Below are 127,890 nucleotides of genomic sequence, written 5' to 3'. Positions count from 1 at the left end.
ATTGAACGTTTGCGCAAACGGGCTCTCCGCCTCCGAGGAGGAAAAGAGCCCCGATTAGCAATTACAGGGATCTTTTAAAAGGCAAAAGGAAAGAAACTTCCTAAAGACAAAAGAACCGCGGGAGTCGCATGGCCTCCAGGTTGATTTCGGGGAGGGTCAACATGAACCTATTCAGGGACATTCCAATCAGGGTGTGGGGGGGGGGAAACGGTTTTCTTATTGTAAACAGAATGCTTTTAGTTGCTAAAATTTCAGGAAGAAGACTGGATGGGCTGCCTCTGGGTTAGGGCTGGCCCTACTTACAAGGGGGGAGGTTTCTTCAAAATAAACCTTACAGAAGTAAAAAAGGATTATAAGGGAATACTATAAACAACAGTGGGACAACAGTAAGATAAATCAGGTGAAATAGATGAATACATAGAAATATTGAATAATTACTAAAAAAAATTACTGAAAATTGACTCAAGAAGAAATAAACAATCTAAATGGAGCTCTAATAAGTGAAAAGATTGAATTGGTAATTAGGAAAAATATATATATATATATGTCCACAAATAAAAACCCAGACACAGAGGATTTCACTATTAAATTCTGCCAAATATATAAAAAAGAATTATTACAAATTTTTCACAAACTTTTCAAAAAATAGAATGGGGGAGCATTTCCCAACTCATCTTATGGGGCCAGTATTATTCTGATACCAAAAAACTTACAAAATGGTCACAAAAAAGGGAAAACTATAGATTAATATCTCTGATGAATATGAATGCAGAAATTCTCAATGAAATACTAGCAAACTGAATCCAGCAACATATAAAAAAAGAATAATACACCATAGACAAGTGCGACTATCCCAGAAATACAAGGCTGGTTTAATATAAAAAATCAATTAATGCAATAAGGCATATTAATAGAACAAAAAGCAAAAGTCACTCAATTCTCTCAATAGATGTAATAAAAGCATTTAACAAAATCCAACACCCTTTGTGATTTAAACAACAACAACAACACTCAAAGAATTAGGAATAGAAGGTATCTTCCTGAACTTGATGAAGAGTATGGATGAAAGACCCATTCTATTACACTCAAAGGTGAAACTTAAAAAAAAAAAAAACTGGACAGAAGTTATTCAGTTTGGTAAGCAATTTGAAGAGTGTCAGTTTGATATTTTTTTCCAGTGTAATGTACTTTTATTTCATAAAGTTTCTCAATGCAAATTTTGTATCAAAGGCAAAGTCAAAACTCCAGCTTTTGATTAGAATGTACATGGTAATATTTCTTTTCCATCCTTTTACTTTTAGTCTGTCTATATCATTACATTGAATGATTTCTGGGGTGCCTGGGTGGCTCAGTCGGTTAAGTGCCCCACTCTTGATTTTGGTTCAGGTCATGATTTCATGGTCATAAGACTGAGCCCTGTGCCAGGCTTCACACTCAGTGCCAGATTGGCTTGTCCTTCTCTCTCCTCCTGCTTGTGCTTTCTCTCTCAAATAAAAAAAAAAGAAAATAGATTTCTTTTAGGGAGCATAGTTAGGTCTTTTTTTTAAAAAAACCTAATCTGTTGATTTCACATTTTAATTAGAGCATTTAGAACATTTATATTTAATGTAAATTACCAGTATGGTTGGGTTTAAAGTTGCCATAATACTACCTGTTTTTCTCTCTATCCTATCTATTCATTTTCTTTTTTTCCTGCCTTGTGATTGAGTTGAATGTTTTAAAGATACTAGTTTATCGCCTCCATTGGTTTACCAGCTATGCTTCTTTACTTATTTAGGGGATGCTCCATTGTTTAGAATATATATCTCTAACTTGTCACAGTCAAATTTTATTATACCACTTCACACATAATGTAAGAACCTTACAATACTATACTTTCTGCCATTTCCTGTTTCCCGGTTTTGTGCTGTTATTGTTTTACATTTTTCTTCCCAACTATTCTGATTCACAATACTATCTTTGACTTTTACTAAAAAAATTATCTTTTAAAGATATTAAGGAGAAAAAAATATTTTTTACCTGCATATTTACCATTTTCTATTCTCCTCCTTTCTTTGCATCGATTCAAATTTCAATTTGAAACGTCTTTCCTGCTTTGAGAACTTCTTTTAGCATTTGCTGGGGTTAGGTCTATTGCAGTGGGTTATCTTGGATTTTGTTGCTGGTAGGAATATACACTGGTGCAGCCACTGTGGAAAACAGCACAGAGATCTCCCAAAAAATAAAAGTAGAACTGCCATATGACCCAGTATTTACACCACTGGGTATGTACCCCAAAAATACAGAAACACTCATTCAAAAGGATATGTACACTCCTATGGTTATTGCAGCATTATTTACAATAACCAAATTGTGAAATCAGATCAAATGTCCATTTATAGATGAATGGATAAAGAAGAGGTGGTACACCACACACACACACACACACACACACACACACACACACACACGAGTATTATTCAGCATCAAAAAGAATGAAATCTTGCCATTTGCAACAATATGGTTGTATCTAGATATAATGCTAAGTGAAATAAGCCAGAGAAAGACAGATACCATATGATTTGATTCATATATAGAATTTAAGAAACAGAACAAGGGTTAAAAAAGAGACCAAAAAACAGACTCTTAACTGGAGATCAAATGGATGGTTACCAGAGGGGAGGTTGGGGGGTGAAGCAAAATAGCTAAAAGGGATTAAGAGTACACTTTATGGGCACTGAATAATATATGGAATTGTTGAATCACTATTTTGTACACCTGAAACTAATTTTCAGTCTTTTTGATCTCTGTGCTTCATCTTGAATAGTTTATCTTATTATGTCATCAAGTTTACTAATCTTTTTTGCTGTGGTATCTGATCCATTAATCTATGGAGTGTATTTTTCATTGCTAGTTATAGAAGTGCTTTTGACTTTTGTATATTGATCTCATATCCTGTAATCTTGCTGAACACTTTTTAGGTTTTTAAAGTGAATTCCACAGAATTTTCTATATACTAGATCATGCCATCTGCAAACAAAGTTTTACTTCTTTCCTAATCTGGATGCTTTTTATTTTTTCTTGTCACCTTGCCCTCACTAGAACCTCCTGTATGATGTTGAGGAGAATTGGTGAGAGCCAACATCTATTGTGTTCATGATCTTAGGGGAAAGCTTTCAGTCTTTCACCAAAAGTAGAATGTTAGACTTTTCATAAATATTCTTTATTAAGTTGAGAAAATGCCCTTGTATCCTAATTGTTGATTGCTTTTTGTTTTATTATTTTTTAAAGATCTATTTAGGGATCCCTGGGTGGTGCAGCGGTTTGGTGCCTGCCCTTGGCCCAGGGCGCAATCCTGGAGACGCGGGATCGAATCCCACATCGGGCTTCCAGTGCATGGAGCCTGCTTCTCCCTCTGCCTGTGTCTCTGCCTCTCTCTCTCTGTGACTATCATAAATAAATTAAAAAAAATAAATAAAATAAATAAAAATATTTATTTGTTTGAGAGAGAGCTAGCATGAGCAGGGGGAGAGGCAGAGAGAAATAATCTCAAGCAGACTCCCTGCTGAGCATGAAGCCTGATGTGGAGCTTGATATTATGACCTTGAGATCATGACCTGAGCCAAAATCAAGAGTGGGATGCTTAACCAACTGAGCTACCCAGGCATCCCTAATTTTTTTTTTATCAGGAAAGAATATTGTATTTTATCATTTACTTTTTCTGCATCTATTAAGATGATTTTCTATTATTCTATTAGTATAGTACATTAGGTCAATTGATTTTTGGATTCCATTATAATCACACTTGGTCATGGAACATAATCTCTTTTTAACTGTTGCTGGATTTGGTTTGCTATTATTTTGTCATATCTATATTCATAAGGGATATTGGTTTGCAGTTTACTGGTGATGTCCTCTTCTGGTATTGTTTTTTTTTTAATTTTTTTAAATTTTTTTTAATTTTTTTTTTATTTTTTATGAGAGTCACAGAGAGAGAGAGAGGGGCAGAGACACAGGCAGAGGGAGAAGCAGGCTCCATGCACCGGGAGCCCGACGTGGGATTCGATCCCGAGTGTCCAGGATCATGCCCTGGGCCAAAGGCAGGCGCCAAACCGCTGCGCCACCCAGGGATCCCTCTCTTCTGGTATTGTTAATGGACTAGATGTTGTGTCTCAGAAAACAAAAATGACAACCATAAGTAATTTGATGGTAGAAGAGTAAAGAATTCTCTTTGTTCTCTCTGATCCTTCAGCTAGAAAGGTGTTATCCCTAGAATTTGTCTTCATTTTATTTGTGGTGGTATCTGGACTTTCAGATGACAAGAGATGTGCTTGGTTTATATCCTCTGTGGTGTCTAAGGGATCAAAGGCACTCAGTAGATTACAACTTGAGCAATGTCATGAAAGAAAGCCAAAGTGTGTCCAAGGAGTTTTTGGTCATACAAATTGAAATTCAAAAACTTCCCAGACTCACACAGTATTGCAGCTCAAGAAACGTTAAGTGACAAAAACATGGCAGAACAAGTATAGCTCAAGAAGGAAAGGAGAGTGGTTAGTTCTTTAAGCATTAATAGAGCTCTGGTTGTTGCTGTTGTTGTTGTTGTTTTTCCATTAAATGCCTTGATTTTTACTACCTCCTTATCTACTATCCCCTAAAGCAACATTTCTCTTCTCTCTCTCCCTCTCCCCCTCTTTGATTCTGGTAGAGTGGGGAAACTCGCTGCAGAAAAGGATGGTAATACTTTGGAAAAGAAAACAGGATAAAAAAAAAAAAGAAAAGAAAACAGGATAAAATAAATGACAGCATACAAAAAGTAAAAAGAAACAAGGTAGAGGGGATCCCTGGGTGGCTCAGCGGTTTATCGCCTGCCTATGGCCCAGGGCGGATCCTGGAGTCCTGGGATCGAGTCCCATGTCAGGCTCCCGGCATGGAGCATGCTTCTCCCTCCTCCTGTGTCTCTGCCTCTCATCTCTCTCTGTCTAAAATAAATAAATAAATAAAAATAAGTAAATAAATAAATAAATCTTTTTAAAAAGAGAAACAAGGTAGAAATGGAAGGAAGTGGGAAGAGCAGGAATGTCTTGACAAGTGATATTTCTGTACATTTTTAATAGAATCACAGCAACAGACTAAAGTATAAAAGACCTTCAGAATCATGGAAGCTAGATTGTTTTAAAGATGGTATCTCCTTTAAAAAGCAAATCTGTGGGATCCCTGGGTGGCGCAGCGGTTTAGCGCCTGCCTTTGGCCCAGGGCGCGATCCTGGCGACCCGGGATCGAATCCCACGTCGGGCTCCCGGTGCATGGAGCCTGCTTCTCCCTCTGCCTCTCTCTCCCTCTCTCTCTCATTCTATGTGACTATCATAAAAAAAAAAAAAAGATTAAAAAAAAAAGCAAATCTGTAATAATGCTTTTATTTTTTTTTATTTTTTAAAGGTTTTATATATTTATTCATGAGAGACACAGAGAGAGAATGAAGGCAGAGACATAGGCAGAGGGAGAAGCAGGATCCCTGCAGGGAGTCCCAATTTAGCACTCAATCCCGGAACCCCAGATTCATGTCCTAAGCCAAAGGCAGACGCTCAACTGCTGAGCCACACAGGCATTCCTAAATAATGCTTTTAAATGCCATGAAAAACATAGGTTTTTATAAACAGAAAAAGAGTTAAATTTGTAAAAAAAAAAAAAAAGGAATTTGTTGAAAGATAAAATAGTTTATACAAGGTGAATACAAAATATTTGATATGTATTAAAATAGCATTTTATCAAATATGTTCTTTTATTTTTTTAATTTTAAAAAAGGTTTTATTTGTCAGAGAGAGAGAGAGAGAGAGATAGCACAAGCAGAGGGAGCAACAGGCAGAAGGAGAAGCAGGCTCCTGTTGAGCAAGGAGCCTCATGTGGGACTCAATCCCAGGATCCTGGGATCATGACCTGAGCCAAAGGCAGATGCTTAACCAACTGAGCTACCCAGACATCCCTAAATATGTTCTTTTAAAAAGCATCTGGTATATTTTAATTTTACTCAATTTTAACATAGATCTACGTGCATACATAATGTTCAAACAATGTGTTGTTGGCTCAGTGATACAAAGTGGAATAAGACCCTAATGTTAAAGTCTTTATATTTGAAGATTAAGGTATTTGAGGAATGAACAGATGTGGCTAGAAAATATAGGTGTCATAAAAGAGGAACAGATACAATGTTATGGGAGGTCAGAGGAAAAAGTGATATGGCTAGGGAATTTTGGAGAAGGTTTTCTTGAGTGGGTGGTGTTTAAGCCAGGCCTGAATGATAGCTGGGATCTAGGTAAACAGAGATAAGCACAGAACATTATTTCAGAAAGCCTACCAAGGAAGGGAAAACTCTGCAGTTGGCCTAACGATATACATAGAGATCAATAGTGGAGAATAAATTCATAGATTGGGATTTGACCTAGGAAGGCCTTGAAAACCACTGAAATGGGGATCCCTGGGTGGCGCAGTGGTTTGGCGCCTGCCTTTGGCCCAGGGCGTGATCCTGGGGACCTGGGATCGAATCCCATGTCGGGCTCCCAGTGCATGGAGCCTGCTTTTCCCTCTGCCTATGTCTCTGCCTCTCTCTCTCACTGTATGCCTATCATAAATAAAAATAAAAAATAAAAAAAATAAAAAAAAAAAAAAAAGAAAACCACTGAAATGATTAGTTTATTTGATAGGCAATGGGAGATTAACAAGATCTGTGTTAGGTAAGTAACCATAAACATTAAATCTTTACTAAGGAAAAATAGGAACATTTAACACTAATCACAGGTTTCCTTTGAATAGCTAGTATGATCAGACTGAGTGAGTCAGGGACTCACTGTTTCCTATGTATAAATGCCTACTGATTTGATTGCTAGATATGTAAGAGGAAAAGAAGGAGGAAGGGAGGGAGGGAGGGAGGGAGGAAGGAAGGAAGGAAGGAAGGAAGGAAGGAAGGAAGGAAGGAAGGAAGGAAGGAAGAGAAAGATTATTTTGTGGATTACATTATGTCATTAATCAACCTATACAATCCTGCAAAAAAATGTAAAAAGGGAATTGACTTAAAAATATGTATCAAGGGACACCTGGTTGGCTCAGTCAGTTAAGCACCTGCCTTCAGCTCAGATCATGATCTCAGGGCCCTGGGATTGGGTCCCACATTGGGCTCCTTGCTCATGGAGGAGTCTGTTTCTCCTCCCTCTACCTGTCCCTCCACTGTGCTTTCCCTTTTTTTCTCACTCACTGTCTCTATCAAATAAATAAAAGTCTTTAAAAAAAAGAGAGAGAGGGGATCCCTGGGTGGCGCAGCGGTTTGGCGCCTGCCTTTGGCCCAGGGCGCGATCCTGGAGACCCGGGATCGAATCCCACGTCGGGCTCCTGGTGCATGGAGCCTGCTTCTCCCTCTGCCTGTGTCTCTGCCTCTCTCTCTCTCTCTCTGTGACTATCATAAATAAATAAAAATTAAAAAAAAATTTTAAAAATAAAAAAAAAGAGAGAGAGAGATGCACATAATCCATTTGGCAACAGTTTCATTATGAAACTACTGAACTTTCATCCTAAGAAATTAAAAACAACTTATTAAGTATGCTTGCATTCCTTTTTGTGCTAAGAATGATTTTCTTCCTCATAACTATAGAAACTTAAAGAAAAAATATTCTTTTTCCTGCCCCCACCATTTTTATAAAGTTGGATATAGAGGAGATCAATTTTCAAATTGTTTACAAGGATGAAATTTTTGTTCTTGAGCTCTCATTTTCTATAATACCTGTGGTGAAATGCATCCTCTAATTGGATATGACTTTACATTAGATAAGTGATGATGTAACCAGATTTTTCCATTTCCTTTTGATAGTCTGGGACTTGAGAGCAGTGTAAAAAAAAGTTATATATACACACAAATATATATAAATATAAATATATACATAATATATGATATGCATGTTATCAAATATAGTTATGTATAAATGTATATATGTGTGTGTAAACTGACACTTATATTATCAGAGCTCTTATATATCAGAGCTCAAAACCATTAAGAACAGTAGCGCTAAAACAATCATAAGTGAAAATTAGCATTTATTTGCAGAAAGAATATTACTTTTTTTTTTAGATCTGTTTTAGAGAGAGAAAGTATGCACAAATAGGGGAAGGGCAGAAAGAGAGGGAGAAAGAGAATCTCAAGCGGACTCCCCACTGAGCATAGAGTCCGCCCTGAGGCTTGATCTCATGACCTGAGCTGAAATCAAGAGTCAGATGCCTGACTGACTGAACCACCCAGGTGCCCCTAGATATTCTTTATTTGATTACTTTCATTTGGAAATGACTTTGAAAGAAGTTGCTTAATATTACATATGACTGTTTTCCTAAAAGAATCAAAATTATTTTGTGTGCTTTATTTTTTAAAAGATTTTATTTATTTGAGAGAGAGACAGAGTGTGTGCATGTGTGAGCAGGGGGAAGGGCAGAGGGAGAAGCAGCTTCCTTGCTGAACAGGGAGCCCAATGCATCCTAGAACCCTGGGATCATGACCTGAGCTGAAGGCAGACATTTTACATGCTTTAGAAGGTTTTTTGAGAGCTGACTCTGCTTACCTTTCCATACTCACAATCATACATACTTATATCTGTTTTACTTAGATGTCTGGCCATGGCCATATTTTGTTTTTTCATCTGGGATAAATTCCGCTATCTTCTCATTTTGTCTGTTGTTGCCTTCTTCTCTGTGTTAGAAAAGCCATTTATGTCTCCTGCTCCTAAAAGTAATGATATTATGGAGAAGACATCATGTAGTGCCCAGTGTCTGGTGCTTCAGTGAATGGAGACATTCAGGGAATGTACACGCCAGTGTGTGTATTGCGTGCACTCTGCTATTGTATTCCGGCTGCTGTAACCTTCAGGCCAGTCATCTGCAGAGGTGCTCCTTGCCTACTGTGGGCAGTGTTTTGGTCCCTGGCCTGAATGTGGTGAGTTTTAACTAGGCATGCTTTGGCCTGCCTGTGAAATGAGAAATGTCACTACCTCCACCAGAACCGAGGGCCTACAAAAATCTCTGGTCAGGACCAGTGGTGTGGGCAGGGGTTTGTCCTGGTCTTCTAGGAGAGAGGCCTGCTGTGCTGGTACTGAGGCAAGCTTGACTGGGAGGGAGGGTCCCACCAGAGCACCAGAGATTGGGATATGGCGTAAGCCAGTAGGGTAGGCAGTGTCAGTGCTGTGCTGCTTCCCTCCCATCAGATGGCTCTGTATTTATGTTGAGGGGGCGGGGGAGGGAAATGGTGCCATCCAGCATATTTGTTCCCAGAGGGGTCTCTCTGTGAGTGCTGCTTCTCAGGTACGTGCTCAAAGAAGAAGAAATACTGTCCCCACTGTGTGCCCTGGGCGCTCTTCAGATCACTGTTTCCGCACTGCCCCTGGGTTGTTTGCCTCCCTTCTCTCTAGGAGCATCACAGAACCCTCTGGGATTGATCTCAGCCAAGCCTTCTGACATTTATAACTCCAGGCTTTAAGCCCCACTGGTTGTAAGAACTCACAAAATTTGGCCTCTCTCATTTTCCAAGCCAATGGCTATGGGGAAATGTTCTCCTTGTGCATTCCCGTGTGTTCCTCCCCACCCCCTTCTCTGCAATCATGGCTCCCTCCCCTTTGCAGCAGCCAGGATCCGTTTCTTTCCCAAGCCTCATTTCCACACTTCCTACCTTCTTTGATGTGGCCTCTTCTCTCTTTTTAGTTGTGGGGCTTGTTCTGCCAGTCTTCGTGTTGATTTCTGGAGTATTTGGGATTATTTGATAGTTATCTAGTTGTATTCATCAGATGAGGTGGGCCTAGGGTCTTCCTACTTCACCATCTTCCTGTCTCTCCCTAAAGAGGCACATTCTCATTAGGAGATTCAACATGTGCCCTTCATACTGCAGCTAAAGCTGGACATTTTAGCTTTTTAGAACCAGACATCAGGGGGTAGCCCCAGTGGCGCAGCGGTTTAGCACTGCCTGCAGCCCAGGGTGTGATCCTGGAGACCCTGGATCGAGTCCCACATCAGGCTCTCTGCATGGAGCCTGCTTCTCCCTCTGCCTGTGTCTCTGCCTCTCTCTCTGTGTCTCTATGAGTAAATAAATAAAATTAAAAAAAAAAAGAACCAGACATCAGTGAGAAGAAGTCACTATCTTGACAGTGGCAATTGACAGTAATCAGTAGGAGAAAGTAGGGCTGTTATTACACACAGGAACACTTTGTACCCAGAGAAGCCACTAGGGTGTGTTTTGATCCTCCCATGCCCCATTATAACTGTGAATGAACAAACACAGCAATTCCAATGTATGAATGTGTGAAATGATTACTATGGGTGCAGAGCACTCAAGAATCAAGGTTTGAGTCACATCACCAACTGAGCCATGAAGACCTCTTGAGATGATAGTGGACAGAGAGGGGAATTTAAAATGGATAGTGGAGAAGGAAAAAGATGGGTACCAATTGAGCCCAGAGACTAACTGCACAAGCAGGCTCTAATGTATCCTATAAATTTTCTTTTTTCTTTTTTCTTTTTTTTTTTTTTTTGGTATCCTATAAATTTTCTAAGTTCCCCTTGAGAGGCCCCTGGTCACAATGGAGGAACTGCTCCCAAAATATGTGTTGATAATGGATCTGTGTGGTACAAGGGTTAGACTGTGGTAGCAATAGAAGTGATCTTCTTCAGGAGAACCTGCTGTGGAAGCATAGTCTACTCATGGACTCCAACTGCCAACCCATTGGACCCCATCATGGTGTTCAAGCTTCTTCCAGGATGCTCCCAGACATCAGTGTCACTAGTGCTGTCTCATTCCTACCTGACTCCTACCTTGCATAACTTTTGCTCAGGCACTCTCCATCAGCCTGGCCAAGAGTTTTTTAGGGCTGAGCTGCCACCTGAGATTCCTTACATTCAAATCTCACTTATTTTTTTTCATAGTTGTTAGACTTATAGATCCATCTGTAGGTTATCTCTGCCTATCCCTGTGCTATCCCCACTTATCCTTTGTGGAAGTTTCCCTAATAAATCATTGGAACATCTAGCCCCTCTTGGTAACCGCTTCATAAAGGACCCAAACCAGAACACTCTTCAATAAACATTTAGATTTCTAAGTCTAACTAATTTTAGCATCTGCTTCCCAGAGAACCCAAACAGCACACTTGTGGAGCTTATTAGAAATGATATGCTGGACCCCAACTCTAGGTACTTATTTTTAACTAGGTAAGAGTCAGGGCTCAGGAACTGGTCTTTCTTACTGGCATTTCAAGTGCTTCCTAGACCAACTGATTAAATTAATAATCCTACAAAGAGTAAAATGCAGACATCACAAACCTCCTGATTTAATGCAATAGGAATTCTTACCAAAAGACCTGAATTTAATGAAACATCTGAACTGCCTTGTTGAACACCAGGAGCATCTAGTAGAAAATTATAAAAGCCATGCTTTAGTAGGGATACACCAGCCCTAAAGGAAACATACAAACATGCCCTAACTAATTTAATAGAAGACTTGAACAAATCAAACTGATCTTAAAGTAAACTAACTGCAGGCTTGAACAAAATTCAATATTCTTTGAAGACAACACAATCCAAGCATGGAGTGATGTAAAGTTCACGATATTCTGCCTTCAATAACCACTGGACATAGAACAGAGTAGAGAAAATGTGTCCTATAATAAGGAGAAAGGAATCAGTCAATAGAAACACATCAGAAACGACAGTGACATTGGCCTTGGTAGATAAGCATTTTTAAGTTGCTGCTATACATATGTTCAAAAATATAAAGAAGCCACCTGGGACTACAATTCGGCTGAAGGCCACTCCAGACATTAAAAAGAAATTGCAAAGAGTAGAGAGACAGGGAGAGAAGAGCTTGCAGGACTTCGTGATAGTGGCAGAATGAGTCTATAATAATAGAGAAAGTCCGGAAGAACAACAAACCAAACTAAGTGACCGGCAGACCCGAAACCTGGACAAGATCCTGCTGGCCACAACCATGGACGACCCACGGGAAAAATGGAGGCACCTCAAGAAGCTGGCTTCATGGACAGGTAAAGAGGATGGCCCTGGTCCCCCTCGGGAGCACCCTAAGCTGAACAAAAACCAATGTGCTTATTGCAAAGAAGAGGGTCACTAGGTAAATAGCTGCCCTAACCAAAGATCTAAGGCCCCTGCCAAGATCTTGGAGATGGAGGACCTGGGCGATTAGGGGAGTCAGGGTTCGGCACCCCTCCCCGAGCCCAGGGTAACTCTTAAAGTGGAGGGGCAACCTGTTGAATTCCTAGTGGACACTGGGGCACAACATTCGGTTTTATTACAACCCCAAGGGAAATTGGCAAACAAGACTTCATGGGTGCAAGGGGCACCAAACAATACTCCTGGACTACCCGAAGAACTGTGGATCTCGGCATGGGCCGGGTATCCCACTCATTCATGGTCATCCCTGAGTGTCCCTACCCGTTGTTAGGTCGGGATTTGCTCACCAAGATGGGGGCACAAATTTGCTTCCACCCCGAAGGGGCAAAAGTCCTAAACAAGGAGGGGCACCCGATTCAGGTGCTTGTCCTGAGTTTAGAAGACAAATATCATCTCCACCAAACGTCCTCAGCCCCGATGACTGACATTGACCGTTGGCTGCAGGAATTTCCCCAAGCGTGGGCAGAACCTGGGGGAATTGGGCTGGTCCGGCACCGACCGACCATAACTAAAGCCAGGGGACAACGGTGTCAGGGTCCACCAATATCCCATTCCTCTCATCTCCCTAACCCAGACTGGGACCCCCCTCTGCATGACTGTCAAGAAATTTTGACACAGATGCATGGAATCAGAGCTGATCTCCAGGACCAGCCACTGCCGAACGCTGACGCCACCTGGTACTCGGATGGCAGCAGTTTTGTCTGAGTAGGAATCGATATGTGGGGGCAGCTGTAACCATGGAAATGGAGACCCGATCTGGGGGCACCGACCCTGCCCAACACCCCCAACTATACTGGTGCTGATATACACGGGATCAAATGCTTGCCCATGACCCAGTGTTTGCATGGCTGGTGGAGGGCCGCAGACTCCAGCATCATCTTACCACAGGAACTAGGACAGCGAGGCCTATCCAGAATGCATTGGAGTACTCATATGGGGACAAGGAAGATGGAAGACCTCACACGACATGCAAAGATCACTATTAAAGACTCTCGAGCAAAGATGGAGCAGATTGTGGCAAGCTGCCACGCATGCCAGTTAACTAATGCCACCACCCATGGATCTAACCCGGGCACCCAGCTCCGGGGGGGGACTGCCCAGGAGCCTACTGGGAAGTGGACTTTACTGAGGTAAAACCTGGAAAATACAGATACAGGTATTTACTAGTGTCTGTAGATACTTTTTCAGGATGGACAGAGGCATTTCCCACCAAACATGAAAACTGCACAGACCGTGACCAAAAAACTGCTGGAAGACATCTTACCGAGGTATGGTTTTCCTGTTAAGATTGGGTCAGACAATGGCCCAGGATTTGTCTCTAAGGTGTGGCCTAAACTGAGGGCCCTCTATGAGACTGGGCCACCCCGGGATCAACATCGATATCGGCCAGGTGACTGGAAGTACGTGCGGAGATACCAACACCAGACACTTCAGCCTTGCTGGAAGGGACTTACATCGTGATCCTGACCACTCCCACTGCTCTCAAGGTCGATGGGATTACTCCCTGGATCCACTACACCCACATCCGGCCAGCTGACCCACACGCCGTCCTCAAGGACTTTGTTCCAGAATGGAAAAGCCAACCGGACAAGGACAATCCCCTAAAGCTAAGACTGCTCCGTTCTCACTTATTTCCCACCTCCAGGACTCCCTAGTCTGAGATTGTCTTTCAAAATAAAAGGGGATTAGACTTAATCTTCTTACAACAAAGGGGGGGGTCATGTGCTGCCTTAACGTAGGATGTTGCTTCTTCGCTGGAATGTAAATGGGAGCAAGAACAGCAACAAGGTTGGTTCGAATCCTGGTTTAATCATTCCCCGTGGCTCACTCTGAGAGCAACCTGGACCCATAATTGGGTCCTTCCTTAGGTTCCTTTGAGAGGGGGAAATGTGGAGGCCAAGAAAATTAAGGCCATTCCACTTTAAGTTCAGCGTTAGCACAAGTACAGCCATCCCAGGCCCCTGTGAGTAAGAGCTGAAGTTTACCTTACTTCAGTAACAGGAAGAAAACAGCTTACAGCTTGACATCCTAGAAAGCCCCATATTAGAATGAAAACAGAGCCCAAGCCAAGGGCAGGAAGCCCCTATTAGAATAAGAACAGAGCTCAAAGCCCTTGAAAGCCCCATATCAGAATGTAAACAGAACCTGAGAAATTCCTCCACCCCTTCTGGAGGTCCCCTAGACCAGCCCTTAAAACTAAGCTGGAACCCAACTCGGGGTCCAAGTCCCTGCTCAGCTGTGTTGGGTACGCTTGGACCCAAGCTCGAGCTTGTAAATAAACCCTCGTGTGTTTGCATCAGGAAAAATAAAAAATAAAAATAAAAAAATATATATTTATAAAGAAAACATGAAATAATGAGAGAAATGGGCACTATATCAGAAACCAAATGGAACTTCTAGAACTGTGAAAACATTAATATCTAAAATGAAAAATTCACTAAATGGACTTAACCAATTAAACATTACAAAAAAGGATCAGTGAACATGAAAGACATGGTAATGGAAATTACATTTAAGTACAGAGAGTGTTGGACCCTGGCTCACGGGTGCCAACGTGTCCCGGTGGACGCCCCAGAGACTCAGACCCCAGACAGGCAGATGCAATTAGCAAGAGGGTTTATTGAACGTTTGCACAAACAGGCTCTCCGCCTCCGAGGAGGAAAAGAGCCCCGATTAGCAATTACTGGTATCTTTTAAAGGCAAAAGGAAAGAAACCCCCTAAAGACAAAAGAACCGCGGGAGTCGCATAGCATCCAGGTTGATTTCACACAGGGTCAACAAGAACCTATTCAGGGACATTCCAATCAGGGTGTGGGGGGAATGGTTTTCTTATTTTTTCTTTAATTTTTATTTATTTATGATAGTCACAGAGAGAGAGAGAGAGGCAGAGACACAGGCAGAGGGAGAAGCAGGCTCCATACACTTGAAGCCCAACGTGGGATTCGATCCCGGGTCTCCAGGATCGCGCCCTGGGCCAAAGGCAGGCGCCAAGCCGCTGCGCCACCCAGGGATCCCTGGTTTTCTTATTGTAAACAGAATGCTTTTAGTTGCTAAAATTTCAGGAAGGCGCCTGAATGGGCTGCCTCTGGATTAGGGCTGGCCCTACTTACAAGGGGGGAGGTTTCTTCATTCCCTCCTCTTGTTTGGGCTGATTTTAACCTTAAAATCTTAGGGAACATTTATTTCTTCAGTTTGGAGGGCCCGACATTGCTGAGTTAATACCAGAGCTTGGGTAATAGACAATCTTTCTCGGATGAACTGGAGCAGCCGGTAGAGGACGCAGGGCCGAAAGTTAGCAGCAGGAGCAGGATAACTAGAGGGCCCAGAATGGTAGAGATTAGGGTGGTCAACCAGGGACACTGATTTCAAACCAGCTTTCAAACCAGCCCTGCTGGGCCTCCCGGTCCCTTTGTCTTTTATTTAACCTTTCCCTGAGTTTGGCCATGGAGTCTCTGATGACTCCAGAATGGTCTGCATAGAAACAGCATTCCTCTCCCAGGGCCGCACACAGTCCTCCCTCTTTCAGGAATAGTCAATCCAAGCCTCTCCTGTTGTGAAGTGCTACTTCTGAGAGTGAGGGGAGGGACTGTTCTAGCTTAGAAACGGACTGCGCTAGTGTCCGTAGATCCTCATCTACAGCTGTTTGGAGTTCTATATAACGTCGTGAGCCCTGGATCAGAGCAGCTGCGCCAGGACCCACCCCAGCAGCGACCCCTAGTCCCAACATAACGGCTAAGGTTAGGGAGACAGGTTCGCGCCGAAAACGGGTGGGATGTTTATCATACTGATTTTCTAGAGTTTCAGCAGGGTGATAGAACACCCTGGGTATGATCTGCACCATGACACAGAAGTCGTTTGAGCTATTTAGAACCTTAGCCGACACACGGGGGGGAGGCCTTTGTTGCATGCCCACCAAGTTCCCGGCTGGGGCTCCAGGTAAGAATCAGTCCCCAAAATCGGGGTGGTAGTGTTGCAGAGTCTCTGGTAGCCCCGGGGGGGTGTTCCTATGCAGGTTCCCTGTCCTGAAACTTCTGTAAGGGTGAATTGTGGTTGGGAGTCGGGTGTGCATCCCTGAGTGCTAGTGATGTTATTATAGGTCCCTGAAGTAGCAATTCCCTCATAATAAGGGGGGGGGGGAAGCAAGGCAGAGCCAGCAGGATTTAGTTACATCGGGGCTGGTTCGATTAAGGGCCAGGAATGCCCCTATGATAAGATTAAACAGTCGTTGTCCCGTCTCGGGTTACGACCGAGGGGTTGGAGTGACCGCAAAGTTAGTGGGTGTGGCACTCCCTGCGGCTAGGGCGGGGGCTGTTAGTTTAGCAGGAGCCCTTTGTTCCCCGAGGACCGAGTTAGGCCCGATCGCCACGGGGTCTGGGGATTCTATTTTTAGTTTAATTCTGAATATAAAACCATCATCTGTTCTTTCTTTGTTTAACCTGAGTCCCCACATATATCCATTGGCCCAGTAAGTAGCCCTTTTTCCGGGCTCCGTGAAGGATATCCGTAGGGGATGACACCACCCTTGGCAGGGCCCATAATTAAGGGTTTTCCATTTGCTAAATGTCGGGTGAGTATAGTTAGCCTTGACAGTGATATAATCCCAGGAGGAGGAGGGCCTCCATTCTGTATCCCCCGTAGTTTCGCACCCCCAATTTTTACAATAGAAGTATTCCCCTCCTCCACAGGTGGGATTTAGCCTGCGATCTCTGTGGTGCCCGGGACAGACATAAAAGGGAAGAGTGCTTAGCATGGCCCTTCTTTCAGGCGTGCCACATCCTCCCCATGGGTCTAATCCCAGTCGCCCTGGAGGGCTTTCTTGGTTAGGGGCTCTAGAGGTGTCGAAGTATCCCTCTAGGTCCCATGGGCTAGGGGCCCCTATGGTTAGCTTGCATAGGTCAGGATATAGGTTAGGCCACCAGGTTCCCACAGGGGCGGTCTTAGTTATAGACCAGACCTCGTCACCCCCAGACGTTAGTACCTGCCAGGTTAACCTTTTGAGGGCATGAGGGTCACCTTTGGCGGAGGTGAAGAGCGCTAGGAGAGGTAGGAATATAACAACTGTCATTGAACAATTTTTGGAAGTCTTATCTTGAGCGGGTTTTGGGTGCGGTGGAGCTTCCATTGGAGTGGCTCGTCCGGTCCGTCCTGGCTGGCGTCAGCGGTGCTCGTTGATGGGGCGCGCTGGACGTGTGAGGCGTGGACCCAAGCAGCAATGCCGTCTACCTTTAAGGCGGTTGGGGTGGTCAGTAGTACAGTATATGGGCCCTTCCAGCGGGGCTCAAGCGTCCTGGACTGATGTCTCCTGACGTAGACGGAGTCCCCGATCTGGAACGGGTGTGGGCCGGTTGTGTCTCCGGGGCGGTAGACAGCCGCAAGGGGTTTCCAGATCTGGTGCTGGATAATCTGGAGCGCCTTTAGCCTGTCCTGTAAACCGGGAGTGTTAGCAAGAGGGTCAAGAGCAGAATCTAGTAAGTCCGTTACTGGTGGGGGACCTCCATAGAGAATCTCGTAAGGAGTTAGCCCATGGCGCGCGGGAGTGTTCCGGACTCGGAACAGAACCATAGGGAGGAGTTGGACCCAGTCTCTAGTGCCAGTCTCCAATGTCAATTTAGTTAGGGTCTCTTTAATTGTTCTATTCATTCTTTCTACCTGACCTGAGCTCTGGGGTCTGTATGCACAATGTAATTTCCAATTTATCCCCAGTAATCTGGCCACCAACTGACTTACCTGGGAGACGAAGGCGGGGCCGTTGTCCGACCCTATTACCTTGGGCAGTCCAAACCGGGGGAAAATTTCTTCCAGGATTTTCTTGACAACCACCTGGGCGGTTTCTCGCTTGGTGGGGAAAGCTTCTGTCCAGCCTGAAAAGGTATCTATAAACACTAGGAGGTACTTGTTACCATATTTACCTGGCTTGATTTCGGTGAAGTCTACTTCCCAATTAGTTCCGGGTCTTTCTCCCCTCATCCTGGTTCCCTCAGGCATCTTGAGGTGTTTGGTATTTACCTTAGCACAAGGTACACAAGCGTCGGTTACCTGTTGGATCAGGGAGGGGAGTTTGGGAATGTAATAGGTCTGACCTTCTCTCCGGAGGAGTGCTTTTAATTTTTTTTGTGTCCGAGGTGAGTCCATCGGTGGAGGTGAGTCACCAGTTCTTTGGCCCTTTTCTGGGGCAGGACCGTCTTCCCTTGGTGTTTCCAGACCTTCATTTGCTCGTCATATTTTGCCCCTATTTGCTGGACGATATCTAGGTCGCTGTCTGAGTACTCGAGAGAGAGTTGCCCCGGTGTCCGGACAGCCTCTGGTACTTGTAGGGAGAGGGCCTGTGGGCCTAGTGCAGCGGCCCGTGCTGTTTCATCGGCCATCCTGTTCCCCTCTGCTACTGGGTCATTGCCTCGCTGATGCCCAGGACAGTGAATTATACTCAGTTTTCTCGGCAGAAAGTGGGAATGGAGAAGATCTTGTATTTCTTCTCTGTTTTTGATGTTTTTACCTGCTGAGGTTAGGAGACCCCTTCTACGGTATATTTCTCCATGAACATGGGCAGTTGCAAAAGCATATCTGCTGTCAGTATAAATGTTGACCTTTTTGTCCTTAGCCTTTCTTAGGGCCTGAGTTAGGGCTATAAGCTCTGCCCTTTGAGCTGAAGTCCCAGGCTCTAAGGCACTGGCCCAAATGACAGCTTTCCCATCTACCACGGCTGCCCCGGCTTTACGCTCACCATTTCGTAGAAAGCTACTCCCATCGGTGTACCAGGTTGCTTCAGCATCTGGCAAAGGCTGGTCCGTCAAGTCCCCTCTGGTGCCATGGACTTCAGCTAGGATCTGGTGGCAATCATGCATTACTAGGGAGGGGGACTCGGTTTCTGGAAGCAAGGTGGCCGGGTTTAGAGATGTAGCCGTTCCAAACCGTATCCGCTCAGAATTCAGTAACATGGCCTGATAATGGGTGACCCGGGCGTTTGAGAGCCATCGATCAGGGGGCTGGCGGATGACTGTCTCTACGGCGTGGGGGGCCACCACAGTGAGGGGTTGGCCGAAAGTCAACTTGTCTGAGTCTTTTACCAGGACTGCCACAGCCGCTATTATTCGGAGACATGGGGGCCATCCTGCAGCCACGCTGTCTAATTTTTTTGAAAAGTATGCCACGGGCCTTTTCCAGGGTCCCAGTTTTTGAGTTAGGACCCCTTTGGCTATTCCATTATGTTCATCAACATATAGCGTAAAAGGCTTGGTTACATCTGGGAGGCTCAGGGCAGGGGCGGTCAATAAGGCCCTTTTTATTTTGTCAAAAGCCAATTGCTGCTCCTTTCCCCAGTGGTAGGGGGTGTTGGATTTCGTGAGAGGATATAGGGGAGCCGCCATCTCCGCAAACCCGGGTATCCAGAGGCGGCAGAACCCAGCACTGCCGAGGAACTCTCGTAGTCCTTTGGCATTAGTGGGTGCTGGGATCAGGGCTACAGCCTTTTTGCGGCTCTCCGTCAGCCACCTCTGGCCTCCTTCCAGGAGATATCCCAGATAGGTCACTTGTCTCTGGCCTATTTGGGCCTTTTTGGCGGAGGCCCTATACCCCAGTTCTCCCAGTCTCTCAAGCAGGGCCCCCGTACCTTTTACACAATCCTGTTCTGTCCTAGCCACCAGGAGCAAATCATCCACGTACTGCAGGAGGACGAGGTCCGGATGGCCAACTCGGAAATCTGCCAAATCCCGATGCAAGGCTTCATCGAACAAAGTGGGGGAGTTTTTGAATCCCTGTGGCAGCCTTGTCCAAGTGAGTTGTTCTGAGAATCCCGTCTCAGGATCTTTCCATTCAAAGGCAAAAATAGGCTGGCTTTGAGAGCTTAACCTTAGGCAAAAGAATGCATCTTTTAGATCTAACACCGTATACCAGACATGGCTTGGGGGTAAGGTGCTGAGCAAGTTGTAGGGATTTGGCACCGTGGGATGTATGTCCTCTGTCCTCCAGTTAACCTCTCGTAAATCTTGTACCGGCCAGTAATCTCCTGTGCCGGGTTTTTTTACGGGTAATAGAGGAGTATTCCAGGGCGACTGGCAAGGTATTAAAATGCCCAATTGTAATAGTCTCTGTATATGTGGCCGAATGCCTTCTTTGGCCTCTTTGCTCATTGAATGTTGCCGGATCGATATGGGGGTGGCCGAGGGTTTTAAGTTTATAATTATGGGTGGCTGGTTTACAGCTAGTCCCATTCCGGCCGTTTCCACCCAGGCCTGAGGGTAGTTAGTGAGCCATTCAGAATCTAGGGGCTGCACGGACGGTGGAGAGTCCTCGTGCAGCCGGTGTGGTGTTCATCCTCTAGGCGCAAGGTCAGTACCTGGAGGGGCTGCCCTCCCGCGCCAGTAATAGTGGCCCCTTTTTGCTGAAAATGTATCTGGGCCCCTACTTTTGAAAGAAGGTCTCTGCCTAGGAGAGGGTAAGGGCAGTCTGGGACCAGTAAGAAGGAATGCGTTACTTGCCCAGTGCTCAGGTGGACCTTCCGTTCGGTTGTCCATCGATATAACTTGCCTCCAGTTGCCCCCTGAACCCAAGACGTTTTAGAGCTCAAGGGTCCTTTTGCCTCAGTTAAAACTGAATGTTGAGCCCCCGTATCGACCAGGAAGGTCACCGGCTGTCCCCCCACTTTAAGGGTTATCCGAGGCTCGGGGGGGGGGGTTCTTGGCCCTGACACCCCTAATCTTCATCTTCTAGGGACAAAACAGGAATGGGCTTCTTTTTAGGTCCCTGCGTTTGGCCCTTCCTTTGGCAATCTTTAACCCAATGTCCTTTTTCCTTGCAGTAGGCACACTGGTCTCGTTCAACCCGTGGTTCTCTTTTGTCTTCCAGGTCCCTACTCTGTCCTGACTTACTCTGCCCTGAGCCCTGTACTATGGTGGCCAGTATAGCCTTCTATTAACCTCTCCAGAAAACCTGCCGGCGTCTCATCCTTTCCCTGCACTATAGCACGTACCTTTGCCAAATTGGTGGGGCGACGCCCTGCCCCTTTGAGACCCGCTCGGAGTACCTGGCGATAGAGACGGAGCCGCTCCCTACCAGCAACAGTGTCGTAGTCCCAGGTCGGGCGAACCAAGGGGAAAACATCCTCAATCTCATTAGGCAGCTGGGTCGGCCTCCCATCCGCCCCCGGGCGTTTTTCTGAGCTTCGAGGTAGACGCGCTGTCTCTCCTCCGTGGTGAGGAGAGTCTGCAGGAGCTGTTGGCGGTCATCCCAGGTCGGCTGGTCGAGGTGTCCATTGGGTCCTGGCTGCAAGACCAGGGCCTTCACCTGCAAGATAATGTCAATATTAAAAGTTCCGTTCCTGGGCCACCCGACGTTGAAAGCCGGCCACTCTGAGGAGCAGAAGGTGACCCATCTTCGTCTTGTGACTTCGACCGAAAGATTGTGTGCCCGGCCGGCGACTTCTTTCCAGTGATCTAGAGTGAGGCTTAAAGGGGTGGTTACAGTCTGCCCCGGGGGTGTAGAGAAGAGGTGAGCGGTGAGGAGGAGGACAGGAAAGGAAGAAAAACACGGAACGAACAGACGCACACGAACGACAGGACTGGCGCGGCAGATTCAGATGGGAGCGGTCGCGAACCACGACCCTCCCCGAAGAGGAGGGAGTGCCGGGGCTCCGTTCCTCTTCCAGACCACTCCGGAGTCCGACTCCGGAGGGGGACCAGGGGTCTCGGGCACGTCTGCCTCCCCCGCTGGTCCAAATACAGAATACAGAGTACAGCGTCCTGCAAGCACAATACAGACCCGGCACAAAACAGACCCGGCCAGTCAGACAAACGGACGAGACAGATATGACATTTAGCGAGCTCGGTCTTACCTCCTACCGGTCTTAGGATTGAGTCTGGGGCGTCTCAGATCCCGGACGAGCCCCCAAATGTTGGACCCTGGCTCACGGGTGCCAACGTGTCCCGGTGGACGCCCCAGAGACTCAGACCCCAGACAGGCAGATGCAATTAGCAAGAGGGTTTATTGAATGTTTGCAGCAAACGGGCTCTCCGCCTCCGAGGAGGAAAAGAGCCCCGATTAGCAATTACTGGGATCTTTAAAGGCAAAAGGAAAGAAACCGCCTAAAGACAAAAGAACCGCGGGAGTCGCATAGCATCCAGGTTGATTTCACAGAGGGTCAACATGAACCTATTCAGGGACATTCCAATCAGGGTGTGGGGGGGAATGGTTTTCATATAAACAGAATGGTTTTCTTATAAACAAAATGGTTTCTTGTAAACAGAATGCTTTTAGTTGCTAAAATTTCAGGAAGGCGCCTGGATGGGCTGCCTCCGGATTAGGGCTGGCCCTACTTACAAGCGTGGGAGGTTTCTTCAAGAGAAGGGCAGCCCGGGTGGCTCAGCAGTTTAGCACCACCTTCGGCCCAGGGTGTGATCCTGGAGACCCGGGATCAAGTCCCATGTCGGGCTCCCTGCATGGCGCTTGCTTCTCCCTCTGCCTGTGTCTCTGCCTCTCTCTCTCTCTCATGTGTGCCTATCATAAATAAATAAAAAACAAAAGATTTTGTTTATTTAATTATTCATGAGAGACACACAGGAGACAGTAGAGAGGCAGAGACACAGGCAGAGGGAGAAGCAGGCTCCATGCACCGGGAGCCCGACGTGGGATTCGATCCCGGGTCTCCAGGATCGCGCCCTGGGCCAAAGGCAGGCGCTAAACCGCTGCGCCACCCAGGGATCCCTAAACAAAATCTTTAAAAAACTAAGTACAGAGAGAAAAATTCTAAAAAAAAGTAAAACTCCAATGACTTGTAAAATTTAATCAGTCTAAAATATGTATATTCAGAATTATAGAAAAAAAGAGAGAATAGAACATATTTAAGGAAACAATGATTAAAACATTTCCAAATTTATTGAAAAATAGAAGTCCTTAGCCCCACAAAGTTTGAAAAAAAACCTTAAGAAGGATAATTACAAAAAAAGCAAATCTAGGCACATCAATGAAATTGTTAGAAACCAATGATAAAGAGTAAATCTTAAAAACAAAGAAAAAAAAAGAAAAATTTAATACATAGGAAAAACAATAATAATAGCAAATGACATTTCATCACAAATAACTCAAGCCATAAAACAATGGAAGCATATACTTAAAGTATTAAAATTAAAAACTGTCAACATAAGATGCTATATGAAGAAGATGGCAGAGTAGGAGTATCCTAAGCTCACCTGCTACCATTGATGCACATAGATAACACCCATATCAGTGTAAATAACTCAGAAAATGACCCTAACACTGGAAGAACAGACCCTTTACAGGTAAATGCAGAGAAGAGGCTACATAATAGAGAGTAGGAATGGTGGAGATGCAATTGGGCGCCAAACTGACCCACTTGGCTATCTGCAGGAGGGAGAGACACCACCGGCACAGAGAGGAGAGAGGAGCAGACCCTACCCCATGCACCCCAAGAATGGGGGACCTGCACAAGAAAGGTGAATTCCCCTAACATTTGGCTTTGAAAACCAAAAGAACCTAACTTCATGAGGTCTTACAATCAGTGGGGCTTAACACCTGGGATTAAAAAAATCAGCAGGCACAACTCTGGGAGAGTCAGAGAGTGATAGAAAACTAAGTCCCTATCCTTAAAGAGACAGCACAACAAACAGCCCAGCTGAGATACAACATAGAAAAAGCAGTTTTAAAACCCCTAATGTAGGGATCCCTGGGTGGCGCAGCGGTTTGGCGCCTGCCTTTGGCCCAGGGCGCGATCCTGGAGACCCGGGATCGAATCCCACGTCGGGCTCCCGGTGCATGGAGCCTGCTTCTCCCTCTGCTCCCTCTGCTTCTCCTCTGCTTCTCCTCTGCTTCTCCTCTGCCGTGCTCTGCTCTCTCTCTCTCTCTCTCTCACTGTGTGCCTATCATAAATAAATAAAATTAAAAAAAAAAGAATATAATGCTAAGTGAATTGTCTGAGAAAGTCAAATACCATATGATTTCATTCATATGTGGAAATAAAGAAACAAAACAAATGAGCAAATGGGAAAAAGAGAGACAAATCAAGAAACAGACTCTTAACTATAGAGAACAAAATGATGGTCCCCAGAGGGGAGGTAGGGCAGGGATGGGGGAAATAGCTGATGGGGATGAAGGAGACCACCTGTCACGATGAGCTGGAGGTGATGTATGGAAGTACTGAATCACTATATTGTATACTTGAAACTAATGTAATACTGCATGTTAACTGGAATTAAAATAAAAACTCAAAACATAATTCCAAGTGAAAGATGCCAGTTACAGAAGGCCACATATACAATTCCACCACTTATGTGTAGTTTCGAGAATAGGCAAATCTCTATTTCTATAGAAAGTACATTAGTAGATTTTCAGGGCTGGGTCAAGGTGGGTATGGGGAATGACTGCTAATGGGTAACAAGTTTTTTCTTGAGGTGATGACAATGTTCTTAGAGGATGGTAACGGTTTCACAAATCTGCATATGCTAAGAAAAGTGTATACTTGAGACACGTGGGTGGCTCAGCAATTGAGCATCTGCCTTTGACTCAGGGCTGTTCCCGGGATCCTGGGATCGAGTCCTACATCAGGCTCTCTGCAGAGAGCCTGCTTCTCCCTCTGCCTATGTCTCTGCCTCTCTCTCTATGCTCTCATGAATAAATAAATACAATCTTTTTTAAAAAGCATTTAAGGGATCCCTGGGTGGCGCAGCGGTTTGGCGCCTGCCTTTGGCCCAGGGCGCGATCCTGGAGACCCGGGATCGAATCCCACGTCGGGCTCCCGGTGCATGGAGCCTGCTTCTCCCTCTGCCTGTGTCTCTGCCTCTCCCTCTCTCTCTGTGACTATCATAAATAAATAAGTAAATTAAAAAAAAATAAAAATAAAAAGCATTTAAGAAAAAATAATGTAAAAAAAGAAAAAATAAGGTATTATGGTTTAAAGCACATGTAGAAGGAAAATATTTGAATGTGGTACAAAGGCATGGAGAAAATGTGGCATATTACTGTGGGTTTCTTAAAATACATACGAAGTGCTATATTTTTCAAGGAGACTGTTTTAAGTTTAATGTATATTATGTAAACCCTAGAACAACTTCCAAAAAATAAAACAAGGAGGGATGGAAAATAAGTCAACAAGGAAGACAAAATGGAATTTTTTTTTTTTTTAAAGGCCTTGCTCCAGGAGAAGGCAGGGAAAGAGGAAAAAGGAGCTAGTGGGGAAAATAGAAAATAAATAGCAAACCCAACCCTATCATGAATTACAATGATTATAAATGTAATAACACATTAATTAAAGGATAGAGATAATAAAACCCAAGTGAATGTTAAATATAAGGGACATACTTTAAATATGGACAGATAAGTCAAGAGTAAGAGGACAGAAAAATATAAGCTTGTAAATCCTAATCATAAGAAAGCTATAATTTCTAATTACAACAGTAGCTATATTTATATCACATGACATAGACTGTCTAGAAAAAAAAAAAACCCAGACATAGAGGAACATCCAAAATGTACAAAGGGTTAAATTCATTACGAAGATTCATCCTGGGTGCCTGGGTGGCAGAGTCAGTGAAGTCTCTGCCTTGGGCTCAGGTCATGAACTCAGGGTCCTGGGATGGAGCCCCACATTGGACTCCATGCTCAGGGTGGCGCCTGCTTCTCCCCTGTCCCTGCCCCTGCTCATGCTCTCTCTCTCTCTAATAAATAACAAAAATATTTTAAAAAATACATCGTCACTGAGTATGCCTCTCATGAGAGCATCTGTAAACATAAGACAAAGTTGGACAGAATTGAAAAAAAAATTCTCCCAAGCGCTTACAAGCAACCACTCATTCCATTTTAAGCTTTATTTTTACTCATGTGTTTTGTGGCTGCAACTATATGGTCACCCAAAGCCCCCACCTTCTTTCAGGTAGCTACTGGTGGTAGGTTTAGCAACTGGTTTGCCCCTGCATGCGATAGTGTTCCCATTACTGCCAGCAACAGCATCATCCATGCCTTAAATCTCAACAGAGCAGGACTTCCCATGCCAGCCAGTGCAGCCAGCCCATTATAGTCTGTCTCCCACTGGTTACAACTAATGACTTGACAGGTACCAAAAGCAAAATTATCTCTGAAAAGTTAACAGCCACGGAAGATTGGATTGGAAGGGGAGGAACAGACACTTGGAGAAGCCTTGTGCACACCTTTGGGCGCTCTTTAATACCCAAAGAGTCAGGAAAATCGTCTCTTCATATGTATCTTTTGCTGAGCGTGCTTCCTCACACCCTTTGGAGGACAGAGTGCACCAATGTTTGCCAAGGTTGTCTATGGAAAGAAGCTCCCTTAGCAATAATTAAAAGTTACCGAGCAGCCTCCCAGGTCTCTTTCTTGCAGTCCAGAATCTCCAGGAGGGACTTGAGAATATAAATATTTAACAAAGATTTCAGATTATTCTCTTGATTAAGCAAGTTTAGAAAAAATGGCTTAACCAAACAAATAGCATTGGACTCCCTGTAAGTTCAGTCCTCATCCAAGCTGTCCCTGTTCTGGAGGTAAAAGGAGAATATGTAAGGACCTAGAAAACTCTGAAAAATGTGGTATGAAGGCCATCCTATATTATAAAAGTGGGGGGTACTCTTGTAATTGTTTGCTTTAGGAGGTGGGACCTAGGAGTCTGCATCTTTCCACTACCAACACAGAAAAAATTAAACCTGACTGACAGGTGGGAGAGAAAGATGACGATAGATGTGATTCCCCACTAGTCCAAAAAGAGGTTTTGGGTTAAAAAAACTTCTCAGAGCCTTGGTTTCTTTGTCTATAAAAAGGAGACACTGGTCTAAGTGGAGCAATTTTGAACATTTTCCAGATTGCAAAGACTATACAGTCTTGCATTTGATGCCTGTGTGGCAGATACGTTGTATTTCCATTTACAGAGGAAAAAATACGATAAAAATACTCCTTGGTCTTTAAAAGACTCTTTTGCTCACTACCCTCCAGTGCCTTCCTATTGCACTTAGAATGAAATCTGCCCTTTTGTCCTGTTTCTTGCCCCTTGCTTCTGAGAGAAGTTCCTGTGTTTTGAACACTGGAGACTTGTCTGTTTTGTACTTTAGCCTTGAGACTAGCATCTGGCTCTGAGCAGACTCTCAGAAGGAATTTGTTGAGTCAATGAATAATTAGAGGCTGTCTTTCATAAGCATGTTCTCCCTTTTTGATGGTAGAGAGTTATCAGACGTTTATTTGCCACCCCACAAAAGATGAAATAAGGCTTCAAGCTAAGGTGAGGAACAGCCTGTCAAAAGGAACTGGTTTCTGGAAATTCTCCTGGAGCAGAGCCGCTTGTCAGCCAACCTGTGAACCTTCCTCTGACTGCCAGGGGAACCATAAATAAACTGTCTTATTTGGGCCATCATGTTTTGGGGCTCTAAACATGGCCTTTGCACCCTAAAATATTTGCTTATTATCTTCCCAGCCCAGAATGCCAGTGTTGGGCTACTCTGCATTTCTATGTTAATGACTCCAAGAACAGGGACCAGGATAGAATAGGGGCTCATAAAGTATTTGTTAAATAGAGGGGTCATAAGAAAATATAAATCTGTTCTTAGGAATTTAACTATGATTCAGAGGAAATTTATTCAAATGAAACAAGACTACTCTACCCGGAGAAAAAAAGACTGAAAAAAAAAAAAAAAAGAAAGAAAGAAAAGATAACCAGATTTCTGAGTATCAAGTTGAATTTAGAAGGATGAAGAGTGCCTGGGTGCCTCAGTTGGTTAAGCATCTGCCTTTGGCTCAGGTCATGATCTCAGGGTCAAAAGATTGAGCCTCTCATCAGGCTCCACGTTTAGCAGGGAGTCTGCTTGTTCCCCTCCCTCAGACCCCCTCCCACCCGCTCATGTGTGCTCATGAGCTCTCTCAAATAAATAAATAAAATATTTTTTAAAATAAATAAAATCTTAAAAAAAAATCCAGAAGGATGAAGTCATTCCCATACTTGGCATCCTAAAGCAAGAGTCTTTTAAAGCATTATGTGACTGCCATGTTGACACCCATTTTATTCTGCTTTTGTTGCTATTGCTTATGCAGAAAGGGAGGCAAAATCACTCCCTCAATCTTTGTCAGGGGCTCTCTGATGCCTCAAGCTAACATGGTGTAAACTTTGTTCATATGGGTGCTCCTTTTTCTAGGTGGCACCATAATTTTAATATTTACCCTAAACCCCTTACTCTTTTTTTTCCTTTTTTAAAATTTATTTTTATTTTATTATTATTTTTAATAAATTAATTTTTATTGGTGTTCAATTTACCAACATACAGAATAACACCCAGTGCTCATCCCGTCAAGTGTCCCCCTCAGTGCCCGTCACCCACTCACCCCCACCCCCCGCCCTCCTCCCCTTCCACCACCCCTAGTTCATTTCCCAGAGTTAGGAGTCTTTATGTTCTGTCTCCCTTTCTGATATTTCCCACACATTTCTTCTCCCTTCCCTTATATTCCCTTTCACTATTATTCATATTCCCCAAATGAATGAGAACATACACTGTTTGTCTTTCTCCGATTGACTTACTTCACTCAGCATAATACCCTCCAGTTCCATCCACATTGAAGCAAATGGTGGGTATTTGTCATTTTTAATGGCTGAGTAATATTCCATTGTATACATAGACCACATCTTCTTTATCCATTCATCTTTCGATGGACACCGAGGCTCCTTCCACAGTTTGGCTACTGTGGACATTGCTGCTAGAAACATCGGGGTGCAGGTGTCCTGGCGTTTCATGGCATCAGAATCTTTGTAAACCCCTTACTCTTATTTGGAAGAATAAATGAACAGAAGAACTAACATCTTTTTTTTTTTTTTATGATAGTCACACAGAGAGAGAGAGAGAGAAGCAGAGACACAGGCAGAGGGAGAAGCAGGCTCCATGCACCGGGAGCCCGACGTGGGATTCGATCCCGGGTCTCCAGGATCGCGCCCTGGGACAAAGGCAGGCGCCAAACCGCTGTGCCACCCAGGGATCCCCAAGAACTAACATCTTAAAAAGAAAATGGTTGATTTACTCTACCACAGATAGAACTTAAAATCTGTGGTATGGTTTAAAAAATCATGAAGATAGCATGTTTTATAGTTAACATGAAAAGCAGAGACAAGGGGATCCCTGGGTGGCGCAGCGGTTTAGCGCCTGCCTTTGGCCCAGGGCGCGATCCTGGAGACCCGGGATCGAATCCCATGTCGGGCTCCCGGTGCATGGAGCCTGCTTCTCCCTCTGCCTGTGTCTCTGCCTCTCTCTCTCTCTGTGACTATCATAAATAAATTAAAAAAAAAAAAGAAAAAAAAAAGCAGAGACAAGTAAAAAGAACACTTAACAATTCCTCAAAAAACTTATCACACCCCTTACCGTTAGTAGGCTGATTTATTTACTTTTGAGATTCCCCCCCCTCTTTAATCTGGTGCTATTCCAAAATATGGATGTAATCATATTATCTTCATATTTAAAAAAATATTTTATTTATTTATTCATCAGAGACACAGGCAGAGGGAGCCTGATGCGGGCTGGACCCCAGGACCCCAGAATCATGACCTGAACTGTAGCAGATGCTCAACCACTGAGCCACCCAAGTGCCCCCATCTTCATATTTTTAGTTTTAATTTTTGATTTAACCTTATAGTTTTTCAAGTTATTTTATATTGGCTCCAAACATTTTTAAAGACCCCTTAGTGTCCTTATGGGTCTATAATTCCCTTAGCCATTTAACCATCACTTTATGTCTGTCTACATGTTACAACTTCTCACTATTATTAATAATCCTATAGGGAAGAGCTTCTTTTATTTATTCTATATTTGCTATTTTTTAATAGATTCCCAGACATATATCAGACAATGGGTGTGAGGTTTCTAAAGACTGTCTTGATAATAATGCCAAGTTGATTTTTAAAAGTTTCCTAATTTATGGCATCTGGCTGACTCAGTTGGTGGAGCATGCAACTCTTGATCTCTGGGTCGTGAGTCCAGCCCCACACTGGGCATGGAGCCTACTTAAAAAAAAAAAAAGTTTCCCAATTTACACATTTGCTCCCAGAACTGTAAAGAGATGGCTTCATAATAGATTTTCCTGGCTTTTTATTTAATACTAAATATTCTCACTTAATATTTAAAAAAACTAATTGGGATTAAATTATCCCCCATTGGGATAAAAAAATATGTTCATTCTTGTTTTATTTTGCATGTCTGTGATTCTAAGGTGGGAAAAGTCTGGTGTACATTATGGTTGACTAATTTTGTTACCTCTTCAGTGAAGCTTCATAGGAAAAACCCCAGCAAGGGCTTTGGACCCAGACCAACCATGGCTATAATCACAGCTCTGACACCTACTCTGTGTGACCTTGGGAAAGTCAACCTCAAGAATCCTGACATGTAGGGTTTTATGAGCATTAACAGCAGCTTGTGTAAAGCATCTAGCACATAGTAAATATTCAATCCATGTTTGATCCAGTAACAAACACAACACCAGTCTGTTTTGGCTTTACCGTTTGTGAGGGGTTGTTTATTCATTTGTGTTGTTTAAAATTATTTGTTTCCTACAGCTAATAAGGCATGAAAACAATTAATCATTTATTTAGTATATGTTCTAGAATTATTCTCTCAGGTTTTTTCTTTTACTTTTTATTTTGTTTTGGAATCTGGGCAATTTAGCCTGTAACTATTAATAGGACAGATATGTTTGGCCTGGACTTATGTCAATACTTTATTTTATATTTTCTATTTTTATAGCATTTAAAAACATTTCATTCAGTGTTCTTTGCATGGTTCTTCTGAGAATTGGGGAACAAGGATATTTATTTTTAATTGTGAAGTATTTTAAACATACAAAAATACAAATATATAATAGATATTTATGAAAATTAAACAAATGTGAATATTTTGTTATATTTGTTTAAATTACCCCTTTCTTAGAATTAAATTTTACAAAGTACTCTGTACTCCCCTCCCTGTGAAAACATCATCTTGATTGGAATAGAGGGGTTATCATTCCTCTGCATATTCTTGTTCTTTTGGGGCATACATGAAAGTATGGTTTTATACAATGACATCATATTACAAATATTCTCTTGCCTCTTCTTTTCTTACTCAAAATTTAAAAACAGCTTTGGGGTGTGTAGCTGGCTCAGTCAGTAGAGCCCACAACTCTTGCTCTCAGGCAAGAGGTTGGGAGGTTGAGCCCCATGTTTGGTGTAGAGATTAAAAATAAAATCTTAAAAAAATTAAAAACATTTTTTATATACATTCAGGTTGATATGGTAAATGTAGTTTGCTTCACTAATAAAATAACATGATTGGGAGAGTGTCTGGGTGGCTCAGTTGGTTAAGCATCTGCCTTCTGCTCAGGTCATGGTCTGGGGGTCCTGGGATGGAGCTCCACAACAGGCTCCCTGCTCAGTAGGGAGTCTGCTTCTCCCTCTCCTTCTGCTGCTTCCTTTGAGGTTTCCCCTTCTTGTGCTCTTTCAGTCTTGCTCTCTCTCAAATAAATAAATAAATAAATAAATAAATAAATAAGTAAGTAAGTAAGTAAGTAAAATCTTAAAAACACAACATGATTGATTCATTCCCGATTCATTCCCTTACAATCAGATGCCTTCTGTATTTTCTATTGAAAACTGTACATGTGAAGATTTCTGCACATCTCTTAAACATGCTTGGGAAAGAAGCAGAAGTACATAATCATGGGGTATATACAGAATGACCATATAATTTATCTGTGACCCAAAACACTTGGGAGATGAAAGAAGTGTTACTAATAATTATTCTGGGACAAGTGGCTGAAACCAGGAGTTTCCCAATAAGCCCTAGGTATGTGCATCTTCAAATTTACAAAGCTTGTTTAAAGTGATGCAATCATTTTGCCCTTCTACTAATTATGTGTAAGAGGTTGCATTTCCTTACGCCATCACCAACCCTTCTTATTGTCAGACTTTAAACTTTTTGCCAATCTAATGGGTATAAAATGACATCTCACTGGCATATCAAAAGTTTTATTTTCTTTCCTGTGAATTGCCTATCCATATACTGTGCTTACTATTTTTTCTATTGGTTTATAATTTTCTCACATAGTTGTAGAACTTCATCATATTATTAATCTTTTGTTGACTCCATGGATTGCAACTGTCTTCTTTCTATCTGTGGTTTATCTTCTCAGTTTGTTTATGGGGTCTTCTGTCCTACAAAAGCTTTTTATTTTAGTGTAAATTGACCAATATTTTACTTTACGTTTGTCCTTTTTATGTCTTAAGAAATTCTTTCTTACCCTGGTGTTATGACAGTTTTCTTCTATGTTATAGTCACATTTTTTTTTTTACACTTGGACCTTTAATCCACCTGGAATTAATTTTTGTGTGTGATGTGAGGTAGGAAGCAAATTTTATCTTTCTTCACAAAGACATTTGACTCAATACAATTTATTAAATGAGTTCCTCTTTCCCATGGATACTTCTATTGAACGTTAGATTCCCTCATGTAAGTGAATCTGTTTCTGGAGAGTTCTCTTACATTCCATATTATCATGTTGTTTTATTTAGTGATTTATTTGTGCATTCATACAAAGTTATCTAGCAGGCAATCTAGCTCCTTAAGACCTCTCAATTCATGATGTTTGGGAGTCCCTAATACACTGTTTTCCAAATAGCTATCTTATCAGACTTTTTTTAAAGTTATGATCTTATAAAATGACATTTATTTAAAAACTGTAATGGTTGGGAACCCTGGGTGGCGCAGCGGTTTAACGCCTGCCTTTGGCCCAGGGTGCGATCCTGGAGACCCGGGATCAAATCCCGCGTCGGGCTCCCAGTGTATGGAGCCTGCTTCTCCCTCTGCCTGTGTCTCTCCCTCTCCCTCTCTCTCTTTCTCTCTCTCTCTCTCTCTGTGTGACTATCATAAATAAATAAAAATTAAAAAAATGTGATGGTTAGTTAAAAAATTGCCAACCTTAAATTAGGTGATCTGTAAGTACTTGCTAAATGGAATTTTTAATTAATATCAGATATTTTTACAATAGATTTGAAAGATAATTGTAAACTCATAATTAAGTGAGTATAGAGGGAACATACTTCAACATAGTGAAGGCCATAAGTGACAAGCCCACAGCTAATGTCATACTCAACAGTGAGAAGCTGAAAGCTTTTTCCCTAAGATCAGAAACAAGGATGACCACTCTTGCCACTTTTATTCAACATAGTATTGAAAGTTCTAGCCAGAACAATCAGACAAGAAAAATAAAAGTCACCCAAATTGGAAATAAAGAAAGAAAACTGTCACTATTTGCAGATGACATATTATATCCTAAAGATTCCACCCCCAAAAATACCTATTAGAATTCAGTAGAGTTACAAGATACAAAATCAATATACAAAGATCTATTGCATTTCTATATACTAATAAGAAACTATCAGAAAAAGAACTTAAGAAAACAATCTCATTTACAATTCCATCAAAAACAATACAATACCAAGGCATAAATTGAACTAAGGAGGTGAAAAACCTGTACACTGAAAATTAGGACATTTATAAGATAAACGGAGGACACAAATAAATGGAAAGACATTTCATACTCAGGGATTGAAGAATTAATATTATTAAAATGTCCATACTACCCAAAACAAAATATAGGTTCAATGAAATTCCTGTCAAAATTCCAATGGCATTGTTTCACAGAAATAGAGCAAGTTTAAAATTTGTATGAAACCAAAGAAGTGGGGTGGCTTAGTGGTTGAGCATCTGCCTTTGGCTCATGTTGTGATCCCGGGGTCCTGGGATTGAGTCCTGCATCAGCCTCTGCCTATGTCTCGGCCTTTCTCTCTGTGTTTCTCATAAATAAATAAATAAAATCTTAAAAAAGAAAAGAAACCAAGGAAGATCCTGACTAGCCAAAGCAATCTCCAGAAACAACAACAAACTTGGAGATTGATGGTTTCAAACCACATTACAAAGCCATAATTGTTTTTTTTTTTCAAAGCCATAATTGTTAAAACACTATGGCATTAGCATGAAAACAGACACGTTGAAGGAAAATGGCAGAGTGGGAAGACTCTAAGTTCATGTTGTTGCAGGATGCAACTAGATAACACTCACATTAGTGCTTATAACCCAGAAAATGACCTGAAGACTAGCAAAACAAACTCTACCACTAAATGTAGAGAAGAGGCCACATCAAAGAGGGTAGGAAGGGCAGAGATGTGATGGGGAGCTAAACGGATGGAGAGGGGAGAGAAATACACTCTCACACCTGAGAGAGCACAGGGGATGAATCCCCCGTAACATTTGGCTTTGGAGACGCCAGGGTGGCTCAGTGGTTGAGCGCCTCCTTTCAGCCCAGGGTGTGATGCTGGAGTCCCAGGATCCAGCCCCACATCAGGCTCCTTGTAAGGAGCCTGCTTCTCCCCTCTGCCTGTGTCTCTGCCTCTCTCTGTGTGTCTCTAATGAATGAATAAATAAAAATCTTAAAAACATTTTTTTTTTGCTTTGAAAAACAAAGAGGCTCTATTAAAACCAGCAAGACTTAAAACCTGGAATTTTAAGAATAAGCAGGCTCAACCATGGAGAGCCCTAAGGACAAGAGGCTACTGAGTCCCTGCCCTTAAAGAGACAGCACAACAAACACCTATAGAGATACAACCTGCAAGCACCAATTTGAAAAATGCCTGGGGCATTCAGGAGAGAGTTACTAACCTCAGAGCAAATCCCAGAGATGCACAGATCCTTGGAGGCTTCTTCAGGAACAAAGGAGCTGTCGGGAACAATTTCCCTCCCCCACCTCTCACCATAAATACACAGCCACCCGTGGGAACCAGTGCCACCTGATGCTCACCACCTCACTTGTTCACATAGTCCCCAATGCATGCTTTGGCAGATCCAATCTTCCCTCCCCCCACAACCAGGTCTGCCTCAGTCAGGTGCTGCAGGGCCCCGCCCACAGAGGACCAGCAGCACACAAAACACCACACAGTTGCCCTGCCAGCCTGTGCATGTTGATGACCTGCCCCTCCAAAACACTTTTGGCTGGAGCCCATCGAGGGCAGTGCCACAGGCCAGGCAGTGTGCAAGCAGCCCCAACAAGGGCCAACGCCACTACACAATGATTCCTGCCCCAGGGAGAGGGAAAGATCACCAAACATATTGATAACCCAGTCAGACTGGGCCACAGCAGTGGGCTAATGGTAGGGAACTAGTCTGACTGCAGGCTGTGCACAACAGAAGCCTCTCAGGGGAAAGCACCCTGCAGTTCAATGCCACTGCATCTTTTACAAATGCTTGGTCTGACTCAACTCAAGCCCAAGGCAGCCCCAGACTGTCTCACTACCACCACAAGGACCTAACACTGCTTATGACAGGCAAAGAGAGCCACTGCAGATAACGGGGCTGAAGGCAAATGCGGCTCAACCATGACATCAGGGTGGACACAGCACACATTTTAAGGGGAGTACCCTTGAAGCTCCAGGTTCTGGTGATCAGGGGACACTGCACTGCAAGGCACTATAGGACCTTTCTTTCATAAGGCCATTACTTTAAAAAATAGGGAGATGTAACTGAATTTTCTAATACACAGACACAGACAGAGAGATAGAGGAGACACAGGAATATGTCCCAAACAAATTAAGAAGACAAAAATCACAGCAAGAGACCTAAGTGAAATGGAGACAAGTAATACACCTGATAGAGATTTTGAAGTAATCATCATAAAGGTACTCAGTGGACTTGAGAAAAGAGTGGAGGACATCAATAAGACCTTTGACAAAGAGATTAAAAAAAATTGGAGGGACACCTGGGTGGTTCAGTAGTTGAGCATCTGCCTTTGGCTCAGGTTGTAATCCCAGGGTCCTGGGATTGAGTCCTTTCTGCATTAGGCTCCCTGCAAGGAGCTTCTCCCTCTGCCTCTGGCTCTCTCTCTCTCTGTGTTTCTCATGAATAAATAAATAAAATCTTAAAAAAAAAACAATTGGAGATTAATTCAATAAGTGAAATTAAAATGCACTAGAAGGAATAAATAGTAGCCAGCCTAGAGCAAGCATAAGAATGAATCAGTGACCTGGTGTACAGAGTAATGGAAAGTAATCAAGCTGAACAGGTAAGAGAAAAAAATATGCAAAATGACAACAGACTTAGGGAACTCAGTGACATCATCAAACATAATAATTCACATTATAGGCAGCCAGAAAGAGAAGAGAGGGAAAAGGGAACAGAAAATTTATTTGAAGAAATAATAGCTTAAAAATTCCATAATCTAGGGAGGGAATCAGAAATCCAGATCTAGGACACTCAGGGAGCCCCACCGCCAATCAATCATAAAAGCAGCAAGAGAAAAGATGACAGTTACACACAAGGGAAAGCCCATAAGGATCTCAGCAGATTTTTTTCAGCAGAAACTTTACAGATAAGGAGAGAATGGCATGATACATTCAAAGTGCTGAAAGGGGAAAATCTGCAGCCAAGAATACTGTATCCAAACTTTATCATTCAGAATAGAAGAAGCAATAAAGATTTTCCCAAACAGGGCACCTGGGTGGCTCAGTGGTTGAGGGTCTGCCTTTGGCTCAGGTCATGATCCTAGGGTCCTGGAATTGAGTCCTGCATCGGGCTCCCCACAGGGAGCTTGCTTTTTCCTCTGCCTATGTCTCTGCCTCTCTCTGTGTCTCTCATGAAATTTTTTTTAAAAATATTTCATTTATTTATTCATGAGAGACAAGAGAGGGAGAGAGGGAGAGAGAGACAGAGACAGAGACACAGGCAGAGGAGAAGCAGGCTCCATGCAGAGAGCCTGATGTGGGACACAATCCTGGATCTCCAGGATCATGCCCTGGGCTGGAGGCAGCACTAAACCTCTGAGCCACCTGGGCTGCCCTAAATAAATAAAATCTTAAAATTTTTTTTTTCTGCAAAGTTAAAGGAATTGATCACCACTAACCAGCTCTACAAGAAATGTTAAAGGGTACTCTGAGTGGAAAGGAAGGATCATAAAGAGGAATAAGAAAAGTAGGAAAGGTAAAGACAGTAAAAATAAGTTTATCTATAAAAGTCAGTCAAGAGAGTTACAAAATAAAAGGTTGTAAAGTTTGACACTATATACCTAAAATATGGTGGGGGAGCAGGGAAGGGTAGGAAGAGGAGTAAAGAATGGATTCTCTTTTTTATAAGTTGTACCAAAACATCTACTTAACTTGCTTCATTTGTACAATTCCTTGAAATAAAGTAATTTGGTTCCCCTCCTCAACAAACAATGGGTTCAAACTTAAGTGACTATCAACTTAATATAGACTGCTATGCAGAAGATGTTATATACATACCTAAGGGTATTCACAAATCAAAAACCAGAAATAAATATGTAAGAAATAAAAAGAAAGGAATCTATTGATATCACTAAAGAAAGACAATCTATCATGAGAGAAGAGAGCAAGGGAAGAAAGGACCAGAGAACTACAGAAACAACCATAAAACAAATAACAAACATACCCATCAGTATTTACTCTGACTGTAAATGGACAAAATGCTCCAATCAACAGACACAGGGTGATGAAATAGATAAAAAAGCAAGACCCATCTGTGTGCTGCCTACAATAGACTCATTTCAGACCTAAAGACACACACAGATCAAAAGGGAAGGGATGGAGGAATGTTTATCATGAAAATGGATGTGAAAAGAAATATGGGGTAGCACTACTTATATCAGACAAAATAGACTTTAAAACAAATATTTTAACAAAGAGGGACACTATATAATCATAAAGGGAACAATTTAACAAGAAGATAGAACAGTTGTAAATATTTATGCACCCAACATGAGAGCACCCAAATACATAAAGCAGCTAATTACAATCATAAAGGAACTAATCTAGTAATACAATAATAGTAGGAGAGTGTTAACACCCCCTTTCGTCAATGGACAGATCCCTCAAATAGAAAATCAACAAGGAAACAGTGGCTTTGGATGACACATTGCATCAGATGGATTTAGCAGATATGTTCAGAACATGCCATCCTAAAACAGCAGAATACACATTCTTTTCAAGTGCACATAAATAGTCTCCAGAATAGGTCACATATCAGGCTACAAAACAAGTCTCAACAAATTCAAAAAGACCAAAGTCATACCATGCATCTTTTCAGACCACAAGGCTATGAAACTAGAAAACAAGCCCAAGAAAAAAACCTGGAAAGAGCACAAAGACATGGAGATTAAACACCATGCTACTAAACAACAAAGGAGTCAACCAAGAATCAAAGAGGGAATAAAAAAATACATGAAAAAAATGAAAATGAAAACACAAAAGTCCAAAACCTTTAGGATTCAGCAAAAGTGTTTCTAAGAGGGAAGTTTATAGCAAAAGAAGCCTATCTCAAGAAAAATCTCAAACAACTCAACCTTACACCTAAAGGAGTTAGAAAAGCAACAAAATGCAAAACTAGCAGGATGAATGAAATAATAAGGATTAGAGCAGAAATAAATGAAATGGAAACTAAAAAGACAATAGAACAGATTAATGAAACCATGAGCTGGTTCTTTGAAAAGATCAACAAGGGGATCCCTGGGTGGCACAGCGGTTTGGCGCCTGCCTTTGGCCCAGGGCACGATCCTGGAGACCCGGGATCGAATCCCACGTCGGGCTCCCGGTGCACGGAGCCTGCTTCTCCCTCTGCCTGTGTCTCTGCCTCCCTCTCTCTCTGTGTGTGACTATCATAAATAAAAAATAAATTAAAAAAAAAGAAAAGATCAACAAAATTGATCAAACTTTCACTAGACTCATTAAAAAAAATGAGAGAAGGAGGGGAGAGAGAGAGAGAAAGAAAAACAAATTATTTGTTTGTATAGAACCACAAAAGACCCAGAATAGCCAAAACAATTTTGAAAAAGAAAAACAAAGGTGGAGGTATCACAATTCCAGATTTCAAGACATACTACAAAGCTTTAATAATCAAAACAGTACGGGACTGGCACAAAAATAGACACACAGATCAATGGAATAGAATAGGAAACCCAGAAATGAGGTAAGAATATGCAATGGAAAAAATACAGTCTTTTCAACAAATGGTACTGGGAAAACTGGACAGCTACACGCAGAAGAATGAATCTGGACCACTTTCTTTTTTTCTTTTTTTTTTTTTTTATAAATTAATTTTTATTGGTGTTCAATTTACCAACATACAGAATAACACCCAGTGCTCATCCCGTCAAGTGTCCCCCTCCGTGCCCGTCACCCATTCACCCCCACCCCCCGCCCTCCTCCCCTTCCACCACCCCTAGTTCATTTCCCAGAGTTAGAAGTCTTTATGTTCTGTGTCTGGACCACTTTCTTAACAGCATGCACAAAAATAAACTCAAAGTGGATTAAGAACCTATATGTGAGACATAAAACCATAAAAATCCTAGAAGAACACACAGGCAGTAATTTCTCTGACATCGGCTGTACCATTTTTCTAGATATGTCTCCTATGGCAAGGGAAACAAAAGCAAAAAAAAAAAAATTGGGACTACATCAAATTACACCAAATAAAAAGCATCTGCATAGGGAGCTCCCTAGGAAGGTGGTAGAGTAGGAGTTCCCTAGCTCATCTCGTCCCATGCACACAACTAGATAACACTCACATCAACTTGAATAACATAGAAAGGATCCAAAGACTGGCAGAATGAACTCCACACCCAAAGGTAGAGAAGAGGCCACATGGAAGAAGGTAGGAAATATGGGGAAGGATTTAGGACCTAAAGGAGCTGTGGCTGTCTGCATATGGGAGGGAGTAGGGAGAGTGGTGAAGGGCAAGAAACAGATGATCCTACCAGGGACCCTGAACAGGGAAGACAAACTCCTATAACATTTGGCTTTGAAAACAAGAGGGGCCAAGTTTCATGAGTTCTTACAACCAACAGGACTTAAAGCCTAGAATTCTTAAAATCAGTGTTCTCAGCTCTGGGAGAGCTCCGAGGGTGTTAGGAAGCATAGTCCTCACCTTAAGAGAGGGGCAGGACAAGCAGCCTGAACAGATAGAGTACAGCACTAGAAGTTGGAAAAATGCCAGGGGCAGATGAGAGAGAGTGATTTATTCATCACAGAGGGGTCCCAGAGTGATAGGGATCTCAGAAAGACCTCTCCATAAAGAAAGGAGCTGTCAGGTGCCATTTCCCTTCCCTGCCCCCTAGCATAAACACAAGGCCACCTGTGGGAACTAGTGGAAGCCCACACTTGCTTGCATGATGCTTTCCCCCACTTTGGTGGATCCACCCTTTCCAGTCACATATGCCTCAGTTCCAGCACTGTGGGCCCCTCCCCCAGAAGATTAAAGCAAACCTCACCAGCACTGTGTCTCCCCCCTAGCACTTTTTGCAGGCTCTCACAGAAAGATGCTTCAGAAGCCTCAAGCACATCTTGTTAAAAGTGAGGGATCCACCCACATGCCCTTTGCAGATCTGCTTAGGCTGGCTGGTATAGCAGCTGTGGCTTCAGGTCTCAATTAGCAAGCAGATCAGATCCTACCTTGCCAAAACACCCCACATTCCCCAGGGACCAAACACTGCCCACAATAGGCAGAGAGGGTCACTTCAGACAACTGAATTGAGAAGAGGCAAGAACACAACAGGGCACATATAGGAGTCACTCCATGAAGTGCCAGGTCCTGGGGAACAGGGGACACAGCACTGCAGAGCATTTCAGGACCTCTTCTTCATAAGGGCACTACCTTCAAGAGCAGGAGACATACTGACTTTCCTAACAGAAAGAGACACAAAGAGTTAGACAAAATGAGACAGAAAAATGTATCCCAAACCACAGCAAGAAACCTAAGTGAAATGACCATAAGATAGCTGATAGAGAATTTAAAATGATGATCATAAGGACTTGAGTAAAGAGTGGAGGACATCAATGAGACCCTAAATAAAGAGATAAAAAAGAACCAGAGATGAAGACCTCAATAAATGAAATTAAATATATACTTGATGGAATAAGTAGCGGGCTAGATAAAACAGAAGAATGAATTAATGACTTAGAAGGCTGAGTAATAGAAAGTAACCAAGCTGAATAAATGAAAGGGAAAAATTATGGAAATTGAGAATAGTCTTAGGGAACTCAGTGACTCCATCAAAAGTATAATAACATTTGTGTTATAGGATCCCAGAAGAGAGAGAAAAAAGGGGGCAGAAAGTTTATTTGAAGAAATAATAGCTGAAAACTTCTCTAATCTGGGGAAAGGAACTGAAATCTAGATCTAGGAGGCAGAGATGCCCCGACCCCCACCACTGCCATCAACCAAGGAGGTCCACACCAGGACACATAGTAATTAAAATGGCAAAGAGTAGTTATAAAGAAAAAAAATAATCTTAAAAGCTGCAAGCGAGAGAAGATGACAGTTACATACAAGGGAAACAACAAAGGCTATGAGTGGATTTTTCAGCAGAAACTTTGCAGGCCTGAAGGGTGGCATGCTATACTCAAAGTACTGAATGAGAAAAACCTGCAGCCAAGAATACTCTACCCATCAAAGCTACCATTCAGAATAGAAGGAAATATTTTTTTTTCAGACAAACAAAAATTAAAGGAGTTGATGACCACTAAACCAGCCCTCCAAGAAATACCAAAGGGGACTCTGGGTAGAAAGGAAAGACCATAAATGAGAGTATGAAAAATAAGTGTATCTGTAAAAATCAGTGAAAGGATTAACAAAATAAAAAGATGCAAAAATATGACACCATACATCTAAAACATAGGGGAGGGGGAGAGGAGAAAAGAATGGGTTCAAACTTAAGTGATCATCAATGTAATGTAGACTGGTATACAGAGAATATGTTACACAAACCTAATGGTAACTACAAATAAAACACCAGTAATATATAAGAATAAAAAGAATTCAAGTATATCATTAAAAAAAAAAAAAACCTCAACAAACCATGAAAGACAGTAAGAGAAGGATCAGAGAAAAGCTATAGAAATGACCACAAAACAGGTAACAAAATAGCAATTAGTATGTACCTATCAATAATTACTTTGAATGTAAATGAACTAAATGCTCCAAAAGAGGAAAGGAAAAAAAAAAAGGAAAACAACAACAACAACAACAAAAAACAACCAAGATCCAGGGTGCCTGCACACAGTTGAGTGTCTGACTCTTGGTTTCAACTCAGGTTGTAATCTTGGGGTTGTGGGGCCAAGCCTTTATTGGGCTCTGCACTCAGTGCAGAGTCTGCTGGAAATTGTCTCTCTCTCCCTCTCCCTCTGCTCCTTCCCTGCTCATGTATGCTATCTCTCTCTCTCTTCACAATAAATAAATAAAATCTTAAAAAAAACCCTAAAAACCCCACAAGATCCATTTATATGCTGCCTATAAGAGACTCATTTCAGACCTAAACACGACTGTAGATTGAAAGTGAGGGGATGGGGAAGTATTTATCATGCAAATGGGTGTCAAAAGAAAGCCAAAATAGCCACACTTATATTGGACAAACTAGACTTTAAAACAAAGACTGTGGGCAGCCTGGGTGGCTCAGTGGTTTGGCGCCTGCCTTTGACCCAGGACATGATCCTGGAGACCTGGGATCGAGTCCCACATCGGGCTCCCTGCATGGAGCCTGCTTCTCCCTATGCCTGTGTCTCTGCCTCTCTCTCTCTCTCTGTGTGTCTCATGAATGAATAAATAAAAATCGTTTTTTTGTATTTGTTTTTTGTTTGTTTGTTTTTAACATATTGAGATCAGGCCCACTATCTTTTTATAAATTTATTTTTTATTGGTGTTCAATTTGCCAACATATAGAATAACACCCAGTGCTCATCCCATCAAGTGCCCACCTCAGTGCTCATGAATAAATAAAAATCTTATAAAAAAAAACAAAGACTGCAATGAGAGACAAAAAAGGACACTATGTAATAACAAAGGGGACAATCCAACAAGAAAATATAACAATTATAAATATTTATGCACCCAACACAACAGCACTCAAATACATAAAAACAGTTCATAAGAAACATAAAGGAACTAATTGGTAGTAATATATTAATAGTAGGGGGCTTTAACACCCTTTTTACATCAATGTACAGATCATTCAAACAGAAAGTCAACAGGGATTGAATGACACATTGCACCAGATGGATTTAACAGATATATTCAGAACATTTCACTCTAAAACAGAATATATTCAAGTGCACATAAAACATTCCTTAGAATAGAACACATATTAGGCCACAAGTCTTCACCAAATAAAAAAGATTGAGTCATACCATGCATCTTTTCTGACCATAATGCTATAAAACTAGAAATTAACCACAAGAAAAAAATTGGAAAGACCACAAATACACGGAGGTTAAGCAACATGCTATTAAATAATGAATGGGTCAACCAAAAAATCAAAGAATACAATTAAATCACAAAAACAATTAAAATGAAAACACAGTGATCCAAAATCTTTGGGATGAAGCACAAGTCTTTCTAAGAGGAAAGTTTATATTGCTACAGGCCTCCCTCAAGAAGCAAGAAAAATCTCAAACAACCTAACCCTATACCTAAAGGAGCTAGAAAAAGAATAACAAAACCCAAAATCAGCAGAAGGAAGAAAATATTAAAGATTATCACAGAAATAAATGAAATAGAAACTAAAAAATTAACAGATCAATGAAACCAGGAGCTGATTCTTCACAAAAAAAAAAAAAAAATCAACAAGATTGATAAACCTATAGCAAGATTCATGAAGAAAAAAAAGGGGGCTCAAATAAACAAACTCACAAATGAGAGACAAATGAGAGAGTGGAAGTAACAAGCAATCCTGCAGAATTACAAAGAATTATAAGAGAATATTATGAAAAATTATATGCCAACAAATTGTACAACCTAGAAGAAATCGATAAATCCCTAGAAACATATATCCCACAAAAACTGAAACAGGGGGATCCCTGGGTGGCGCAGTGGCTTGGCGCCTGCCTTTGGCCCAGGGCGCGATCCTGGAGACCCGGGATCGAATCCCACGTCGGGCCCAGGGCACAATCCTGGAGACCCGGGATCGAATCCCACGTTGGGCTCCCGGTGCATGGAGCCTGCTTCTCCCTCTGCCTGTGTCTCTGCCTCTCTCTCTCTCTCTCTCTCTCTCTCTCTCTGTGTGTGACTATCATAAATAAATAAAGAAAAAAAAAGTCTTTAAAAAAAAAACTGAAACAGGAAAAAATAGAAAATTGGAACAGACTAACTACTAGCAAGGAAATTGAATTAGTAATTTAAAAAACTCCCAACAATTTCCAGAAACTGATGGCTTTACGGGTGAATTCTACAAGGATGCCCCCCTCTTGACACTTATTTACCATAGTACTGGAAGTCCTAGCCATGGCAATTAGACAAGAAAAATGAATAAAAGGCATCCAAAATGATACAGAAAGAGGAAAATTTGCACTATTTGCAGAGAGAAAACCTGAAAGACTCCACCAAAAAAATTACTAGAATTATCAGAACTAATAGATGAATTCAGTAAAGTCTTAGGAGACAAAAATCAATGTACAGAAATCTGTTGCATTTCTGTATACTAAATAATGAAGCTACAGAAAGAAAAATTAAGAAAATGATCCATTTACAGTTGCATCAAAAATAATAAAACATCCAGAAATAAACTTAACCAATGAGGTGAAAGATCTACAAAAATTGATGAGATGAAAACTACAAAAATTGATGAAGATGGCACAAAGAAATGGAATGACATTCAGTGCTCATGAATTGGACAAACAATATTTTAGCAAACATTGTCAATATGTCCCTACTACTCAAAGCAATCTATAGATTTAATGCAATCCCTTCAGTAAAATAGCAGCATTTTTCACAGAACTAGAACAAACAATCCTAAAATTTGTATGGAGCCAAAGAAGACCCTGAATAGCCAAAGTAATCCTGAAAAAGAAAAAGCAAAGCTGGGTGTATCACAATTCCAGACTTCAAGTTCAATTACAAAGCTATAGTAAAAATAGATACATAGATCAGAACAGAACAGAAAACCCAGAGATAAACCCACACCTATATGATCAATTAATCTTTGACAAAGCAGAAAAGAATATGCAATGGGCTGGGATAACTGGTCAACTACATACAGAAGGATGAATCTGGACCATTTTCTTACACCACACACTAAAACAAATTCAAAATGGATGAAAGACCTAAATGTGAGACTTGAAACCATAAAAATCCTAGAAGAAAACAGAGGCAGTCATTTCTCTGACATCAGCCATAGCAGCATCTTTCTAGATATGTCTTCTGAGGCAAGGGAAATAAAAGAAAAAATAAACTATTGGGACTATATGAAAACAGAAAGCTTCTGTACAGCCAAGGAAACAATAAAACTAAAAGGCAACCTATGGAATGGGAGAAGATATTTGCAAATGACATATCTGATAAAGAGTTAGTACCCCAAATCTATAAAGAACCAATACAGCAAAAAGCCCAGAAAACAATTACAAGATGGGCAGAAGACATGAACATACATTTTTCCAAAGAAGACATACAGATGGCCAACAGGTACATGGAAAGATGCTCAACATCACTCATCATTGGGGAAATGCAAAAAGCCACAATGAGACAGCACCTCATACCTGTCAGAATGGCTGAAAGAAAAAATACAAAACACAAAAAGTGTTGGTGAGGATGTGGAGGAAGGGGAACCCTCACGCACCATTGGCAGGAATGCAAGCTGGAACAGCCACTGTGAAAGACAGTATGGAGGGAGATTCCTCCGAAAGTTAAAAACAGAGCTAACCTACAGTCCAGCAATCACACTACTGGGTATTTACCCAGAAAATACAAACACAGTAATTCAAAGGGATACATGCACCCTGTGTTTATTGCAGCATTATTTACAATAGCCAAGTTATGGAAGCAGCCCAAGTGTCCATAGATAGGTGAATTGATAAAGATGTGGTATATATATGTATATCATACAATGGAATATTATTCAGCCATAAAATGAATGAAATCATGCCATTTGCAACAACACGGATGGAACTAGATAGTATAATGGTAAGTGAAATAAGCCAGAGAAAGGCAAATATATTATTTCACTCATGTGGTATTTAAGAAACAAATGAACACAGGAAAAAAACAAAAAAACAAGACAAATCAAGAAACAGGATTTGTCTTAACTATAGAGAGCAGATGGTTACCTGAGAGGAGGTGGGTGGGGGAATGGGGGAAATAAGTAAAGGGGATTAAGGATACACCTATCTTGATGAGCGCTGAGTAATATGTAGAACTGCTGAATCCCTATGTTCTATACCTGAAACTAGTATACACTGTGTGTCAACTATACTGGAGTTGAATAAAAAGCACACCCAAACCAGATGAATAAACCGATGGAACAAAATAGCATTCCCAGAAATAAGCCCGTGCATGTACAATCAATTAATTTACTACAAATGAGCCAGGAATATACCATGGGGAATGAACAGTCTCTCCAACAAATGGTGCTGGGGAAACTGGACCACTCTTATAAAATACACAAAAATCAACTCATAAGTGGATTAAAGACTTGAACATAAGACCTGAAGCCATAAAATTGCAAGAAGAAAACGAAGACAGTAAGTTCCTTGGGCAGGGGAGGAGGGGATGTGTTGACACCAAAAGCGAAAGTAACAAAAGCAAAAATAAACAATTGGAACTACTCCAAAATAAAAAGCTTCTGCACAGCAAAAGAAACAGTCAGCCAAGTAAAAAGGCAACGTATTGGATGGAAGAAAAATATCTGCAAATCATAGATCTGACAAGGAGTTAATATCCAAAATGCATAAAGAGCTCCTATAATTCAATTGCAAACAAACAAGCTGATTAAAAACTGGGCAGAGGATCTGAATAGTCCTTTTTCCAGTGACGACATACAGGTACATGAAAAGGTTCTTGACGTCATTAGCCATCAGGGAAACGCAAATCAAAACCCCTATGAGATACCACTTTAAGCCTGTTAAAATAAGTGTTATTAAAGACAAGAAATCACAAGCATTGGTGTACATGTGGAGAAAGGGAACCCTGTGCGCTGTTGGATCAGCCACTCTGGAAAACAGTACGGAGGTTCCTCAAAACATAAAAGATAGAACTGCCGTATGATCCAGCCATTCCATTTCTGGGCATTTATACAAAGGACGTGAAAACCCTAACTCATGATGGGGCATTTTCTTCCAATATAAGGCAGTTCCATCTACATGGGTAACCTGGGCTAGCACTTGCTAATCAGCACTTGCCGCTTCACCTGGCACACCTACATTTGGGACGTGGGTTCTTTCCTGAAACCGCATTCAACCAACCTCTGCTGGGTTTTCTTCGGCAGCGTCCTCACGTCCAGCCTTCGTGGAGTTGAAGAGTTCAGGCCTTGCTCTGGATGAGGCTTTGGCTTATGGGAATGTTGTGGCTGGTTTGCTTTTCCATCTAGACCTCTGCAAGCTTATTATCAACAATAAAGGCTGTTTGTTTTCTTATGGTGTGTTTGCTGGAGTAGCACTTTCAGTTTCCTTCAAGAACTTTTCCTCTGCATTCACAACTTGGCTAGTTGTTTTGTACAAGAGGCCTAGGTGTTTTGGTTTTTTAAAATTCATTTTATTTGAGAGAGCTTGAGCACAAGTGGGGGTGTGTGTGCAGAGGGAGAGACAGACTTCCTGCTGAGCTGGGAGCCCCACAGAGGGCTGGACCCCAGGACCCTGAGATCATGGCCTGAGCTGAAAGCAGACACTAAACCTACTCAGCCACCCGGGCACCCCTAGCTTTTGATTTAAAGTAAGATGTGGGGGACTCTTCCTTTCATTTGTACACAGAGAGGCCATTATAGGGTTATTGATTGGCCTGATTTCAATATTATTGTATCTCAGGGAATAGAGAGGCCTGAGGAGAGGGAGAGTGAAGGACACACACATTTATCAAGTAAGTTTGAGGTCTTAGGTGGCTGTGGTTTATGGCGCACCCAAACAATTAGAACGGTAACATCAAAGATTATTGATCACAGGTCACACCATTACTAACACTGGAAAGATGTGAAATGCTGCAAAAATTACCAGGGAGGACGCCAAGACACAAAGTGAGCAAATGCTGTTGGAAAAATGGCACCGATAGGCTTGATTAAGGCACAAATCTTCAATTTGTTAAGAAAAAAAAATCTGCAAAGTGCAATAAAGTGAAATGCAATAAAAGAGAATAACGCAGAAACATTTTTACTATTTAGACATTTTCAGAACTTAATTGCAACTTGGTGGAAAATTAACTTAGATCCTATAGATTACAAGTTCCAGACTTAAAGTCTCAACAGAACAGAACAAAAAAAAGAGTATGTTCTGGCTTTTGGTGGAGAAATACATCCTGACTATCTGAGAGTGAGGAAACACTCTCGGAGCATGTATTTCTGAATATATAAGAACTTAAAACTCTTCCGAATATTGAGATCAAACAACAGAATGGAGAAAACTTTACCAAATAAGCTAATTAGGAAATATCTGCTCTCTCATGTTTGAGAAATACACACGTCTATATATAGACATAAATACATTTATAAATATATGTGGTTTATAAAAATATAGGGTGTATACAAACGTACATTCTATACTAAGATCTAGATGAAACTTTGTCAAGGAAGAAAAATCAAAGAAAATACGAAGGTAGGACACCAGCATTGTCATAGGAAAAAATAACACCCCACAGCAACCAGATTTTTAAAATGTACATTTAATACAGAATGCAAGAAACTTGCAAGAAAAATGCAAGAGCCTCATTTTGGTCAACAAGTGGCAATGAGGGTGCGAAAACCACACTGCTAAGCGGCTTGAAGTGTCATTTCAGGCCTGGGGATGGGACTCCCCAGGCACTTTGGTCACAGGGAGTTCAAACTCCCGCTGGATGCAGCGCCCGCGATCTAGACCGGAGGAAAAGATCCGAGTCCTCCAGGGGAGGGAGGTCAATCCTTCTGCGCCCTACTGGTCCTCAGGTATTTCCACCCTAGGTAAATCCCGCTGATGCCCCTTAGGGCAGCGCAAACTAACTTCTCGGTGGAGTCTCCGGGTCAGGGCGGCCCGAGAAACCCGGTGACCAGGCCACCAGCAACATCGACAGACTTCAGCCTTCCAAGCCGGGCGACCGGCTTTTCAAGAGCAAAACAGGCTACGCCTCACTTACTCGGTGGCTCCCCCCCGGCCCCCCCGGACTTAATCGGAAGGCGGTGCTTCAGTCCCGGGGCTGGCCTCGGTGGGAGGGACCCCGGGGAAGGGGGCGGGGAGCTCGAGCGCCACGGGACCCCGCCTGGCCGGGCACCGCGCCCAGCAGCTCGGCGGCGACCCCCCGACCCGCGGCCCGGCCCGGCCCGGAGCTGCAGCGGGACCCCGCCTGGCCGTGCACAGCGCTGAGCAGCTCGGCGGCGACTCCACCCCCCCCCACCCCGGCCCGGCGCTGCAGCGGGACCCCCCGCCTGGCCGTGCACCGCGCCGGCGCCCTCCCGCCCCCACCCTCCAGCCCGCAGCGCCCCGCGGGGTCCGGAGCTCCAACGTGGCTCGCGGTGCGCACGGCTCCGGGCCCCGGCGCCGCGGAACTACGACTCCCGGGTGCCCTCGGGCGTCCGCCCCGCCCCCCGCCCCCCGCCCGCGGAGCCCCGCCCAGGTCGCGGGCGCCCGAGTCTCGGGGTGTGCGGGCGCGCGGCAGCAGCGGGAGGGCGGCATGGAGCCCCGCGCGGCGGACGGCTGCTTCCTGGGCGACGTGGGTAGGTGCGGGCGCGGGGGCCGCGGGGGCCGCGGGGGCCGCGCTGCCCCGAGGCGGGCAGGTGCGTCTGAGGACACACGCGCGGCCGCGAGGACGCGCTGCCCCAGGGCGCGGGCGGGGGCGTCGGGGCGGGCGGAGGTCGGGGACCGGCCGGGTGCCCGCGAGCATCTCGGGCGCGCTCTGCGTCGGGCTCCCAGTCCCCGGCCGGCGCGTTGCAGGGCTGGTCGCGGTCGTGGCGCGCCAGGCGCGGGACATCCCAGCCGCAGACGCACCTGCGCACCAAGCACCTTGGGGAGGGCCGGGCAGGTCGCGGCCAGGCTCAGCGCCCAGAGGCGCTCGGAGAGGGAGCCGCAACGTCTTCCAGCGGCCTGCGGGGTCGGGGCGCACCGTCACTAGCATCCTACAGGTACACCCGGCCAGCATAGAAGGCGTGCGCTCCGGGAGGAGGGGGTGCCCTTGTGACAGGTCACCCTGTGTGTTTAAGGAAAGAAAAAAAAAAGGCCATCTAGGTTCTTCCCTGCATCTTGCTTCTAATATTCTGGCTACGGAAGAATAAAATAAATTCGAGGGCAAAGGGACATTCTCTGGGGGAAGCAAACATCCCTGCCCATGAACTAATACTACAGACGACACGTGCCCAGAACGCACTTTGAAAACCTGGAAGAAAAAAAAAAATCTAAAGTACTTTTACACTGGTTAAAAACAGCGGTGCCAATAACGATGAGGAGTCTTAGGAGTACGTTTGGTCTGAGAGGGATTACTGTCTTAGCAAGGCAGGTATTTGAGTTGATCTTGCAAAACAGCCACCGTCAACAAGATCAAAGGCATTGAATAAGTGTCTGGTGTTAGCTGGCCTTCCACCCTGGGCACGCACAAGACTTTGACCTCAGCGCGATCTGCGTTTGGTTCAGTTAAATAAGTGATGAACAGCTAACCAGGGTGGCCTAGGCACAGTTTCCTTATTTTTGTTCACGCACAATGCTTAATAACACAGCATTTACTTCTGAGCGTTTTTGTTTTCTCCTGGTTTAAGGAATCTTGAAGAGAAAAGCACGCTCCACCAATGGATTTACAGCTTCTGAGGCTCGTGGATGTTTTTGACGCTCATTCTTTTATTTCCTCTAAAAAAATATGCCCCGATGCTTTCCTTTTCAACACTAATGAACCCGCTGAACGTATTGAACCTGGAAGCCTGCTATCCCAGCAGAAGCAGAGGCCCACTGTAGGAACTGGTAACCCATTTTAACATTCAGATCTGAAAGTCTAGATGCATGGTATATTTCAAAGCATTAGATTTTGCATTTTTTTTAAATAGAACACCTCACAGAGGTAAAGAGTATGCTTATTAAGGCCATATTGTAAGGCTCTGCAGACAATTTAGGGCAAGTCACCTCCTAAGTGAATCCAGAATTCGTAACTCAGCAAACGTAATACAGGTTGTAGCGGACCCAAGGTAAGTGCCCATTTGCACAGTTGAAAACGTGATCCCACGTTCAGGATCTGTACCCAAGAGTTGTACCCGAGCGTCTAGCAGAAGACGACAAAGAGTACCTTGAGGACTTGGGTGCTCTAAGCCAGGTGAGCCAGTTTTCTTCAGTCATCCTTGGCCAGGAACTCCAAACACAGCTCACTACTGTCTGGGGTATTCAGAGGGTGAGATGGAAAGAGAAAGGAGAGTGTTTCTGGGACCACCGTAAGAGCCTGGAGCTGCTAGGTTATATGCCAGCAGTAGCCGCGAGCCCTGGGGCAGCTATGGACAGTCCTTATCATTGAGTTCATGCAACTAGAAAGAAGCAAGGCTGAGGTTTAAACCCAGGTGAATTTTTTTCTGGGTGGCTTGTTTGACGCTAAAAGGTTCACGCCCTTCCCATAAAGTACATTAATCTCTAATCAGTTTGTAAGGTTGAGTGTTTTCTCTGAGCAGTTAAGTCTCAAGAGTGGGCTTAAAATATTCAGTAAACTGTGTTGGAAACATACGTGTGCTCACCTAGGCTTTGTTGTTCACTTATGAACACAGGAAGAGTAGATTTAGCATAATTCCTAAGGGCCTTAGGATTTTTGAAATGTTCAGTGACCATTGGCTTCAACTTAAAGTTTCCAGCTTCATTAACTGCTCACAAGAGAGCCTGTCTGTCCCCTGAAGCCAGGCTTTGACTTCTCTCTAGCTGTGAAAGTCCTAGATGGCATCTTCTTCCCATAGAAGGCTGTTTCATCCGCACTGATAATGTTTGGTGTAGCCACCATTAATTTTCTTAGTTAGATCTTCTGGACCGCCTGCTGCTTCCCCTTGCACCTTTGTTTTAGAGGCAGCTTAAACCTCACAATCCAACCTCTGCTGGCTTCCAGTTTTTCTTCTACAGCTTCCTCACCTTTCATGGAAGGGAAGAGAGTTAGGGCCTCACCCTAGATTGGGCTTTGGCTTAAGGCAGTGTTGTGGCTGGTTTGATCTCTCCAGACCACCTAAACTTTCTCCGGATCAGCAGTAAGGCTGTTTCATCTTATCATTCATGTGTTCACTGGAGTAACACTTTTAATTTCCTTCAGGAACTTTCTTTGCATTCACAACTTGGCTGCTTGGTGCAAGAGGCCTAGCTTTCGGATGGTGTTAGCTTTCCACATGCCTTCCTTTCCGAGCTTAATCATTTCTAGTTGTTTTTTTTTTTTTTTTTTTTTTAAAGATTTTAGAGTGAATCTGTGTGAGTGGAGGCGGCTGCAGGGGGGGGGGGCGGAAGGGTAGGTGAGAAGGAGACAGAATCTCAAGCAGACTTGGTGCTGAGCAGGGAGCCCACAGTGGGGCTGATCTCACAACTCTGAGGTTGTGACCTTCGCTGGTATCAAGAGTCGGATGCTGAACTGAGCCACCCAGGCACCCTCATTTCTAGTTTTTTTTTTTTTTTTTTGTATTTTTTTTTATTGGAGTTCGATTTGCCAACATATAGTGTAACACCCAGTGCTCATCCCGTCAGGTGCCCCCCTCAATGCCCGTCACCCAGTTACCCCGACCCCTCGCCCACCTCCCCTTCCACTGCCCCTTGTTCATTTCCCAGAGTTTCATTTCTAGCTTTTGATTTGAAGTGAGAGATGGGCGGGGACTCTTCCTTTCGCTTGAACACATAGAGGCCATTGTGGGGCTATCAACTGGTCTTAATTTCAATGTTGTGGGGTTAGGGAATGGGGAGGCCCGATGAGAGGGAGGCTGGGTAACAGCGGGTTGCTGAAATCAGAACACACATTTGCCGATTCAGTTCACTATCTTATGTGGGTGTAGTTTGTGGCACCTGCAGACGGAGACCATCTGAGGTGATTGATCGATCACTGGAACAGATGTAGTAGTTGGGAATATTGCAAGAATTACCAAAGCATGACAGACACAAAGTGAAGCAAACACCGTTGGAAAAATTGCAACACAGGATTGCCACAGGCCTTCAACTTGTAAAAAAAAAAAAAAAAAAAAAAAACAAAAGAACCAAAAAAAGCAAAAACAAAAAAACAAATTATCTGCAAAGTGTAAGACATCGAAGCCTCCCTGGCCTTCCTGAGCTGCCTCTCTCTTTTTGCTCCAAGATTCAGGGCCTCACACCCTGTTTTCCTCTTTGTAGGGTTGCAACCCTTCACACTACCCCATTGGGTTTTCCTTCTTTCGGACCAACTTTATATTGATGGCTCTTATATTTTGTGAGAATTGAATCTTCCTGAGTTTCAGCTTTCCTTTTGCCTCTACCCCTCCCTCCCACCCCACACATGATCAGGTCCCTGTTTACTAAGAGCCACCATTTGGCGAGCACTTTGTGCCAGGCCTCACACTAAGTGCTTTTGCTTACTTTAGCTCACTTTATAGTTTATTCAGTGGTGGATTATGAAAATTATCAACAGCCCGATTTGTAGGTGAAGAAACACTCGGAGGGGGGATGGGGGCGGCAAAGTCCTGCAGAAGCTGATGAGTGGCCAAGTTTCAGATGCAGCAGCAGAGCTCTCAGCCCTGTACTTTCCTGCCCCATGGTGGAGGCGCTGGGCCAGCTTCGTAGACGGCCATCAGCACGTAAATGAGGAAGTTCTCCCTCTGCGGAGGAGAGCAAGTCACCCCAGTTGGGGTCTGTAGGAGTGCTCCGGCAAGATTTGTGGATGGATGGTGGATAGGTGGTTTTCTAGGGAAATGTAATAAGATGTGTAATGTGATAAAAGGCAAGTGCTATTATGAAGAGGAATGGGATCTTGCCTTTGAAGTAGGGGGTGTGATAATAAGGGTGGGTCAGTATTAACCCAGCATTGCCATTTAGGATTTTTTTTTTTTTTTAAGCCTAGTGCCTGGAAGATGCCACTGTATCTTAGGTAGTGGACACTGAGAAAACATAGCTATAGTGTGTGCATTCAGGTAGGTCGCGGTCTCGGGCTAGTTTGTGTGCTTTTGTCTGCATTTGACCCAGACAAGAACCCTCCTCACATAGGGGGCCCAACCGGAAGCTGGGCACCAGGCCCCACGTGACCTTGGGCTCACTATGTTCAAGGCTTTGGTGCTCAGCCCCGCCGTTCTTGTAGGCTCCAAGCTCAGGCAGGTGGCTGGAGGGCTAAGCACTTCTGTGATCATGTCTAGGCAGTATCCAGGCAAAGCAGGGAGATGGTCTTCTCCTGGAAGTCCTTGGGACAGAGGGGAATTTTGAAGCTGTGAAACCACTCACACGCTCTCCTACCTTTCTTGGGAACTACAGTTGGGTCAGGTGTCCTGACAGGAGTGAGGATTACTGTGATTAACTTAGATCACTCCTCTGGGCGTGGAACAGATGCTTCTGGGAACCAACCTATGTGGCCATTAGTCTGTTTTCCAGTGTGGCAGGTAGCAAACAGGTGGTGACCACGGTCTGGTGGGAACACGCAGGCGGGCGGGTGGGCCATGGGAGCACAGACAAGATGCTGACCCAGGTAGGGGCGGAGGTGGGGCAAGTGCTCCTGGAGAGAGCCATCTTTGGATTGCAATGTGGAAAGATACAACTAGAATTTATGTAGGGTGAGTGAGGAGAGGTAGGAATGGGGTGAGGAGTTTGAGGGGGAGAGGGGGCTTTATTCACAGGAAGAAGTACTGTCTCGGCCAGTGGCTCTCCAAGTGTGGTCCCCAGACCATCAGCATCACATGGGAACCTATTAGGGATTCACATTCTCAGGACCAAGACCTGTTGACTCTGGATGCTGGGGTGGGGCTCAGCCTGTTCTCAGGCCCTCCCCCGGCTGTTGCTGCCCCCATGTGAGTGCCACTGGTTAAAGGTATGGGGAGGCCAGAGCGCCACCTTTTATGTACCTCGTTTCTAGAGCTGAAGAGTGATGGGAAAGGGTGAGCCAGTGTGTAAGAGAGAATTTTACTCCCTATTGGGATCAAAGTAGTGCCTTTACTAATCACAGATTTGTTGAATGGGTCCTTTGAGGTTGACTGCAAAAAGTTATAGTCAATTTGAGATGAAAAGAAAGCCATTTACCAAACTCATGAGAGCTCTAAGTACTAAGAGAAAATATATAGCTGTAAATGTCCATATGAAGAAATAGCTCAAATGAACATCCTTCTTTCTTCAGATACCGCAAAAAAGAAAACTAAAGCCAGAGAAAGCAGAAGGGAAGAAATAATAAATATTAGACAGGAAATCCATGAAATAGAGAATAGAAAAACATAGGAAAAAAAAAATCAACAAAACCAAAAGTTGGTTCTTTGGAAAGATCAACAAAATTGACAAACCTTTAGGCTAAACTAATCAAGGAAGAAGATGCAAATTATGAAAAATCAAGAATGAAAGAGGGTCGTGACTCCGGTCCTTATAGAAAGGAGGACCACAAAGGGACGCTTTGAACAGTGGGGTCTCAGCCTGCCAGGGCTGCCGTGACAAGACGGCACACACTGGGCGGCCTGTACCACGCACACTAGCTTTCTCACAGCTCTGGAGGCTGGAAAAGTCCAAGATCAGGGGGTCAGCAGGGTTGCTTTCTCCTGAGGCTTCTCCTCCCCTTAGCTTACAGATGGCCACCTTCTCACTGTGACCTCACGTGGGCTTGCCTCTGGTCATACACACTCCAGGTGTGTGTCCTGATCTTTTAAAGATTTTACTTATTTGAGAGAGTGCACGTGCACACACGAGTGGGGTGAGGTGCAGAGGGAGCAGACTCCCTGCTGAGCAGGGAGCCTGACATGGGACTCGATTCCAGGTCCCTGAGATCATGACCTGAGCCCTAAGCAGACGCTTCACCCACTGAGCCACCCAGGCACCCCTGTGTTTTAATCTCTTATAAAGACCCCAGTTAAAAAAAAAAAAAGACCCCAGTTAGATGGGATTAGAGCCTACACCAATGGCCTTACCTAAATTACTTATGAAGAGGCATAGTCCCCAAATACAGCCACATTCTGAGGTACTAGAGTTAGGGCTTCTGTTATGAGTTTTGGGGGCACAGCTCAGTCCATAATAAGTTTTAGGCCAATGGATTAGATGATGTACATAAAGTGAACAAATTCCTATATACATACAAACCACCAGTTGACTCAAAAAATAGGAACTCTGAGTAGACCTATAACAAAGAGATGGAAGAATTAGTAATTAAAGTGTATAGCAGCAAAGGGAAGCCCAGACCCAGAGGTCTTCACAGGTGAATTTGAGCCAACATTTAAAGATCAGATATCTGGGCATCTGGGCGGCCCAGTGGTTGAGCATCTGCCTTTGGCTCAGGGCCTGATCCCAGGGTCCTGGGATCGAGTTCTGCATCGGGCTCCCCGCAGGGAGCCTGCTGCTCCCTCTGCCCATGTCTCTCCCTTTCTGTGTCTCTCAGGAATAAATAAAAATAAATAAAATCCTTAAAAAAAATAAAGATTCGATACCAATTCTTTGTAAACTCTTCTAAAGATTAAAAGAGAATAATTTCCCAGCTCCTTCTAGGAAGCAGGTAGTACCTTGATGTTAAAACCAGACAAAAACATGAAGCATAAGACAAATAACTTAGGAATATATACACAAAAGTCCTCAAAACACTAGCAAACTAAACATACCATGACCAAGAGGGTTTATCCTGGAAATGCATGGTTGGTTTAACACCTGGAAGTCTGTTAACGTAATATATTTCCACAGAATTAAGGAAAGCTGGCACGATCATTGCAATGGACACAGAAGTGTCTAACAAAAACCCAGCACCACCTTGTGATTTTAAAAACCTCAGCTAGAAAGGGAGGTGAGCTCCCCCTCCCCCCCACCCCGACAAAGGCCACCTGTGGGAGACTCACAGCTGGAAGCATCGCTGAGGTTATGGTAGCCGAAACCGAGAGCCAGACCCCCAGCCAACCGAGCCCCCAGGCTCCCATCACCCCGGGGTTTTGAGGAGTGTCTGGACCAGCTCCGGGAGCATACGTGGTGCCCCAGGCTTCAGAAAGGGTCCCCGGAAACCTATGACGTTCCCTTGGCCCGGAGGGCAGCAGCGTGGCCCCAGCACCGGGTCTGCCTTCTTTTCCAGGTTTCTGGGTGGAGCGCACCCCGGTGCACGAGGCCGCCCAGCGCGGCGAGGCCCTGCAGCTGCAGCGGCTGATCGAGAGCGGCGCCTGTGTCAACCAGGTCACCGTGGACTCCATCACGCCCCTGCACGCAGCCAGTCTGCAGGGCCAGGCGCAGTGTGTGCAGCTGCTGCTGGCTGCCGGGGCCCAGGTGGGTGCCATCTCAGGGTCCCCTGCACAGCGAGGACCAGCGTGGTCAAGGCTTGGCTCCTGGGGGGCACTGGTGGCAGTTCTGGGGAGGGAGGAAGGGAGGGGCCGAGGGGGTGCTGTGCGCATCGGGCAGGCCGTGGGGGGCACTGCTTGCATCCAGCAGCTAAGCAGGATGCTGGGAAACCAGCGCTCAGCCACGGAGGGTGGGGGTGGTCACACAGAGCACAAGACTCTGGTGCCTTTTCCCTGGTGTAAGTGTGCCTGCCAGGGTGGACGTGGGGGCCCCCAGTGGTTCTGGCCGTGGGGAGCTGGCCTGACACCCGCAGCCCGAGGGCTCAGCTGGAACCAGTGTCCACCCGGCGCTGTACTGTCCACACTGCGCCACCTACCCTCCAAAGGCTTGCCCGGGACAGTGGCCTCGAGGAGCTGGAACACGCTTTCCTGCAGTCTGGGTGTATCTGGGGGCCGGGGCAGGTGGCAAGAGTGAAGCCGAGTTGACCCCGTCCCAGAGAAGAGCCCCGACCAGCACCCCTCCCGCAGCTGGCGGGCTAGCGGGCACTCCCAGCCCTGGCCCGGTACCCACTCTCAAACTGGTGCTTCTAAGAAGGGCCTTTGCAAAGATGAATGTGGATCGGGGGAGAAAGCGCGTGGCGTGGGCTCCCCCTCCGTCCTGACGCTCGTTCCTTCCTCCCCACCAGGTGGACGCCCGCAACATCGACGGCAGCACGCCCCTGTGCGATGCCTGCGCCTCCGGCAGCATCGAATGCGTGAAGCTGTTGCTCTCCTACGGGGCCAAGGTCAACCCACCCCTGTACACGGCATCCCCGCTGCACGAGGCCTGCATGAACGGTGAGTCCGTGCAAGCAGTGTAGGTGGGAAGCCATGGGCCGGCTAAGGAGCGCTCCCCGTCTGCTTCTGGCTCTTGCTCACCCGCTGTGGGGTCCTCAGCTTTTCCTTCTGAAGATGCTTTTCACCCAGGAGTAGGGGGCCATGGTTTCTAGGATAGGATTCTGTTTCTCAGCTGCGTCCTCCAGAGCTCTCAGATACTAAGTCCCTCTACCCTGCCGCGGTTCCCTCAGCCTTCACGGTCTTGTGCCTGTAGGCCCTGTTCTAGTTGGGAGAGGGGACCCAACATGTGCCCGAGGACAGGTGCTCTCAGGAGGAAGGGCTCGTCCAGGAGGCTTGGAATAGGTGGGATTTCAACTGCCCCACAAGAATGGGTAGTTTCAGATGGCGGGAGGGTAAGAGGAAGGTCCTGCACGCAGAGAAAGTGACCTGTCCAGGCTCGCTGGACCAGGAGTTCCCAGTGGAGGGGCAGCAGGTAAGGCCGCAAATTTAGGGCAAGACCGGCAGGTGGGAAATCTTTGAATGAGGGACTAAGGAGCTTGGATTCTACTCCTTAGAGCAAAGGTTGCAAGCTTGTGGTATTTTGATTGGCAGGCACTGTGCTGGTCCTGGTTGTGGGGCTGTGGGTGCATATGCTCTTCCATGGCTCCCCTCAGGGCCTCTGCTCTCTGCTGCCTCCCACCCCGCTTCCCAGGGAGGTCATCTTCTGTTACCCGGATCTAGTGCAGAGACCACGCCGCCTCCATCCAGGTCAAATGCACATCGTACGATTCCAAGGATGCTTTATGAAATCCAGGACCCTATGTGTGATGGTGTGGCTGATCCACACTCCTCAGAGTCCTTGGGTGGGTGATCCCCATGGCCTGAGGGTGGAGGCCACGGTCTTTGGGATGGCACGTAAGGGGCAGTGACCTGGGCCTTGCTCCGGGGAACTCTCCTCGCCCTCTCCCACCCCTGGCCCCACACAGACCCGCCTCCAGTCCCACCTGTAGCTGCTCAGTGCTTCTGCCCTTTCTCACCTGCGTCTCTGCATCAGTTCTTCTCTGCCTGAAATCCCACCTGTGCAGATGGAGGACTAGGATCGGAGTGATCTGCTGAGATGTTACACGCTCCACCCTGCTATATACAGTCCTCTGGTGCTCTTTGGGCTGCCAAGTGTCTGGAATTTCCTCTGGTCATTAATTTGTCCTTTCTTGTGGAGGGCAGTAGGGACACCTTTGGAAATGTATGTCCTGCTCTTAGGCAAATAGCCGCGAGGGTGGAGGGGTGGGGCGAGGGGAGAGCTTTACTTGTATCTGCTTAATTGCCTTAAGCTCAAAATAACCCTTAAGCTAAAGTGGCCTATTTGGGGGGTGGCATAGTCTGCTCCTCTTGGATAGAGGGGTGCAAGGGGTGGGGTATGATGTGGAGAGGGGCTGGGGCCATTGCAGTGATGCTAAGTGGGATGGATTCGTTTAGAAAGCTTTGGGCAAAGGATGGGCAGGATTCAGCATGAAGGAGAGGAGAGCACGGGGCCAAAACAGACTCAGGAGTGATGCCACCAATGGAGACGGGTTTGCTAGGAACAGGTGTCCCCGGGGAGGGGAAGGAGGACCATGGTCGAGACATCCCCAAGGGCACGGCCTGCGGAGGGCTGTAGGCAGGGGTGGATTTTAGGGCTAGAGGTGGAAGCTTGGCAGCTCCCAACGACGAAGCATGATTAAGTGAGGAGGGAGGATGCAGCCCGGGACAGAACGAAGCTCCACTCAAACCGAGTTCAAGATGCCGGGGACAAGGGCAGGGGTCTAGGATAAGCTTAGGGAAGTTCATCCAGGAGCCTTGGACTCGGGCTGCCAGCAGCCTTACAAGATCCCCTCCAGGCTTGGCGTTCCTGACACAGCTTAGGAGACAGCCCCGAGCGGGAGCACCTTCCTTCCTGCCCCAGAGCCGGAGCAGCAGGGAGCAGAGTCCGGCTCTTAGAGGTGGTGTCCCCAAACCTTTATGGTGTCCGCCAAGAGGGGTGGCTGTGCCACTCCCCGCCCCCCGCCTCCAGGCAGGCTTGAACCCTGCAGGCTCAGAAGCGACAACCTTCTCTGGCTCCCTAGGGCCACATGGGATCGTCAACCGCCTTTAGTTGGGACGCAGCTCCGGCTCCCCTTGCTCCCCTTGGGCCTGGGGCTTACCTGTTCAGCTGCCACTCCTCTCAGGTCTTGTTCAGATGCACGTGTTCATTCATGGTTCCCATCCTATTCCGCTTGTTTTAAGGAAGTTCTGAATGTGTGAGGCTTCTGATTGACGTTGGGGCCAACCTGGAAGCGCATGACTGCCACTTTGGGACCCCTCTTCATGTCGCCTGTGCCCGGGAGCACCTGGACTGCGTCAAAGTGCTGCTGAATGCAGGTGCGTTGGCGTTTACTGCTGTGCTGCTCAGGGCAGGTGCATCGTGTTTATACCCGTGCTGCCGAGCGCAGGCGTGTTGCGTTTATGCCCGTGCTGTTCAGGGCAGGTGTATTTATACCCGCTCTCCTCAATGCAGGTGTGTCCTGTTTCTACCTGCGCTTCTCAGTGCAGGTATATTGGTGTTCCTACCTGCCTGGCTCAATACAGGTGTTTTGTTTACCTGCACTGTGTGCTGGCCATGAGCTGGGCGGTGGAATTGGACAGACCAGGTTCGAAGCTGGCTCTCCTACCTGCCAGCTGAGACCTCGGGCCTCCTTTCTGTATCTACAAAAGTGGGGAAAATAAATCCTGTTTTGCAGGGTTGTTGGATTCGTGATCACATTTTCGCAGGACCTGATGCTCAGTGAACACTAATCATTATTTTCAGTGGCCACGAGGACCATGCACAGCACCTGCATAATTTCATTGGCATCCGAATCAGGAAGAGGTGGGGGTCCTTGGGAAAGGAGCCAGCAGCATTTGGAATCCAGGTGCTTGTCAGGTGTTCTGAAAAGGCTCAGGATTGGGAGGGTCCTAAGGCAGAAAACAAAACAAAACATAAAAGCAAAATAAAAAACAACCCAGTCCAGTGCAGGTTGGCTTCAGGACCTGTCTACCATGGAAGTTTTAAAATGGAGCCAAAGTGGGTGTTGGCAAGGAGCTTTCAACCCAATGTAAATATTTTGTTGGAAAATCTTAGCTCAGCCGTTCTGGGTGCAGCTCAGGATAAAAAACAAAACTGGCCGGGAATAGAAGGATGACGAGCTCGCTCCCGACCACGCTCGTTTGAGCGTCAGTTATGTGTACTCTTCTATTCGGAAGCCTCGTTCGCTTTCATGAGCCACTTTGATGTCTTTTCTGTGAAAGAGATTCCTTTTGTGTCTGGTTAGTCACTGGGGTAGTTTTATTTTGGGCACAGTGATAAAACGTCTAGATGAGGAGCCATCGAAGGCCTTCCAGCCGGTCAGCGTTCCTGTCAGCCGGGGGTTATCTAGCTGCCTGACTGCTGAGCTTCTGAAATGGCAGTTTTCCAGCCACCAACTGTCCCCACAGTGCTGCTGTCCATGTGCTCCAACACCTCGTGCCCTTTTTTTTTTTTAGTTCTCTGGTTGAAGCTGTTAGGGGAAAGGACCGAATCAGGGGCTTGCTTGAACCCCAACATCCTTTCTGCATCGATTAGGACTTTGTCGCACCCCACTGCAGGGCCGAGGGGACTTCTTGGTTCGGTGACTGGAAGGATTGGAAGGAGGCAGGTGTCAGGGTCCGTTTGCCCTGAGGGTTCAAGAGCATCATCAAGCCATCACTGTCCCTGGAGTTTGCAGGTCTGGTGTCTACAGCGCTCGCTTGATCCTATGCCTGGTGCCCCAAACCTGCTTCAAGTGGCTGCATCAGGGTGGGACTCACATCCAAACTCTTCTTTCCGAGGTTTTGGGTGTCTTCTCCGAAGAGGGGGAAACCGCTTGTCCAGCTGTGTCCAGTACACTGAAGGGCCCCAGACTGGGTCCTGGGGTCAAACCTAATCCAGTCCCTTTGTCCAGGCTCGGCCACATCCGATTGGCTAGGTCCAGTTACTTGAACCAATTACTGGGGAGTTGGTGGGGGGCAGGGATTGTCCAACCAGGGCCCCTTCCCTGGGGCTGGAGGCCAAGCCACCCCTTCCCCTCAGCCCTTCCCCATTGCCCCCTCCCCCATTGCAAGCTCTGGGCTCAGGGGGGCAGGCTGGTCAGAGTGTGGGGGCCTTTCATACATCTGGGGGCTAGGACGAGGGATGACTCGAGTCCCCAGGGGAGGGCCCCTGCCCCTCTCTGCCCCCTGGTGACCCCACCACCAGGCCTCGGACAGCGCCTCCTTCCTAGATGACAGGGACTCTTGTCAAAGGAAACGTCTTGCACATACTGAAGAATAGAGAGGAGGGCAGTGCCTGGGCTCAATGTGTGATTCTTCAGAGCTGGGGGTGCGCCGCAGACCCTGTGGGAAACCCGGGGAGCCCTGGAAAGCAGCCCCCCCAGCATGGGCCCAGCTGGTGGCACCCCTGGTGGGCTTGGGGCGCCCCAGGCCCCGTGGGGGGCGGGGGAGGGACTGGAGCAGGAAAGGTGGGGGGCAATCCCCCGAGGTCAGTGACTGTAGCAGCCGGAGGGTGTGCAGTGCTGACTCTCAGCCTGGGTTCCCCAGGTGGTGGGGATGGGGTGGGAGGATAGTGCAGTGAGTGGGGAGGGGATGGGGGTAGGGTGGGGTCTGGCAAGGAGGCGGTGGGGGGCAGAGTGTGGGCAGGGGGTCCTGCAGTCGAGCAGGAGGGCAGGGTTTGGGCAGTGGGGGGAGGAGTGGAGGGGTCTTCCCACCGGGTGGCCCTTGTCGGCACATGTGTAAGGCTTTACTCTGCGTCCACTTGGATCCTGTGATGCTTTGAAATCTGACTTTGACCCGTTTTTCTCTGAAGCATGAGGTTGAGAATTTTTAATGCCCAGATGCCTTCCTTCAGTCGTTTTGCTTGCTTTGTCTCTCCCCGTCCCCCGCCCTGCTCTCTTCACTCCCCCTCCCTCCCCTCCCCTCCCTCTCTCCTTCCCCCTCCCTCTCTCATCCCTCTTTCTGCGCCCCTGCCCCAGGTCAAGGCACATTATCATCCTCAGCCCCCACGTTCTTCCCACTTCCTCTGTCCCCGTCCCCCCCCCAGCTCCCTGTTTTATTTATTTATTTTTAAAGATTTTATTTATCTATTCATTCATGAGAGACACACGGAGAGAGGCAGAGACCCAGGCAGAGGGAGAAGCAGGCTCCCTGCAGGTAGCCCCACGTAGGACTTGATCCCAGGACCCCAGGGTCGTGCCCTGGGCTGAAGGCAGACGCTCAACCGCCCAGGTGTCCCCCCCAGCTCCCTGTTTTGTTTTTTTTTTAAATAAATTAATTTTTATTGGTGTTCAATTTACCAACATACAGAATAACACCCAGTGCTCATCCCGTCAAGTGCCCCCTCAGTGCCCGTCACCCATTCACCCCCACCCCCCGCCCTCCTCCCCCTCCACCACCCCTAGTTCGTTTCCCAGGGTTAGGAGTCTTTATGTTCTGTCTCCCTTTCTGATATTTCCCACACATTTCTTCTCCCTTCCCTTATATTCCCTTTCACTATTCATATTCCCCAAATGAATGAGAACATACACTGTTTGTCCTTCTCCGATTGACTTACTTCACTCAGCATTATACCCTCCAGTTCCATCCACGTTGAAACAAATGGTGGGTATTCGTCATTTCTGATGGCTGAGTAATATTCCATTGTATACATAGACCACATCTTCTTTATCCATTCATCTTTCGATGGGCACCGAGGCTCCTTCCACAGTTTGGCTATTGTGGACATTGCTGCTAGAAACATCGGGGTGCAGGTGTCCCGGCGTTTCATTGCATCTGAATCTTTGGGGTAAATCCCTAACAGTGCAATTGCTGGGTCGTAGGGCAGGTCTATTTTTAACTCTTTGAGGAACCTCCACACAGTTTTCCAGAGTGGCTGCACCAGTTCACATTCCCACCGACAGTGCAGGAGGGTTCCCCTTTCTCCGCATCCTCTCCAACATTTGTGGTTTCCTGCCTTGTTAATTTTCCCCATTCTCACTGGTGTGAGGTGGTATCTCATTGTGGTTTTGATTTGTATTTCCCTGATGGCAAGTGATGCAGCCAGCTCCCTGTTTTAATGTGCACGTGTGCCCTTCATCTGTCTGCGTTTTCTAAGATTCACCTGCCAGGTCAGGACCTGTACTTTTAATTGACAGCCACGGTGTCCCGTAACAGACTTTGCCCTGGTTGCTGGTTTTCCGCCCTGCCCTGTATTTTCAGGTCCCCCCATGTACCCCTGTACCCCGTGTACTCAGGTCTGTGGCTCCCCCAGCTGCAGAGCTGCTAGGGCCCCTCCTGGTCTCCGTCTGGGTCACACCCAGTTCAGAGGAGCCAAGAGCATGTTTGGTACCCTGGGATGCCCCCTCCTGGGAAGAGTCACCTGCCTGTGTCCCCAGAAGCCCTGTGAAGGGGGTGGAAGGGAGGTGTGAGCCTGAGAGCTGTTCCTACCCAGAGGTTTCCCCTTGAGGTGCCCGCTTCTCTCTTGCTAAATAGAGGCAGTCTCTTTCCTTCCCACTTGGCAAGATTATTGCCACAATTAATGACCTTCGAGACCGCGACCTGCACCTTAGATTCTGTGCACGTTACGGTTTATTTCTCATCACCAGTGTGTGTCTAGCATTCACCCTCCCCTTCGTTCTATGACTGCGATGATAAGATTCTTGATTCATCGGGGCCGCTATGGGAAGAGCACCCCTGATGTGCTGGGGCCCTTAGATGGGGGAGGTCTTTTCTTTATTGCCTCTTAGTATTATTTTTGCAACGCACATCTGCTAAATTAAATACTTAGGTAATGGAGCCTTCTTCCTGAGGGATTTTTTTCCCCTGACCTGACTTGTGAGTTTTGGCTGCGGGCAATGGAGAGAACTTTCCTGCGCTTGTGTTACCTTGTTGGGGTGCTTGCTGTGTTCTTAGGATCGAACAGTGACCCCCGTTATGGACACAGTTTTTTATGTTCTACTAGGGGATTGAAGCTATTTTAGGTCAGGGGCGCCTGGGGAGCTCCATGGGTTAAGCATCTGACTTTGGCTCAGATCATGCCCTGGGGTCCTGGGCTCAGCAGGCAGCCTGCTTGTCCCTCTCCCCCATCTTGGCTTTTGCTCTCTCTCAAATAAATCTTTTTTTTTTTTTTTTTAAACTATTTTGAGGCACCTGGGTGGGTTAGTGGTTAAGCATCTTCCTTCAGCTCAGGGCATGATCCTGGTGACCCGGGATCGAGTCCCACATCGGGCTCCCTACCCGGAGCCTGCTTCTCCCTCTGCCTGTGTCTTTGCTTCTCTCTCTTCTGTGTCTCTCATGAATAAATAAATAAAATCTTAAAAAATTTTTTTTAAAAAATTAAAAAAATATTTTAAGTCAGAAAGCAGAATTTCCAAATATTTTTGAGCACTGGGGCAGGAAATCTAATAGCCTTACACCCCTTATTTCCTCTAAACTTATCATTACGTGGAGATATGTTGGTAATCTGAATTCTTTTAAATCAGATTTTTAACCCCACTTTGCTGATATTTTAGGACTGTGATTTGAATCTACTTGGAGGGAAATAACTTCATTAATGCTAGACTATTTGCTTGGCTTCTTTAAAAACCTTGTCCCCTATCCCCTTTCTCTTATAACCTCCTTATCCATTAGGAGCAGACTTCAAAGAAGTTGATATTTTCTTTAAAAAAAAAAAAATCCTGAGGGTCCAGGAGATCCAATTGCATAGAATTGGTGATGGCCATGAAGGACGTTTTATACAAATCCTATTTTTATCAAAATCTTAATTTTTTCATGCATCTTAAAATACCGTAATTAAATACTACTTTTTTGCCTCTTTCTGACTGTCTGCTGTTATCCTGAAAACAGGTAGATAGCAGAGCTGAATTCACAAGTAAGACACCTCATCTCTTACCTAAACTGTGGATCTCCTACATATATATGTGTGTATATATATATATGAACACAGGCAACATTCCCCAAATATATAAAAAATAAATAAATAAAAGAAATAAATAAAATCATATATATATATGAATTTTTATTTATTTATTCATGAGAGACATAGGCAGAAGCAGGCTCCCTGCAGGGAGCCCGATGCAGGACTCGATCCCAGGACCCCAAGATCACAACCTGAGCCGAAGGCAGATGCTCAATAACTGAGGCACTGAGATACCCAAGAATATTTATATTTAAGGGCCACCCATTCATACCTGCAGCCCCTGCCCCGTGCCCATCGTGAGCACGTGTGCAGGAACAGGCAGGAGAGCTTTTGTAGCTGAGCCTGAGTTTCCGGAGCCTCAGGACCCATGGGAACACACTGTGTCAGGTCTTGGAACTGCCTCTTAACTCCCAGGGAAGTTTTTGGTTTTATCTTTCTCTTTTTTGGTTTTATTTTTCTCCTTTTTGGTTCTGTTTCCAGTTATATCACTTTCCTATAGCTATTTGTCTTTAGCTCTCTTGCCATAAGAAAAATGAGTGATTACTGCTTTGGGATCTTGAAAAAGATTTCGAAAAGGCTGTAGCAGTAACAGGACCTGCCCTGACTTTCTTTCCTGGATGGAGGATTGCTCTCATAAACTGTGCTCAACGGGAACATACCAGCCGATGCTTCTGGCAGCTGCAGGTCCTCTCCTTGGTGATACTTCTTCCCCATTCTGGACTCGCAGGGGCCAATGTGAACGCGGCGAAGCTTCATGAGACCGCCCTGCACCACGCAGCCAAGGTGAAGAACGTTGACCTCATTGAGATGCTCGTTGAGTTCGGAGGCAACATCTACGCGCGGGACAACCGGGGGAAGAAGCCATCCGACTACACCTGGAGCAGCAGCGCGCCTGCCAAGTGCCTAGAGTTCTATGAAAGTGAGGTCGCACTCTCCTTGTTGCTTGAATGTTGTTGGTGTGTTCAGAATGGCACGAGAGCTTGCAAGAAGCTCCGCTCCGACAGTCTGACCAATGACTCAAGGATCTCGAGTTCCCCTGAGCAACCCTGCCCCTTCAGGAGACAGGGGGCCAATGGTCTAGCTGAGGATGAGACTTCCTTGGGGACAAATTTTTAAATGAGTTTGCAAAGCCTTACAACCACAAGAGGCTTTCAGGTGCCTCTCGGTTGAAGGAAAAAAACCCGATTTATTCAAATTTTTGCCTGCCCTACCCAACCAAAATCCATATGACCTTAGAGGCAGATGCCATCTGTACCTGTCACACGTTTCCTGGCAGATATTTCTTTTCCTGCATCCCAAATAATTTGGGGTATGAAGTACCACAGGAAAATGAATGTCTCCAGGATTTCTTTGTTTTTTTTTTCCCCCCTCAAAGGTTTTTGTATTTCATAAATCTTCATAAGTTGAGAATGCTGGGTTTGGTATATTTTGGTAAATTTATATTTTTATCAGGTAGGTATTTGTATCATACATGGGTTTTTAAAGAATCAAGTCATTGTAAAAGGCAGCCTCTGCTCCTGAGCTCAGCTGCCAGGGGTCCCCAGGGACCTCCCGTCATTGGCTGTGGTTTGCTCGCCCTCCCGAGCCATAGCTGCAGGCTTCATCGTTAGTCCTGAGGTCCTGAGCCTGGGCACTACGAGGTGCACCTGTGAGCTGCGTGCTGCTGTTCTGTGGTGTCAGTCCCCCCACCCGGGTCGCCTTGTGCCATGTGGTATGCGGTGGTGAGAGCAGGGCCTGTGGCCTGGAACCACGGGAGCTGCCGCTGGCACCTGCCCTCCACTAACCCTCGCCCTGTCCCCCATGTGTCTGGAGGTTTGAGAAACGAACGTGCTAGCCGTAGATTAATCCCTTGCTGACAAATCTGTGCACGAAGTTATGATATTATGGAAAAGGAAAAAAAAAAACAACAACCCTTCTCCAAGTCCCACAGAATGAGATCCCAGTGGTCACCACCCAAATTCCATTTCCTGATCTTCCTTACCCGGGCCCTGGCCGTCCTGCCTGGTAGCCTTCCAGAGGGGGCCTGCAGGCCACTGCCATTTCCAGGGAAAGGGAAGCGATTCTAGTTCCACCTGGGTGTTTATTAAGTCGAAGGATGTTATGCTACTTCCTTAAGCTGACCACGTGTGATTCCTGTTCTCTTTTTCCAGAAACACCTCTGAGCCTGTCGCAGCTCTGCAGGGTGAGCTTGAGGAAAGCCACTGGCGTCAGAGGACTGGAGAAAATCAGCAAGTTGAACATCCCTCCCCGGCTCATCGATTACCTTTCCTATAACTGAGCTGCAGGCCCCAGGTGGAGGTGGAGGGGCAGGTGCAGGGGGGACACCGTGCTGCCGGCCTCCCTGTACCCAGCAGCCAGCCCAGGTTCAGCCGCTGCAGCTGCCCGACGGCTAGAGATAGAACGACGTTCCCTGAGTCCCCGTCGGCTGTCCTGTCTTGTCTTCTCTGCAGACTCCTGGAGAATATTCCTGAGGCTTCGGGGAGGCCCAGCCTCAGCATCTGCGGGGCCGTGGCCCTGTGCTGGCTCTCCTGGAACTTCACTCCTGTGTCCTCCTGTCACTGACCTGCTTCACAGGGACTCTCGGGAAGGAATCCTCTGGGAGCACAGGGGAAGGCCAGGTGGGGCTGGGGGGTCCAGGACCCTGCTGCCTGGGAGGTCGGGGCACCTGGCACCGTCGCCGAGTCCATCAGCACTACGGTGGCTCGGGTGTCCGAAGGGACCTCCTGTGCTGCAGAGGTGGGCTCCTGACCATGTGGCCTGGGACAGCTGCTTTGGGAACATCCGGCTACTTGGATGCTGCTTTTCTGGAGCTGTGGTTGGCCCATTCCAAGTCCCACCTGTGCCCATCACTCAGGGGGCTTTGCACAGGTCTGAGTTGGGGGAGGCTGAGGCTACTTGTTCCCCACACTAGCACAGTGTTTTTTAGGAGCTTTTCAGGCCTCTGCTCTTAAAAAGTACGTAGGGGACACGCTCTTTTAGAGCAAACATAGGCTGTAGCACGTAGGTTTTGTTAACGAGTCTGTCAAACAGGTAATGTGAAAGTGTGTCCTCCTGGATGCCGGTGGTGGTTGTTTCCAACGTGAAGGACCATCAGGATGCTCTGTAGGGACGATTGCTCACCTGTTTCTGCAGTTACCAAACAGATTCTCTTACCCTAAATTTTGCTCACTCCTCGAAGCTCTGCAACTGGTAGAAGAGGTTGCCAGTGCCCGGTATTAACCACCACCGACACGTGCGTTTTGCGAATACGTTCGGAGCATCTGTTACGTTTTAGGAGTTGTCTGAGTGCTCTGAGCCGCTTAGGAACGAGACTCTTTGCCCAAGGAAGGGGAAGAAGCCGTTTAACAGCCCTTTCCTGTAGTAGTAGAAACAACTAATCCTCACTCTCGGCCACGAGCATGTGCAGCAGTTCATCCAGGTTGCATTTGTGTTAGCCTCTGTATCCTAACTTAAAAACACAAACAGGAACCAGGCGGTTAAAACTAGAGGACTTTGGCATAGTTGGTTCAGGCCTGTTTGGCTTCCGAGGAAACGGGGAAGGCAGCGCCCGTGCCCGACGCTGGCAAACGTCCCCAGGTGCCCCCAGGGGAGCGTGCAGAGTAGAATGAGCCTGGATTGGGGAAGCCAACGGTGCTGTACATCGGGGGGTGTCGCAGTTACTTGGTGGGGCCCCAGATCCAGGGAGAGTTCCACAGTGGCCGCCGCCACGGGCGTTTTCTGTCTCAGAAATGACATTGATGCCTTCGGCACGGTGGTGTCTGGCTGGGCGCTGGGAATGGGTCACTCCCATCCAGGACCAGCTGAGACCCGAGTTCGGGGTAAATGGGTGTTTTTGCCGTGTACTGACAGTAACGGCGACAACAAAATCCCTGGGCTCCGTCCATCCATGGTTTTTTTTTTTTTTTTTTTTTGGTCCATCCATGTTTGTAACAGAAACTGGCCCCGAGCCGTGAAGCTGCTGACGCTTCCTCCCATGGAGCACTGAGTGCAGAGTCCCACGCTCACGGCTCGATGAAACTTGTCCGGTAGAGCCCGTCCTCAGGCTCTGCACAAGGCCCTTCTGTTGGGAGCAGATACACTGATCATTGTGTGTGGGGGGGCGGGGGGCGCTCTCATCGTCAAGGGATGGAGCCCGGCCCATGTCCCAGAGTCCCATCTCCCCACCTCTCTGTCCCCTCCTGACGTTGCTGCTGCCCTCGTGGACAGAGCTACTGCCCGAGGGACCAGATGTCCAATACTTCGGGGCCTCCCTTGGCTTTCCTCCCCGCAGCCTTACTGCGATCTACTCTGAGTCTGAGTCGACCAGAGACAAATTTGCTCCTCTGAGCTCGGATCTTCCCAGCCACCGGGGAGGGACGCAAGGTCAGACTTGGATCATGGACGTCCTTAAAAGGACGTTGATGGTCAACTCCCGAATCTTACCAATGAGAACAGGAGGCCCCGATAGCCTGTGTTTTGGGGAGGCTGAAGTTGGGTGATTAAAACATGCCTTGAAAAGTATAAAGTGCTCCCCAGACGTAAAAGTTACGTGGATATGTGTGTGTTGTGGGTTTGTGGATGTCTGCCGACTTTAGAGCTGTGTAAATGACTTCTGACTTTGGGACAGTTCCACTTATCTCAGGAATCACAGGTGGGACTACCTCTCAGTTGATGTGTTAGAACTCACCCGGTAGGGCCGCCTAGGGGGGCTCAGCGGTTGAGCGTCTCCCTTCCGTTCAGGGCGTGACCGCGGGGTCCTGGGATTGAGTCCTGCATCGGGCTCCCTGGGGGAGCCCACTTCTCCCTCTGCCTGTGTCTCTGCTTCTCTGTGCATCATTCATGCATAAATAATATCTTTAAAAAATAAGTAAATAAAGAGGAAGAGATCCGTGTAGCTGTTAATAAAGTGGATTCTGTTTAAGAACGCCTTTCAGCCTCCCGTCGGCTCTGAGGTCCTGTTCTGGTTATGAGACCTTGTATTGTGCAAGAGGACCCGATGCTTCCCCCCCCCATCCTCATTTTTCCCTCAAGGAAAGAGGCCACAGCTACTTTCTTAGGTAAACTAGATTCTGAAAGTCCTGAGTGTGCTGGGTGGCCTCTGCGACCTGCCTGGCTCTTGTCCGAAGGGCAGCGTTGGGTAAAACCCCCTCCACCGGGTAGCCTTGCCTGTTCTGGGATGGCTCACTCCCTAGGTAATTGTGAACCTTCTAGATGCCGCTCTGGGCAGAGCTCCCAGCCTCAAATCCTACCCTTGGGAGAGATGGGAGCCTGAGGAACTGGTTTAGGAAGACCCATCATCGGGCTCCGGGCTGCTGCCTCCCCCCACAACAGGTCAGACGGGGAGGCACAGGGAAGAAGGGGTCTCCTAGCACCCTCCCTCTGCTGCCCTTCTCTAGGTTCCCTGCCCCCCCCCCCCAATGTCAGGGAAGGAAGTGGAGTCTCCTACTTCCCTCTCTCCCTTACTGATGTGTGCACGCCCAGAAGTGCCGCCCGTGTGACCCATCCGTATTGTTGGATGAGTCTGCACAAAGCTTTCAAGTTGTTTGGGACGAAACGAATGCCTTTGCATGTCCATTCCCTCCTCGGGGTTGCTCCGCTTGAACCCGGGCATGCTTCCTTTCCGGGGGGGGGGGGCAACTGCCCACCACCCTGACTTCTTAGCAGTTGAGTTCCTTTGTTCAAGAAAACGAGCGTGCAACTGGCTCTGCACACAGAGCTCGGCCGCTTGCTCATGTTGTGAGCGGCTGTGCTACGGACGTCAGGAGGGATCACAGCGGTGCGAGCAGGCTGGCTGCTTTCCCGCCCCCCGGGCAGCTCTAGCATGTGCTGTTCTCTCCGTCATGGCCTGGAAAATACTTCCAGACCCTGGAGTCTTTGCTTTTTGTCTTCTCCCACTGTTGGTACCACATGGCATTGACAGCTGAGCCCCACTTCGCTGGCGTGAACACCTTGTGATCCCTGGAGATCTGAATGAAAATGTGTCTCAAGTTGGTCCAATCTAAACAAGGTGCCTCCTAAAAGCCCTGATGTCTCAAAACCATAAGTAAAGAGAAGACTCAACGATAAGTCTCCCGCCCCCCTCTGCACACACTTAACTTCTTTATGTCACTTTTTCCATTCCAGCAGCTGGCCTCCAGGTGTGTGCTTGTTTGGGCAGCGGACCTCAGAGCAGAGAGGTTGCGGCTGAACTCCGAGCCGGGGGTGCAGTGAGCTCGCTCTCTGCCTTCTGCGTGATCGGTAAAGAAAACTCGCTTCTTGTGTTAATCCAAATCCTGACACACGCTCCGCTGTGTTAGAGACAGTGCTAGACGGGATAAGAGGCAGGAACATCCACTCAAGCCTGGGTCCACTTTCCCCATCCATCCCTGCAGCGTGCCCACCCACCCACCAGCCCACCCTCCCTCTATCCATCCATCCAGGACTCCTTCCCTCTCTCCATCCCTCCCTCTCTACTTCCCTCCATGCATCTATCCCTCCTCTCTACCTGCCTACCCATCCATCCAGCCATCCCTCCCTCCATCCATGCATCCATCCATCCCTCCCTCTCCGTTCCCCCCCTTCCTACTTCCCTCCATGCATCCATCCCCCCTCCTTCTTTACAACCACCCATCTACCCAGCTAACCAGCCATCCCTTCTTCCACCCATACCTTCACCCTTTTTTCCTTTCTTTTTGTTTATTAATTTAATTTAATTTTTAAAAAGATTTTATTTATTCATGAGAAACATACACACACACACACGCAGAGAGAGAGAGAGAGAGAGAGAGAGAGAGAGGGAGGTAGAGACACAGGCAGAAGGAGAAGCAGGCTCCATGCAGGGAGCCTGATGTGGGACTCGATCCAGGGTCTCCAGGATCACGCCCTGGGCCAAAGGCAGGTGCTCAACCGCTGAGCTACCCAGCCGTCCCTGTTTATTAATTTTAAAACAGTTATTCTATTTGAAGTTCTCTGCTGGTCACTAAGGATTAAACAAAGGTCCTTGAAGACCAACCTTGGCCCTGAAGGATTTCAAAGACCATTTCTCAGGGGCAGACACAAGACCAGGTGCTGTGCCTAGAAATGTAGTGGTTAGGGCGTGTGCCCCAAACAGGACAGAAGAGCTAACTGCTCTTGGCAGAGGGGAGAAGAGAGATGCCCCGGACTCAGTTCTCAGGTCTTGGGTTAATAAATGCAATTGCATTCATTTTTATATTCCTGGTGCTGTGTAGTTTACAAAGCTTTATCTTTTTAAGATTTTATTTATTGATTAGAGAGAGAGAGAAAAAATGGGCAGGGGAGCAGAGGGAGAGGGAGAAGCAGGCCTCCCTTTAAGCAGGGAGCCCAATGTGTCGCTCAATCCCAGGACCCTGCGATCATGACCTGAGCTGAAGGCAGATGCTTAACTGAACCACCCAGACACTCCTACAAAGCTTTATAAAATGTTCATAATTGGCAGTATTTTTCTGGAGTGAGAGATTCATTTGTGTTGTGCCTTTTCTCCCAAGCACAGAAACCAGAGAATGAAGATCAATCCTGTGGAATTTTACATGAGTAGAGAGTTTACTATTATCCCTTCTTGTGTTTATGGTTTCCAAGACCTGGCGAGACTTTTCTAGAAGGCCAGACCGGGCATGCAAGGGAGCCTGTGGGAATCTACACCTTGCAGAACACGTTATGGGTCTTTTGAAAAAATAATAAACTGAGGCATAAAAGAGAAATCCATCGCAAGCTACTTTAAAAGTGTTTCTTTTGGGGTGGGGGTCAGAGGGGTCCCTTGCTTCTTTATTTTTTTTTTAAAGATTTTATTTATTCACGAGAGACAGAGAGAGAGAGGCAAAGACACAGGCAGAGGGAGAAGCAGGCTCCATGCAGGGAGCCCGATGTGGGACTCCATCCTGGGTCTGCAGGGATCAGGCCCTGGACTGAAGGTGGCGCTAAACCGCTGAGCCACCCGGGCTGCCTGGTCCCTTGCTTCTTTAAAAAAAAGTGTAAAATTACATTCGAGGAACATAGCAAATATATGCTTTAGTCCCGTGTAGGAGACAACTGGAAATAGAAGGGTAGTGACAGGAGAGCGAAGGGGTGAGGCCCAGTGGAAGGCGAGGGAAGGGAGAGGGCCGGCGAGCAGCTGGCGGGGACACTGGGCACGCTGGTCGGGATCGCCAAGTTAGTCAGCTGCCCTGGTGGGTCATCTGCGGGGAGGCATCCGGAGCTCTCTAGGGATGGGGCTTTCCACTCAGAACAGGCTGACGGTCGGTGCAGCTGTGGAGGAAGATGGCAGTGGTCAGAGCCATGCCACCTGTCCGGCTGCCATCAAACCCCAGTCCCCACATCTGTCTCTTCCCACTCAGCTCTTTCACCAACTAGCAGATCTGGGAGCTGCGGAGGGTCAGACCATGCCCACGGAGAACTCCATATGGCCCTACAGCAGGCAGCATAGTGGCGAAGACTCAATAAAGCCAAACGTCATCTCTGATAACAAGGAAACCGTGACCCAAGACGGGGGCCTTTGGTTCTTTTTATTTATTTATTTATTTTATTTATTCATAAGAGACACAGAGAGGCAGAGACCCAGGTAGAGGGAGAAGCAGGCTCCCTGTGGGGAGCCCGATGTGGGATTCGATCCCAGGACCCCGGGATCATGCCCTGAGCCGAAGGCAGATGCTCAACCGCTGAGCCACCGAGGTGTCCCTGGTTCTTATTTTGAGCACATTTATTCAGAAACAAATAGTACAGGTTCCTAGGTCAGCAGCCTACAACCATGTATTCCTTCTCATTCTAGAAACATTTCCTTGATCTCCTTGATTGCGTATGATGGTCAGGACATTCTGCAGGGCTCTGTCCAGGTCATGGAATAAAACCCAGAGTAAGGCAGCCAGCTGACTGCAAACACAGGGCTCTGCTCGGGGCTGCAAGAATACTCGGGGACGAGTGGCCATGTCCCGCTCAGAAGTACAACGGAGTCCAAAGGGTGGATGGTCAAGAAACAGGACTGCGTCTACTCAAGGCTAAACAACAAAATATGATTTCCAAGCTAGGCTGCTGATCTCTACCGAATGCGAGACTAAGCAGGAAGAGGCAGAGGAAGTGAGAGGAAGGCACCCTGGGGACTTGGAAGGGTTTTAGAAGTTTGTAACCTGGGGCGGTTTTCCTTCTCCCCATCCTAGGTGCGCCTCTGGAGCTACTGTGCATCACCAGCAAGGCCAGTTTGAGCTGACAATCGGGGAGAGAAAGAGAGATTTTTAAAAGTTTCTAGAGCTATTGGGCAAAAGTCAGATGAGAAGCAACAGGATGTTGGAAATCTGGCCCAGCACAGCTGAGTTACCATCACAGTAAGGTTCAGGGGGCAGGGGCACCCGGGGGCTCAGCGGTGGAACACCTGCCTTCAGCCCAGGCCGTGACCCTGGGGTCCTGGGATCGAGTCCTGCATCGGTCCCCCTGCAGGGAGCCTGCTTCTCCCTCTGCCTGGGTCTCTGCTTCTCTCTCTGTCTCTCATGAATAAATAAACAAAATCTTTAAAAGAGAGAGAGAGAGAGGAGGGAGGGACCAGGTGAGGAGGACACAGCGTCTGCCCACAGGAACAGAGCTCTTACCTCGAGCCCAGGCCCTCGGACTTTCAGCTTCCGGAGCCATATGGTGAGACCCCGGGGTGCATGCTGCATGTGTTGCAGACGCCCCCGTCTGCGGTCTCCTATCAGAGCCACCCGAGCTGAGACGCTGCCCTGCAGCAGGTGGTTCTGGAAGTTGCTGATTCCTGCTGGATATCTGTGGCTCTGGGCCTCGAATGTGCATCTCGCTGTAATGGGCACCCCCTCCCCCGCAGACACCCCGGTTAACATGGGAGGGGACTGCTGGACTGGAAGGTGCATCTCGCTGTAACGGCACCCCCCCCACACACACAGACACCCCAGTTAACATGGTGGGGACTCCTGGACTGGAAGGTGCATCTCGCTATAATGCCCCCCCACCCACTGCAGACCCTGTGCCCCTCTCTGCGCCCCTCTTGGAATTTCCTGATGAGCTTGTGACGCCTCCCAAGCCCGAGGACGGCCCCACCCTCCCTCCTGTCGTCCTGCACCTGGCCGGGCTCAGGGAGCCAGCTGTGCCGTCGGGGCTGTGTGTCCCCGCCAGGGCGCCAGGGTGCTGGGAGCGAGGCGGTCCAGCTGTGATCCTGGCCCCGAGTGAGGAGCCTGGGCGTCTGGGCTGCTCCCTGCTCTCCTGTGCAGGCGGCCCCAATACGGCGGTTCTGGAGGCCCCGCTAGGGCAACACAGGGGGCTGCCTCACAGCAGCGCTGGGAATCTGGGGTATGGATTTTAGTTGCAAGCCTGGGGGGGACAGCTGGAGGAGTCCCCGCCCTGGGCTTGTCCACTGGACAGGGAGTAGGCCGTCCATGAAGATCTCCGGAACCTGCTGGACGTAAATAGCCTTCCGGCCCACAGGTTGGTCAACACCAGCTTGGCTGCCACAGGTACCTTTGGCTTTCTGACCTTCGAGCCGTTAGTGTCCAGGATGTCCTGGCCTATGACCCGCCTGCAGAGCCTTGTCCATGAGCCACAGTCAGCAGAAACCAGAGACAGGGCAGGGTGGCTTGGGCAGCAGGGACCAGTCCCGCCACGCTGGGTGGCCAGCGATGGGTCACCCCCAGAGGACCACAGAGTAGGCCATCTCGTGATTTTTCTGGAACCTTTAACCTCTTAGAAATTATTTATTCTCAAAATTCCAGTATAGTGAACGGGCAGTGCTGTATTAGTTCCAGGTGTATAATACACTGAGTCAACAATCCTGCATGTAACTCAGTGCTCTTCACAATCCGTGTATTGGTACTGCCCTTGGCCTATTTGCCCCGTCCCCTGACCCGCCTCCCCTCTGGTGACCAGCAGTGAGTTTTCTGTAGTTAAGAGTCTGATTTTTTTTATCTTTTTTCTTTGTTTTCTTTCCTAAATTCCATATCGGAGTAAAATCATACAGTTTTTGTCTTTGACTGGCTTATTTCACTTAGCGTAATACCCCCTAGATCCATCCATGTTGCTGCTAATGGAAAGATCTCGTTCTTTTTCATGGCTGAGTAATATTCCGTGGTGTATAGGTACCACATCTTTTTTTTTTTTTTTTTTTAGGTACCGCATCTTAATGCATTTATTTACTGGTGGGCATTTGGGCTGCTTCCCTAATTTGGCCATTTTAACTATTGCCCCAGTAAACAGGGGCGCATGTATCTTTTAAAATTAGTATTTTCGTTTTCTTTGGGTCAATACTTAGTAGTGGAATTACTGGATCATACAGTAATTCTACTTTTAACTTTTTGAATAATTTTGTCTTCCACAGTGGCTGCACCAGTTTGCATTCCCACCAATCCAAGGGTTCCTTTTTCTCTGCATCTTTACCAACAGTTGTTGCTTCTTTCTCTTTCTTTCTTTCTTTCTTTCTTTCTTTCTTTCTTTCTTTCTTTCTTCTTTCTTTCCTTTCCTTTTTTTTTTTTAATTCTGATCATTCTGGTAGGTGTGAGGTGATATTTCACTGTAGTTGTGATGTGCATTTCCCTGATGATGAGTGATGTGGAGCATCTTTTCACATGTCTGTTGGCCATCTGTGTGTCTTCTCTGGAGAAATGTTTGTTCATGTCTTCTGCCCATTTTTAAATTGGATTATTTCGTTTTTTTTTTTTTTGATGTTGAGTTGTGTAAATTCTTGTTTTTTTTTTTTTTTTTTTGATGTTGAGTTGTGTAAGTTCTTTATATATTTTGGGTATTAACTCCTTATCAGATGTGTCATTTGCAAATATCTTCTCCCATTTGGTAAGTTGTCTTTTGGTTTTGTTGATGGTTTTCTTCACTGTGCAGAAGCTTTTTATTCTGGTATAATCCTAATAGTTTAATTTTGCTTTTGTTTTGTTTTGTGAATTTTGTTTGCCATAGAAGACATACCTCGAAAAACTCTTCTGTGGCTAATGTCAAAGAAATGACTGCCTGTGTTCTCTTCTATGAATTTTATGGTTTCAGGCCTCACATTTAGGTCCTTAATCCATTTTATTTTTGTGCATGGTGTAAGAAAGTGGTCCAGTTTCATTTTTTGGCATGTGGCTGTCCAGTATTCCCAACACCTTTGTTGAGGACATTTACTTATTTCTGGACTCTCTATTCTATTGATGTGTCTATGTCTATTTTTGTGCCAGACCATACTGTTTCCATGACTATAGCTTAGTCATATATCTTGAAATCCAGGATTGTGATGTCTCCAGGTTTATTCTTTTTCAGGACTCCTTTGGCTATTCAGGGTCTTTTCTGGTTCCATACACATTTTTGCATTATTTGCTCTAGTTCTGTGAAAAATGCTGCTGGTATTTTGATGGGGATGACATTTTTTAAAAAGATTTATTTATTTATGATAGACATAGAGAGAGAGAGAGGCAGAGACACAGGAGGAGGGAGAAGCAGGCTCCATGCAGGGGGCCTGAGGCGGGACTCGATCCCGGGACTCCAGGATTGCGCCCTGGGCCAAAGGCAGGCGCCAAACCCCTGAGCCACCCAGGGATCCCCAGGGATGGCATTAAATATACAGATTGCTTTGGGTAGTAGGGACATTTTAACGATACTCGTTCTCCCAAATCATGAGCATAGAGTATCTTTCCATTTGTATCTTTTTTGACTTCTTTCATCATTGTTTTACAGTTTTCAGGGTACAGGTCTTTTACTTTCTTGATTTGCTCCTGGGCATTTTATTATTTTTGGTACAATTGTCAATGTGATTGTTTTCTTAATTTCTCTTTCTGCTGCTTCATTAGTAGCGCACAGAAATGCAACACATTTTGGTATATTGATTTTTGTCTCTTTAAGCTCTCATTTCTTGAGCCCGTACTATGTGTCCTAAAAGCTCTATCAGCAGAGGCAAGGTTCTGAGAGGGTAAACCGTTTTCCCGAGATTATGTTCTAGGGAAGAGATGGCATGTGGAGATGGACCCGGATGTATCTGGCTTCTAGTCTCTTCTTACTGCTTTGTCACTTGTGGAGATGCCTTGGGTGTCCCACAGTCCATCTGCCTGTCTCTGAGTTTTCTTCTCTAAAGGCTAAATGTCTCCCTGCCCCTCACCTCTGTGTCCAAGGACTTCACCTTTCTGGTCTGACCACGTTCCCTCAGTTGTGTCCTTTGTCTCAGAGAACAAATGAACCAGTCAATTTGTTGCCAATGAATGAGAATGGGCTACTCATGTTCCTTACCTCTGGAAATAGCATTTTACCTTAATAAGAGCTTTCTGGAGGCATGAGGCCATCAGGCCCATTAACATCATGGCTGCTGTGAGCCCTACACACTTTTGCTCTCATGGTCTCCCCCTCCATGAAGAGAAATCTAAAAACCACTTTTTAACCACTGTATTGGTACAAAGGTGAATTTAATCCAGGCAGGATTCATTATTATATTGAAGAAACCTCCCCCCTTGTAAGTAGGGCCAGCCCTAATCCAGAGGCAGCCCATCCAGGCGCCTTCCTGAAATTTTAGCAACTAAAAGCATTCTGTTTACAATAAGAAAACCATTCCCCCCACACCCTGATTGGAATGTCCCTGAATAGGTTCATGTTGACTCTCTGTGAAATCAACCTGGATGCTATGCGACTCCCGCGGTTCTTTTGTCTTTAGGCGGTTTCTTTCCTTTTGCCTTTAAAGATCCCAGTAATTGCTAATCGGGGCTCTTTTCCTCCTCGGAGGTGGAGAGCCCGTTTGGGCAAACGTTCAATAAACCCTCTTGCTAATTGCATCTGCATGTCTGGGGTCTGAGTCTCTGGGGCATCCACTGGGACACGTTGGCACCCGTGAGCCAGGGTCCAACATTTGGGGGCTCGTCCGGGATCTGAGACGCCCCAGACTCAATCCTAAGACCGGTAGGAGGTAAGACCGAGCTCGCTAAATGTCATATCTGTCTCGTCCGTTTGTCTGACTGGCCGGGTCTGTTTTGTGCCGGGTCTGTATTGTGCTTGCAGGACGCTGTACTCTGTATTCTGTATTTGGACCAGCGGGGGAGGCAGACGTGCCCGAGACCCCTGGTCCCCCTCCGGAGTCGGACTCCGGAGTGGTCTGGAAGAGGAACGGAGCCCCGGCACTCCCTCCTCTTCGGGGAGGGTCGTGGTTCGCGACCGCTCCCATCTGAATCTGCCGCGCCAGTCCTGTCGTTCGTGTGCGTCTGTTCGTTCCGTGTTTTTCTTCCTTTCCTGTCCTCCTCCTCACCGCTCACCTCTTCTCTACACCCCCGGGGCAGACTGTAACCACCCCTTTAAGCCTCACTCTAGATCACTGGAAAGAAGTCGCCGGCCGGGCACACAATCTTTCGGTCGAAGTCACAAGACGAAGATGGGTCACCTTCTGCTCCTCAGAGTGGCCGGCTTTCAACGTCGGGTGGCCCAGGAACGGAACTTTTAATATTGACATTATCTTGCAGGTGAAGGCCCTGGTCTTGCAGCCAGGACCCAATGGACACCTCGACCAGCCGACCTGGGATGACTGCCAACAGCTCCTGCAGACTCTCCTCACCACGGAGGAGACACAGCGCGTCTACCTCGAAGCTCAGAAAAACGGCCCCGGGGGCGGATGGGAGGCCGACCCAGCTGCCTAATGAGATTGAGGATGTTTTCCCCTTGGTTCGCCCGACCTGGGACTACGACACTGTTGCTGGTAGGGAGCGGCTCCGTCTCTATCGCCAGGTACTCCTAGCAGGTCTCAAAGGGGCAGGGCGTCGCCCCACCAATTTGGCAAAGGTACGTGCTATAGTGCAGGGAAAGGATGAGACGCCGGCAGGTTTTCTGGAGAGGTTAATAGAAGGCTATACTGGCCACCGTAGTACAGGGCTCAGGGCAGAGTAAGTCAGGACAGAGTAGGGACCTGGGAGACAAAAGAGGACCACGGGTTGAACGAGACCAGTGTGCCTACTGCAAGGAAAAAGGACATTGGGTTAAAGATTGCCAAAGGAAGGGCCAAACGCAGGGACCTAAAAAGAAGCCCATTCCTGTTTTGTCCCTAGAAGATGAAGATTAGGGGTGTCAGGGCCAGGAACCCCCCCTCCCGAGCCTCGGATAACCCTTAAAGTGGGGGGACAGCCGGTGACCTTCCTGGTCGATACGGGGGCTCAACATTCAGTTTTAACTGAGGCAAAAGGACCCTTGAGCTCTAAAACGTCTTGGGTTCAGGGGGCAACTGGAGGCAAGTTATATCGATGGACAACCGAACGGAAGGTCCACCTGAGCACTGGGCAAGTAACGCATTCCTTCTTACTGGTCCCAGACTGCCCTTACCCTCTCCTAGGCAGAGACCTTCTTTCAAAAGTAGGGGCCCAGATACATTTTCAGCAAAAAGGGGCCACTATTACTGGCGCGGGAGGGCAGCCCCTCCAGGTACTGACCTTGCGCCTAGAGGATGAACACCACACGGCTGCACGAGGACTCTCCACCGTCCGTGCAGCCCCTAGATTCTGAATGGCTCACTAACTACCCTCAGGCCTGGGTGGAAACGGCCGGAATGGGACTAGCTGTAAACCAGCCACCCATAATTATAAATTTAAAACCCTCGGCCACCCCCATATCGATCCGGCAACATTCAATGAGCAAAGAGGCCAAAGAAGGCATTCGGCCACATATACAGAGACTATTACAATTGGGCATTTTAATACCTTGCCAGTCGCCCTGGAATACTCCTCTATTACCCGTAAAAAAACCTGGCACAGGAGATTACCGGCCGGTACAAGATTTATGAGAGGTTAACTGGAGGACAGAGGACATACATCCCACGGTGCCGAATCCCTACAACTTGCTCAGCACCTTACCCCCAAGCCATGTCTGGTATACGGTGTTAGATCTAAAAGATGCATTCTTTTGCCTAAGGTTAAGCTCTCAAAGCCAGCCTATTTTTGCCTTTGAATGGAAAGATCCTGAGACAGGATTCTCAGGACAACTCACTTGGACAAGGCTGCCACAGGGATTCAAAAACTCCCCCACTTTGTTCGATGAAGCCTTGCATCGGGATTTGGCAGATTTCCGAGTTGGCCATCCGGACCTCGTCCTCCTGCAGTACGTGGATGATTTGCTCCTGGCGGCTAGGACAGAACAGGATTGTGTAAAAGGTATGGGGGCCCTCTTGAGAGGCTGGGAGAACTGGGGTATAGGGCCTCCGCCAAAAAGGCCCAAATAGGCCAGAGACAAGTGACCTATCTGGGATATCTCCTGGAAGGAGGCCAGAGGTGGCTGACGGAGAGCCGCAAAAAGGCTGTAGCCCTGATCCCAGCACCCACTAATGCCAAAGGACTACGAGAGTTCCTCGGCAGTGCTGGGTTCTGCCGCCTCTGGATACCCGGGTTTGCGGAGATGGCGGCTCCCCTATATCCTCTCACGAAATCCAACACCCCCTACCACTGGGGAAAGGAGCAGCAATTGGCTTTTGACAAAATAAAAAGGGCCTTATTGACCGCCCCTGCCCTGAGCCTCCCAGATGTAACCAAGCCTTTTACGCTATATGTTGATGAACATAATGGAATAGCCAAAGGGGTCCTAACTCAAAAACTGGGACCCTGGAAGAGGCCCGTGGCATACTTTTCAAAAAAATTAGACAGCGTGGCTGCAGGATGGCCCCCATGTCTCCGAATAATAGCGGCTGTGGCAGTCCGGTAAAAGACTCAGACAAGTTGACTTTCGGCCAACCCCTCACTGTGGTGGCCCCCCACGCCGTAGAGACAGTCATCCGCCAGCCCCCTGATCGATGGCTCTCAAACGCCCGGGTCACCCATTATCAGGCCATGTTACTGAATTCTGAGCGGATACGGTTTGGAACGGCTACATCTCTAAACCCGGCCACCTTGCTTCCAGAAACCGAGTCCCCCTCCCTAGTAATGCATGATTGCCACCAGATCCTAGCTGAAGTCCATGGCACCAGAGGGGACTTGACGGACCAGCCTTTGCCAGATGCTGAAGCAACCTGGTACACCGATGGGAGTAGCTTTCTACGAAATGGTGAGCGTAAAGCCGGGGCAGCCGTGGTAGATGGGAAAGCTGTCATTTGGGCCAGTGCCTTAGAGCCTGGGACTTCAGCTCAAAGGGCAGAGCTTATAGCCCTAACTCAGGCCCTAAGAAAGGCTAAGGACAAAAAGGTCAACATTTATACCGACAGCAGATATGCTTTTGCAACTGCCCATGTTCATGGAGAAATATACCGTAGAAGGGGTCTCCTAACCTCAGCAGGTAAAAACATCAAAAACAGAGAAGAAATACAAGATCTTCTCTATTCCCTCTTTCTGCCGAGAAAACTGAGTATAATTCACTGTCCTGGGCATCAGCGAGGCAATGACCCAGTAGCAGAGGGGAACAGGATGGCCGATGAGACAGCACGGGCCGCTGCACTAGGCCCACAGGCCCTCTCCCTACAAGTACCAGAGGCTGTCTGGACACCGGGGCAACTCTCTCTCGAGTACTCAGACAGCGACCTAGATATCGTCCAGCAAATAGGGGCAAAATATGACGAGCAAATGAAGGTCTGGAAACACCAAGGGAAGACTGTCCTGCCCCAGAAAAGGGCCAAAGAACTGGTGACTCACCTCCACCGATGGACTCACCTCGGACACAAAAAAAATTAAAAGCACTCCTCCGGAGAGAAGGTCAGACCTATTACATTCCCAAACTCCCCTCCCTGATCCAACAGGTAACCGACGCTTGTGTACCTTGTGCTAAGGTAAATACCAAACACCTCAAGATGCCTGAGGGAACCAGGATGAGGGGAGAAAGACCCGGAACTAATTGGGAAGTAGACTTCACCGAAATCAAGCCAGGTAAATATGGTAACAAGTACCTCCTAGTGTTTATAGATACCTTTTCAGGCTGGACAGAAGCTTTCCCCACCAAGCGAGAAGCCGCCCAGGTGGTTGTCAAGAAAATCCTGGAAGAAATTTTCCCCCGGTTTGGACTGCCCAAGGTAATAGGGTCGGACAACGGCCCCGCCTTCGTCTCCCAGGTAAGTCAGTTGGTGGCCAGATTACTGGGGATAAATTGGAAATTACATTGTGCATACAGACCCCGAGCTCAGGTCAGGTAGAAAGAATGAATAGAACAATTAAAGAGACCCTAACTAAATTGACATTGGAGACTGGCACTAGAGACTGGGTCCAACTCCTCCCTATGGTTCTGTTCCGAGTCCGGAACACTCCCGCGCGCCATGGGCTAACTCCTTACGAGATTCTCTATGGAGGTCCCCCACCAGTAACGGACTTACTAGATTCTGCTCTTGACCCTCTTGCTAACACTCCCGGTTTACAGGACAGGCTAAAGGCGCTCCAGATTATCCAGCACCAGATCTGGAAACCCCTTGCGGCTGTCTACCGCCCCGGAGACACAACCGGCCCACACCCGTTCCAGATCGGGACTCCGTCTACGTCAGGAGACATCAGTCCAGGACGCTTGAGCCCCGCTGGAAGGGCCCATATACTGTCCTACTGACCACCCCAACCGCCTTAAAGGTAGACGGCATTGCTGCTTGGGTCCACGCCTCACACGTCCAGCGCGCCCCATCAACGAGCACCGCTGACGCCAGCCAGGACGGACCGGACGAGCCGCTCCAATGGAAGCTCCACCACACCCAAAACCCGCTCAAGAAGACTTCCAAAAATTGTTCAATGACAGTTGTTATATTCCTACCTCTCCTAGCGCTCTTCACCTCCGCCAAAGGTGACCCTCATGCCCTCAAAAGGTTAACCTGGCAGGTACTAACGTCTGGGGGTGAGGAGGTCTGGTCTATAACTAAGACCGCCCCCGTGGGAACCTGGTGGCCTAACCTATATCCTGACCTATGCAAGCTAACCATAGGGGCCCCTAGCCCATGGGACCTAGAGGGATACTTCGACACCTCTAGAGCCCCTAACCAAGAAAGCCCTCCAGGGCGACTGGGAGTAGACCCATGGGGAGGCTGTGGCACGCCTGAAAGAAGGGCCATGCTAAGCACTCTTCCCTTTTATGTCTGTCCCGGGCACCACAGAGATCGCAGGCTAAATCCCACCTGTGGAGGAGGGGAATACTTCTATTGTAAAAATTGGGGGTGCGAAACTACGGGGGATACAGAATGGAGGCCCTCCTCCTCCTGGGATTATATCACTGTCAAGGCTAACTATACTCACCCGACATTTAGCAAATGGAAAACCCTTAATTATGGGCCCTGCCAAGGGTGGTGTCATCCCCTACGGATATCCTTCACGGAGCCCGGAAAAAGGGCTACTTACTGGGCCAATGGATATACGTGGGGACTCAGGTTATACAAAGAAAGAACAGATGATGGTTTTATATTCAGAATTAAACTAAAAATAGAATCCCCAGACCCCGTGGCGATCGGGCCTAACTCGGTCCTCCTCGGGGAACAAAGAGCTCCTGCTAAACTACCAGCCCCGCCCTAGCCGCAGGGAGTGCCGCACCCACTAACTTCGCGGTCACTCCAACCCCTCGGTCGTCACCCGAGACGGGACAACGACTGTTTAATCTTATCATAGGGGCATTCCTGGCCCTTAATCGAACCAGCCCCGATGTAACTAAATCCTGCTGGCTCTGCCTTGCATCCCCCCCCCCTTATTATGAGGGAATTGCTACTTCAGGGACCTATAATAACATCACTAGCACTCAGGGATGCACACCCGACTCCCAACCACAATTCACCCTTACAGAAGTTTCAGGACAGGGAACCTGCATAGGAACACCCCCCCGGGGCTACCAGAGACTCTGCAACACTACCACCCCGATTTTGGGGACTGATTCTTACCTGGAGCCCCAGCCGGGAACTTGGTGGGCATGCAACAAAGGCCTCCCCCCTGTGTGTCGGCTAAGGTTCTAAATAGCTCAAACGACTTCTGTGTCATGGTGCAGATCATACCCAGGGTGTTCTATCACCCTGCTGAAACTCTAGAAAATCAGTATGATAAACATCCCACCCGTTTTCGGCGCGAACCTGTCTCCCTAACCTTAGCCGTTATGTTGGGACTAGGGGTCGCTGCTGGGGTGGGTACTGGCGCAGCTGCTCTGATCCAGGGCTCACGACGACGTTCTATAGAACTCCAAACAGCTGTAGATGAGGATCTACGGACACTAGAGCAGTCCGTTTCTAAGCTAGAACAGTCCCTCACCTCACTTTCAGAAGTAGCACTTCACAACAGGAGAGGCTTGGATTGACTATTCCTGAAAGAGGGAGGACTGTGTGCGGCCCTGGGAGAGGAATGCTGTTTCTATGCAGACCATTCTGGAGTCATCAGAGACTCCATGGCCAAACTCAGGGAAAGGTTAAATAAAAGACAAAGGGACCGGGAGGCCCAGCAGGGCTGGTTTGAAAGCTGGTTTGAAATCAGTGTCCCTGGTTGACCACCCTAATCTCTACCATTCTGGGCCCTCTAGTTATCCTGCTCCTGCTGCTAACTTTCGGCCCCTGCGTCCTCTACCGGCTGCTCCAGTTCATCCGAGAAAGATTGTCTATTACCCAAGCTCTGGTATTAACTCAGCAATGTCGGGCCCTCCAAACTGAAGAAATAAATGTTCCCTAAGATTTTAAGGTTAAAATCAGCCCAAACAAGAGGAGGGAATGAAGAAACCTCCCCCCTTGTAAGTAGGGCCAGCCCTAATCCAGAGGCAGCCCATTCAGGCGCCTTCCTGAAATTTTAGCAACTAAAAGCATTCTGTTTACAATAAGAAAACCAGGGATCCCTGGGTGCGCAGCGGCTTGGCGCCTGCCTTTGGCCCAGGGCGTGATCCTGGAGACCCGGGATAGAATCCCACGTTGGGCCTCCAGTGTATGGAGCCTGCTTCTCCCTCTGCTGTGTCTCTGCCTCTCTCTCTCTGTGACTATCATAAATAAATAAAAATTTAAAAAAAAAATAAGAAAACCATTCCCCCCACACCCTGATTGGAATGTCCCTGAATAGGTTCTTGTTGACCCTGTGTGAAATCAACCTGGATGCTATGCGACTCCCGCGTGTCTTTAGGCGGTTTCTTTCCTTTTGCCTTTAAAAGATCCCTGTAATTGCTAATCGGGGCTCTTTTCCTCCTCGGAGGCAGAGAGCCCGTTTGTGCAACATTCAATAAACCCTCTTGCTAATTGCATCTGCATGTCTGGGGTCTGAGTCTCTGGGGCGTCCACCGGGACACGTTGGCACCCCTGAGCCAGGGTCCAGCAATATATTCATATTTCCTTCTCATTTCTAAAGATCTTAAATTAAATGTATTGTGGGCCCCGAGGTACTGTCCCCACTGTGCCTAGAGACAAGGTGGCCCTGAACGTCTTCACCCTTGATAATGAGCAGGAATTTAATCACTGGGATGGGTGGCTGAGGAGCCGCTCTGGGGGAGGTGGCTGTTCTGGGGTTCAGTAAGTGTTGAGGACAGAACCAAAGGGGAGGTTTTGGAGATCTAACGTCACTTATATGCTCCTGTAAGCTGGGGTCCTACACATGACCTCAGCTTTCATAAATGAGCCAAGGGTTCACCCCAAAATACTGGTCAGCCACTGGTAGGGCACACGTTTATCTCCTGAGGCTCATCCTCGTCCACTAGCTTCACTGGCCAGTGCCCCACGGGGTGAAGGGTTGCTGGATGGTGACAGCCAAGTGGCCCTTGCAGCCTGGGTCCCCAGCCTGGCGTCTTAGCATTTGGCCACATGGGGGCACCAATGAGCCGGCCTGCTGCCCCCTTTGCCCAGGCAGAGTGGTGCTCGGGGAATCTGAGTCTCAGGGAGTCCGTCTGGCCCCAGAGGCCTTGCGGGGGGGGGGGGGGGGGGGGGGGGGGTTGCCCCGCTGCCCGAAGCCTGGCCCACAGCAGGGCCCTCCCCCTGCCACCCTCAGTAACCTCCAGGACTCTGGAGACACTGAAGGCGACTCAGTTCCAGGAAAACACTGATAGAGAGGTAGAGTGGATGGCCACCTCCCCTGTCACTGTTGGGGTCTAGGGAAGGGATGTCACCTCCCTGGCGCCTCGGGCTCCTTACTGAAACCCTCAGAGTGGACTAGAAGGATCCGAGGCCACTTCTGTTCTCAGATTGTGATTCTGCCGGAAGCACAGCAGGGCCGGAGTGGCTACTTCGCACACCACAGGGAGCCAGCGAGCGGGTGTCCTGTTGCTACTTGGCCGTTATCATGGAAGGGTGACCTTAGGCAAGTCACTTTTCCTCTATGCTTCTCACTTGCCTCCTCCGTAAGAGAGAGGCCTTTCAGTGGTGTGTCCTGGAGCCCACGCGGCCTTGGCCTTCTCCTGCCTCCTGCCCAGAGGGTGGCTGAGACAGGGCTGGCTGGTGTGGCTCAGAGGAACGGGGCTGGCTGGATGCAGGCCATGTGAGGCTGGAAACTAGAACCTTCCACCTTCCTGGTGCCCGGGTTTGGGGGTCCAGAGCCAAGCCCTGGTGACAAATTCCACGGTCCCATCCAATGACCCATCTTCCTAAATATTTTTTTTAATTTTATTTATTTATGATAGTCACAGAGAGAGAGAGAGAGGCAGAGACACAGGCAGAGGGAGAAGCAGGCTCCATGCACCAGGAGCCTGACGTGGGATTCGATCCCGGGTCTCCAGGATCGCGCCCTGGGCCAAAGGCAGGCGCCAAACCACTGCGCCACCCAGGGATCCCCACGACCCATCTTCCAGCAAGAGCTCTCTCTTAGCTTTGCTCGGAGCCCATCCTGATGAGTAAGACCGGGCATGGCTTTCTAACTGAAGTGCCCCTATTGCACTGGCAACTCTCTTGGGTCCTAACATCCCCGTGTCTCCAGCACGTCCCTCCCCGCTGCTACAGTGAGTGGTGCAGAAGAATCAGCCAGGGTGCTCATTAAGAATCCCGAATCCCAGGCCCTGCTGCTGAGCCTGATGTCACAGGGCTGGGGGGGGGGCACCCGGAAACCACCCAGCTCCTCACCGCTGGCTGGGGGGGATAATGCCACAGAAATGTAGGAAGAGCAATTTTCATCTGCGGGGGCATTTTTCTTCTACCCTTTCTTTTTTTTTTTTTTTTTTTTTTTGGTTTTAAATCGTGTCTCAGCACCTTGGAATCCTGGCAAGGAGGATGTAAAAATGGCCTTTTTCAGAGCCAGCCTTTGCTGTCTCCTGTTTAGTCTGGGGCTGGGCTGGGGCCTGGGGTGCTGGTGGCGGCCGTGCACCACCCCATCGGATGGGGAGGTCTGCGTCCTGCCTGTCAGCTACCTCCGGCCGGGGATGCTCCAGAACACAGGCCTGAGCTACGCGTGGGGAGGGACACCCCGGCCCGTGCATCGACCCACTCACCTGGCTGAAACCACACCGCTCTCGGGGCACTGGGATGCTGCACCCCTCTGGCCCGCTGCCCCCACCCCTGCAGGTGCACCTGCTCGCCCGACGCCGGGACCCGCACCAGCCCTAAAAACATCACAGAACAAAGGGGGGAAAGGTAAAAAAACATACCTCAGCCTCAAAGCCCAGAATGGGGTTCACTCTTGCAGCACGTGCAGCAGTGCTGCACGGGCCGGGGTCCCGCAGGGCCGGGGTGAGAGGGGACCCCACCGGGATGCACGCCATGGAGGGACAGTTCCCAGGGGGATGATGAGCCGGGGGTCCGCGGGGCTGCCTCCCCAGGTGCGGGAGCTGTGGCACCCCAACCTGGCCCAGCCCCTCAGCCTCCCCTCCTTCTGACACAAGTGCCCTGCTGTCGCCCACCTTTCTAGGAGGCAGAGCGGCTGGCTTGCGCACACATGGGGCTGGGTGGTCCCGGCGGGAGAAGGGAGCTGGGCCACCAGCTGACCACAGGCTTGGAGTCCTGGACGGTGGGACCCCGACACTGCAGGCCCCTTCCTCTGCTGGAGCTGGAGCCTAGCAGACGGGGCCCTGGCTGCGCGCCGCAGGACCTTTGCACGGAAGAGCGGGAAGGGTTCATTCACTCACTCACGCATGCAGCGTTTGAGCATTTCAGGAGCACCTCCTCTGTTCCAGGCTCTTTCTTAGATTGGCAGGTGCAGACGAGGGGCTGGAAAGACACGGGCTCGGTGCTCCGGCGCTGGCATCAGCTCCGAGCTCCACCTCCGGGGCCGCAAGACCCTGAGCCAGCCCGCAGCTGTGGCCTTAGCCAGCTTGCAGCTGTGACAATCCACGTCAGCTGTGGCCTTGTTCCCGAGGGGAAGCGCGAATGCCTCCCGCAAGCTGCGGAGAAGAGCAGCTGTGCGTGTCTGCCGGAGCCAGCCCCAAGTCCTCTAATTCTGCTCCCCGGCCCCCCGGGAACTCAGCCTGCAGGACACCGCCACCCACGGTTTTCATCTCCCGCCCACTTTTGAGCACTAGACACTCGGGGAGGCTCAGGCCAGCACCTCACTGCTCCCTGCCTCTGAGATGAGAAGGGGGACCAGCCTCACTGAGTGTTGCCCCTGGGGCAGCCCTGCCCTGCTGCACCTGAACCTCCCAGGCCCTTGTCCTCATTGGGAACATGAGCGTAATTGTCGTTCTTACCTCCGTGGTTCCCGTAAGGCTCACTATTACTCAATTTTCATTTTCTTGTCGTCTTAGAATATACCAGGGGTGGGTTCCAGGTCCTTTCTTGCAAAATCCTTAGACTATCTTTATGGGAGAGGTGTTACTATGACTCCTTGCTTGCTAATGAGGGAACAGGGGCCCAGAGAAATTAAGGATCGAGCACGCAAACTCATGTTACCTGCTGCAGGTAGGTTTGGGATTCCAACCTGGATGTTGGACAGCAGAACTCAGACTTTCCATCCCCCCCCCAGCCTTACTGACATGTACTTGAAATATAATACCGTACACGGCGGTACGACCCGAGAACCCACACTGTGACCATTGCTTCCAGTGCGCAAGAGCCTCTGAGCCCCCTGCTTTTAGAGCACCTTGGCTTCACCCTCCAAGCAGAATGCTGAGTCCTGCCCCAGCCTTTGGGTGGTGAGGTGAGGTCACTGTGCTGCTACAGTTGCAGAAGGACTGCTGGCACCTGCCCCGCAGTGGGATGAGTATCTTGCACTGGAGCATGGCAATGGCACACTTGCTACTTTCAGAAGTGTTCCTTTTGGCTCCAGCCCTGTCCTGAGATGTCAAGGCTCCTTCTTGCCTTAAGGTCTCAGAGTCACTGGGTCTTCTTACGACATGTATCTGAGGGCCACTCTGGCCCCTATGAGTTGGCTGCACCTTCCGAGACTCCCTTGACACTCTGCCAGGAATCAGAACCCTTGGTCCTGAGAGCAAAGCCCAATCTCCTTAGCATGGTATTCAAGGTCCTGCTACCTGCCCCGACTTACCTACCTGTCCAGGCTTTCCCTTCCCGGCCATCTGCTGCCATCCTGCCCGGCAAAGCCAGCACTAGGAATCTTCCCTGGCTGTGTCCCCAGCCAGCCCAGCTCTTCTGTGGCAGGGCCTGGCCCTCCACCCACTTGAGAGCTGGTACCCCCTCTGCCCCAGGAGCCTCCTTCAGGTGGCGACTTGCACTTGAACATCTTCACGTGTGTGTGGGAAACTGGAAAGCCAACAGCACCAACCGTCTTGCAGGCGAGAGGATCCAACGTGAAAGATGCAAAGGGATTTTCCATCAATCCCTAAGAAAATCGACACAAGAATTCAGACTGGAGCCCAGTCCCATGGTGTCCTGGGTGGAGCTGTTTAGGGGGTGGGAGGGCCTCTTTCCCTGTGTCCACACCAGTGCACCGGGAAGGAGCCCACAGACGGCTGACCAAGGGTCCCCAGATCCCAAATGGCCGTACTCCCAGCCGGCAAGCATCTCCTACCAAGAAAACCTACCTTCTCCCCGCCTCCCCAGGATCCTATATCCAGATCGAGTGAGGGAATGCATAAAAATGAAAAAAACAAAATGAAACTTGTCCCCCAAATCCCAAGACACCCTTTATTTGAGTTTTCTGAAGGATTAAGTAACCGGGGGAGACCACACAATTTTAACCCCTGGCTCATGTGTGCAGACACACACCTGGTCCGGAGGGGAGAAACCCAACCATGAGAAGAACAGAGGGCAAGCAAATGGAAACTTGGCAAGAGTACACAGCCTGCTATTTGTGGCGGCAGCCAGACAAGGAAAGCCGAGAGGGTGTGAGCAGACATCGTTGGAAGGAGAAGCCTTTTCCAAGAAATTACAGAGGGATCTCCTTCCAAGGGGCTGCGGGCCTCTGCAGACATGATCTCATTGCGCCCTCCGCCCCGGCCTCCGGGGGTACCTGGGGGTCTCTGCCCAGTTCCAAGTCCAAAGAAAACTCAAACCACCCACTTCCCAAAAGAGGCCTGGATCCGAGATTTGCTCACCCACAGCGGAGGGACCACAGAATTCCCCCGGCCGCTGATATAGCAGAAGTTTCCTCAAGTTTCATGAGTCCTTGAAAACCCTGGAAATCTCTCAGGACAAAAAAAAAAAAAAAAAAAAAAAAAAAAGTCTGGGGTTGGGGGAAAGCAGTTATTTAAAGAAGAGAATTGTCTCATTCTGTGCCAAGGGGGGTAGACCGTCTCAACCTGCTTTGGAGGGAGAAGAGAGAACAGGACCCAGCACATTAGGTGGGGGTTCTCAGTAGAGACAGAGCCACTAGGACGTACAGGGATTTACAGAAAGAGATTATGGGGATCCCTGGGTGGCTCAGAGGTTTAGCACCTGCCTTCGGCCTGGGGCATGATCCTGGAGTCCTTGGATCGAATCCCACATCGGGCTCCTTGCATGGAGCCTGCTTCTCCTCTGTCTGTGTCTCTGCCTCTCTCTCTCTCTCTCTCTCTCTCTCAATCTCTCATAAATAAATAAATAAATAAATAAATAAATAAATAAATAAATAACATCTTTAAAATAAAAAAAAAGAGAGAGAGATTATGAAGAACTGGCTCTTGCCACTATGGAAGCTGAGAAATCCTAGAATCTGCCGGCTGCAAGCCAGAGGCCCAGGAGAGCAGATGGTTCTGTTCCAGTTCAAGTCCAAAGGCCGGAGAAGTAGGGAAGCAATGTCTGAAGGCAGGACTAGGTGGATGTCTCAGCTCAGAGACATTCCTGAGGATGTCTCTCTGAGACATTCTCCCTGAGGACCTTTTGCTCTATTCAGACCCTCAAGGTCAGACGATGCCCCCCCCCCACGCCTCACACTGGGGAGGGCTCCTCTCCTGGGTATCCACTCAGAAGCTAATCTCTTCCAGAGCTGCCCTCACAGACACACCAAAAAAGAACCAACCTGAGTTGGCCCAAAATCCACCATCGCCAGCAGCGTGGAGGGAGATGCGCGGCCCTGTGCTGTGGGTAGAGAACGTTCTGGGGACGTGAGCGCTTTGCTAGATGCTGGGGGATACAAGGGTGAGCCAGAGCCAGGCCTTGGGGGGCGGGGCAGATGCTGCATCGTGATGGGGAGCAGACCCGCACTGTGGGGAGTGCTAAACGAGGGTCACACGGTGTGTCAAGGAGAAATGTTTGGTGGTGGGCGCTCCAGCAAGGCCTCGAGGGGCCCTCTGTGGGGCGCCAAGTATGCACTAGCTCCCTAAGTGCTCTCAGCACGCCCTCTTGTTCAATGGCCGTAACCCCTGTGGCTGAAGGGCCGGGGAGCTTGGAAGCCCACCCCATTCCCAGCACTTAGCACAGGGCCAGGGGATGGAGGAAATGTTGGGGTTCAGAGCGAACAGTCCAGAAAGAATCTTAGAGATGTCTGCGGTGCTAAAGAGCTGGTTTTATTAAAGCACGAGGACAGGACCCACACGGGCAGAGAGAGCAGCACTGGGGTCATGAGGAGGGGCCCATTAGAGACTTTGAGGTTGGAGGTGGGGTCAGGAGAGCGTACGTCTCTGAGGGATTTGGAAGCAAGGTTTCCAGCTGCTGTTAGGAAAAGCCATTTATTACCGTCAAGTAAGGCCTGAGTCATGAGACCTTCAGATGTGATCAGCGGGCCATGTGCTTGGGAGATAATTGCTAACATATACCTTGGGGGGTAGAGATCCAGGAAGTTCCCAAAGGGATTTTCATATGTTAAAGAAGACTCACAGGGTCCCAGAGGTCAGGATAATGTTAAGTGAGGATTGCCTGTTGTCCTCAGCAAAGGATGGACATCCAGGCAGCTGAGTCCCTACAGGAAGGTCACCCTGCAAGGACATGTGAGTGCGCTGTAAGGAATAAAGATATTTAATTTTTTTCTTTTGCCTTTGAGACCCGCATCACCCAGCACTTTCCACGAGGTTCTTGAATTGAATGGTTGACAGTGATGTTCATCGTAGGAGGTCAGTTGAGATCGAAGCCATCGAAGAAAAGCAATTTATTGCCGTTTGCTGAGTGTAGGAACATAGGGATCAGAGCCAGGCCCCGAGGGCCCCAGGGGTTAGGAGCCTGGAAGGACAGCCCAGCCTGGACCCGGCCACCTTGGTGTCGCCTCGGACTCTGCAGGTACTGACTCCAGGATTGAGATAACGATAGATGTGACGGAGGCTTCTGGGAGGAGGAAATGAAGTAATATCTATATATATATATGTATATATACACACACACATGCTTAGCACAGGACTGGCCTGGAGAAATCACTCGAATTAAATCATATGAATTAAAAAACAAAATCATTAATTATTCAATGCTGGGTCCGGGAGAGCCTTCGACTCTTGCTTCATCTCCTGGGATACTGCTCACGCCCCTTTCTCTGGTGCTTCCTCTTCCTACAACCTGAGTGTAGGTTACAAAGTCTCCTCAGGTCCAGATGGGATCCTACCTAAGGTTTTTTAGCGCAGACATTCATGTTTTTGAGAGAAGTCAGGCCTATTTAGGTTGCCGATGGGGTTTACACTGGAGCCTGGGTAGACCGCGCTGCGTGTGCCTCCCTGAACCGCACTGGGATAAGTGAGCACGGACTTTTAGGGACTCAGGTTATCGAAACAGTTGGAAAAATAATAAGGATATTAGGGCTAAAGTCTAAAAAAAATTGTCGACTTCATTAAGATTCTGCATCTTGGGGCACCTGGGGGGCTCAGCGGTTGAGCATCTGCCTTTGGCTCAGGGTGTGACCCCGGGGTCTTGGGATCGAATCCTGCATCGGGTCCCGCATCAGGTTTCCTACAGGGAGCCTGCTTCTCCCTCTGCCTGTGTCTCTGCCTCTCTCTCTGTGTCTCTCATGAATAGATAAATAAAATCTGTTAAAAAAAAAAAAAAAAAGATCCTGCATCTTATGTTGGGTTATTGTAGGAGAGGACAGATGGAATCTGAGCCCTGGCTGTGAGATCCCAGCAGTTCATCCTATAGGGTGTGAAGAAAGCGGAAGGCTGACCCGAGGCAACCAGAGGCCATCCTGGAGCCCCGCTGGGTGGACCACGTCCCATGCAGAGTGTCCGTAGTGGCCTGTCCTTGCTCCCCGGGCAGGCCACGAGCGGGAGGGCAGGGATACCCACATTTGAGACTGTTGGTATTTTCCTGTGTGGCGGCCTCTCGTTTCCCTTTGCTGTTGACCTAAAGGCACTCAAGGAGCCCTACGAGCAGCGGGGGCCACGGGGACCCCTTCAGCTGCCCAGGGCCTGAGGCTGCAGTGCAGGTGGAGGTGGTGCACACCCCACGGAGAGGAAGAGCAGGGGTTCTCAGCCCCCTTTTCCAAGGCCCAGGGTTTATTTTGGCTCCGGGCAGCAGGCCCTCCTGGGGAGAGAGGAACCTCATGGAGCGAGGCCATCGGGGAGGCATCTGAAAACCACAGGCTTAGTAAGGAGAGGCTGCAAAGCGAGCCTGCCCAGAATACTGAGCTGGGGGTGGGCCGGGCATGGTGGACTCGGGACCATTCCAGGCCCATCAGGGGTTGTGTGCAGAACTGAACACACCCGGATTCCTAGTTCCTGGCAGACAAGGATTTCCTGAGAATTATTCCACAAAACGATCCCACAGTTTTAGCTAAAGGGCCCTCATCAGGTGTCCCCGCCCTCCCCCCATAAGCACAAGCAGCAGCTTGGAGGCTGGAGGATTGGCACGTGGTTAACGAGGCTTCCCGAAGGCCACAGGAGGTTTCCATCTGCCTCGCCAGCCCCACTCGGGCTCCCGGGCTTGTGAGCCCAAGCACCCCATGGCCCCAGCTCCAGCCCCCGGGGGACCCCGCCTAGCTCTCCGATCTGATCTGCTGGAGCTGCGCAGCCATCAGCTCCAGCTGCAAAGCCTCCCGGAGCCTGGAGCTCAGCTGGTCTGAGGGCGGAGAGAACCCGAGGTCGCACTCTCCTGGGCCAGCGCTGTCAACCCGTCCTTGGAAACGTGCCTCTTGTGTCCTTCTGCCTGCAGGGAGGTGACGGGGTGGCTGCAGGTGTCAGGCCGCGTCCCAGTCCTGAAGAAGCACCTTCCCCGTGCTTGGCTGACCAGGCCTCCTAATCACCTGGTCACACAGGTTGGGCTGTGGGCCCTTAGGACCCTAAGTGGGTCACTTCTAAGATGTCCCCACCATCCCCTCCCATCAAACAAAGCAAACAAAAACCCTTCCAACTGCCCAGACCTTCCTGCTTGGGGAAAGTCTGTCTGGAGGAACAGAGAAGCCACCGGATTCAAGGGTCTTCTCTCTGCTTCCCGATTATACCTGTCATCCCACGGCATGGTTGGGCCAGTGAGCTTCGATGAGGAGCTGACAGAAATTCCAGGACTAAGTAGGCCTGGGTTCAGAAGCTCCTCCAGGCGTCACCTCGTTGCTTCTACATTTTCTGCACGAAGGAGGTGGACCTTTCCAGGCTAACCCTGGCTCAGTTTCCCCACCTTGAGGTCTGGTTGTGTAGGACCACCCACACAGAGGCTCTTGGGCCTCCGAGGACGGGTGTTGTGGGGTTGGGGAAAGGAGCCACAGACTTGACGGTCACAGGGCACGTCTCTTGGGCATTGCCGACACCTCGTGCACAGCCTTGCTGTCAGGTTTCCGGGCAAGACCCGAAGCACAGAAGACTTTCCTCGTGGAACCATTGACCTGCACAAAGTCGTCAAGGATTTGGCTTTTCCTTTTCGCCTTGATGGACATTTGAGGCGATCTGACACAGGCCTTACTGCTGGCTGGCCTCAGTTTGTCCCTTAGGAGCAAGGATGTGGCCTTATCTGTCCTGGTGTCCTGGGGCCCAAAGCACAAAAGGTAGCACAGAGCAGGTCCCGACGGGCCGTGCGCTCCGGGGGTGGCTGGGGACACGGAGTTGCTTGTGCCTCACACCTTCGCTGCCTCCTTCTAGGAAGTGGCATCGGACACGCACCCAGAGACATGCACACGGTGCGTACATGTCACACATGCGTGTGGACTGGGCACGCCAGCAAGACAGCGGCTACCACGGGCCATGCCCATCCATGGCTCCTTTCGCTCCCTGTCCCAGCAGAGCCAGACGGGGGGCTGGGCCTGCTGAGACGCCTCCAGTCTTCGTGGGGCCCAAGCGACTGGGGCGCCAAGACTCTGGCCACTTGGTGGCTCCTGCTCTGTGGAACACACATGGGTTGGGTTTTTTTGTTTGTTTGTTTTTTATTTATTCATGAGACACACAGAGAGAGAGGCAGAGACCCAGGCAGAGGGAGAAGCAGGCTCCACGCAGGGAGCTCGATGCAGGACTCGATCCCAGGACCCCAGGGTCACGCCCTGAGCCGAAGGCAGACGCTCCACCACTGAGCCCCCAGGCGCCCCTGCGGAGCACACATGGAGAACACGCGAGTCCACGAACCTTTGCATCAGGTGTGTGCCCCGTGGAGACCGAGCACAGCCCGAGGACCCAGGGGGCTCAAGCAGCCTTGTTCTTTCCTGCTCCTTTCTGATCACGCGCAAGCACTTCGGGGCGAATCTGGGTCACCACTCAGAGGATGGGGCGCCCCTTTGCCGGTAGAGCCCTCACTCTGCCCTGGCCAGGGTCTCGGGCCCGGGGGTCTGTGTGGACAGAGGAGGAGACCGAGCCAGGCTCTAAATGCAGAGCAGGGGTGCATCCTGCCGTCAGGAGGCTCTCCAGAATGGTGAGTGGCCTGGACCCGGGGTCCGCGGTCATCCAGACAGTACCCAGACGGACGGACTATGGCCAGGCCCTGCCGCCACCCAGGATGGACGTGGGCAAGAAGTTGGGCTGGGTTTCTGCTCGGGGCCCTGGATTTTGCCCTCCTTAGACAGGACCTGCCAGCCTGGCCACGTTCCCTTCTCAACCCGTCCACAGAGCTGCACGCACAGCTGCCCAGAAGAAAACCGAGACTCCGGACACACGGACTGAGCTCTGTGTCCACCTCCGAGCCATCGTGACCAGAGAGATCGGCCGGAGCTTGGGGCTGTGTCCGGCCTATGCACATGCTGGACGTGGGCAGGATGGTCCCATGTCCACGATGGCGTAAGACTGAGAAAACTGCGTGTAAGATCAACAAGGCCAAGGAGTGGCTTGCGTGGGGGGCGTGGATGGGGATCCTGTGTGAGCATGGGGATGCTGAGGCCCTACCTCCTGCCTGGCTCCCAGATGCTGGGTTTCTTCTGGGCATGAAAGCACTGGCTCTAGCAAGAGGGCTGGCATTTGAGAAACAGCAGGCAGGGGGCCCTTCTCTGAAAAAAACAAACAAACAAACAAACAAAAAAAAAAACCCACTTACTCTTTGCAAAGGGGGAATGGTGGTTCTAGAAGGATCTCCTCCTGGAGTTTGGCTTGAGTTCCTGAGATTATGTCTTGTGTATGGAGGGAAAAAAAGGAGAGGGATACAGGAAGCAGGTCCCCTTCTGCACACCTGTCCTGGGAGAGCCTGCCTAGCGAGGTCCGGCGTGTCTGGCTTGAGGGATTGGGATCATTCACCCCCACCTTGCACACACCTCTACCTCCTTCTTGGCTCGATGGCAGTTTAAAATTAGCCTTTTGCATAACACTGGAGACCCGGTTCTCTGCAGCCACAGGGGCGGTGAAAACCTCCTGTGTGCCTCGGTTTCCCCAGGCAAGAAGCAGAGGTGAGTCAGCAGGAAGCCGTGAGAGAGGCTGCTGGTTACCAGCCCTCACCTCGCGGACCAAGCTGAGTACATATTTCCTCAGAACTGGGTATCACGCTTTCTGTTTCTTTTATGGCAGAAAGTCCGGAAAGGCCCCTGCCCACCCAGTTGGTGATGACATGTGACCTCTCCATTCTCTGCTTCCTGGAGGCAGGAAACCACAGGCGGCACTTTGCTTTGCTCCGCGTGCAGGCGCACACCGTTTCCTCTGCTGGAAAACACATTAATCCGTGCAGTGAGGGGAAGGTGCCCCCAGTTCTCGCTGAGCCCCGGGGCTGCGCGCTGGTGGCTGCTTTCACGGGGTGACCTGCGGGTCACAGAGCGGCCCCTGCAAGGCACTGGTTCAGTGGACCTCAAGTCTCCCACCTGTTACACCTGCTGGTGGGACCCGGCTGACCCCGGGCTTGGGGCTGGCTATCGGACCCCTGAGGAAACCTTGCTAAAGGGGGGCTGGAAGCCAAAACAGGATAATCCAGGAGGACCTGAATGAGACCCTGGTGACCTAGGAGGGACCCTCGAGGTCATTGGATTCCCTCCTTTGAGCTAATATAGAAGGATATTGAGGCCTAGGGAGCGGACAAGATTTACCCCCAAATTAAAGGCTAGAAAGGGATGGATTTAGAACTTGAACCTGGACCCATTGCCTCCTGATCTCCATCCCCGGGCTTGTGATCACAAAGGCATCGTGTACCTGGATACATGTAATGTTTTAAAGAATTTTTTTAAAAAGATTTATTTTTATTTATTTATGATAGACATAGAGAGCAAGAGAGAGGGGCAGAGACACAGGCAGAGGGAGAAGCAGGCTTCATGCTGGGAGCCCGACATGGGACTCGATCCCAGGACTCCAGGATCACGCCCTGGGCCAAAGGCAGGCGTGAAACCACTGAGCCACCCAGATATCCCCTGTTTTAAAGAATTTATGGCTCGGATATCAGGAGCTCTCTACTCTTTGGAGGACCTAAAGGCAGAGGCAAAGGCAGCCCGGAGAATGTGGTCACTTGGCTGTCCCTGGGCCTCCCCTCACAACGCAGGACGGATGCTCAGCTCACACGGGCAGGCAGGGGTCATGCTGGCCTTCAGGGAGGCAGCTCACAAGCTTGGGAGCCACTGCCCAGCCTGTGTCTCGGGGGAAATCTTGCCCTAAGATGCTTCGAGAAAGCATGATGAAGGCTTTAGCGAGACTCGATGAGCCATTGCCGCAGGCATCCCGGAGTCCTGAGCATCGACCCTGGGGACGCGGTGGACACCGAGGCCCTGGCGGAGAGCAAGGGGATCTTTACAGGGAACCCCGGACAAGATCCGCTCTGGCTCGTCGGCATGACTCGTGTTTTTGGGAGCGAGGGCTTCGTCCTTCCACAGTCCCTGCTCCATTTGCCTATGTAACCCCGTGCACTTGCTTTGAAGCCAGAGTCTACGCAGTTTCAGGCGGAAATGGATATTACGTAATAGCTTTTATGAGGAATGGGACTCAGCTTGGCTGATGCTTGTGCTGGGAATTAATGTGGTCTGGTCGCCCGCGTTCTGGGCATCAAGCTGCCGGAGGAATGCTGCTGGGATGCCACACGGGTTCCGGCAGGCCCCCTCGTGCCTCAGTTTGCACCTCACAATCCAGGTCTTCCTCGGAAGAATCTCATGATGAAGCACATGGAGATCCTTGAGGACAAGGATCTGAGCCTCCTTCTGAGACAGGCAGGGAGGGTCTTGGCCGGGGGGGGGGGCTTACCTGGGTCTGTGCCCCCAATGTAGTGCTTGAACTCACGACCCTGAGATCAAGAGCAGGACGCCACACTGACTGAGCTGCCCAGGAGCCCCCGAAAGGGAGATTTGTACCTTTCACCCTACTTGACACGTGGAACAGAGAACGAGGTCGGGTTGGGCAGAACACTGGGCTTCCCTTTGGAGGCGTGAGTGCAGGCCCCACGGACAGGGGACAAGTGACAGCCCATCCTGCTGTTACTTGGTGCCCAGCGTGTCGGGGCCTATTTCCTCCTGGGGCCAAGCCGGTCCCTCCTCCTGCTGGAAACACCTCGACCCACCAGAGGCTCCGAGGATCTCCTCCGGGCTTCCCCAGACAGCTGGAACTGCATATCAGAAGCCTCGTCCGGTGGGAGTGTGTACAAGTGTGTGTGTTGTCTGATGGCAGCATCCTCCAACTCCCCAGTCTCCTGCCTCTCCCCCAATGAGAGCAGGAACAGATTCACCGCTGCCTGAACACTCACGGCCACGAAGCTGTAGTCCGTCCAGCTTGCAATGATAACTCACAACCCGGTTCAAGCCTCTGTTCCTCTCGTCTACACCTCCTCCTAGGCAACAGTGATTTGTGCTCACCCCGGGGCCTAATTGGCTGGAGTGTGCTGGGTGCTGGTGGCTGGTGAGTTGGCAGTGGGTGAAAGGCTGGGGCCTGGACGAGGATGGACACCTGGCCCCTGCCCTCCAGGCCCTGCTGTCCAGGGGGTGACAGACTGGAAGGACAGGCGACTGAGGCGTGGGCTACGCAGCCAAGCCGTGGAAAGAGATGTCACCCAGGCTACGAATGCAGAGGGGCCATCAGCTCAGGGTTTCACTGCTCCGAGCCTTGGTGTTTTCATCTGCAAAATGAGAAAAAGATTTTTGGTGATTGAATGAGACAGTGCGTGTAAGAGTCCAGTTTGATCACAAGCACTGGTTATTTTATATTATGTTAAATATGTAAAAATATAGATATATTACCTGAAGTATTATAATGTGAGATCTGATACTGTTATTTGTATTGTTTTGAATTCTGATTATGACTGGGACTGATACCTAAAAAGTGATGTGTTAGGACAGGGAAACGTGCTCAATGGGCGCATGAGGAGGGACACCCCCTCGTGCCCTCTCGTCCTCATGAGACACCCTGTTGAGGAGGGGCCACCTGTGACAACCGAGCAGGAGCTGGTCAACCAACAAACAGACCAGGGGCCTTCCCTGCAAGAGGCGCATCAAGGGAGTTGGGGCCTGGCATCTCTGGGGCTAGCCTCCCACTGACGGCTAGATCTACAAGTACAGGAAAGGCAGTAGGAAAGGTCCCCATGGGCCAAACCAGAGGAGTCTAAAGATTTAGAATTTTACCCCAGTGGTAATTAGAAATAGGTGTACATAGACAAATGACGTAGATTCGCATTTTCATTTTTTAAAAGGCTTTATTTATCTATTTGAGAGAGAAAGAGATAGTGAGAAAGAAAGCATGAACAGGGGGAGAAGCAGATTCCCTGCTGAGCTGGGAGCCCGACGTGGGGCTCGATCCCAGGGCCCTGGGATCAGGACCTGAGCCAAAGGCAGACAGACACTCAACCAATGGAGCTACCCAAATGGCCCTAAGTTCACATTTTAAAAAGAAATTGTTCTGAGGGCAGTAGGTTTGGCTTGGAAGAAGCAGACCGGGGAGCAGATGGAGAAACTTCCACTTCCCGGCACACTGAGGTGGATCTGACTGCTTGAAGGCAGACTGGCCTGGGCAACTCGGTTCTGGCCATGACACAAGAGTGGAAGCTCCATGTGTGTCTTAGTCATGTTCTCCAGAGAAACAGAGCCAGTGGGATGTGTATATACATGGAGCGAAATGTGTTTTAAGGAATTGGCTCCCGTGATTATGGAGTCCGGCAAGTCCAGACTGCAGGCTGTGCTAGCAGATTGGAGACCCAGGGAAAAGACGATGTTGCTGTTCTAGTGCAAAGCTCTTCTTCTGTAGAATTCCCTCCTGGGGGGGATCCCTGGGTGGCTCAGCAGTTTAGTGCCTGCCTTCGGCCCAGGGCATGATCCTGGAGTCCCGGGATCGAGTCCCACATCGGGCTCCCTGCATGGAGCCTGCTTCTCCCTCTGCCTGTGTCTCTGCCTCTCTCTCTCTCTCTGTGTCTCTCATGAATAAATAAATAAAATCTTAAAAAAAAAAAAAAAGAATTCCCTCCTGCTCAAGTATCTGGGCACATACAACTAACCGTCACAATGTGTTACCTCCAGACTAAAGCACTGAATTGTTAGTACTCAACACCCCTACCCTCGGCCATGATGAACCTCTAAGTCCTGATTGAGGTGTCGGCTACATAATATGGAGGAATTTCAGTGTGTCTGGGGCCTTCCGTGAGCACAGTCCTCCCTCAAGCCCATACTGGACTTGTATCACAAGCAAAAAACAGATCTTTGTCATTTAAGTCAATGGGACTTTGGGATTGTCTGTTACTGCAACCAACCTAGCCTGGCCTCACCAATGACGTAGGGCGGAAACATGGCAGTGGCTGTGTGGATGGGGAAGAAGACCAGATATGGAGTAAATTAGGAGCTAAAGTCAACCAAGGACAAGGGAACAGCAGATGTCGACCATGACTCCTGGGTGTGGGGAGGGGACTCGGGGAAATGCATGAGAATTGCCACCATTTTCAGAGTCCGGGGGCTGGGGAGGCTTGTGTTGGGCAGAAGATGAGAACTCACTCGGGCCATGAGAAGTGTAAGGCAGTTGTGGGCATCTGGGGGGTGGCCAGGGGGCAGCCATGGGTGCATTTTCCCCATCCATCCACTGGTGCCTTTGCTTTTAAATTCTAGGTATCAGCAATAGAAGCAGCTCTCCAGCAAGCTTGGGTCCTTGAAAGGTGATCTGTACAAAATAAAACCCAATGAAGGAATAGTAATAGTGAAAGGAGGGGAACTGAGTGGGAAAAATTAGAGAGAGAGAGAGAAAAAACCACGAGACACTCCTAAGTCTGGGAAACACAAAGGGCTGTGTAAGGGGAGGTGGGTGGGAGGATGGGGTGACTGGGTGACAGGCCCTGAGGAGGGCACTTGAGGGGATGAGTACTGGGGGTTATATTATATGTTGGCAAAATGAATTTAAATTTTAAAAAATGTAAAAAAAAAAAACAAAAAACAAAAAACCCAGCCCAATGAAGGGAGAAAACCGCCTCATGTCATTGTGGGAAGGGTTTTCAAATGTCAGTGTTCGAGCCTTTTCTCTGAGCTCCTCCAAAATGTCTCCCTCTAAGGTCTTGAGGTTGTATCTGTGTTAAAATCGTTCTGTCTCACCTCCCTCGGATAGCTGCCCTACAATGACTGGCAGAGAAACCTGAGCTATAACTTGTAGATAATGTTTTTAAATCAAACAGGCAGAAGCCGTGTTAACAAGTGGTGGGATGTTTCTTCTCATCAAACTCATTGGAGCTTAGAAGCAGGAGAAGGTGCACGTAGCACACACCCAGCTCCTCTGTGTGGCTCGCTGAGGGACCAGGGTGGGCAGGAGTATGGTGCCCGAGGGCTCATAAGCAAAGATCATGGCTTGGATACTCTTTCTGGTCTGCTGGTTTAATTGTGCTCATTAACCACTGACTGTGCCCAAAACTCTCAGACTTTTTGCACATTTGATTTCCATCCATCCGTTTGGCCTGCTTTCACAAAGTACCGTAGACTTACTAATGGCAGACCTGAATCTCTCACAGTTCCGGGTGCTGGAAGTCCTGCATCAGGGTGCTGGTGCGGCAGGGTGCCCCCGGGGCTGCAGGCTGCCACCCTCTCATGCCTGAGAGCAGAGAGAGGAGGCCCGCCCTCTCTGGAGGCTCTTAGGGGCACTGGTCCCAATCGCGAGGCTTCGCCCTCATGACCTCACCTATTACTAATCAATCACCTCCCAGAGGAGGGCTCACCTTCAAATACCCTTACATCAGGAGCAGGGTTCCAACATGTGAATTCTGGGGGGGGGGGGGGGCACGAGCATGCAGTCCTAGCAAATGTGTCCTCGGTCTAAGAATAATGAGACGGGAGAATGATACCCTTAAAACAGACCTGTCGCTGTGATTAGAAAAGCATCTTGATGTCCACACTAATGTCAGCCAGGGCCATTCCTGTAGCTTGGACACATCAAAGAATCTTTATTTTTTTTTTAAAGATAGATTTATTTATTTATTTATTTATTTATTTATTTATTTATTTATTATAGACATAGACATAGAGAGAGAGAGAGGCAGAGACACAGGAGGAGAGAGAAGCAGGCTCTATGCCGGGGGCCCGACGTGGAATTCGATCCTGGAGTTCCAGGGCCAAAGGCAGGCGCTAAACCGCTGAGCCATCCAGGGATCCCCAATGAATCTTTTTTTTTTTTTAAAGATTATTGATTTATTCATGAGAGACACACAGAGAGAGGCAGAGACACAGGCAGAGGGAGAAGCAGGCTCCATGCAGGGAGCCCGACATGGGACTCGATCCCGGGACCCTGGGGTCACACCCTGAGCTGGAGCCTCTATCTTTTCCACCCAGCTTCAGTGCCTTTTTTGGGAATCCAAGCTCATCATCATTATAATCTATTGCAAGGCTTAGCCTGCCTGACCCCACACTCCAAGCCCGTGGGGAGGACGCTGTTGCTGCAGCCTTCGGGTTAGCTGCTGTGCAGGTTTGAGTCATTCGTGACAGCCGCTCTGGAGAAAGGTGTTCGGCGAGACATAGAATGCTTTCTCTCTTTGAGTCTCATTTCTTTTCCGGAAGACTCAAAGCCTCTATGTCTACTAAGCCCCAGTGCTAGGAGCAGCTGGGCGGGGAGGGGACTTCCTGTGAGCGACTCACGTGTCAACCCCTAGGTGCTTGACCCGTGCAGTGGGTGAGGCAGTGGTAGCACGGTGGGAGCTTAGAGCACAGAACTGACGTACAAACTCCTTTCCTTCAGAGGCTGGGGTGGTTTGGGAGCTGCTTTGCTTCAGGTGGGATCCGCAGCGTGCAGAGAAATGAAGATCCAGCCCAGTGAGGTCCTTCGGGGAACACTGACACCGGGAAGCCAAAGCCCAGCTGAAGTTAGGAAGACAGGCCCAGGTGCTCCTCGCTGGGCGAGGTCAGACGTGGTCTGGAGCGAGCACAGATGAGGAGAGAGGCGGCCTTCAGATGGCCCCGTGGCAGCTCTGAGGCTCCAATTCCTGAGCAGGTGGCTGGGCTGGACTCGGCGTCCTTGTACCGGCAGCCCAGGCCGTGGCCCAGGAGGAGCTGCAGCTGCGTGGGGCATCGTCCTGTTCTGCTAGACTTTTCTGGAGGCAATGGAGAGCTCGCTCACCGCATGCAGACACGGCCTGGCATCCCAGAGATGACTCATGAGCCAGCCTAGTTACTGAGTCTTGCAGCCAAGGGAGAGAAGGTGCTGGTTGGCTGCTCCTTGTGGGGAGAACACAGGGGCATGCGAGCAATATTTGTGGGGTTCAGCTCGCCGGTGCAGCCGAGAACCATTTCCAGGGGCCCTGGGCTCTTGTAACCCCAGGCCCCTTGCTCGCCCCAAACTCCTTCCCTGGTGTCTCGAGTTTCTCCAGACTTCAGTGGTTCCTTTCTTTCTTCCCAGCTTTCTCTTGGTTTTTGTTTTGTTTCCCTGGTTCTTTTGGGATTTGGGAGTTCACAACGTTCCTCTGTGGCTCACCCAGTATCTTGGCTATTTCTCATTTGGCTCTACCGGCGCCAAGGGGCCAGGAAAGCCTAGACCGGGTGGCCTGTCTGCGTGCCATGCAGATTGCTGGAGAGGAGGAACAGCCCCCCCCCCCCACTCCACGGGGGCCCTGCACTCGCACTGTCCCACCCCCCCCACCTTCCCTCTTCCCTCGGGCTACAAGATAAGATTTTGAAAAAATGGAAGGAGAAAACTAAAATTAGGCATATGTGACCAACGGTTCTGCTTTGGGCAATGGAAAAATAAACCATACCCACGTTTCTGTTTTTCCCAGGATCCGAAGGACACCCTTGGCTATTTGGGTGGTTGGCTATTCCTGGGTACGTTTCAGAAATAACTCATGTTTATTTATTATTGGGTATTTATAACAGAGCTTCAGAACAGGTTTCCAATAACCCCACAAAGAAGTGTGGACTCCAGGCCTGGTGGGGTGTGGGGTGTGGGGGTGTGGGGGGTGGGGGAGAGGGAGGGATGCGGAACCACTGCCCGCCTCCTGCTTGCTGAGGCCACAGCCTGGAGTGGGGGACGTGGGCAGGGAGCGGGGGTGCTGCCTGGACTTTGTTTCTCCTCGGAGGCTCCCCTGAAAGGACGTCAGAGCCTAAATCGGATTACTTGTAACGTTTGATGGAGTTTGGGCACACATGCACCCCCCCCCCGAGCTCTGGGCTCGGGCAGAGATTAGAGGTGACATTTCTGGAGGAACAAAAGGATGGTGGATTCCTAACAGTCATCCGCGGACCCCGAGCCCTGACATCATCCCCGGGCCTGGCTCTGGGAGGAACCCTCTGACCCCCCAGGGCTTAGGGCAACTATTTTTAGCCAGAAAACCTTTCCTGTCGCATTCTCATGGTGCACTCAAAGGAGCCGGAATTTCAGCGAGGGCCCTCTTGAATTTATCGAGTTTCCATCTCTACCCCTGCTTGCGATGTTACAGATGGTTAGGGACGGAGCCCTGGCACCCGTTAGTCCCGCGTCTTCATTCGGTAGAAGGGCCTGCAGAGGCTGCACGTGTGCCCTCCTTCCCCGCTGACCCGCCTCCTGCTCTTCGTCTGTTACGGCGGTTCCCAAACAATTTGTTCTCCAGACCCGTTGCGCTCTCAGAAATTATTGGGGATCCCCGGGAGCTTTTGTTTAGATGTGTCGTGTCTGATACATATCCCGTGGTAAAAATGAAAACTGAGTAATCGTAAAAATAGGATTTATTCATTAAAAATACGTTAATGAACCCGTTGTGTGTTAACGTAAAATAATGATGAATGGCTATATTTTCCAAAACTAGAAAATTAAACAAAAAGGCTGGCATTAGGGGATTCCTGGGTGGCTCAGCAGTTTAGCGCCTGCCTTTGGCTCAGGGCCTGATCTTGGAGTCCCGGGATCGAGTCCCACGTTGGGCTCCCTGCATGGAGCCTGCTTCTCCCTCTGCCTGTGTCTCTGCCTCTCTCTCTGTATCTCTCATGAATAAATAAATAAAAATCTTAAACAAAAAAAAAAGGCTGGCGTTATGCCCTTTTTTGCAAATGGTTTTTAATGTCTGGCTTAGCAGGACAGTGAGATTGTTGGATCTGCTTCTACATTTGATCAGTTGCCGTATCACCTATTGCGCTGCATCCAGAATCCCCCACTATGAGAGGACGAGACTGAAAAGGGCAACTTCATTCATGTCTTTGGATTATTATGAAAATATCCGGGACACCCACAGGGGTCTGTGTACACGCCCGAGAACCAGCAATTTATGCCATAGTGTATTTGCCGCATCTATAACACTTGGTTTTACCGTGGCTCGTTCACTCATTCCAAGAACATCCCCTGAAGAGCTAGCAGGTGTGCAACTGGGAATTTAAAGACAAATGCATCACCTGTGATCTCCGTCCAAACACTCGGTTACTAACGAAACAGAATCAATTTTAATTTTTCTTACCAGCCTATTATCTGATTTCAGTCCCACCCTCTGCCAGAATGCTGGGAAACAACCTCAGCCCTTCCTGGGCCTCCCCCGTCCAAACACTGTGGCATGTTCTTGGGGTCTCGTGCAGTGCACAAAGCTTTGGAGGGCCGTGCGGGGGCCCTCGAGGCTCAGTCTACATGGATGCAGCTTAGGCACACACTGTCCAACCCAATAACTGCTCTAACTCCGGGCTTCCATGGCAGGCTCGGGCCAGGGGATTCTTTTTCTTTTTCTTTTTCTTTTTTTTTTAAATGATTTTATTTACTTATTCATGAGAGACACACAGAGAGAGGCAGAGACACAGGCAGAGGGAGAAGCAGGCTCCCTGCAGGGAGCCCGATGCAGGACTCCATCCCAGGACCCCAGGATCACGCCCTGAGCCGAAGGCAGACGCTCAACCACGAAGCCCCCCAGGCATCCCCAGGGGCAGGAGGATTCTTGCCTGTTTCCATCTACCTCTCTCCCTCAGAAGAGCCAAGACCTTGGGCGTAGTACCCCCCTCTCCCACACCAAAACCACAGCTCCTCTTCCTCATTCCCACTCTCTCCCCCTTGCTTCCTTCCTTCCAGGCCAGATGAGCCCTCTGTCGAGGGCAAATCCTTCCTGCACGTTTCTCAAGACGTTCTCCGAATCTCCCAACAAAAGCCAGAGCATCGTGCAGGGTATTTCTGATTTGTGCCTCTCCCTTGGGATTAAGTAGGTTAACGATAAATGTGCCTGCACACCCTAAGTACCCAATAAACGTTGCTATTAATATTCTTTGAAAAAATTTTTCGGCTTTATTGAGGTCTAATTGCTATGTAACATTGTGTACGCTTACTGGTGTGCGACGTCCTGATGTGATAGACTTAGGGAGCTAGTCATAGTCGCGCTACTCTCCCCCAGGGATACTGAGGCACAAAGTTCGAATGGGGAAAGGGGAAAATTCAGGAAGGGAAGCCCTCCAGAGTTTACACATGCACACGGCCCCTCTTCCCCAGCTGCCTCAGGGGTCTCTCGATGCAAAGTGGAAGGCTGAGAGGCGCCCCCAGGTCCCCTTCCCGCTGCGCCCCCAGCCACTCCTTCCCCTTGGATCACGCCACAGATATACGTACAGAGAAGTCTGCTCCTGGGTTGTCCTCAGTGCCCAGGTGCTTCTGCGCAGTCCCTGGGTCCCCCCAACACAGCCCTGCCGGGGCCCATCAGAGATGGACAAATCTGCAGAGACCCCCCCGCTCCCCGCCGGTTCCTCTCCGGCACTTCAGTCCTCCAGGTACCCATCTGCCAGGACTTCCCCGTGGCATTAGCTGTGAGCTCAGCGTGTCCAGGAAAGCAGCCCCCTGGCAGTGGGATGGAGCTGTGGGCCCGTTCAGGCCATGCTGTGGGCAAGCCCCACCCCCACCCCCGCCACCGCGGGTCCATTCTGTAGATCCTCAGTCATAATTCACGCCGCCCCCCCCACCACAGGTGGGAACGGATAGAGCTGTCGTTGGCATCCGTGCGGAGGGACAGCGTCCCCTGTGGGATGCTGGTGGAGTCACCACCTGCTCCCCTAGCTGAGTCCTCACGCCGGTGGCCCAGCCTGATGGGCTGCTCAGCACGGTCACTGCTCATTGCACGTGTGGGAGAGAGACACGCGTGTCCACAACCGGACAGCAGAGGAAAAAGGCACGGGATGGAGAGTCTTCTTTGTCTCTTCTAGGCCGCAGCTGCAATTCCCTCCACCAAGCCTCGGAGGTAAGTCTGGAAGAAATGTGGTTGGTGGACAATTCAGATGTTTTTAAACGGGATGCCCTTTGCATCCATCTTTCTTTTCTTTCTTTCTTTCTTTCTTTCTTTCTTTCTTTCTTTCTTTCTTTCTTTCTTTCTTTCTTTCTTTCATTTTTATTTATTTATTCATTAGACACACACACACACACACACACACACACACATAGAGGCAGAGGGAGAAGCAGGCTCCATGCAGGGAGCCCGATGCGGGACTCGATCCCAGGACCCCGGGGTCATGACCCGAGCCAATTGCAGATGCTCAACTGCTGAGCCACCCAGGTGCCCCCCTTTGCATTTTTCTCAGGCTGTGCTGTTCATGGCTGGGTGAGTGGCAAGCCCCAGTGAGAGCCGCTGTTGAACTTATAGTGCCAGGCTGTGGGGTCTGGTCTCCACTGGACACTGTGGCTGACACCACACTCCTGGGCAGCTGGGCTGCCTCACCCTCCTGTCCCTTGGAGTGGAAACTGGAGATGAGGGGGATTCATTCCAGGTGTACCCTCTCAGTCCCTGCCCCCCGCCCACTGCCCCAAAGTGGGAGCAGAGAAACAGGATGAGGACGGAGTTCCCAGCCCCCAGCCCCAGGCCTCCTGCACACGCTATGCGACGTGTGGGGGCTCCAGTCAAGCACTCGCCAGATTACAGCTCAGGAAAAAGCCCGCGCGTCTGGTTCTGAGCAGACTCGTGCGAGGTGAATCAGAGGTGAGTCAAGTGCCTCCAGAGGAGGAAATGACTTATCCGACTGACCTTCCTCGCAGGCATCCATCACTTGTGCTCAGAAAACAAAAGAGAGCAAGACAGAAGACAGTTTGCAAGCTCCTGGCTACAAACTTCCTTTTCCCCCCTGGGATTTGATGGGACTGGGACTGTCAGGGCTGGTGAGCCTCCGGGGGGTAGGGTGGAGAGTGTCAACCCCCCACCCACCTCCTGAGTCAGGCCCCTACTATGAGCTGGAGAAGTTCCCTGCGGACAAAGCCTATGTCCGTGCATTGTTCAAGGTTCCTCTTCCAAGGCCCAACCTCGCCTCTTGTCCTGGGGGGGCGGGGGTGGGAGGAGGCATTCCCGCAAAGGCTAGAGACCATATTGCATCCTAAGGCAGCTCTTTGGAGGCCTTCGTTTGGAAGAATCTGTGGTTTGGGATCTAATTTCCACCCTGCGTCTGGATTCTTGTCCCTGCAGCTGCAGCGGTCCGGGTGGACTGTCCCACACGCTCTGGGTGGCGTGTGGTCCACCCTGCTCGCTGCTGCTGACCCTACGACAATCTCTCAAGTCACCAGCGACTTTACAGCCTGATAATTTTATTCCCGCCTCTCGTAAAGGTGCTTAGAGTCCTATAGAGTTAGAGATGGGTGTGGGGTGGGGGGAGGACATTCGGATCATCTAAACCCTTAATCCAACAGTTGAGGAAACTGAGATTCAATGCCTGCAACACCAAGGTCATGGAGCCACTACCAAGGTCATGGAGCAAATTCAGGGAGGAACCTCTGTGGTTGGCCCACTGGGTGTCTCCCAGTCTCCACGAGGCTAAGTTAATACAGCTACGCTTTTCATACGCCATGAAGAATAATAATAAACAACAGCATGTTGCTTCTGTGACTGTGGAATGCTGCGTTAGGTTCGGGACGCGGAGTGCCAAGCCCTTCCCCATTGAGTCATGTGTGACCGCAGCCTCCTGACGCGGGGAGCTGCTGGTGCAGCTCAGTCCTGCATGCCTGGGGGGGGCTCGATGTGTCTCCGGAGCCCAGAATCCAGATCTCTCCCTCCTCTGTTCTCAGGGAATGCAGGACTCTGTCTCCATCCGATCTGGGGACCGTTGCACCACAACGAGACTGTCATCATTTCATTTCACACCCCCCCACGGGTAACACAAGGGTTGTAATTGATGTGGTTCAGAGCCCCGCGTCGAAGCAATAAAAAGGAATCCCTCGTGACAGTCTGCAACAGTGCCGGCGGATCCAGCGTCTGGCTTTAATGGGAGTGGGAAATGGCTAGCAGATGACGGTAACGTTCCCAGGGCTACGTCTCGGGCCTCCCAACCCAAACCGTTCCTGACGGCGGCTCGTCCTGCCCACATGTGCTCCACAGACGTGGGTTATTTGCAGGACGCCCGGAGCGAGGCGATGCTAAATGTATAGCAGCAGGGGACTGCGTGTGTGACGGCTGAGGTCATGGTTATTCATTTCAAGCTGTAAAGACATTTGGTTTTAAAAACCCCAGCGACTCCACTGGGATTGGCTTTCAGAGAAGAAAAACAGCCCCAGCGTTCTTTTCCTGTCCAAAGCCGGTGGGATTGGCACTTACATCACTGGCCCCCACTTAACCCTTTGGGGTGAGAGAAGGTCCTGGCTCCTCTAACAGGCTCCGGGCGATGTCGCCTTTTGGAGGAAGGTGCTGTGAGTCACTGTGATTTACCACGAACTTGCCAAGAACGTGCCTGATGCATCTGTACTCAAACCAGAGGCACAAAGGCCACCAAGAAATCCTACGAGGCTCGGAAACAGACATCTCGGGGCTTTGCAAGAGGCCTTTGACTAAGTCCCTTTCTGGAACCAGGTTCCTCATCTGTGGCTTGGAAGTGGCCGGGGGACGAGGACTGGAGTCTTTCTCAATCCCTCTCCAGCTTCCATTACACAAGGCCAGGAGCGCGCTCAATCACATGTCCTGGGTCTGTGTTTAATCTGTGCCCCGGCCCTCCCATGGCAGGCGTTTCCTTGAGGTTGGGGCCACATCTGGGTATACATGGCTATTTCTCTACATCTTCCTGCCCCTCTGGGGTCACTACTCTTGGGCCAAAGAGGTTAGAGGAGAGCCAGGGAGGTGAACTTGGTGTAGTTTGAATATGCCTCACCCTCCGCACAGATGTGCACCAGGGAAAGCGAAGGGGAGATGGGACAGGAACGTGGGTGACCTGTATGGGGGCGGGGAAATGAGAGGCGGAGGGACTTGCCTTTACTTTGTGCAAAGACGTCCAGGTTGATGGTAAATCCAAGGGATGGTGTGACAAGTGACCGACCGTCATCCCTCCCAAAGGGTGGCTCTTTCCAGGGGTCTCCCCTGTCACTGAGACACCTTGGAACGCATGCAATGATAGCGTAATCTAAGATAAGCATACCCTAAATCAGTGCTCTATTTAACAAATGGTAATTTGGCAAGACTATGCTTTTGCAGAGAAAAAACACTGGCAGGGCTAAGTGTCACGGTGGGTGAGAATATACGTGATTTACATTTTCTTTCGCTTGCTTGTTTGTAGATGCTAAATTTTCTTTTTTTTTTTAAAGATTTTATTTATTTATTCATTAGAATACACACACACACAGAGAGAGAGAGAGAGAGAGAGAGAGAGAGAGAGGCAGAGACACAGGCAGGGGGAGAAGCAGGCTCCTTGCAGGGAGCCTGACCTGGGACCCGATCCCGGGTCTCCGGGATCACGCCCTGGGCTGTAGGCGGCGCTAAACCGCTGAGCCACCAGGGCTGCCCTGTAGATGCTAAATTTTCAACCGCAGATACACACAAATTATTTTGGGAATGAGAAAAAAATCGTAATCCCATTTAATGGATAATTTACGCGAGATAGAGCCAGATGGGAGTTTCTCGAGAGGGGCTTCCCATCGCCCCCAGAGACAGACCTGTGCTGGTTCTTCCTCCTGTGGGGATTTGGGCAGGCCAACTCGCTCCTCTTCCAAAGCAAGACTCCTACCTCTTGGTTTCTGGCCCTGGTATCAGCACCTCCCCCGGAATGATGTGATCACATCCGTGTGACACTCTGACTGCCCTAAGCCCGGGCTGGGTGACTTCTCCCTCCTTGCCCCTCACTTCTGCAGCTCTGTGGCCACTGCACGCTACCTTGTCCTGGTACTGCCCTGCCACAGGTCAGCTCCGTTCACCAGCTTGCCTCTCCAAAGCCTCAAGCAAGCCACCTGAAAGGGGCAATTTTGTCATTTACCTCTTGAGTCCTTTCTCTTTCTCTGGTTTCCCCTCCACCTCCAGCTTTCTGGAGACATAACTGTCGAATAATATTGTGTAAATTTAAGGTGCACAAAGTAGAGATTTATAGATGTGCATATATATATGTATATATAGCAATACAATTGTATTATATTGCTATAATATATAATATATATAGCAAAATATGTGTATCTATTGCAAAATGATTACCACAATAAGATTAGTTAGCACATCCAAAACTATGGAACCCTTCATGAATTTGTGTGTCATCCTCATGTAGGGGCCAAGCTAATCTTGTCTGGACTGTTAGGATTTTAGCACTTAAATAATTTCTAATGGCCTAGCTTGGTGATATATATATATATATATATATATATATATATATATATATATATATATATATAAAATACAATTAATAATAATAATAATACAAGAGTATATATATATCTTCAAGCATCAAGAAATAAAGGCAGAGTGCCGTCACTTTGTAGCTGCATCAAGATCATCCTACCTGAGTTCTGAGACTCTATGAGACAAGATGTCCCAGCTGAAGTTGGGCAATTATGACAAAGAAGAAGAGCTCCCAACATCAGGGGTGAGACCCCATGAGTGTGAGCGGCTTAAGATATGCAGGCAAAGGCCAAAGAATCTTGTTTGCCACAGGTCAGCTGGGCAACTCCTGGGTGGCCCAGTGGCAGTTGTCACCCGTGTGCCCGGAAGGGGCTCCTGGGGCAGACCTGGCCCCTAGAGATCCACTTACATGAGGACGAGAATGGGAGGCATCTTCCTCGAGGTATGACCAGAGGGAGCTTGGGGGCGAGTCAGCGGACGCTGCCAGGCCTTGGGGGCATCGGGGGGGTTTGGAGGCTGTGAGTCCTGCACCAGGACGCTGCAGCCCGAGGCTTGGCCGTGTCTGAGGATCTGTCTGCAAGGGCGTGGGCCTGCTCAGGCCACACAGAGGCTGGAGCCGGCCTCCCCTTCGCTGCTGGCCCCGCTCATTCATCTCCCGCAGCTGTCAGGCCAGAGGACAACAGGTGAAAGCAGGCCGGCTCATTGTTCCCAGGAAGCCTTTAGCTACGCCTGCCACCCCGCCGCCACCCCCTCCACGGCCGCACAGACCTCCAGCTTAGCGCGTTTCATGCCGGGAGGCCCGTTTTCCCAGCCACGGTGACCTGGAAAGGCCTTGGCCCAGACCCAGCCCTTGCAAGTTCCCCACGTCTGGGCCTTGGGGCCCTTTGGGAGGTGTGTGAAATGCAGGCGCAGGTGCCAGCAGCCCCTGATGGCTGCGGGTCAGAGAGTACATTCCAGGCCCAGCCCCCCATCACTCCGCGGGGCAGCTCGCCCCCCCAGACTTCAGGCGGGCCACTCGAGGATGGTAACTGTCACCGTCCTCTTGAGTTATTTCTAACGGCCTAGTTGGGTACTTTATGTATCTGTGTAAAGCACCGGGGAAGAGATGCAAAAGGCAATTGTGTTCGAGCCCCACTGATAGCATCCTCCCAAACCTCCGAAACTTGTGAGATGAGATCTTCAAGGCGTCCTGAATGAAGCTTCCCAAATATGGCAGGAAAAGGCCCGAGCAGCAGGCGGGAGGGAGGTGGGGAGGGGTGGGGGCGAGAAGGCCTGCAGCCTGGGCCGGTAGTGTGGTCTCACTCCTCCCCGAGTGGGGGGCGGGCGGAGAGCCACCTCCCTCCTCCCTCTGCTCTCCTGGCTCAGACCTTCACCCCTGGTCCGTGGGGCCTGTTGCTTCCCCACCACCTCCTTTTTTGGTGCTGTTTTGGTGGGGGGTGGGCAGGCAGGCAGGCAGTGAGCATGAAGAGACACAGAATCACGGAGACCCGGGAGACTGGGAATAAACTGTGGAGTTGGGGGGGGGGGCAGTTCAGCAGGGGGCTGGGTCACCGGATCCAGAGAAGCATGTGAGAAGTCATAGGGACAAGTGGGCATCACACCAAACGGAGCAGAAAGGCCTGGCATGAGGGAGCAGGGCCCTTCCAGGCAGGAGGGTGCAGCCCCTGCTCCCCGATGTCGAGAATGGGGGGGCCTGGGGGTGGGGGTGGGGTGGATGGGGGGTGCTGGGCCGGCCAGTGGCTGACCCAGGAGGCTTTCTTCTTCTATTCCCGAGGGTTTTCTCCTTTTCTCCTTGGCCCCGTCGGTCCAGATGGCACTATCCGGGCCCAGTCACAGGTGCAGAAGGAGAGGAGCGAGAGGGCACAATTTACCCCGGATCTCCGCGCCAGCAGGGTCTGAAATCCCTGGCCTCAGCCTCACGCCTCATGGAGCTGCTTAAGAAGATGCCATTTAATTAGGCTGCTTAAGTCATGTGTGAGGGCAATTAGCTAGCATCCCTGCATTAATTTTTCCAGTCTGGAAACTGGAGTCACCGTCCTGCTCCCCCCTCCCCTCCCCTGCCCCCTCCCCCCCAGGAGTCCGCTGACTCTGCCTTTTCTCTGGCTTCCTTCTGCTGATGCAGCCACCCCCACCCAGCCTCCTTCATCTCCCTGCACCCAGGCCTTCCCGGGTCACAAGCAAGCGTGGGGGAGCCGCCCTGGCAGCCCAATACACTGACTTCAGAATAGCTCCGCTAAGCTCACCGGGGACTCCAGTCTCCCTGGCCCCTGCTGCCCCGATTCCCCACCACGGGGTCCCAGCTGTGCCCACGGTGGGGCTGTCACTCAGGGGCCCGGGGCGCAGGCCTATTTTTAGGCAGGACCCGGTGCATGCCAGCCCCCTTGGGGAGCACCTCCCAGGGTCCCCGGATCCTGCCTTCCAGGCCACACTAGCTGAGCACCCCTGGCTTTTCTTAGGAAAAGCTGCTCTGGCCAGGGCCATCCTGGCACCTAGCAGGGGACATGATGGGATTATAAGGTGATGGCTGCTGGAGAGAGGAAACAGTGGCTAGGTTTTAGGGGGCTGTCCTTGGAGTGGATAAGGGACACAACTGGGTTTGTCACCACAGGGTCCTGGCCCTGAGGCTTGCCTTTAATTCCATGATGGGAGGGCTCTGGGGCACTGGGCCGAGGCAAGCGGGGGCCCTGGCCCCCACGGTTAAAGTGATGCTAGCTCTCAAAGCCAAGCAATTCCCTCCTGGACTCCCCCTCCGCTTCGGGGCACCCCCAGCCCCCGGCGGTGTGCTCCTTGTGCTCGGTGCAAAGCGCCAGGATGAGAGTCAGCCTGGGTGCCATTCCCTAGATCACGTCCCTGTACCTGACTTTTCTGGAAAATGGTTGGGGTAAAACCCTGCCTTCCCTACCTCGAGGGGCTGCTGTGAATACCCGACCTGCCCTGTGAGGAGCAGTAATCAGAGCCTACGAGATGCTGGTAGCCCCTCAAAACACACTCAATGCTGGGGCGCGGCCGTGCAAGCTGCTGGGGCTGGAACCTGGAGCCCACTCTTGTCCCACCAAGCTCAGCACCCCCAGCAAGGAGGGTCACCCTGGGGGCGGGGGGGACGGAGGGTCCCTAGGGCTGCAGGTGCAGCCCAAGATCTCCTGCCTGGGGCCCCGAAAGAAATGCCTGTGGTGGCACTGCCAGATGGCCTCAGAGGACAACGAAAGAGGAGATGCTGTGTCCCCCCTTCCACTGTGGGGTGCTTGCAGGTCTTGGAGAGTTTGTGCAGAGCACCTGGAAGGCCTCCTGGGGGGGGTACATCCCGTGCCCAGCCCTTCCCGGGGCCCCTGGCCAGTTGTAGGAGCCGCTACCTCCTGCTCCCCAGGACCAAGGAGTGTGGTAAGTGACCTTGGGCGGTCGCCGCCACTAGTGTTACCAGCCACCGACAGACACCCTACAAGCTGTCCATTGCCTTCAGTATCCACCGTAAGATGTTTTTTTTTTTTTTTTTAGGTTTTATTTATTTATTCATGAGAGACACAGAGAGAAGGTAGAGACACTGGCGGCTCCTTGCAGGGACCCTGATGTGGGACTCGATCCCAGAACTCTGGAATCACGCACTGGGTCAAAGGCAGACGCTCAACCTCTGAGCCACCCAGGCAGCCCCAACCGTAAGATGTTTTTATGCAGATGCTGTCTGCACTTTCTGGAAGATTCCAAGCTACTTATGGAAAATGCAGACCAGCATGGTGAAATGAAAGGCAGCGCGGAGGGCTAAGGCCGGGGACTCTGGAATGCAAGGCCACCCGGTGTGGATCCTTACTTGGCTGCTTACTGGCTGCATACCTTGGGCATGTTCCTTAACTGCCCTGTGCCTCAGTTTTCCCCTGAAAATGGCCATGAAGACAGTTAAGGAACGCACTTCACTAAGCTGCTAGGGGGACCGAATGAGTCACTGTGTGCAAAGCCCTTAGGACAGCGTCTGGCGTCACACCCTTGGTGTCCGTGAAATAAGTAACGTAAAAGGGAAATAAGAACGTGGCCACGTGGGAAGAGACGACATGCGGTTTTTCAGGTGAGCTCTGGCGGTTTTCCAGGATGGGTTTTGTTTTCAAGCCTAGTTTCAGCAGCTGTGACTCTGTTTGGGGTTTGAGGGAGCGGCTCTTCCGGGAACAGCGGCCTGTGCTCTTGCAGAGCGTTGTCACTGTCCCCGTGGGTGGTGCGTCCGGAGTCCGCGTCACCCTGTGTACCTAGAAAGGCCTTGGCCGAGGTGGCTGGGTGAGAACAGGCCGAGCGAACCTTTATCTCATGTTCACCCGGCTGGGTGCGGCCCCCTGCCGTCCTCCAGGCCTAGGAAACGCAGATAAACACGCTGACCTCCCACGCTCCAGCCTGGGCTGCCAGCTGACTTGGGGGGTGGAAGATGCGCTTTCCTGGGGCCCACGGGTCCTCAGGCTACGGGGTCCTGTGGGGTCCCACCCAGGGCAGTAACGTGGCAGGGAGCTTGCAGGCTGAGGCTGCGCTGGGAGAGGGCACAGCCTGACCGTATGGGGCTGCTAGGGGTTTGCAGGTAGGACTTGTGCAAGCGAACTGAGGCTGGCCAGGCATTCAGAGTCTGGGGCCCTCCAGGCAAAAATAACTCAGGAGCCTTTTAAAAGCATAGAGCCTAGTCTCTGATAATAGGGCAAACCTCTTACAAAAATCACCCTGTGCCCCGGAGCTCTCTTAGGTGCCTGTCTGTCTTAAGTAACTGGCTCCATCCTCCCTGAAGCCCTCATCCATTGTATAGAGGGGACAACTGACGAGCAGAGAGGTTAAGTGACTGTTTCAAGGACACCCAGCTCAGAAACCCCAGAGTTTCCTTCAAACCTGGCCACGTCGGCTCCAGGATTCTTACTCTTTCTTTTTTAATTTTTTGAAAAAATTTTAAAAATATTTTATTTATATATTCATGAGAGACACAGAGAGAGAGAGGCAGAGACACAGGCAGAGGGAGAAGCAGGCTCCATCCCTGCAGGGAGCCCGATGCGGGACTCGATCCCGGGACCCCGGGATCACGCTTTGAGCTGAAGGCAGAGGCTCAACTGCTGAGCCACCCAGGGGCCCCCGGGATTCTTACTCTTAACCACGACATTCAACAGCCCCAGAGCCACCCCATTACATACCTATGTCCTAAGTACCGCACGGCAACCCGGGTTCAAGCCGCATCAGCCGCCCCTTGGAAGACCTGTGTGGGTGACCCCGGGGCAGCGCAGGGGAGTGGGCGATAAACCAGCGGGCCCTCCGGCCCAGGGTCCCCGGCGGCTGCTTTCTAAGACCTAAGACACCGGCCCGGGCTCCTACTGGCTTCCCCAGGGGGTTCGTCAGTGATTAGAACCCTGGAGACACAATTTCCCTGCCGCGCAGACTCCCCTGTAGTGAATTCCTCAAAATTATTGGTTTGGGCCCTTTATTCTCATCTAATAACGTCTCTGTCCTGACGACCTCTCCAGTCACCCGAAGCATGCCAGCCCTGCCCGCAGCTGTGTCCTCTGTGGGTCTGATCGCCTGCTTTCATTCCAGGCACTGATTAAACAATAAAGGAGCAGGACAGGGCACAGACGGGCACAGCCGGGCACAGCCGGGCGCAGATGCCCCCTTCGCTCCTGTTACTTAATCAGCTACCGCTGGGACCCCTGCGGACTCTCAGCTGGCGTCGTCCCCTGCAAGGGTGCTAACAGGAGCGCTCTTGGGCCCCCACCCGCGGCTGCTCCCCAGCCTGGGCTTCTGCACCCCCGGTGTTCCTTCCCTCAGGATCCCGGCCCTGCCCGTCCTTGGGGGTGGGGTGTGTCCTCGGGGACAGGTTCCGAAACCCGGAACCCGAGCTGCTGCTCTGCATTCCCTCTATTGTCTGGGAGCCAGCGGAGCAGAACAAACCTGCCTGGGATTTGCATTACGCCCGGTGCTTAGGGAGGCCCGGGCAGGGCAGCTGTTGCCAAGGCAACCGGTGGAGCCCAGGGGAGCAGCAGGAAAGAGCCCCAGCCTTGGCCTCCAGGGGGTCAAGGAGTTGAGGGGAGGGCCAGGGCTTGGGCCCAGGTCCAGGGCTCGGGAGCAGTTGTGCCAGATGTCCACTGCGGGTCCCCCGCTGCCTCTGGCCGGTGGCTCCACTGGCAGGTGCTCGAGGGTCAGCCTGGCCTGGGGTGGCCCTGCCCTCCCGCTGGGCCCTGTAGTCCCTGCTCCTCCCCTCCTCTGTGGAGACTCTGAGTCCTCCCTTGCCCCACCTTTCCCAGGTTCGGGAGCAGCAGCAGCAGGACTGGAACATGAAATAAAAATCAGATGAAAACAGGCCTGGGAGGGACGCGTAGAGGCCGCATGGGCACATCCACGCTGCGGCCTCAGCCAGCACCTTGGCCTCCAGCCGGCCCGTCCCAGTGACATCTGACCCAGGTCAGCGACAGCCTTCCTGGGGCATCAGAGGTGCCTTTTTGCTCTGAAGACCTGCAGGGGCTGGCCAAGCCCTGTCTCTGCTCCCTGGCCTCGCTGAGCCCCACCTGAGCAGCCAACCCTGGCTCCGGGCCCAGCCCCTCGCGTTCCCACTCCCGGAAGAGCGAAACCCCACAGGTTCTAGACGCGTGGAGTTCCCTGGCCTGAGCCCAGGCTGAAGCCATTCTTCGCTTCTTCAGACCATCCCTGCCCCGTTCCCACCCCACCTACAGGCTCACATCTCCTCTCCTGATGTTCTAACCGTAGTTTTAGCTTGCTCTGTCTTTCTCAAAATATCCTGATCGGAAGAATCACTCGGAAGCATGTGTTTAGAATTCAGATTCCTAACCCCCCACCTAGGACCTGCAGAATCAAAGACTCTGGGAAGATTAAATAAGTAAATAAAATCTTAAAAAAAAAAAACATTAAGAGAAAAGGCACCTGGGTGGTTCAGTTGGTCAAGCAGCTGACTCTTGATTTCGGCTCAGGTCATGATCTCAGCTGAGATCCTGGGATCGAACCCCGTGTTGGGCTCCGGGCTCTTCTCTCTCTGCCTCTCCCCCTCTGCCCCTCACCTCCCCCTCCATACACCCAAGTGCGTGTTTGTGTTCTCACTCTCTCTCCCTCTAAAATAAATAAATAAAATCTTAAAAAAACCAAACAACCAAACAAAAAAACAACAAGAAAAAACCTCTGGGAAGGTTGCCTGGGAATCTGCTTTGGACAAATTGCCCCAAGTGATGTTCATGTTTGGACAAGGCTGGGGAACCTAGGCCAAGTCATGTGTTTCTCTTCTCAGGTCCAGCCCCTTATCTCTATCTCTGGGCCTCAGGGTCATCCTCTCAGCTGCAGGGCCGAACTGATCTGCAGATTTGGGTCAGGCTGTCCACACACTGCTCTGGCCAGGGAGGTACTGTGAGAGGTGGTGTGGGTGAGCATGGCTGGAGCCCACCATCAGCTACATGCTGGTCCCATTGGCTCTGTGTGTTCCCTTCTCCACTGTAGTCATTCCTGGGGTCATTTGGGTGCCACTGGGCTGCTGCGCTGTGGGTAGTGCAGTGGTGCCTGTTGGTGGCAGCAGCTTGAGCCCCGGAAGAAATGGATGGGAGCCCTGAGATCACTACCAGGTACTTCACATCTCCTGGTTTCAGGAGCTGGACAGGAGGTGATACACTGGGGATATAAGCTGCTACCACCGTTTGCATCTACCCTGTGAACACTCTAACGCGCCATCCTGCTGTTGCAGTGTAGCAACACCGGGTATTGTGAAGACAGTGGGGTTGGAGCTCAGTAGCTCTGGGTGGCAATCCTGGCTGCCCCTCGCTACTGCTGGGATCTCAGACCACTCAATCTCTTCATCTGTAAGACATGGATAGCAATTAACTTCACAGGATTGCTATGAAAATTACCCATGTAGAAGGTCCAGCAGACTGCTTTGCCGAAGGAGCACTCAATACATTTTCAATACATTTTCTGTGCTCTGTTTTCTCTTTCTGTTCAGATACACCCTGATTGATTAAACCTCTCTCATCTCTCCTTCCTTCTCCTCCTATCAAAGCACTTCTGAAAAAGGTCAATATAAAAAAATCAATTGTATTTCTGTATATTAGCATTAAACAATTGGAACATGATATTTACAAAGACCAATGTCCTTTACAATATTGTTTAAAAAAAACAACAAAAAAACCCCATAAAATACTTAGGAATTTAATGAAAGATGTGAAAAAACTCAATGCTCAGAACACTAAATGTTGCTGAGAGATATGAAAGAAGACACAAATAGGTAGAAAGCTCTCTTATGTTCATGGATTGGGAGATTCAATATGAAGGTGGCAATTCTCTCCAAGTTGATATATACTTCCATACTATCCTAATCATAATCCTGCTAGGTCTTCATTTTTTTTTAAATCTTTTTTTTTAATTTTTATTTATTTATGATAGTCACACACACACACACAGAGAGAGAGAGAGAGGCAGAGACACAGGCAGAGGGAGAAGCAGGCTCCATGCACCGGGAGCCCGATGTGGGATTCGATCCGGGGTCTCCAGGATTGTACCCTGGGCCAAAGGCAGGCGCCAAACCGATGCGCCACCCAGGGATCCCGAGGTCTTCGTTTTTTAAAAGTGAAAATTGACAGTTGGATTCTAAAATTATTTAGAAATCCAAAGCCCAAAACGGGTTAGAGAAAGAAGAAAAAGTTGGGGGGCTTATAGTACCCGACATCGAGGCTTACTATGAAGGTCTGGTTATTAAAGCAGTGTAGTATTTACACAGGAAGTGACAAATAGATCAACGGGAACGGACAGAGTCCAGAGATAGACCCAAGCTTATAGGGACAACTGGTCATTGACAAAGTCATCAAAGGAAAGGACAGCTTTTTTTTTAACAAATGGTGCCAGCACAACTGGAAAACCATAGGAGAAGAATGAACGTGATCCTTACCTCACCATACACAAAAATTAATTCAAGATGGATTATAAACAAAAATATGAAAGCAAAAACCACAAAATTTTTAACAGAAAATGTGGGATTTACTCTCTGATCTATGAGCAGGCAAAGATGTCTTTGCTAGAACACAGAAAACATAACCATAAAATAAACAATTGACAAGTTAGACTTCACAAAAACTAGGAACTTCTGTTCATTCATCAAAGCCAGTGTCAGAATAGACAAGCCACAGGCTGGGAGAGAATATTTGTGAAACAGATTATCTAACAAAGGACTTGCAGTGAGAATATACAAAGGATCCCCACAACTTAATTTAAAATACCAATTAAAAAATGGGCAAAAGTCATGCCAAACCCTTCACGAGGGAATACATTCAATTGGGCAATAAATATGTGGAAATTCTGTGCTCAACATGATTACTCATTATGGTTTTAATTTCCTGAACTTCAATGGATTAAATTGATTAACTTCATGAAATGAAAATCACAATGAGATACCACCTCACCCACTAGAATGGCTAAAATTAAGAAGACCCACAAGTTCAAGAGTTGGCAAACAGAGGCATGCAGCTCCTGAAACTCCCATACGTTGCTGGTGGGTGTATAAGATGGCATAACCACTTGGGAAGAAGGTGGGGCACTTTCTTATAAAGTTAAGCAGATACACTATGACCCAGAAATCCCACTCCTAGACCTTCAGCAAAGGGAAATGAAGATGTACATGTAAAAGAATGTTCACAGCCGCTTTATTCATGATCGCTAAACACTGGAAGCAACACAAATGTCCATCAGAAAGAGAATGGATACACAAAGGCTGGAATATCCGTGTAATTGATATTTACACAATAAAAAAGGATTAAACTGGTGATACATGCAATGACACGAATGACCTTTATAGATGAGACACTTAGCAAAAGAAGCCAGGTAGAAAAATACATGCACTTGTGTGGGATTCCATTTATATCAAATTCCAGTGCAGACAACATATCTACACTGATGACACCTGACCTGTGATTGCCTCTGGGTGAGGGCTTGATCAGGAAGGGCCACAGGGAACTCTCTGGAGGGATAGAAAGCTTCTATTAAAAAAAAAAAAAAAGGGATTCCTGGGTGGCGCAGCAGTTTGGCGCCTGCCTTTGGCCCAGGGCGCGATCCTGGAGACCCGGGATCGAATCCCACGTCGGGCTCCCGGTGCGGTGCATGGAGCCTGCTTCTCCCTCTGCCTGTGTCTCTGCCTCTCTCTCTCTCTGTATGACTATCGTAAATAAAAAATAATAATAATAAAAAAAAGAAAGCTTCTATATATCTTGGTAGGGGTGTGGCTTATGTGTGGATACGCATTTGTCAAAACTCATCGACTTGTACGCTTATTTCATTTGTTCATTTCATTGTATGTAAATCGTACTCTAAAGAACTACAAACAGGTATTGACGCTACTCATAGGTTGGCTTCATTTGATGGTATGGGTTAATAATTCTGAAACCACATTCTGTTTACAATAGGCTTGAGCAAACAAGGAAAATATTTCAATGATCATGGGAGCCAAGTGTCTCACTTGCGGAAGGGAGTGAAAAATATGGGAAGAGGACAGACAAGTAGGATGTCGTTATGCGGAACTGGATTGGAGACATCGACGTGAACTGACAGCTTTCAACACCTTGTCTCTGTTTTTATGTAGACATAGGATATGGATATAGTCACAGACATAGAGGGTGACGTGTGTGTACTCCCAGCTTCTTGAACTATTCTTGCAACTTCTCTGTAAATTCAAAATTATATCAAAATGAGAAGCAACCAAAAAATAGACATCTTTTGGAAAGCTACCTTGAATTCCTTGAAGATGTTCAGAGACAAGTTAATGTACCAGACTCCTTGAGAAGGAGCCCCCATCTCCTATTCTCACTTCCTTACTTGGGGCTGGAACCACAGTGGGTAGCCCATCCATCTTGGTGTCCCATAGAGACCCTTTGTCACGTCCTCGGGGCTTTCTGATTCTTCTCCCAGCCAGAGGGTGACCTCCGCCAGCTCCCCTGTGTCGTGCTGAACCTCCCATACTTTCTGTTTCTCATACTGGAGGAATTTCCAGGGACACATGGAGGTCACCTCGGGCCATCCCTCCCTCACCTACAGGTGGCTTCCATTCCAGAGACCAAGTAAACAAGGGTCCTGGTGTCTCCTCCCTCATGCCATCTGAGTGGGTTTCCAGGGCATCACCAAGCCTCCCTAGCTGGGAGGGCCAAAGGAATATTTTGCTTTTCTTGAATTTTCATTTTTGGGTCATTTGGCAGAAGCAGTAGCAGCAGCTGCAGTGGGGTCCTTGGGTTTGAGACCAAGACTAATAGCCCAGAGGAGGTGGCTTTAGTCTATGGATCTGCTGCTTCCTGCTCATGCCCTCTCCACTGAGGCAGCTCCTCAGTCTGCAGAGCACCCCCTCTGAAGGTCTCTGCGCGTCCCCGGAGGCCGCAGCGGTGGAGCGGTTCTCGGGCGTGGTGGGTTCCCGCAGAAATCCCACCCGAGTTACAGAATCTTTACAATTGTGGGTGCTGTGAGCTACAAGGGGCCCCAGGCACAGAGGAGTGACACTGGGCACCTGATGCCTGAGCCCGCAGTTGTTTGGGCCTTGACAATTTTTGGCTTCCTATCACTTTTGTTTAATTGGGTGTTTTATTGTACAGATTTTGCATTGTTTCATTGGCTTGCTTGGTTCGTCTACACACCCTTTATCTCCATAGAAATGCCGAGGAGCAAAGTGTGCACAAGTGTGCACATGCATGAGTGTGTGCTGTGTGTGTGCGTCAGACCACCAAAGACACCCAGAGAAGAGCAGAGGGAGAAGAGATCAGAGGAGGGACAGTGGGGGTTAGGTGGTGGCAGAGGCTGAAGCTGGCTGTGTAGACAGGAGGGGTGTGTGCACATATGGGTAGGAGACTCTCGTGTTTTTGTTGGAAGTGGGGGAACACAGGTTTTCAGTGAACCCCAACTGGGAGAGGGGCCTATGCCCCAAGGGTGAAGAGGCCTCTCCTTCCACACATGTGTGTGCACATGTGTGAGGGGTGTGCAGGAGAGAACAGCTGAGGGCCTTGTGAGTGTGTGAGGGCGTGTGCATGAGAGTGTCAGTGTGCTCCTCTGAGTGCATGTGTGTGATTGTGTGTGAGCATGTCAGAGCCCACGAATATATATGTGCATGTGTGTATGAGCACAGTGGCATGTGCTGTATGAGTATGAGCATGCGTGCATATGGCAGCGTGTGTGTGCAAGCAGGGAGCATGTGCCTATATCGTGCATATTCATGGATGAATGTGTGAGTGTGTGCCCGTGAGCGTGAGTGTGCTCCCGTGAACATGTGTGCCCGTGAGCATGAGTGTGTGCCTGTGAGCTGAGTGTGTGAGCGTGAGTGTGTGCCTGTGTGAGTGTGCTCCCATGAGTGTGTGCCTGTGAGCGTGTGTGCCCGTGAGTGTGCGCCAATGAGCGTGAGTGTGTGCCCGTGAGCATGAGTGTGTGCCTGTGAGCTGAGTGTGTGAGTGTGAGTGCGTGCCTGTGAGTATGCTCCGTGAGTGTGTGTGCCCGTGAGAGTGTGCCCATGAGCTGAGTGTGTGCCTGTGAGCATGAGTGTATGCCTGTGAGCTGAGTGTGTGAGCGTGAGTGCATGCCTGTGAGTGTGCTCCCGTGAGTGTGTGTGCCCATGAGCGTGTGTGCCCGTGAGCATGTGTGCCCGTGAGCGTGCTCACGTGAGAGTGAGTGTGCTCTCATGAACGTGTGTGCCTGTGAGAGTGAGTGTGCACTGGTGAGCGTGTGTGCCCATGAGTATGCTCCCGTGAGCGTGAGTGTGCGCCCGTGAGCATGTTCCCCGGGGAGGGGTGGAGCTGCAGGAGCCAAGGTGGGCTGTCCTCCCGCACCTGTGCTCCATGTCCTCTGGGCCAGAAGGAAACAGGCCCTGGGAGCAGGCCCAGGCGGAGAAAACCCCACCAGAAATAGTCACGCCAAGAAACCCAGGGGGCCTGGCCCCGCTCTCCCCACCTTCCCAGCCCCCTGCCCACCCCCTGGTCCCCACTGACGGGAAATGGAAACAAATGTCTGGTGAGAGGCCAAGAGCAAAGCAAGCTGTCTGGAGGAGGCTGTGGCCTGGCAGAGGAGAAAAACAGTGGGAGGGGAGGGGGAAGGGGAGAGATGGGGGTGGCGGGAAGGAGCAGGAGATGGGGAAAGGGAGAGGGAGGGACAGGGAGAGGGGAGGGAGAAGGTGGGGGAGGGATGGGGAGGAGGAGGAGAGGACAGGGAAGGAGGAGGTGGGGGGAGGAGAAGCAGGTGGGGGAGGGGGAGGAGAGGACAGGGAAGGAGGAGGTGGGGGGAGGAGAAGCAGGTGGGGGAGGGGGAGGAGTGGACAGAGAAGGAGGAGGGGGAGGGGAGGAGAAAAGGGTGTGGGGAGGAGGGGGGAGGGGTTGGGGGAGGGGAGGCAGACACC

The 127,890-nt window shown here is 48.9% G+C and overlaps 2 protein-coding genes and 1 pseudogene across 17 annotated transcripts; 1 reads left to right on the top strand and 2 right to left on the bottom strand.

The window, feature by feature from the left end:
• Positions 1–14,776: 14,776 nt before the first annotated feature.
• Positions 14,777–60,582, bottom strand: LOC129513363 (uncharacterized). The gene is given in 4 exon segments (XM_055331143.1): positions 14,777–18,282; positions 18,285–20,022; positions 21,143–21,456; positions 60,507–60,582. Coding segments are annotated over 3 exon segments (2,949 nt in total). The 5' UTR covers positions 21,310–21,456; positions 60,507–60,582; the 3' UTR covers positions 14,777–17,238.
• ASB13 (ankyrin repeat and SOCS box containing 13) lies at positions 49,738–87,319 on the top strand. Of its 16 annotated transcripts, XR_008665236.1 has the most exons (8): positions 49,979–51,070; positions 57,312–57,499; positions 58,197–58,347; positions 60,589–60,723; positions 67,014–67,205; positions 68,437–68,904; positions 72,392–72,502; positions 73,750–74,489. XR_008665236.1 is itself a non-coding variant. In XM_055331160.1 (6 exons), the coding sequence occupies exons 1-6, from the start codon at positions 49,797–49,799 to the stop codon at positions 68,562–68,564; spliced, it is 837 nt and encodes a 278-aa protein (XP_055187135.1). In that variant the 5' UTR covers positions 49,738–49,796; the 3' UTR covers positions 68,565–71,159. The 16 variants fall into 16 exon arrangements, 15 of the variants coding, with proteins under 15 accessions (XP_055187135.1, XP_055187134.1, XP_055187131.1 ...); XM_055331160.1 differs by lacking the exons at positions 49,979–51,070; positions 72,392–72,502; positions 73,750–74,489 and adding an exon at positions 49,738–49,839 and having other exon boundaries at positions 68,437–71,159; XM_055331159.1 differs by lacking the exons at positions 72,392–72,502; positions 73,750–74,489 and having other exon boundaries at positions 68,437–71,159.
• A 27,107-nt stretch (positions 87,320–114,426) lies between these two features.
• On the bottom strand, positions 114,427–114,523 carry LOC129514296 (U6 spliceosomal RNA; annotated as a pseudogene).
• Positions 114,524–127,890: the final 13,367 nt, after the last annotated feature.

This window comes from Nyctereutes procyonoides, unplaced genomic scaffold (genome assembly GCF_905146905.1).
Source record: "Nyctereutes procyonoides isolate TBG_1078 unplaced genomic scaffold, NYPRO_anot_genome, whole genome shotgun sequence".
NCBI classification, from domain to species: Eukaryota; Metazoa; Chordata; class Mammalia; order Carnivora; family Canidae; genus Nyctereutes; species Nyctereutes procyonoides.
Note: the sequence above shows the minus strand (reverse complement) of the source record. Positions and strands in the feature narration are given on the sequence as shown.

Excerpts from the sequence above, each read along its gene's own strand:
- ASB13 (XM_055331156.1), top strand. The coding sequence starts at position 83,820 with ATGGACTCACCTCGGACACAAAAAAAATTAAAAGCACTCCTCCGGAGA. Across the intron at positions 84,043-84,526 it reads CTTCACCGAAATCAAGCCAG|GACAGGCTAAAGGCGCTCCA; the intron begins GTAAATATGGTA and ends CCCGGTTTACAG.